The following is a 113,997-nucleotide window of genomic DNA, read 5'->3' on the forward strand; positions in this document are numbered from 1 at the left end:
CCGTGAACCAAACCCGTTAGTGACGGTTTTTGTTTTTTGTAAACCAAAACCATACCGTAGATCTTTTAAACCGAACCGAACCGTTTGAGATTTTATAAGTGATGTCCATAATACGGTATGATATGTTTATCGTAAAACTCAGCATAACTATATACATGTTTGAACACAACCTCCGCATTTTGCATTTGGGCTTTAGTAATATATAATTATATACTGTGTGCAACATAAGAAATTTAAAAATTTAACAGAATTAAATCATACGGTCCGGTCCGGTTTTATACGGTTGGTTTCCGTTACAAACCGTAACCCAAACCATTCGATACGGTTTGAAAATTTTAAAACAGACCGACCAAATGTTAAGAAAAAACCAACCGTGAAACCGAACCGATGACGGGTTTGGGCGGTTTCGCGGGTTCGAACCGAACCGTGAACACCCCTAGAACATACACATGTTTAGGTAAACAACTAAAATTTAAAAGAATACATATGAACAATTTAGTTTGATGGTTTTTTATGTACATACCACACGCGTTTGTATCTAAGAAGTACAGAATCATAAAAATATAACTCATTAAAAAAATTTAATAAACGATTTCGGTTTGTTATTTTTGTTCTCGTAATACGATAGTTATTTGTAATGAACCTCGCCCTATAAGCGGGTCAAAGTTTCAAACTAGCCCGTTTAAACTTTTAACTTGGTTGCTATTTTTCATGTTTGCATGTTTTGCAGTTGATCTTAACTCGGATGTAATACATTCAAGAAGTTGAAAAGGCAATCTTTTTGGCCATAGGACAGGATAGTATAACAGGTATGATGTAGATGAGATAAGTGTCTGAAAATTTTGAAATTGTATTCTTTCATTTTTTTACTAAATGAATGTTGATGTATGATTATTTTTATCATGTCAACCATAAATGCATGCCTTGTTTCTTTCCCCTTGGGGACACTCTACTTGTACAAGTTATTAATATAATTGCAATAATAAGTTTTTTTTGCTGCAAATGCAAAGTAAACCGTAACCGTCACGTGTTTTTATTTGTCTTTTAAGTCGCTTAATTCCTGCGAATATTAGGCGTTTTACATGAATTGTTTATGTTTAAAAACAAGAGTTCGAGTTTATCTTTTATGTATAATTTTTAATCTAACCCTGTTGAGAAAAACAGCTTAAATGTCATCTGCTGCCATTTGTTCATAACAAACAGGTATGAATCTCGGTTTCGCTCATGCTTCATCGTTTAACTTGTAAACAAGATGATTTAGTTTTAGATTTGTGGTGTTATAATCATAGTTATTAAAAGCCCTCGCTTCTTCCGCCTAGGCCCATTTTTTCAGGCGAGGCTCAATAAATGCGCTTTTAGTTTCTAGGCGAGGGCTTCGGCTTTGTCTAATACAGAAACATGAGAAGATAAAAGCCGAGCAAAAGAAACGCAAGGGGTGCTGTTGAAACTTAGATCTAGGAGAGGTCAAAAGTATTATATTGATACAGTTTGTTATTTAAGTTTTGGAATTGCATTTGAATCTTGACTATTTTAGAACTTTTGGGACTAATTAGATTATATAAAATGTTATATAATAGCTTTTGTTTATTTATTTTGAAGAATTGTATTATTTTTCATATACATAATATATTTTTAATTTTTTATTCAAGCGCGTTTTTTTTTCATCAGGCCCTCGTTTTTGTTTGCGTCTCGCGCCTAGCGCATATGATAACTATGGTTATAATCATACATATTAGACGGAATTACAAATTTTGTCCTTTAAAAAAAGCCAAATTACAGTTCGTGTCTTTTTTTTAGTTTCTTTACAGACGGTGTCCTTTAAACATTTTTTTTCTACACGTTATGTCCTTTACGCTAACTGGGTTAAAAAAACTCAGTTAAATACCCTCACGTGAGACGCATGTGAGGGCATATTGGTCTTTTCAAAAACAAATTTATATACTCGTATTAATAATAATAACAACAATAAATTCACACACACACACACACACCCCCCCCCCCCCCCACTCTCCCTGTCCTTCTCTTCTTCACCCTTCTCTTCTTCACATCCAATCTAACAATAATAATAATAATAATAATAATAATAATAATAATAATAATAATAAGAAGAAGATGAGCAGAAGAATAATAAAAATAATAATAATCGACCACCAATCGCCGGAGAAGAACCCACAAACCCAGATCCAAACGGCTACAAATCCACAAACCCAGATCCGACGAACGGCTACGAACCCACAAACCCAGATCCAAACTCCGACGGCGGAATCCAGTTTTCCGGTCAAACTCGCTGGAGAAGACCGGGCGAAATCTGACGAAATCCGACGGGTGACACGACCGGCTGAAGAGTGGTGGGTGTGTGTGTGTGTATGGATAGGGAGAGTGGTGTTTGTGTGTGATGGAATTAGGGTTTGGAAACCATAATTCGGAAACTGGTGGTAGAAATTTTGGGGTTTTTGGTTTGGTCTTGGAAGATGGAATTGGGTTTTGGAGGGGAGGTTGGTGGGTGGCGGTGGTGGTTGCTGGAGGTTGAATGATGGTGTGAAGGTGGGTTTGGTGGTGGTGGATGAGTTCTGGAAGAAAGAGATAGTTTTATATTAACTTTTTGCAGGTGTAGACGAAAAGACCAATATGCCCTCACATGCGCCTCACGTGAGGGTATTTAATAGAGTTTTTTTAACCCAGTTAGCGTAAAGGACATAACTCCTATGAAAAAAATGTTTAAAGGACATCGCCTGCAAAGAAACTAAAAAAATGACACGCACCGTAATTCGACTTTTTTTAAAGGACAAAATTTGTAATTCTGTCTACATATTAAAAACATGTATGAATTTTGAGGGCCACCTGTTGTTTTTCAGTAGAGGTGTAAACGAGCCGAGCTACTCGAGATCGACTCGTTAATCGAGCCCGAGCCTAAAAGTAAGCTCGTTTAATAAACGAGCCCGAGTTCGAGCTTTACTTATCGAGCTCGAGCCGACTTGCGAGCCTAAACGAGTCTGTCATTTATATAGGTTTTTAAAATATATATTTAATAATATTAATTAATATATATAATGATATAAAAAAAATAAATATAAATAACTAAATAATATATATTATCTTATGTAGAAATATATATATATATAAATAGTTATAATTATATAATAAATAATTGGTTAATAATTAATAAATAGTAAACGGGCTCGGCTTGGCTTGATTGCACCCCTATTTTTCTGTGATGGATTGCTTATCAATAATAATAATAAGAATGAATGAACAAGACAAGAAAACCATCATCTTAGAATTTGGATATGCAAACATGCTTTCGGGCTAAACGGTGTAATCGTTCGTGGGAAATGTATGTTTTTGCAAGCGTATTATGCGCATATTATGTTATACCATATTGTTTGTGGCCACGATTATCTTTTCCTGGCATGTCTTAAAACTAGGGTTGTTCACGAGTTGAGACCGAGTCGAGCTAGGGTGGTTTCGAGCTGGAGCTCGAATCTAAACGAGGTAGCTTGGCTAGGCTTGAGCTCGATTTTGAAGTTAAATGAGCCTAAGATCGAGCCAACGAGCTGAGCCATGATCGAGCCGAGCCACTGTCGATTTAGGCTCGGTTACAAAAATAAGCCAACTCAGCTCAGGTTGTTTCAAATCAAGTTTTTTTAGCCAGTTTTATTCGAGTTTTTATTGAGCGAGCCACGAGCCTGGGCTTCGAGCCGTGAGTTAAAGCATCAATGCATCATATGATGTTTGTACATACATTACACAATGTTCGTATGTAATTAGTACTCTTGTAAACTAACAACTTCAACTTTGTATTCGAAAGTTAGTAATTACTAATTACCAAGTAACCCTGTGTTAAAAAAATTCTTATCTTACAACCCAAATAAAAATGTCTACAATTTGGATAGTAGTTTTTTTAAACCTTATGAAAGAAAATCAAAGAGAATTGACTCTTTTTTTAGATATATTTATAAATCGGTGTTTTTGTCATAAGATTTTACTTATACACGTTTTCTATCAGAACAACAAACTCACATATCCATAAATCATGTGCCGTTTTTATACCACGAGGCTAAAAGCCTTTTGGGGCGTAATCACTACATTCGGACGGCTTAGCAAATCAAGTAAGAAGTTAGGTTTGTATATTTTAAGACATTTGCGTATGTAAAAACATACCATAAACTAAGGTTAGTAAATAAGTGAGGGGTGCTAATTCACACAGCCTCTAAACTTACTAAATCTACCCACCATAACTTACGAGACTAAAACTCTTTATCGTTTCAAGCGGAACCCCTTTTTACGCATGCCACAAGCCCTTTGGGATTAAGAAGTTTTTAGGCAAAATTGCAAATGTATGCCTAGAGGTGTAAAAAAAACCAGTTTGGACTCAATAAACCGATACCCAACCCGTTCCAAAATTGGTTTAAAACCAGTTTGGCCAAAACCGGTTTGTAACCAGACTCAACCGGAAGGTTTGACACCAATCTATATTCTTGTTCTTTGAAATCGGTTTATAGCCCGAACAGGTAGTAAAAAAACGGTTAAAACCATTTTCTTTATTGACACCAAACCGGTTCAATAAGTTTGAAGTTTTGTCTTTTAAAACCGTTTCGTAACCCGAACTAAACCGATTTGTAACATTGGGCTTTCAAACCAGATCGGTCCATAAGCCGGGCTGGTTTGGGATGAACCCAATTTGCAGTGTTATAGAAATCATCAGTCGCTAGTTGGCCGGTGAGTGTGGATAAACGATTAATCGGGATTAATCGGATCGGACGTTAATGTATAATCTTCATTTTATATATACACACATTTTTATATGTAATTTTCAGTTTTATATATACACATACACATTTTGGTCGGAATCTCGTTGGAAAACGCTAAAATTGGCAGAATCTCATTGAAAAATGCTAAAATTGGCCTGAATCTCATCATAAACTGCCAAAATAAACTGCCGATTTTGGCAGAAACATCACCAAAAATCGCAATTTTGGCCGGATTTGACCATTGACCTATTAATTGGCCGAATTACTCAAAATTAATCAGTGGGGTGAGGACTAACGATTAATCGGGAAACAATCCGCACCTAGTCGGGATTTTTGCAACACTACCGATTTGCACATATGTATAGCCAAACATTGAAGTCCAGGTAGAAAATGGAAATATGCAAAACTAATCTCATAGTTTGATGTCGTTTTTTACAGCCGGTTTTACAACCCGATCGATACGGGTTGCATAAAAAGAGAGATGGGATTCAGTCATATTTTAAGGGTAAACAAAACATAAACCAAACTCTATGCTCTCTAAGCCTTTTCAAAACATGTCTACAATGATACACTCATCCTCACCTTTGACCTGCCCATATATTCAAGGGTCAGATCTTAGTATTCACATGGTCTTCAGACCAATTTATTAGAGAAACAAATTACAAACTTATGTCGAAACAAATTATACGTAAACCTGATTAGTAGGTGTAGCCCTTGACGAACATTCCTTTCTTGGCATCATCGCTTTCACCTTCGGCTGAGTACTTTCCAAGCTGGGCCAGCGAGTTTGCTTTCGCACGCGTCAATAATGCCTTCTGGGCTGCTTCAACGTTCTCGGGCCGCCCTTGCCATGCCTGGAGTACAGAGTTTTGAAGGGCCCGAGCATATGAGAAAGACACGTGCCATGGGTTCGGGCTTTGGTTCATTGCGTGTAGGTTTAGTGTAGCTTCCATTTCAGACTGTCCTCCTGACAAGAACTATATAACCACCATTTCAGTTAGAAGTTAAGACGTGTTGAATTATATGAAGTTTAAAAATGTGGTTTTATTTTAAATGGTACCATGATGCCTGGAACTGCAGGTGGGACCCTCCTCTTGAGCATGGTGAGTGTATATTTAGCAACGGTTTCAGCGTCGGCTTTTTCCTTGTGGTCGGCGCCTGGTGTGACCATGCTGGGCTTAAGCAAAATTCCTTCAAACAAAACATTGTTTTCTGCTAAGTAGTAGAAAACCTCGGACCAAACTCTTTCAGCTACTTCAAGGGTCGTGTCGATTGAGTGGTCCCCGTCAAGAAGGATCTCGGGCTCCACTATTGGCACCAACCCGTTGTCCTACACAAAGAGATCATGATAAGAAAGAACTGAAAATCATAATTATAATATTATTATTAGCATAAGATGTTAAGTAACGAACCTGAGAAATAGCAGCATAACGTGCAAGTCCCCAGGCAGCTTCTTTCACAGCCAAAGCAGAAGGGCCACATGGGATGCTGACAACAGTTCGCCTAGAAAATAAAATACAATGATGATTAATTAATTGGTACGATGTCATATGTTATCTGCACACTTATTTATGTAGGATGTTCATGGTCCGAATTTTCATGATTAAAATACTCATTGCTCCATATTCCAAAAATGATTTATTATACATTGCTACATGTGTGTGTATACATATGTGTGCACGCGCGTGTGTGTGTATATAGGATTAAGATCATTTCAAAACTTTCAAATAATTTAGGAAATTCAGAAACTCTTAACAAACGATCATTTTGTTTATTTATTTTATATGTTTAATAATATTATTAAAAGGAAGTTTTGTCATTTGTTATATAATAAATGACAGAACTACCCTTATATAATATTCGAGATATAGAATAAATAATGATTGTTGTCAAGAGTTTTAAATTTCTTAGATTATTTGGAGTTCTGAAATGATGGGCAGTTTTAACAGAGTTTTAACAGCCGGTTCCAAATTTCAAAAACGCCAACCCGTGAAATCCAACTGTTTGAATATCAAGCGGGCCAAACCAGCTGACTTGCTTTGATTTGGGCAGTTTGGCCAGTTTCAAAGGTGTTTAACACCTCTACTTATTATGATAAATTTGTCTCACCACTTGGCAAAACGAGCTCCTTGTTTGTAGTACTCGGCTGATCTAGAAGCCAACCCGTCTAATCCTTGGCACCAAGATTCATTGTTAGATCCTGGAAGTGGAACCAAACCCTGTTTGATCATATTTAAATACATAACAACAAGAAAAGTAAACATTTAAAAGAAAAACTTGAAGCGTTGAGTCTACCTTATCAACTTTGATTCCCGGAACAATGTTCTGCTCACGCAAGCAGTCAACCATTTTCTTTCCATCTGTAGTTGACTGAAAAAGAGTTTCCTCAAATAGGATGGACCCTGAGATGTATTGACCCAAGCCCGGTGTGGTCAACAGAAGTTGTCTGTAAGCTTGTCGGTTGGCCTCAGTGTTGTCTAATCCGATTGATGCTAATCTCTTACCACAAGTTGCATTTGATTCATCAATTGCAAGGATACCACGACCCGGTGACGCAATTGTTTTCTAATCCAAAAAGAAACAACAATGATTAAGCTGTTAATTATAGATATTAACTGATTGAACTGAATCAATTAAACAAGTAGTCACTTTTACATAAGCAAACAACGCTTATCAATATAGACACGCAAACATAGAGAATGACACACAACTGGTTAACACTAGTTCATACAACTTAATCACTTAACGGCTTAATTTTGTAAAAGTGTCCATATTTTGAACCTAACGCATCAATAATTGAATCACAAAATTCACAAACAACAGCTCAAACAATGGTTGAAAGAGTCTATCTTTTAAATGATACATGCTTCGCTTCAAATGATCAGAAATATCATTACAAAATCAGACTCAGGTTTCCGAATCTCATCAAGTCCATTCCTAATGCAGGGGTGCAATCAAGCCAAACTACTGAAGATCGCCAGATCGGATCAATAAAAAGCTCAAAATGAAACTTCAATAAGGCTCGTTTAGTTATCGAGCCTGAGTTCCAGCCTTGTATGGGAAGATTGTTTAGGCTAGTCAACTCTTAACAAGCCTAGTGTAATTTTAAGTTTTAGCTCTTTTGGACTTCTATGTATTAAACTATTAATTTCACACCACACAGCCGAGCACACGAGCTTGAGCCGAGCTTAGGTTCGTTTTTAAGTTTATTTTTTTCCAAAATATATAAAAGAAATTAAAATCGTATATAAATAAATTAAATAATAAAATAACAAAACAATCCGATCTCGGCCCTTAGAAAAGACCTCGAAACGAGCCAAGCTCGAGCTAAATCCAATCGTAACTAAACTAAACTAAACCCTAACCCTAACGACAAGCACAACCGTTCTATTAATCAGATAATCCATACACAACATAATTCATTTCAATTCAATTCAAAGCAACAAGCCGAGCCAAGATCAGGCTCATTTATTGTTATTTTTTTCCAAAATATAAATAAAAATGAATTAAAATGTGTATAAATTATTTAATAAATCATAAGCATGCCAAGCCAAGCCTGAGCTTGAGCTTTAAAAAAAAAAGCTCGAATCGAGCCGAGGTTGAACTCAGATTCGGTTCGGCTCATTTGCACTTCTAGCAACCAGTGTCCACCTAACAACAAGCACAACCGTTCTATCAACCAGATCATACACACCACACCACACCACAACACAACACAACACAATTCAATTCAATTCAATAATAAACAACAGTAATATAAATATAATTAAAAAAGAAGAAGCTTACAGCGGTTTTAACAAGCTCTTCGGAGTACGATCCAGCACGAATAACTGACACACGAGTAACGGCAGGCGATCCGGACCGTTGACTGAAGGATCGTTGACCGATCCACGGTGAAGAAGATGCGTTAAGCTTCACGAAGCTTGCAGACGCCATTGAATTGTGGATCTGATTGATTGAATATAGAGTTAGGGTTTGTGTTGTTTATAGAGTGTGTGTGATCTCGGAGTGTCCGCCGGTGATGACGGAAGAGTTTATATAATAATAATAATAATAATAATAATAAGACGAAGGTGGCGTGCGGAACTAACTAGTGTATAGTAGTAGTAGGTGGTGTCACTTCAACATCTCCAAAAGACGATTTTACCCCTCTATAAGTTTTGGTTCATGGTAGTGTGAAAAAAAACCCGAATCCGGAACCGCTTTTTTAATACCCAGGATTTTAATACCTGACCCTATCCGTAGGGTACGGATAGGGTATGCATTTCAATACTAAAACCCGAAACCGAACCGAACCGGATTTTGTACCCGGTAATACCTGAAAACCTGAACCGGTTCCATACCCGGAACCGGGTCTTTCCAATACCCGAAAAATACCCCTAAAAAGTGCAAAATTTAAAAAAAAACCCAATATATACCCGGAAAAAAGCCCGAAAAAACCCAAAAATACGGTTTTTTCAATACTAGAAAATAGGGTATTCAAATACCGGTTTTTGAATACCCGGTTCTATACCCGACCCAAACCTGATGCATAGAGTATGGTTTTTAGAGACAATACCCGGACCCGAACCCGACCCGGTTATTACCAATACCCGATTTTCCAATACCCGGTCATACCCGAACTCGATTCCATACCCAAACCCGGGTATTTGAAAAACCCGATTTATGCACCTCTAGTTCAGGGTAATAAAATTAAGGGATCGGGCCCGTATAGACGGGGAGGCGGAGAGGTCGATCGAACTCGGCCCGATCATCCCGAAGGTCCATAAATTTGAAACTTCCTTTATATATGTATTAGGTTCAAATTATCAATTTTATAGCCTAATTATTATATACGAGTTATCAAATATCTATTCTATTTAAGGTCCGAATTTATGATTGTCTTCGGCCCAAAATAATTTTAGTGATTTCGAAGACCACCATAGAGGGGATAGAATGAGAGCATTACTAGCTTATTCCTTAGCATGTCCATATAATTACACTAAAAACTTTTATCTTATATTTTTTTCTTTGTTTTTAGTAGTAATATAATTTCTTATACCTTTATAATTTTCTCTCTACTACATTCACAACTGCTTTTAAAAAATATTAAAAGTTACATGGTAAGAATAGTGAAATCCATATTCAAATTTCTCGTATAACATTTTTTCTTTCCTGTACTCATAACCACCCGTAACTATACCATATATGTAAGGTCCCGAACCCGGTAGCCATACTTTAACGTCGGATTTACTCATGAACGCCATTCTTATAAATCAGAGTTATTTAAAACTTTCGCGGAACATAAAACATCAACCAATCGTTACAAAACATTTGATCTTTTTTTTAAAACCATAACATGAAACATTATAATTAAAACAATATTTCTCTTCCGTCTTCAGATGTCAGCCGTTCAATCCATGTCACGTGCCCTCCTCATGCTAGCTCATTAAGCACATTTACCTACGTGTATACTAAAAGTCAGCTACGCTGAGTGAGTTCTAGTTAATCATACATCATACCATACATACAATTACATTCATATACATACATATCCGAAGATACATATTAATATCTTAACCTTGTATAAATATCCATAAGAGGAACGTCACATAATATTTATTAAAAGAATCATGGCTATTGCCCATGCTATATATTCTCCATAGAAGGACGCTCTATAAAAATTCTCCATAGAAGGACGCTCTGCATACTTCCATAGAAGGAACATCATATATATTTCCATAGAAGGAACTCAATGTTTTCCATTTAAGGAACATTATGCTTTTCATTAAAGGAACACTGTGCTTTCCATTAAAGGAACACTACGCTTTCCATTAAAGGAACACTATATATATTATCCGTAGAGAGAACTCTATGCATAATTTATTATTTAAAAATTCTCCATAGAAGGACGCTCTGCATACTTCCATAGAAGGAACATCATATATATTTCCATAGAAGGAACTCAATGTTTTCCATTAAAGGAACACTGTGCTTTCCATTAAAGGAACACTACGCTTTCCATTAAAGGAACACTATATATATTATCCGTAGAGGGAACTCTATGCATAATTTATTATTTAAAAATTCTCCATAGAAGGACGCTCTGCATACTTCCATAGAAGGAACATCATATATATTTCCATAGAAGGAACTCAATGTTTTCCATTAAAGGAACACTGTGCTTTCCATTAAAGGAACACTATGCTTTCCATTAAAGGAACACTATATATATTATCCGTAGAGGGAACTCTATGCATAATTTATTATTTAATATCCATATAAGGAGACAATCACTATTCTTGGCAATACATGTAATATCCGAATATCGTTCACGTACTACCAACATAACGTACATACATCATTCATACATCATATATATCAGTCATATCTTTAACTACCACCTGGCGATACATGCAATATCCGAAGATCGTTCACGCACCATCAAGCAACCATCATACATGAATTATACAAGGCATACACTTACCACTTAAGGTAAGTGTATTAACTATCACATCGAGTATGTACACAACCCCGAAAACATAACAAGGAAGTGGGGCTAGAAACTCACCTGAACTCGGTTACTTCTTCCGTTAGTGGTTACTCCTTTCTTTGGTTGTGCATGGCTAACTGTATAACAATTACGCGCATTGATTACTATCACTTTCCATATCGCATTTCTAGTTTAATTGTTACCCTCAACGAATGGGGGTCCGGGGGCAACGCCCCTGGCAGCGGGGTTCTAGGGGCGGCAGGCCCTAGCAGGGTCCAAGGGGCAGAGCCCCTGGCTGGGGTCGAGCTGGCATGTCAGTTTGGAAAAATTTTATTTATATTAATTGTCTTATCACATTTTCCATTAGGATTTTAAATTATTATCTAATTCGCCATCTCATTTGCTATAACGAATTAAGTCTAGTTCGTTATCAGATCGCACTCTAATTCGTTATCAGATCGCACTCTAATTCGTTATCAGATCACACTCTAATTCGTTATCATATCACATTCTAATTTGTTATCCGCTTCGTTGTCCTGATTTGTTAGCTTAATTCGCTATCTTTCTGATTCGCTAGCTGATTCGTTATTCTGGTTCGTCATTTGATCCTGACTTGATTCGTTATCTAAACATAACGAATTGGGTGAGCTGATTCGTTATCTGGACATAACGAATGGGTGAACTAATTCGTTATCTTGCCATAACGAATTGGTGAACTGATTCGTTATCTTGCCAGAACGAATTAGCTAATTAATTCGTTACCTTAACGAATCACATCAGTCTTATCCAGATCTTTGACTCAAGGAGTCAAAGTCAAAATCGTGAAGAACACACGCAGTCAACATTTATTAGATCTGCGATTAAACCTTCGATCCTTAACGAAATATCATGATTTAGGTATCAATGAACTCAGAATCACCTCACCTACAAACCCCAACCCAATAATCATCCAAACATTTGCGTTTACATGGTGCGATTTATGTATATATATTACGGGTTTTCATACTAACAATTAACCTATCAAACTGTAATGGATTTCAGTAAGGTTTGCTTCGTTGGATTCATTTTTACCACATTCATACAGATCTAGGATTTCCTAAGCGAATCCGGACCTAAATGAACAATTTCTAATTATATATGTACCTTAAACGAGTCGGTTTACGAACACGGTTAAGCCTTGATGTTGTTTTGATTTGTCACGACGATCTAGCACCAATGGAGTCGGGTTTCCACCTTCGGATCTTGGCTCGGGATATTGGATAAGGTTTGTGTGTGTTTTTCAAGGTGTAGGCTATGATGTAGAGATGGATAAAAATAGAAATGATTAGGGTTTAAGGAGCATTTATACTCCCTTAAGCCCATGGACCTAAGGTCCATCTTTCCCTTTTGGTCCATAATTAATTCCATCTAAAAAGTCTACTCATCCTATCATATTTTACTATTATTATTAACCGAACGGAAAAATTGGGATGTTACAATATAATTTACAAACTCACTCACATAAATAAAGAGAACGGGCTAATAATGCTCTGAGAGAAGGAATATAATTTCTTTTTTTTTTATTTGGTTGACCTATGAAAATGGAATGAATTATTACTTATTTATTTTATGTTGTTTTGTATAGAGAATGTAGAAATGAAATAGAAATCATAAAAACTCTTATCTCAAAATATTTTTTTTACCAAAATAAAAGTTGCAATGGTGAAATTGGTCATCGTGCTTATGGTGGCAACAGTGGGACCACAATGGTAATGGTGGTGGTCCAGTAGTGGAGACGGTGGTGACGTGTTGGTGGTAATGTTGGGGTCAGATGGTGGTGGCGATGGTAGTGGGATCATATGGTGGTGGTGTTGAGAAAGTATGGTGAAAGAGAATGAAATGAGAAAAAAAATTAAGGGTGTGAAAATGAATTGTTTTGATGAAATGAGATTTCCTGTATAGTCCAACTTCATATGCAACCACCGTGGAACCACCAAGTATTCTTCTCCTCAACCTCCGCACCGCTATACCCACTATGAAGACAATCCCAAACCTCCAAATCTTTTTCACTAACCATTTCAATTTCATTGCTATTTTATACACTCCTCGGCACTTCCCTTTCTACAACACTTGCAATGTTAAACTAAAGTTGAAGCGTCGTATCACTTGCAAATTTGAGGTTGAATCGTCTCCTCATATGTAAATGAAGGGTTGAACAGTCGTATCACTCAAGCCCTGCATCAACACCTCCTACTCACAAAAATGTAATTAAAAATTTGTTTTCCAATATACCTTTTTCTTTTTCTTTTTGATCTTTCTCCCTCTATGTCACTATGTGTATACTATATATACAAAACACTTGTCCCCGTTATGCATCTCAGTTAGTTAAGAAAACAACCTAGAGGCCGTAGGTTCGAAACCAATTATAAGCGCCAATCATATTGCATCTAAGTGAACAATACCTCTCACCTAGAGGTTGTAGGTTCGAACCTAGTCTAGCGTGAGCCGGTTTGCATGTCCGGAACAACACTTTTTTTTTTGGAACAATATATACAAAATACTTAAAGGGTGTGTATATTTACATTTTCAAAAACATAAGGGGGTAACTTGTATCCACATTAATAAAATAAAATCAAGCGCATGATTAGACCACCACTGGTGTAGTTTTGCTAACATGCACCATATAACTAAATTTGTACCTACCAATATCATTCATCAACACCAACAAATCAAACCTCAAATTACATCAAAACACAAAAACAATAATGGGTTCAACTGCTTTGGTCAATCTTCACCTTAACACAAACAACTGCATCAAATGTTTAGTTTCAAGCACAAATCTTTTGGCTCAAAAGAAGAAGAAGACTCATTTAAGCATGAGGCAAAGAAACAAGGGTAATATAGTCATTTGTTATTCTCGGTTTCCTCCACCTGAGGATATAAGAGATATGCAAAGACAGCTTGGGATTGGTGGTGGTGGGCCAGTTGCTGTTGAAGAACAAATTAGTAAGTTTATTATTATTATTATTATTATTATTATTATTATTATTATTATTAGTAGTAGTAGCAGCAGCATCAGCAGCAGCAGTAGTAAGTTAAAACTGTAATTCTTGGTGTTTATTGAAGCAAGTTGAATACTTTTTGATGGATGAATCTTGAAAAAGTTGGATGCTTTATTAAGTTTAAATGAGTGAGTGATTGATGGTGTAAACTAGTGGTGTGCGTGGTGCGGTTTTGGGTTCAAACCAAAACCTTTTTTTTAGTTGCTGAAGAGCAAACTAGTAAGTAAAAACCCTTAAAATTTTTTTTTTTTTTGAATTATTGTTATTGTTAATGTGTTGGGATTAGGGTTTTTTTGGTTTAAGATTTATATAGTTGGAGAATGTGTGATGGTTTTTGGTGTATTATGATTCTTGTAGGCTAGTTTGTTGTTGGTTTGATTGATCTTGGTTTATTGAAGTAAATTGAATACTTTATTGGATGAATCTTGAAAAAGTTGGATGTTTTTTCTGGCAATTTTGAGCTCTTTTTTCTAAAAGCTCGAGCTCGGCTCGTGAACCATTTTTGAAGCTTGGGTTTGGCTCGTTTATTATTTCCTAGTTATTATCTCCTGTATTACAAGTTTGTTTTACATTATTTGTTTGTAATATTTATATATTTTTTAAGATTTTAATTTTATTTATTGTAAGGAAGTTAATAATATACTTAGGATTTGATGATGAAAGAGTTTCACAAATAAATGAGATGTTATAACCCGGTTTAAAAGCTATTTGGGTTTGTTGAGACCCATGACCCGCTTATTTATTTTACTATAAAATTGTTTCTTAATTATAAATATTTTTTTTAAAAAAATTGGATATTAATTTTTAGTATATCACTATTTTATAGGATTTTCATATCAAATATTTGGTGAGATTAAATTTTAATTTAGTGAGATGTTATAAGCCGTTTAAGGCTATCTGGATTTGGTGAGACCCATACTCGTGAATTCGGGTCAAATGCGTGAGAATCCTCCATTTACAAATAAAGCAATCTGGTAGTTTGAGAAAATGTAGGGAGGTTTCGTTTATATATATTTAAGATTAATTAGTTTATATACGTTTTTAATTATTTTTGCATAATTTGAGGAAAAACTTAAACAAGCCTAAGCTTGGCTCGAGCACGTGTAGTACCTTAAGCGAGCCAAAGCTTGGCTCGTGCTCGGCTGTGGAGTGTGAAATTAATACATAGAAGTCTAAAAGAGGTCAAACTTAAAAATACAAAAGGCTCATTAAGGCTGAACAAGCCTAAATGAGCTTCCCATATTAGGTTCAAGCTCAGGCTCGATAACTAAACGAGTAGCTCGCTCGGATCGTTTCGAGGTTTTTATCAATCCGATATCGAGTAACATGTTGGATGGTTTTCTGGAAATTTTGTGAATTTGATACTTGATTGAAAGAGTGATTAATGGTTTCAAGAAGTTAATCTTTCTTCATTAAAATGTTTGATCTGTGTTTGTTCATTTGTTCTTCCTCTATATTGATTTCGTGTTTTTAAAAATTTATTTTCCTTAAGAATCTTCATATGTTTAGATATTTATTTGAATAATAATCGAAACCGTTTGGAGTTGAGACTATATCTTTCTTAAAGTTTGAACTTCTATAAATCATATGTTAAACCATTCAATACATAACTAATTTTAAGCATAAAACCGCAAGAAATGCAACATTGAAAATAAAAATCTTCATTTCTCCACATTCTTTAATCTTTATGTTTTTTCTCACTTTCATGTATTAATCTTTTTTTTTTTTTTTTTTTTTTTTGTGATTATGATTGTAGAGGTAGTTGAGGAGGTAAAACAAGATACACAAGACAAGGGTGCAATTTACAACTTTTTTTGTCCGGATAAAGAGCTGTTACCGGAAGATAAAGAAATGAGTGTTTTTGATCATCTTGAAGAACTGCGAGAGCGGCTTTTCGTGTCGGTTTTGGCAGTTGGAGCCGCGATCGCAGGGTGTTTTGTATACTCGAAGGAGCTTATAGTGCTTTTAGAAGCTCCTGTTAGTAGTCAAGGTGTTAGATTCTTGCAGTTGGCTCCTGGAGAGTTTTTCTTCACAACTTTAAAGGTTAGTTTTGTCATGTTTACCCTTTGACTTTTTAGGTCAAACAAGAATATACCCTTTGACTCAGAACTGTGTGTTAGGTTGACCCGAAACATTTTTTTTTTCAATTTTTTTAGATTAATAAGTAGTGCAAAGTATGATTATGTAAATCATATTATTTCTTTTGTAAGTCTTTTTTTTAAAAAAAACATTTTGGGTGTCTTTCGACTCGTTTCCGTTTATGCTAATTTTGTAATTTGACCCGTTAGATAAGACATAACCCGAATCAAACTATTCATATGTGAATAAGTTGAAATTGCTACCTCTAGCTATAGAAGCGTATTTTTTATCAAGAAGTTGATAAATTCGTCTGAGAATTAGTTCGTTTGACTCTAAAAGTCAAAGCTCACATTTTTAATGGTTATAACTTATGACTATATATACTCATTTCATAATAATTGAAAATCAATTGTGTTATACGGCGATTCGTTGTCATATAGTTTTATTTTCAGTCAAAATATTATGCTAAACTTGATGAATTAGCTCTTTAACCATCAAGGTTGACATTCGGCTCGTTCCCTTTTGAGCTGACTTTTTAGCTTGACCCGTTGTTAAAACATAACCCAAGTCGACCCATTCATATACACACATAGAAATTGCCACCTCTAGCTATAGAACCATATTTTCTTATCAATATATATATATATATATATATGATATATATATATATCAATATATATCAAGAAGTTGTTAAAGCCATCTCAAAGTTAGTTTACCTGACCGTAGAAAGTCAAAGTTCGCATTTTTATCATTTTTGTTAGACGAGAGTATCCATTGTTATAAAAACAAATATCAATCTTGTTACACGGGTATTCGTTGTTATAAAGATTTCACTTTTAGTCAAAATTCTCTAATAAACTCGTTGAAATCATCACAAGATTCAATCTTTAACCATCGATATATATATATATATATATATATATATATATATATATATATATATATAAATATCAAGAATATCAAGAAGTTAATAAAGCCATCTCAAAACTTGTTTACTTGACCGTAGAAAGTCAAAGTTTGCATTTTTATCATTTTTGTTAGACGAGACGAGTATCCATTGTTATAAAACAAATATCAGTCCTGTTACACGGGTATTCGTTGTTATAAAGATTTGAACTTTAGTCAAAATTCTATAATGAACTCGTTGAAATCATTGCAAGTTTCGATCTTTAACCATCAAGAATGTGAATTTATGCTTGCAGGTATCCGGATACTGTGGCCTTCTATTAGGAAGCCCGATTATTCTGTATGAAATCATTGCATTTGTTCTTCCGGGATTAACAAAATCAGAAAGAAAGTTTTTGGCGCCAATTGTTCTTGGCTCATCTGTACTTTTTTATGCGGGAATCGCATTTTCATACTCGGTTCTCACTCCGGCTGCCTTGAATTTCTTTGTTACGTATGCCGAAGGTGTCGTTGAATCGTTGTGGTCGATTGATCAGTATTTTGAGTTTGTGCTCGTGCTTATGTTCAGTACAGGACTGTCTTTTCAGGTACTTGAATAATAAATACCGGGGTGTGAATTTCTGACACGACATGAAACTTACACGAGATTCGTGTGTTTGAGTTTGGTCTAAACGGGTTCGGGTTAGTTTGGGTCGTGTTAGTGTTGACCTGGGGATTCGTGGGTTGACCCGTTTGATTTTTTACTTTTTGTTGAAATGCTTTTTGTGTTGTAAAGTTTTTTTATGTCAGGATTTAAAAGATAAAAAGGAAATGAACCTCAATTATATAGAATAAATGTAAATATTTTAAATGTTAGTTTTTTTTATTTGTAAATTTGTACTTTTAAAGTATTAATATGCTAAAAAATTAAATAAAAAAATTGGGTTAAACGGGTCATGTCCACGTATTCGCGTCAACCTGCTGATTCGCGGGTTGACTCATTTAATTTTTTACATTTTCTAAAATGCGTTTTGTGTCGTAACTTAAACTGATTGAGTTTTTTTATGCCAACATTTATAAAATAAAAGAGAAATGAACATTATTAATTTAATTTTGATTTTGAAACCGACAGGTTCCTGTGATACAGTTACTGTTAGGGCAAGTCGGTTTGGTGTCTGGGGATCAAATGTTGTCGATATGGAGATACGTGGTGGTCGGTGCAGTCATTGCTGCTGCTATTGTAACTCCTTCGACCGACCCGCTTACTCAGTTGCTATTGGCGGGCCCGCTTTTGGGTCTTTACTTTGGTGGTGCATGGACCGTTAAGTTTATGGGCCGGTAACCTGTCCGGTCCTGATGATGCATTGACTCTGAACTCTGAAGTCACTTGTAGACAGTCGGCTGTCCGGTCAGGGTTCCAAAAGATGAATTAGCATGTTAGTTAAAAGACTTGTCATTTTGTTGTAATCTTTATGTTGTAATGTGGAATCGGTGTCTTATCGGTTTGATGGTTCAAACGGGTCCAAAAATCAGATGACTGTAGTTAGTCTTTGTTGTTTTGCAATAAATATAAGTTATAATTTCATCAATAGATGATATGTTAGGATAAGCTGGAATCAAGTCATTATCACTCGCGTTTTTGGCTATAGCGCGTCTATATACGTCTTAACAGAATACAAACTACTATACATATCTGTTTCTAAGCCGCTCATGAGGACTCGATGTATATAACGAACATATACAAACATACATCTAATGTGTTCAATTATTTTCATTCATTTAAGCTCGAGCCAGCGAATTAAGTAGAGGTACTTTAAAACAAGACATTGAAAATGCGAGAGGCGATGAACATAAATTATACAACTTTCAACAATTTCCCCCCCTGTTATTATCTGTCAATAAAAACCGAAGGGGGGATCGAACATTGTCTCATCTTCTCTATAACAAAATCAACAACAGTCGACTTGCAAAATAAAAAAATCGCGACACCAAAATCAACAAGTGATTCCAAACGGGTAAGAAATTGGGAAAAGAGTGTGTTTGCGGTCTAGGCGTTGTCCTTGGCAATCTTCTCGGCCTTGGCAATAACCTCGTCGATACCACCAACCATGTAGAATGATTGTTCGGGTAAATCATCATACTTTCCGTCCAACACTCCCTATACATAACCAATTCATGACATCAAATTAAACGAGTTTTAACTTTTAAATACGCAATTTAAATTTATATTTTTTAAAAATTAGACTAACCTGGAAACTACCAATGCTTTCTTTCAACTCAACGTATTTACCAGGGGCACCAGTGAAAACTTCAGCAACATGGAAGGGTTGACTCAAAAACCTTTGAATCTTACGGGCCCGAGCAACCGTCAACTTATCATCTTCACTAAGCTCGTCCATTCCGAGAATTGCAATAATATCTTGAAGATTCTTGTAGTTCTGAAGAACCTTTTGTACACCACGAGCCGTGTTGTAATGATCTTCTCCCAAAATATGGGGTGAAAGCATGCGCGATGTGGAATCAAGTGGATCCACAGCAGGATAAATACCAAGCTCAGAAATCTGTGAAAATGAAATAATATTATTTTTTAAAACAAAATACGCTTTTCACCCTTTAGGTTTATACCAAGTTTCAGATTTTGTCCTTAAAACTAACGAAATAACTGAAATTGTCCTTTATGTTTTGAAAAGTTTGCACCTTTCATCTTTCGGTCATTGTCAATTAACTCTTTTAAAAGTAATTAAAAGCCTAATTAAGCTCGGGTTGTAAGTAAAACCCGAGAAATGAAATAAAAAAAGCAATTCCTTATATACCAACCCGACTCGTTTTAAGAGACTATCCGACCTACGCATAGATGGAAAGAAGCAAACCTGTCGGGAAAGCACAGTAGTGGCATCCAAGTGAGCAAAAGTGGTTGCGGGAGCTGGATCTGTTAAATCATCAGCAGGCACATAAATAGCTTGCACGGATGTAATAGAACCCTTTTTGGTTGTTGTAATACGTTCTTGAAGGCCTCCAAGATCTGTAGCCAGAGTTGGTTGATAACCGACAGCAGATGGAATACGACCCAGTAAAGCAGACACCTCAGAGTTAGCCTACATAATAATAAATACAAGAATTAAATAATTACTCAATTGCATTTTAATAATGTAAGACAGTTGTTAACCACAACGTTACCTGAGTAAAACGGAAAATGTTGTCAATAAACAGAAGCACATCTTGTCCTTCAGCATCTCTGAAGTGTTCAGCAACGGTCAAACCGGTCAACCCAACACGAGCACGGGCACCTGGTGGTTCATTCATTTGACCGTACACAAGAGCACACTTGCTCTCACTCTAACATGAACAATAAAAAACAAGCATTCAGATCACATTGCCAAACTAAGGCAACATGTTACATATAAAATTAACTATCTAATACACATGCCTGCTTGTCGCCTAGTTTGATGACACCACTTTCCATCATTTCTCTGTACAAATCATTACCCTCACGGGTTCGTTCACCAACTCCAGCAAACACAGAAAAACCACCTGGTAAAAGAATATAAATAATGGTCAATAAGATGCTAAAATGTTAAATTAAAATACTAAAATCTACTGACCATGGGCCTTGGCAACATTGTTAATAAGCTCCATGATAAGAACAGTTTTCCCAACACCAGCACCACCAAAAAGACCAATCTTTCCTCCTCTCTGATATGGTGCAAGAAGATCCACAACCTAAAAGATCATAAAAAGATTATTATTATTACTATTATTATTATTTTACAACTAATAATGAAGTGACTATTTAAAAGGCAGTATGTACTTCATTCATGGATTACCTTGATACCAGTGACAAGGATCTGTTGTTCAGTTGCTTGTTCAACAAAAGCAGGTGCTTCTCTATGAATAGGCAAATAGTGGTCGGTTTCTGTTAAAAAATATAAAAAATTAAATAACAATACAACACTTTAACTAGAATAAGTGATGCTACTCAATGGAAAACAAAACATACTGATTTCGCCTCTGTGATCAATCGGCTCTCCAATAACGTTAATGATACGACCAAGAGTAGCTCTGCCAACAGGTACCTACCATCATGATAAAACAGATGCAAATTTAGTGCAATAACAATGTATATTAAGATGATGAAACCATTGAAGAAATGTATGCGTCATGTCTTATGTTTAAGTAATAAGATATAAATCAGCTCATTCTTAACCTACACTGGCATTCTTAATAATTTTGAGTAAATTTATATGATAAAATTGAAGTCATTAAAAAATATTAAAAACCTTTAATGAACAAGCATATACAAACGGACGTAAACGAACACATTATCGACCGTTCACGAACACAATTGAACGAACATGGTTTGTGTTCGTGCTTGTTCATTTAGTTAATACAACAAAACCTTGTTTGTGTTCGTTGACTTATTAAACGAACGAACATAAACAAACTTCCTACTGAACATTTCACGATCAGTTCGCCAAGCATTCAGTTTATTTACAAGCGGTGTGCATTAAACCGGAAAAAACAAACAAAAACAAAAACCAATGAATTATTTTTTCTTTTTGTAAAAACTAGATTTTCGGTTCTGTTTCGGTTTTGCTTGTAGATAAAACCAAAAAAACTGAACTTAAAAGACTTCTAATTTTTGAATTTCAGCTATTTTTAACAGTTGTTTTTTTTTTGGAATTTGGGCAGCTATTTAAAACAGTTTAATTACTTAATATATAGCTTAACCCAAATTATTTGCCTAAAAGTATAATAACCAATTAATTTTTAACAAACAAAAAAATTAAGGCCCAAATTCATTATTCGCGGCCAATTTCTTTTTCAGCCTAAATTTTTCAAGCCCGAATGAAAAAAACCTAAACCAAGAACCAAAAAAATTTAAAACAGTTTTCAAAACTCAAAATCCAAAATTTCAGTTTGTGGTTCGGTTTCAACCAAAACTGATCCAAACCGACCCATGCACACCGCTACTGTTTACAGCCCTACGTATAATACTATACCTACCCTAATTAAATTAATTAATACATATAATGTTCGAATAAAACTAGCTAAAAACTTGATTTGAAACAACCTGAGCTGAGCTGAGCTGAGCTGGCTCATTTTTGTAACCAAACCAAACTCGTCCCAAGCTCAACTCGGGCCATGCCTTGACTCGTTGGCTCGATTGTAGACTCGTTTTACTTCGAGCTAGAGCCGAGCCAAGCTGCATCGTTTAATTTTGAGCTCAAGCTCAAACACACCCTGGCTCAACTTACACCTCTATCTACTAATTCCAGACAAATCTCATCACGTCCACTAAACTCAAACCAACATATCTTAAATCTCACCAACCAAGATTGAACCATAACCACAACCATATAATCACATTAATGTACTAATTTCAGTTAATTGGCAAAAATGTTCACACACTATTATTTCCACTAGATTCAAACTAACAAACAAACACAACAGATATTAACTATTCTCAACACTCAAATAACAAAAACCGCTTACGGTAATCTCTTATTCGTTCGGTTCGTGTTTGTTCGGTTCGTGTTCGTTCGGTTCATTTACAACCCTAACTTTAATCTCTTAATTTTACTATTTAAAAGTTAACGAATCGAAATATCATCTATAAACAACTTCTTAGTATTTTCTAATAACTATCGTATCACATACATCACGCATCGGTTTATCGGATCAAAACACGCATTAAGCAATTATAAAACCAAGGTATTACGTTGTAAGTTGTAACAATAAGATAAATAACTAACTACTCATTCTTAACCTATACTAAACTCTTAACTAATTCTAAAACACTCAAATTAACAACGGAAACCGCTTACGGTAATCGGTGAACCGGTGTTCAACACGCGTTGCCCTCTCACAAGTCCTTCGGTCCCATCCATCGCAATCGTCCTCACCATATTCTCCCCCAAATGCTGCGCCACTTCCAACACCAATCTTATCGAGTTATCCAAAACCTCCAAAGCCGTCAATATCGGCGGCAATCCTTCACTAAACCTAACATCCACCACAGCACCAATCACCTGACACACTTGACCAATCGCACCTGCACCGGTGAACTCATCGGTAATCTTACCGTCATGCGATCTGGTAGCAGCTGGTGGTGGAGGTGGAGGTTGAGCTGGAGCTGAGGTTGTGGCGGTGGAGTAGGTGGCGGCGCGTGTGAGGAAGTAGCCGGTAGGGGATGGCGCGTGCGGGGGAGTGAGCGGGCGGCGAGTGGATATTTGGATAGAGGACGGTGGCGGGAGGAGCGGAGGAGGGTGGCGAGGAGCCGCCGTGAAGACATGGCGGATGACGGCGGAGATGTGACGGTTAGGGTTAGGGTTAGGGTTTGAGATGTGTGGTTGGATTGGATTTGAGTGAGTGAGTGAGTGAGTGAGAGTGTGATATCTGAAATGAAGAGATTTTTACGCTATGAGATTCGTAGGCACAAAATGCGAATATACCTGAAGAATTTAACGTTAACAACGTTCGGGTTCGGGTTTTACTGACTTTCAGGTTTCAGCGTTCCGATTTTACAGATAACAACGTTCGGATTTACAAGTGCCCGGGTTTTGTTGATGTAGTGAATGTAACCGACTAACTGATACTGACTGAATTCGTGTCGACTCGTCGTCGTAACACTCGGGGTTACTGACCGAATAAGTGTCGTTTTAAACATTTTAAGCACAAAATAATATATACCTGAATTTAACAAATAAGTTGGAAATTAACGTTAAGGTCGTCGGATTTTACTAACTTTTGGGCTTCAGTGCTTCGATCGGTGGTTTCAGTGCTTCGATTTACCAATAACGTTTGGATTTTACATACGTCTGGGTTTTACCGAAGTAGTGAATGTAACCGATACTAACCGAATTCGTCGTCGACTCGTCGTCGTAACGCTCAAGTTTCATCAGGTCCGGGTTTATCAACAATGCTCTGGTTTTACTGACCGAATAAGTGTCTTTTTTAAACATTTTTTTAATATGTTGATTTGACGAATTTATTTTGTGGGTTTAATTTTGGTATTGTAACGAACATAACCAATATCAACTGAAAATGCATCAGATATGATGTGTCTAATAGCAACCAATATTGTATGTTTCGCCAATTAGAAGTCACGATTTCTATTTTAGTAATTCATGTTAAGAATTCTTATGAGGTCACTCGTCATGTTACTATCATCACTCGAACACAATTAACTTTACATACTCCTCTTATCCACAACATAGAACATGACAATATGGGACTTGACTAACACTCAAAACGCCCATCTTCTGTTGAAAACTAGTTTTTAAACCCGGTGTGTTGCGCCGGGAAAACTAGTAAAACCCTAGCGTTGAAACACGGGCGTTGGTAAAACTCAAGTGTTACAACGATAAGTCGCCACAAATTCGATCTGTGTCAGTTACATATGCGGTGGAAGAACAATCGAATATGTAGATGGAGGTGTGTGCAATTATAATCAGAAAGAAAAATGGTAGCATAGACACGTATCAGAACACGTGGAAGTAAATCCATGCATACAATGACTTGTAAACCATGTTAGAACACAAGTCCATGTGTTGCTACATACAATGCAAAAACATAAAAATATCCACTATTGTGGACAGCCAGGTTACCGATGTAAAAACCAAATGACTTATGAAAACAAAGAGTTAGATCATATCTTCATTCCACAAATATATTTATATATAAAAAAAGTCTAAGAAAACTTCTTTAAGACACCAAACTTTTCAATTATACCAATTAGATGATGGTATAATTTGGTTTTGTTAATAAAGTTTATTGGAGATGTTGTAAGAATTTGGTTTTTGAAAAAAAAATAACACCCATTTGAAAATGATCAAATTAACCAGTTAGTTTTAGTTACTATGTGATTATGTTGTTTGAACTTTTAAAAACTAATTATTTGATACTTGAGTAAAAGTTATGGTTTCCACTTAGGGGCAACTGTGATTTAAAGTCTTTCGTATAAGTCAATTTGAATTATTTTTAAAACTATATGAACTGTATTGGTCAAGGTATATCAGCTTGAAGGGTTAGAGTAGGTCAAATAAATATCCACAATGTTATTTAGGGGTCAAAGCGGGTTGATAATGTCAATGAAATGGTCGATAGGGTTACTAAGAATAACAAACCACATGCCATGTCACACTCGTCTTTAGGATCATAGTTGTATGACTAATAGTTGGTACATGTTTTGTAAATGCATTAGAGTTGCGTGATTCTAACGGAAGTCTTTCAATTAAATATTATTTTATTAAAACATTGGGATTTAAATACCCGTCTTTTATTTGAAACATCTATTTGGTTAAAATTTATATTGTTTTATAATTTCAGTGTCTGAACCATCAGATAACATAAATGAATATTTCCAGTTTTCTATTCTGTCTTTCTTATCGGGGTATAACCTTACTGAGTTTATGTAAAACAGTTTTGAAAATACGTTAGTTATATGCTAGTGAATGATCAACTAACTCAATAACACATTTCTAGATACGCAGGGTGCCCCTTTCACGATCCCTGTGATTCAATAAATATAGTTTTTAATGAGTCAACAAGGCACCATTTCCACGATACCTGTGACACGTATCCACTTGCATACGCATATGAGTCAACATTTTCTCCATGATTGTCCCCATTAGGAGAAATTGTTCGAAACCGATGCGTAGCAGACAATATCCAGTAACCTACACACGCAAGTCACATTTCTCCAGGACTGTCCCCATCTAGGATGGTTTGAGACTGACGCGTAGCCAATATGCTAATTGTCAATGATATTTGGACCCAAGCACGTGTGCATTTTAGTTTGAGTTTTCGGACTCTTCAAGACAAACAAATCGACTGTCTTTTAGAGTAAAATCTTTTTAAACATAAATTTAGAAGTTCTCATCGTAATCATGTTAAATAAATATTGTACGCAACCACATACGTAAAAGGTTTAGACATATCCACGTTATAAACGTGTTCTAACTCTTTTGAGACAGGTAACGGTTTTGTCCCATAGGAGTAAATCATTTTAACAAAGGTAAGACGTATTCACATTATGTTTCAGTTTGATAGATATCGATATATAATCTTCTATCTCGGATGCTTAACCTCAAATAAGCTTTATAACCAAGTATAAGTCGATCACTATAACTTCTTAAGCTCAACTAGAATTGCCATGTTTTCCTAGATACGAGGGAAATACTGCTTTATAGCGAAACAACGCTCGGTATAAGGTTCGGGTTTATTTGAGAGTGGAAAGAGATTCAAATTTGAATGAATCAAAATTAACTTTCAAGTCCCCTATGTACAGTACTAAAAATACTTAATGATTAAGTTAAAATATCATGAGGTGTGTTAAACATCATGACGTGTTACTAAAAGTTGACAAGTGTAATTTTCTTACGCTAATCTAACTAACACACTTACATGTGTCATATGACTAATAACGTGTAACACATGAGGTGTTTGAATATTAAGGAACGTGATACTAGGATTTGACAACATTTGTTTTTATCTCCTACATTCCTACTTTTCTAAAAGTGAATTTGAAGTACTTTCTTTTTCAGTTTCCTTTCATTTTCTTATATTATCTTTGTTCTTCCTTGCAACTCTTGGAACTTCACCATCTATTTCTCTCTTCTTTTTAAGTTTTTATGTTTTGTTTATCTTCAACTTTCACCGGATAACTTTTCTTAGGGTTGATGCCTAAATTTCTTGAGGTCGGTATCCATAATTATTAAAGGTAGCTCTGGGTTATATATACTAGTTTCATGGGGTCCGGAGGACCCTCGTCTCTAACACCAAAATCTGCCCCTGCTTCGAACACTTACATGCTGAACCCGATGGGGCTAAGAAAGTAAGTTGTACTTCCCTGCAACTCTTGGAACTTCACCTCTATTTTTCTCTATTTTTTAAGTTTTTATATCTTGTTTATATCTTCAAACCTTCACCGGATAACTTTTCTTGGGGTCGATGTCTAAATTTCTTGAGGTCTGTATCAAAATTTCTTAAAGATCGCTCTCGGTTATATATACTAATTCCATGGGGTGTGGACGACCCACGTCCCTTTCACTATCCACCTCTGCTTCTAACACTTACATGTTGGACCCGATGGGGCTAAGAAAGTAAGTTGTACTGCGTATAGACAGAAGTATATGAATTCAAAATCAGGAATAATTAACCTTATACGGCATATCACTGGGTGTTTTGATCTTGATGAGACCGAATCACACAAAAAAGTGTCCCTTTGTATCAAGCAATGTACAAGGAGAAACTAACAATTTCTATCATCAAGCATAACTACAGGGGGGATAAGAAATTTTCATAAATGTTTACATCGTGCTGTGGATGACTTAACAAGAAACACTTCAAAGGCAGATGACTCGCTATATATGATCAAAAGAAGAAAAACCATAAAACAAGCTACAAAACGTAACTAGTAAGATATGTTTGACTTCTGATTTATGGAGTTCTCTCACGATGAACATATTTACGACATTAATAGCTCATTATGTTCATTGAATTTTGGTTATAAGAAAAAAAATGCTAAACTTTAGAGTTATACCACTCCACATGATGGTTCTAATTTAGCATAACACCTGGTCGATTTTTTTTAACATGGTGGCTTATTGAGAGAAGGATTTTTACTATCACACTAGATAATGTAAAATAACATAGATAATGTAAAATAACATATTAGTGTGATGAATATTTTACTCACGTGTGTTGTTTTGCACTTGTGTTAAATCTTATTGTCCAAGTTGGATTGAAATTAATTGAATGGACCATTGAAAAGGTTCGAAAGTCGGTGAAATATGTGAGAGCAAATGCTTCCAGTAAGTGTGAATTCACATAATGCATACAAATGCTTTCTTTATAGTGCGGAAAACATATTCGTCAATATATCTTAATGAGATGAAATTCTACATATCTTATCTCAGCTGTGCATTGTTTTATTGCGACTTATACTCGGTTAGTACTAGTTAGTTCAAATTTTAAAACTTTTTCATAAGAAAATGGATGAAAATAGTAACAATTTTTTGACCTTTCTATGACGTTACGACTTCTAGGATCTCATATCCTTCTTCCAACTTAATCGTTTGCAAAGATTGATCAGATATCTGTATATGATTTTTAATTCGAGCTAATAGTTTGTTGGCATCTATGTAATACAAACATTAACATAGGTACCTATAAAACATGCGCGATGTAGACTACGTGTTTCACTGAGTTCAGGTCACTCAAGGCACCTTTATAAACTATAGTTTAAAACTTACATGATCCTAACCTCGATTTTAATAACATAATTGATTGAAGTGGTAGGCGCAAAACATTAAGGCCACACATATGAAAATGCGTCATGATATTGTCTACAAAGCGATACTGAATGAGCTCATGTAGACCAAGCGTAACGTGATATTTTCGAAGAAACGAAAAATAACTAGAAAGTTGAAATTATAAGAAAAATAGTTGTAAAAATTTGTCAAGAAAATGAGCACAAGAGTTCAATGTGTAAACACTAGATGAAAAAAAAAACTCATATTGTGGTCATTATGAGAAATTTGGATTTTTTTCATAATGTATTACATATGCTGGTTTATATTTTGGAGTAATGGTGAAAATGTTGAGTTGATGATAAATATATTTGTTTTCTCCTTTTCTTTTTAATAATTCTTTTAGTCTTATGGATTAAACGTGAAACTTACATATACCACATGGACTAACCGTGTAAATAAAAATCTATGACTAGTCACATCATCAAGGTAATACGTTATTTTCGGTACTAATAGCGATAACATATAGAAATGAACATTTTGTAACTAGCAGCGGTACAATACCAGAACGGGTTGTACCTATGGATTCAGTACGATATTTGGTATCATTTTTATATAAAATTTGATATTGGTATTTTCGGTACCTGTACGGTATATGTATATGTATATGTATATTAAAAGACAACTTTGAAAGTTTTGAATTTTAACTTAGCAACCAATCACTTATACTTTTACATGTTGGCCAATGGCCACACAACTTTGATAAACATATTTTTTTCACTTTCAACTTTTGTCATAAATCTTTCAGACTTTAACTTTTGCAAAATACTTTTATTCTTTCAACATTTAACAAAATGTTTATACTTTGGCAACAGACGATTTAGACTTTTACAAATTGGTCACAAAATTTGTGTTTCATTTTTAAGCTCCACACTTTTCTACTTTCATCTTTACAACATCAATTCTTTTCCCCTTTCAACTTTGACGGCTAAGGGTGCAGTCAACCTGCTTATCCTGTATGGCAAGGCTCGTATTATAACGCACCCGGTTAGGGTTAGCAACCGGGTTCTTTCCCGAGGCCTCCATACTTATCCTCCTCCTAGCTAGAGTGGTTACTAAATGATTTTATTTTTTCATGAATGGTTTTTTTTTTTTGTATAAAACACCTAAAAGTATGTAAACCCCATTATGCATTCAAAACTTGATAAGGAAAGGCATGATATACCTAGCACTATGAATAATCCATTATGCATACAAAAGTTGATAAAAAAAAACATTATGTAAAACCATTATGCATACAAAATTTTGATAATTGTAGGTATATAAATTCAAGTCATTTAAGTTTAAAATTTGAGACATTGCATGCTAAAACTACATAAAATGATATAATATTTTGTCAAGAGATTAATACAACTTGCACCCATGTGGTTTGAGTGCGAGACCACATTGAATCTCTCAAACTTAAATGAACTGATTCAACCCCTGTGGTTTTCTGCATGACAAAATGCATCCCTCTGTCTATTTTCCGTCCATAAAAATGTGAAATGACTTTATGCCTTATATTACGTTCTAGTTGAGTCCCTATAGTTTTGAAGCATGCTATTTGCGTTCCATGTAGTTTTATAATTATTTACATTTTAACCATCCATTATCATCCTTAATAATAATGAATCAAACATAACATAAGCAAATCGTATTACAAACATCCAATTATATTACAAAACCATAATCATTAGATAACGTTACTCAAATATATTATAAACTATTATAAACAGTGAAATTGATCAAGAAAAACAATGATTAAGGAAAACCTTAATTAACAAAATCACACTTGATCCGAGAAAAAACCTTGATCAACTCCGTCACTGAACATACTTACGCATAATTACCGTACATAGTCATCACTTACCCAATCCTTGATTAGTGCCCATTCCCGCTAGATGTCAAACGCTAGGCTCGGCTAAAACTCAACGCCAACCTGCCATGTAAAACGTGGTTAGAGATGGCGGTAACCTGGAGTACAACTACACATGAATACACATGAAATTACACTAACCAAAGAGTTTTTAACAAAACCAATCAAATTGAACCTAATTAACAAAACCAATCAAATCAAACCTTATTAACAAAAATAATAAAACCTAACCATAATATATTTTTCTTGTAACAGACTGTTTGAACGTTAGTGATGGCGGTGAACGACATGTCGTGGTGGTGGTCGGGGTTGAAGAGATTGGAAGGAAGGGTGTAATGTAGCACGTGGTGGAGGTGGAAGGTGTACAATGATGGAGGCGGCGAGTGGGAGATGGAGGTGATGATGGAGACGATAACAGAGGTAGTGGAGATGGAGTACTGGAGCATTATAGTTGAGGAAGTAGAAGGACACAAAGTGACTGAACTAGGAAATGTGAAGGTGACAAAAGAGTTGGCATCATATATGTGAAAGGACTATACTACCTCTCAAACTAACCATGTTAATAATAGAAAACAATCACAAAGACACATTTTGTCCCGCCAAAAAACCACATAGACTTAACCAATTCATTTTAAGTTAAAGGAACTCAATACGGTCCCGTCCACGAACCACATGAACTCATATTGTATTAGGCCCGTAAACGAATGAACATGAACACATGTTTTTTTCGTTCGTTTATGTTCCTTTATTGTTTATGTCTGTTTATTTATGTTCATTTTTATTTAAGAAAATAATTAAATCTAAATAAGTCATCTACTTAAAGGTTTTATATTTGTTCAATTTGTGTTCATTTAATTGTGTTCATTTATGTTTGTTTGTGTTCATTTAATTTGTTCATATATGTCAGCTATCTTTGTTCATTTATATGTTCGTCAATGTTCGTTTAGATTTTAAATGTTCATTTTCAAATAAACGAACATGAACACATAATATTTATTCATCAAGTGTTCGTGTTTGTGTTCGTTTCGTTTAAAGTTTAATAAACAAACACGAACACGTCCTTATTCGTGTTTCCCGGTCCATTTACAACCTAAACTATATTAAATTTAGGGATGTTCAAAAAGCTCGAGGCTCGTGGATCGCTCGATAAAAACTCGAACAAAACTAGCTAAAAAAACTTGATTTGAAACATCCTGAGTTGAGTTGGGTCATTTTTGTAACCGAGTCAAAATCGACCTAGGCTCGGCTCGATCATGGCTCGACTCGTTGGCTCGATCTTAATCTCGTTTAACTTCAAAATCAAACTAGAGCCTTAGTTGAGTTATCACGTTTAATTTTAAACCCGAGCTCGAAACCATCTTGACTTGACTCGTGAACAGCCATAATATTAGGGGGTGTTTGGGATTCCTTATTTTGCCTCCTTATAACTTTTCATTAAGTTAATAAATTACAAAAGTGTAACTTATGGAAATTTTCATCTCACAATATAAGCAATCTCAAACACCTTATTACTTTTCAAAAAGTTTATAAGTTATAAGTTGATGAAAATAAGCAATCCCAAACACCCCCTTAATCTCTTTTATCAACATACGTGTTGAAAATTGTCATCAAATTCTAATGTATACCCAATAATAATAATTTGTATTTACTTTCTTGTCACCTAAGAAAACCCAAATCACACACACACATATACACACACCGTCACGATAATAATAATAATTTGTATTTACTTTCTTGTCACCTAAGAAAACCCAAATCACACACACACACACACACACACACACACACATACACACACCGTCACGATAATAATAATAATAATAATAATAATAATAATAATAATAATAATAATAATCTCCGTCACCGTTACCGTCACCGACGATGTCAACTCCGGCGACTTCTTCATCAACAACCACCAACATCATGCTGGCAATTTACGAGAAGAAGACCAATTCAATCGATCTCTACCGTCCATTACGCAACTACATCGTCTTCAATTACTCCGAACGCCAAGCTCAAACCCTAGATGACGATCTCGAATCTCTTAAGTCAATGCGCGCGTCCATCGAACGCTCCTCCGCCGCTGATTCACTCACCTCTCGCCGTGACCTGTATCAGTCGTACTTCAGAGCCCTAACTGCCGTCGAATCCAGGTGTCCGATCAGTTATTATTATTATGTTTTAGTAGCTTGTTTAAAAGGTCATGTCAGTACGGCTGCTGTAAACGGACCGAACCAGACGAGACCTTGAACTGTCGGTTAAACTATTATCAGACAAGTGGACGGTTCAAGAACACTCTACGGAAGAGTTTGTCTGTCATTTTCGTTTGTTAATATAATATTGTAAACAGATGTTAACGGAGAAATGAGAAATGGACACTAACAGACTCTAATGGACACTAATAAACGAAAACAATCACTAACAAACACTAATGAACATTAGACCGTATAGTGTCCGATAAATATAATGATAGCTTGTTAAAAGGTCATGTGCATTTGAATACAAGTTTCAGATAGGTTTTATTACATATGATACTTTAATAGCTTGTTTAAAAGGCCTTTGAATCCAGGTTTCGATAGGTTTTATTACTATCATGTACAATAGATAAAGAAAATATAATGATATTAATAGCTTTGTTAAAAGGGCATGTGCGTTTGAATCCAGGTTTCCGGTCTCGTCCGATCATCATCATCATCATGTACCCTTGGGCCTTGTCTTGTTACTATCAGACTAGATATTGAAAATATAATGATATTTTAGTAGCTTGTTTAAAAGGTCTTGTGCGTTTGAATCCAGGTTTCCGATAGGTTTTATTACTATCATAGTTATTAAAAGCCCTCGCTTCTTGTGCCTAGGCCCATTTTTATGATGAGGCTCAATAAATGTGCTTCTAGTTCCTAGGCGAGTGCTTCGGCATTGTTTATGCCAAGAGCATGAGAACATAAAAGCCAAGCAAAAGAAACGCAAGGGTTGCTATTGAAACTTAGATCTAGGAGAAGTCAAAGGCATTATATTGATACATTTTTGTTATTCAAGTTTTGGAATCACATTTGAATATTGACAATTTTAGAAATTTTGGTACTAATTAGATGATATTATATGTTATATAGTAGCTTTTGTTTATTTTATTTTAAGAATAGTATTATTTTTCATATACATAATATATTTTAAATGTTTTATTTAAGTGCGCTTATTTTTCCTCAGGCCCTCGCATTTTTGCGCCTTGCGCCTAGGCCCTAGGCGAGGCTTATAAGTGCGCCTAACGCATTTGATAACTATGACTACTATCACACTAGATAATGAAAAACATTTATAATGAAATTTTAGACTTTTAGTAGCTTATTTAAATGGCCATGTGCCTTTGAATCCAGGTTTCCGATATCGGTTTTATTACTATCATACTAGATAATGAAAAAAATATATTTAATCATATTTTAGTAGCTTGTTTAAAAGGCCTTTGAATCCAGGTTTTGATAGGTGTTATTACTATCAAGTACACTAGATAATGAAAAATGTATATAGTGATATTTTAGTAGCTTTGTTTAAAAGGCCATGTGTGTTTGAATCCAGGTTTCCGATCTCGTCTGATAAGGATCACGTGAACTCTGTGACGTTCACGTGGTACGATGCGTTTAAGAGTAAGCAGAAAGCGGTTCAACAGAATATACATCTCGAGAAGGCGGCAGTGTTGTTTAATTTGGGGGCGGTGTATAGCCAGATAGGGTTAGGGTTTGATAGGATGAGCGTGGAGGGGAGGCGGCAGGCGGTGCAGGCATTTATTGCGGCATCTGGTGCGTTTGCGTACTTGAGGGATAATGAGAGTGTGAAGGCGGGGGTTGGGAGCTCGACAACGGTGGATTTGTCGGTGGAGTGTGCGGGGATGTTGGAGAGGTTGATGTTGGCGCAGGCGCAGGAGTGTGTGTTTGAGAATAGTATTGCCAAAGGGAGTAGTTCCGGTGTTTGTTCCAAGATTTCCAGACAGGTAGGTTTTGGGGTTTTTTTATCGTTTGATTTTTGTGCATATGTGTTGTTAGTTAAGTATTGTGATCATTAGTTAGTTAAGTATTGTGATAATTAGTGATAAAGGTTAATAGACTTGATTATTTGATATGATTAATGATATAACTTCAAGCTGCTATAAGATACTGCAATATTAAGTTTTTGAGTTAGTAGTGTTTGATTTCTATACAGCTGTGTTTATCTCTAAGCATTATGATTATCAAAGATAAAGGTTGCTCATGTGTGGATAGACGTGTACATGATTTTTCGCTAATCAACTTAATATGCTATAAGCCTATAACTTTAAACTGACAGTATGATACTCTAATGCTAAGTTTTGAAGTTGTATACTTGTTTGAGCTGTGTTGATCTTTAAGCATAATGATCATAAGGCATAAAGGTTAATCATGTATAGCGACAGTTTACATGATTTTGAGCTAACCGACTTGATATGATATAGCTTCAAGCTGTTATATTATACCACAATGTTAAGTTTCACATTTAATTTTTTGGTTTGTTTCTATACATATGTGCTGATCTTTATGAATTATGATTATCAGAGATAAAGGTTAATCATGTATGGATAAATGTCTACAGAATTTCTAGCTAATCGACTTGATCTGCTATAACTTCATGCTGCTATACATTACTGCAATGCTAAGTTTTGCAGCTAATTGATTGTGTGATTTCTATGCATATGTGTTGATATAAGAATTATGATTATCAGAGATAAGCTGTGTTGATCTTTTAAGCATTATGATCATCAGAGATAAAGGTTAATCATGTATAGTGAAACATGAAATGATTTCTAGCTAATTGACTTGATATGATATAACTTTAGGCTGCTATATGATACTCCAATGCTAAGTTTTGTAGTTAATTTTTTTGATTGATTTCTATACATTTGTGTTGATCTTTAAGCTTCATGATCATCAGAGATAAAGGTTAATTATGTATGGTGAACGTTCACATGATTTCTTGCTAATTAACTGGATATGATTGTATTACTTAAAGCTTCTATATGATACTGCAATGCTAAGTTTTATAGTTAATTACTTGTTTGGTTTTTATACATACGTGTTGATCCTTAACATTATGATAGTCAGAGATAGTGGTTAATAATGTATAATTAAAGTTTGTATGGTTTCTAGCTAAGCGACTTGCTATGATATAACTTTATGCTGCTATATGATACTGCAATGCTAAGTTTTGCAGTTAATTGATTTTTGATTTCTATGCACATGTGTTGATCTGAGAATTATGATCATCATAAATAAACATTAATAATGTATAGTGAAAGTCTACATGATTTCCATCTAAACGACTTGATATGATATAAATCCAAACTGTTATATGATACTGCAATCTTGAATCCTGATAGTCTTACACACCACCTTTTGTTCACATATAGGTGGGACTCTATTATGAAGAATCACTAGCTGCACTACATGCTGCACCTCTCACTAATCACTTTGACAAGGCGTGGTTATCTCATGTTCAACTAAAGGCAGCATTATTCTATGCAGAAGCTTGTTACAGATACAGTTTAGAGCTTCACGAGAAAGAAGAAATTGCAGAAGAAATTGCACGGTTAAAAAGTGGTATCGGTGCTTTAACCGACGCCAAAAAATCATCCCCAAAAGGAGCTGCACAACAGATTCTTGATGCAATCAACAAACTAGAAACCAATCTCAAAACCAATTTGGACAGGGCTATGAAAGAGAATGATAGAGTGTACCTCATGAGGGTCCCACAAGCCAGCTCATTACAACCACTTCCTGCATTCGCAATGGTTAAACCTTTAAATATGAATGAGGTACTGGATGCAAGTAAAGACAGGATGTTTGCAAGTCTTGTCCCTGACAGCAGTGCAAAGGCTCTTTCAAAGTACACTGAAATGGTTGATGACATCATCAGAACTCAAGCTGAGAAACTGCAGCAAGGTAGTGAGCTTGCTCGAGTCAGTCTCAAGGAAATGGACCTGCCTGGTTCGATCCTTGCATTAGAAGGACACGCAGTTTTGCCAACCGCTTTATGGGAAGACGTGGAAGCGGTTCAGATTAGTGGCGGTCCAGCTGGCTTGGAAGGTGAGCTGCAACAGCTTCGTGATTTGAGGAGGGTTAACCATGAGTTGTTGGTTCAGACCGAGGAGCTTATTCAGAAAGAAGCTGCAGAAGATGCACAATTTAGAAGCCAGTTTGGGACCCGGTGGACTCGGCCTCAGTCTACTACTCTTACTAAAAACTTGCAGGATCGGTTAAATAGATTTGCTGCAAATTTAAAACAAGCTGCTGATAGTGATGCTAAAATTGAACGCTCGGTTAGAGAGAATATGCAACTCATGTCTATTCTTGATTGCAGACCTGTAAGTTATTTTATATTAGTTGTTGCTTATTATTTTTGTTTTTATAAATTTGAAAAATCTGGAGTTGCGTGTAAATTCATTTCTGCGATCTTTTATTTGCTAGATTGAATCTGCACTACCAACATTGTCTAAGCCAATGATGTCTTTGGATGCCAATGAAGATGCTATAGTGGGGGCCCTGAAACAGAGCTTGGTAATTTTACTTACATTATAAGGCTTTATAATTACTCTAGTGTCGAAAAAGCAAATTGACATGCATGATATGTTATAGGGACGTGTTCCATTGATAACCAATTTTAAGTAGAGAACTAAGAGAACCGCCTAAGTAGGCCTGTAAATGAACCAACCCAACATTTAGTGAACTGTGTGTAAAAAGTTTTGCGGGAAGCTCGTTTATGTTCGTCTATTTAGTTAAACGAACGGAAATGAACACTTGCCTCGTTGTATACATATGTTCGTGAACGTTTGTTCATTTATGCCTGTCTATCTTCGTTCGTTTAAGTTCATTTATTTTCATGGTCATCTAAAATTTCAGGCCCATATCAATTTAATATAGGTTTACTAAATATTTAGGCCCAGCATATTTATATTCATGTTAACTTGTAATTGGTGTCTTCTTAGTTATGTTTATTAATTTATATATAATTTTGTTTGTTCGCGAATCGTTCGTGTATACTATTAACAAAGAGCATAAACAAACACAAGCACACTCATTATCTTAACGGATAGACGTGGACAAGAATACCCCGTTTTGTTTAATTGTTTGTACGTTTAAGTTAAATGAACGAACACGCATTGAAGATAATAATATATAGTGGAAGAGAAAAACAAAATAGTCTTATGTATTAAGTTTAAAGAAGTATGTAAAAGTGCCTATACGTTATTGATCCTCCCTCTATATATCTATGTGTGTATTGCAAGTTATTATAATATCTACACTTACTAACCTTACGTTTGCCATGTTTTTTCAAAATTTTATTTTTGTTTATTTGCAGAGGCAATTGGAGACACTGGGCGCGCAAAGGGCAGGTCTGGAAGACATGTTGAAAGATATGAGTAGAAAGGTGTGCTTAATTCTTGTGGATATATCTTTATATAGTTCTTGAGTAATATAATTTGTATTAATGATATAATCCTTTTGGTATAGGATGACATACTCCCGAAGTTGATGACATCAGCAGGCTCACATGAAGATCTTTTTAGAAAAGAGATAGCTAAGTATAATCAAATATGTGAAGAAATATCTCAAAACCTTCAAGCTCAGGAACAGTTATTGCTACATATTCCGGTTAGTTTTTAGTGACATATTTGATTTTGATTTTACATTTATTCATGCGGTTGGTTTTCTCAAGTTATAATCGGTTTTTCTTGTTTGCAGACTCAAAATCATGAATTTGCTAGCACCTTTAATATTGAGGACTACAGAGGTGACTTTTTCGTTGATAATTTATAAATATTTATTTTTGATGAAGATATTATATTATTGTATATTCTTGTATCTGCAGTTGCTTGTGAAAAGTGTTATAAGCAGATTGAAGCGGCCATTGCCAAGTATCGAGAAATTAAAGAAAACATTAATGAAGGACTCAAGTTTTATGTTACCCTTCAGGTATATTATGAATCTTTTTGTTTTTAGATTATATTATTATATTAAATTATTTAATCATAATTATGAATTTGATTTAACGAATTTGTTTGCATTAATAAACAGGAAGCAATCACAAGTGTAAAGCAACAGTGTAGTGACTTCATCATGACACGAGGCATACAGTGTCGGGAAATGATTGAAGACGTACAAAGGCAAATGTCGGGGCTAAGCTTTCAAGATAATAAAAATTCAAACACGTATAACTACCCTTCAACCGGACCGCCTCAAAGACCACCTTCCCAGCCCGAACCACCCACCACCCAACCCCGCCCTCAACCACCTTACTACCATCACCAGCCACCACCGCCAGCGTATGCCCAGCAACACCAACAACCGCCACCACCTGCTGCCACGTCAGCATATTCACAGCACCCGTCCTATTCACATCCCCAACCACCACCTCCTTACCATAACGGGTCTCCGTCTCCATACCCGCCTCAACAGGGCCAGCAGCCACAACCACCAGCTAGCGGCTATGAGTACGGTCAGCCTGCTTATCCTGGATGGCAAGGATCGTATTATAACGCACCCAGTCAGGGCCAGGGTCAGCAACCGGGTTCTTTTCCAAGGCCCCCGTATACGGTTTCTTCTCCTTATCCTCCTAACCAGAGTGGTTACTATAATAAATAATAATTTTGCTTTTATCATGAATGGTTTTTGGTCTCGATTTAACAATATTGTTATATTTGTTATCGTTTTACCTGGTCGTATATTGTCGGTGTTATCTATATTTTTTTGTCGTTTTATCGTGTGTTTGTAAACAAGTTGCATACTATGTAGACAACAACCAAGGTCGCGTGTGTATATAGGTATTTTAATGAGAATAATGTGCTTGACATTTAGGATTCACTGATTACATGTGTGCTTTTATGTTTGCCTGTTAAAAATACGTTGATCGAAGGTTCTGTTATTTTTGTTTGCTCGGTTTCTCTTCACTTCATATTGTTCTGTTTTGACGGGTGCGGTTTCATGTGTATGATCATGTTAGAGGTGCTCAAACCGGGTTTTTTCGGTAACAAGAACCGGTTTTGGTTTTAGGCAACAAAAGTCAGCCGTGTTGAATAGGAACAGGTTTTGGTATGTATGGGGTTTGGCCGGGTCTGCCGATTTTTTTATCGGGTTTTGGCTGGGTCGGTCGGGTTTTGATCGGGTAAAGGTGGAACCGGTTTTGACAAGTTTCGGGAAGAAACCCAAAACCTAGTCCGTACCCGCGAATCAGGTAGAACCGTACCCGTTTTGGCTGGGTCGATTCGGGTGAGTTTTTGGTGACCGGCGTTTTCTACACAACGTGTGGGGAGCTTTGACCAATCAAGTTTATTTGTCTTCACATTTATATTTTTATTTATGTTAAAAAAATAAAAAAAAATAATAATAATTGTGTAATGATTAAAACGGGGTTATGAGACTTTTTACAACTACATCACCTTTTGCAAAATGATCTAGTGCTAACACGGATACCACGTGTTACAAAACGTTCCTAGGGGGAGAGTAATGACTACACATGGTCTAGCTAGCAGTCTTTTGGTCCAATGATATGGGTATGATGCCCAGAACTGTGGGCTTTCCCCTTAATGGTGCTTTTGGGTGAGTCAGGCGTGGAGCGTTACAATCAAAATGGATGGTTGACACCTGTCTAAGAAAGGCTCACTCGGATATTTCGAGTACTTTCAAACGCTAATAAAACAAGGTATAACTAATACATGGGGCTTGATGTTTGCTTCTTTTTGTTGAAAATCCATTTGGTTTTGAGCTTATCGGGCTTTATTTCTTTGATTTTCTTTATCTTTACGTTTATCAATTAAACATGTTCTTGTTCATCGGATTAAACGAACATACCCGTAATTTCTTTTTATTTTTGTAGAAAAAGTGCACTGTTGAGCGAAAAAGTTGGTGGGGTTATAGCCCGGTCTGACTCGTGAAAAGATCCGTCCTTGCCATCCGTTGTTGATGATTTTCTGCCCTGTATGCAGGGGCGGAGATAGTAACAAAGCAGGGGTGTCCCCCGTTCCCTGTGAAAATTTTTTTTTTAGTGTTAATATACCGAAAAATTCTCGACCGATCCCTGTAAAATTTTGACCCCGACCCCTGTGAAATTTTGAAGCCGAACCCTATATAATTTCAAGACGACCCTCATGAGATTTTGAGACTAACCATATTAAAAAATACAATGAAAAGTTTATAAATATAATTATTTAAACGTCAAACAATTTTTCCTATCAATATCAATAAGCCCATTAGTCTAATATCCAATCCAATTTTAAGCCCAAGACCCAACTCAAACCCTACTCAATTTTTAGTCCAATACTCGATCCTATTCTAAACTAATATATTCTTTTAGTTTACCCATCAGTTTACTGCCTCTGCTCTCACCATCTGATCGACCAAACAAGTGAACAACTGAACAAGAACAAACATAATCAGTCACACCCTCTGGCCTCTCTCTGCCTCCCTCCCTGGTCCGTTCCTCCCTCTGCCTCCTCTAACTCAATTTCCAACATCCATCCTTGTGATATGGTATAACATAAATACATAATACATTTAATTTATGTCTAATTTAGTTAGGCTTTAAGATTTTTAGGTTGATGTTTAGATTATGTTAAAATACATAATCCATCGTTTATTAAAGTTAGCTCCCGTATTACCCGTCGCAACCGCAACCGCAACCGTTGAAAGATCCTTTTCGGCGATGAAGTATGTGAAGTCTAATTTGCGTAATCGAATGGGTGATGAAAATTTAAGCGATAGTTGTATTTGTTACGTTGAAGAAAGACTTGCTTATCAATGTTAAAGTAGATGATGTAATGGTTAGATTTCAAAAAAATGAAAACTCGTAGAGAACATATTTGTTATCTTTAATATTTTGTTTGGCAATCCTTTTTTTATATATATATGACCCGACTCAACCCGATTCGACCCGATTCGACCCGACCCAATTCGACCCGATAGTTGTATTAGTACCGACCATAAAAATTCCCGACCCCTGTGAGAAAATTTTCTGGATCCGCCACAGCCTGTACGGTGGCAACAGCGGACATGCAATTCTTTCACTCAATGTTGGTTAGAATATCATTTGAGAGTGAGGATGAGGTCTTAACCAGAGTTATTCAAGAGTTTGTGAGTAGAGGTTCTTTTTACCACTATTACCACATTTTGTAAAAATGTCACATTATTGACAGAGACGTTATGCGTCGTAAAACGCTCTTAAGTGGAGAATTATTATTACACATGGTCTAAGAGGTCGTGTATACTAATTGGTTGGGCACGTATCACTCACCCGCTCGTTACATAAAAAATATCTTAAACAATTAACATATGCTATTGTCAGGTTTTAAAAGAGAAATATGTAATGTCATATGCAAATGGGTGTAAAAGCATGCCAAAATTATCATTATGATTGTGTCATGTCATAAATTTTATATAGATCAATAACTATTAATTTAATACAGATCAATAATTATTATGGTGTAATTGTGTAATAAACCCCACACTGTTTGATGTGGTTGTAATGATGGTTTAATTTTAAAATGGTGACAAGGGGTTTGATCCCTACTAGTGGTTTGTAAATATAAGTGTAAATATATTTGATTGTTTAAAAAAAATGTGTAACTATAAGTATAAACCCGTCATAACGCACAGGTTATAAAACATAGTTATAAATAGGAAATTAAAAAGAAAAAAATGGAAATTTATTATATCGTTAAGAAAATGTCCTGGAATTTATGACTCAGTGACAGAGATTGTTATACGCCTAAAGGTTCTGGTTCGAACGTGTCAGTAGTATAACAATTTTGTCTTTAGAAAAAAACTTTCAAAAGAAAAAATGGAAATTTATAGGAACTATTTAGTGTTCACGTGTTTAATCTAATTATATTATTAAGAAGACATATTATTCACATGACATTCATTAGGCCTTCTATATAGGATGTCAAGTGTATAAGTTTTCAATTTAATAAATTCAACTTCTTATCTATTTTGGTTTAATTAAAATTGTTTAAATGAAAAGTTTGTTATTGATGAGGATTGAATTCATTACCTTACTTTTAAAATGTTTGTGGTTTACTAACTCACCTAAGATAATTTGATACTAACTTTCTCTTTTCTTTAATATGTCTACAACCTTCCGATTTATTTATTTTATAGTAAACTGTGGATTTCATTCATTTGGTTTGTTCAAATCTACGGTTTTAGTCAAATAATTTTAAATTTGCGATTTTCATCCCTGAGGTTTCAATTCACTTGCAATTAAGTCTGACCTCACTAACCCCGTTACGTTTAGTCATAAAACTCGTTAGCATGTCCCTCATGTAAGTGGCAGTTTTGTCATTTTTCTCCTCAAATAAACCCAACCCTAATTCACAAGCCCTCTCACGTGAGGGGTTGGGGTGTATTTAGAAAAAATAGGACAAAACTGCCCCTCACATGAATGATACACTGATGGGTTTAAAAACCAAACATAACGGGATTAGTGGGGCCAGGTTTAATTGCTAAAATCGCAGAGATGAAAATCACAAATTTGAAACTATTGGGCTAAAACCACATATTTGAACAAACCACATGGACAAAACCACAGTTCACTCTTTATTTTAAATACAAATTAGTTTTACTAATCTATGTATTTTAGGACATATATATGCAATTACGCTTTCATTAATATTTATTATGTAATACCTTATAAATTAAAAATTAAATATTCGTTATGTAACTCATATATGTATATTTAACGTTTTCTATATTTTTCACACATGTGATACACATGACACTAACCTATACAAAAAAGTAGGTGTGAAAGCTTCAATACAACCTTCCATTTTAATTTCTTTTGGAATGCAAATACACATTATTTTTACTAATCTATGTATTTTAAGAAATTTGTAATTGCTCGTTCATAAATATTTATTATGTAATACCTTATAATTTATAAAACTATAATATTCATTATGTAATTTTACACACACACACACACACATATATATATAACGTTTTATATATTTTTCACTCGTGTTACACAAGACACTGATCTAGTTTAAATGAGAAAAATATGATTTGCCCCCGATTCTTAAGTTGCGTGTTTTGAGTCCTCACAGTTTTTCGGCGTGCACAGTATGGTTCTTCCGTCAGTTGACTTGCTTTGACCCGTTAAAAAATGATGAAATGACCTCTTTACCCTTCTATCATCATCTTCATCATCCTATCTTCAAAATGTTGAACCCTAAAATCTAAACTCGGAAAATCATCCATCTTCATCTTCACCAACAATCTTAAATCAAACTTACAACAACAAACAAATATTCATACTGAGTCCACAACAAAATATACCGAATCCACTCAGTATATTGTAAAGCTTGAAATTATAGAAGTTGGAAGTAGTTGTTCTCGCGAACGGTGGTTTAAGAGTGTTTGGATAGACAAATGATGATGACAATTAACTGTGGAAGTGAACGGAGGTTATGGTGACCGGTGGAATAAGGTGGTCGGTGGTGTGGTAAGTGATGATGGTTGACGGCGGGGGTAGCGGTGACGATGGTTTCAGAGAGAGACGAGAGATTAAGATTTAGATGATGATGAATGGGAGGTGACAATGGTTATTATTATTATTATTATTGTTTATTCAATTACTAAATTACCTTTGATATTAAACGGTCAACTAACGACAGTGGCTCATATCGTCAATCAAAAAACTGCAAGGACACAATACACATTATTTAAGAATCAGGGGGCAAGGATCTCCCGCCCATATTACACAGAGGGGCAAATCATAATTATCTCAGTTAAAAATAATTAAAAAAAAATAGGTGTGAAAGCTTCAATGGTTGAAACCAAAGAAAACATTTATAACTTTAAATTATTGATTGAAAACACTAACAAACAAAATTGTCAACACAAACGTGGAATTATTAAATTGAATAATAATAACAATAATAATAATAATAATAATAATAATAATAATAATAATAATAATAATAATATCATCTAGATAAACTATCAATGTCTACTTATTTTGTGACCTCAAATTTTAGCAACGTGAATGAGTAAAATTCTATCCTTTAACACAACCCACTTACTATATATATTTGAAGATATACAAGCGTCTACAACACCCCCAAAACTAGACGTCCATCAATGGATTTCCTGATTATCACGAGCGTATTTTTAACATCTTTCATATTTATCCTAGTCACTTTCTCGGTTTTTTTGGGCAAACCTAAGAACTTACCCCCAGGTCCAACATGGTTGCCGTTTATCGGAAACCTACATTTGCTTGGAGACAAACCAAACCAATCCCTAGCCAAACTAGCCAAAATATACGGACCAATAATGACTTTAAAACTTGGTCATATCACCACTATTGTAATCTCCTCTAGCATTGCCGCTAAAGAAGTACTCAAAAAGCAGACCTTGCTTTCTCCAACCGTCATGTCCCTGACTCTGTGAAAGCCCATAACCACGCCACGCACTCTGTCGTATGGCTCCATGTTGGCACCAAATGGCGTATGCTTAGAAGGATCCTGAATTCCAATATCTTTTCCGGTAACTCCTTAGAAGCCGAACAACATTTAAGGATTCAGAAAGTGGAAGAGTTGGTATCATATTGTCGAAAAGCTAGTCTATCGAATGATTATGTGGACATTGGTCATGTTGCATTCACAACCTCACTGAATCTCTTATCCAACACTATTTTCTCAAAGGATTTAGTAGACCCGCATGAGGATTTAAGTAAAATGTTTAAGGAAGTGATTGGAAACATTGTGGTCGATGCTGGAAAACCAAATATTGTGGACTATTTTCCGGTGTTGAAGAAGATTGACCCGCAAGGGGCCAAGGGAAGAATGGCTCGTTATTTTGATGAAGTTCTAGACATATTTGATGTGTTAATTGGTGAGAGGCTACGAATGGGAAAATTCGAGCAAAATGATGTATTGGATGTGTGTTTAAAATCCATTCAAGACAACCCAAACGAGATCAGTCACGCACATGAAGGCCTTGCTATTGGTGAGTAAATTATTAAATTCTCTTGTATTATTGGTAATATTTGTTAGCATGTACATTTAATAATAATATAATAATAATAATTATTTTAAAATTAATATTATTAATAACTAGTCTTTAGGAATGATGTGTTGCGACCATACCGTTAACCATTTAAGAAATAATACAATATGTTGAAACACACATACACATTATAAGGTGTCATCTCGCAAAATTTAAAGTAATAATAATAGTAATAATAATAATTAACAATAATAATATTGATAATAATAAGATTAATAAGTTGTATTATAATACAAATAATAATTCAATAATAGTAATAATATTGACAATATAATAATGACTATAATATAACAATAATAACAGTAATAATAATAACAGGAAATTGTTACTTTTTTACGTTCTATAAAGGGATGTTTGGTAGTCTCTTAGTGATCATTAATAGACTACTTTTAATAGTTCATAATCTATTAATGGTTAAGACGAGTTAACCTTAAATCTGAATGGTTAAAAGGTAACCATTAAGAGGTGGTTTATTTACCATTCAGACTTAAGGCTACATCTGAACCATTAAGAGATAGGCTCTTAATTACCATTAAAAGGTTACCAAACATCCTCTTACTCTTAATGGATCAAATATGTGATTTTAATAATCGTTTTCTTTACTTTTGTTTATTTTTTTTCTTTTGCATTTCTTTTCCTTTTTTTCCTTAATCTTTTCAGGTTAATCGGTTTTCTATATAGTTTTCAACATGGTTTTTTATTTTATTTTATTATATATTTATTTCATTTGTTTAAGTTAGTTATTTACTTTCCTTATTTTTTTATATTTAAAACAAATCAAATTAAAATAGGGTTGTAAACGGGCTAAGTCGTCTAATTATTACATAAAATGATGTTAAACGTGAATTTTGAAGTTCAAGGATAACACATGCAACTTTATATAAACATAAAGAATGTTTTCTATAATTTCGTTATTAAATTAAGACAACAGTTAAATTAAAACCCTTTTCGATTATTTTCTAAACTTATTTAATGCTATTCGTTTGTTCGGATACCTCTTGTTAATTTTATGCCATATAAGAGATTTAAACATCAAAGAAATTTGTAATTTTCTAAAGTTACATATATTTCTTGATACTTTTCTCCCTTGTTTTAATTTAACACTCATGATGATCTAGGATTTGTTTACCGCTGGCACTGATACGACCTCAATTACAGTAGAATGGGCAATGGCAGAATTACTACGTAACCCACATACCATGACTAAAGCCAAACACGAGCTTGAACAAGTTATTGGTAAAGGTAAAATCGTAAAAGAGGATGATGTCTTGAGGCTACCCTACTTATCATGCATTGTGAAAGAAACCTTAAGACTACACTCGCCACTCCCATTACTCCTTCCTCGAAGAGTTGATACACAAGTGCAACTCAATGGATACAATATCCCAAAGGGAGCCCAAGTGCTTGTGAACGCATGGGCCATTGGATGAGACCCAGCTGTATGGGAAGACCCGCTAGAGTTCAAGCCACAAAGATTTAAGGACTCCGGGCTTGATGTCAAAGGTCAAGATTTCGATCTAATCCCGTTTGGTGCTGGTAGAAGAATATGCCCTGGTTTGCCACTTGCAATCCGTATGGTTCCTATGATGGTGGGCTCGTTACTTAATAATTTCGATTGGAGCGTAGACACGAATATTCAACAAGAGGCATTGGACATGTCCGAGAAATTTGGACTCACCTTATCCAAAGCCAAACCTCTTTGTGTTGTTCCAATACCATTAAGTTAGGAACTTAGCACCCAAAGTATTAACATCATATTTTGATGTTCAATAAAAAACTTTTTAGCCTCAATCTTTGTCAATATTATATGTAATACGTGTGCTATTATATTGTTAAAGCGAAGTTGAAGCCTTCGCTAGTTTATGTTTTCTATTGGATTTTAATGCATTGTAATAAATCTGTATTGGTTTATTGGACTTTAATAATCTTTATTAACTGGTATTGACTGATAATAATCTCTATTTATATTATCGTCACCGGCGGTCCCAAATTTCAAAAAGTTGCCCCGGGGTGGTCCCTTGTTAAAAATGACTTAACGACGTTATACTTTTTTTCCGAATTTCAAACTATTTTTTGTGGGCTTTTGATATGAAGGACAATACGAATCGATTGAGACAAAACTTAACTCAAAACGGTGATCCAGACGACTTGATTTTTGTTAATTGAAAGTTCAAACACACGAATTGAAGCAAAAATCAAGTCGTCTGGATCACCGTTTCAAGTTAAGTTTTACATCAATTAATTCGTGTTCTCCTTCCGATCAAAAGCCTTAAAAATTAGTTTGAAGTTCGGAAAAAAGTATAACGCTGTTAAGTCCTTTTTAATGGGGGGCCATTGGTGGCCAACTTTTTGAAATTTGGGACCGCCAATGATGATAAAATGAATAAGGATTATTATCGGCCATACCGATCAATAGAAATTATTGAAATCCAATAAACCTAATGTATTTGGGTTATTCATATACTAGTTATGTGATGAAGCCATGGTTTACTTTTAAGAATGTTTATCTTTATGCTATAGTGTTTAAATCTCAAAAGTTTTTAGTTAGTGGAAATTGTTGGAAATTTAAATACTAAACAAATAATAAGTGAATATAATATCCTGAACATTAGATAAAAATGACAAGATACGGAAATTGTTTGCTCGAAAACTTTGATACATACGATAAATAAACCAAGTAGTGAGTGATTATTCGCAAAGTAGCAAGGAATACAAGATAAGTGTACTTTGCCCCATCATGTGCCCCACGCCGATAATATGCAATCATACAACCATAAGGATCGATGGTTAGCGTGACTGACCTTGAGATGGTTGTCAAATCTAATAGTACTATTCATATATTCAATGACTAAATCCTTAGCTAATGGTTATAACGGGGTTGTGTCTAGCTATAATTTAAACGATTTTCAAAACATAAATGAGGCATATATATATTCATTTGGTTACTGGTTAGTGCCCAGTAAAGCATCTTTCAATACAAAAAGATAGTTTGAAAATGAGGCATATATTACATGTAATCAAAATTAAACTTTGCTTATTTTAAAGGTTAATATTTATTGGCTCTAAAACAGAAAGACTAATGTTAGCATGCCGAAACTGAAACCAATCTTTATGATGTTTGCTGGTATTGGTTATGTTTTGTGTTTTCTTCAGCCGCATTACACTATTGGTTGTAAGAAATTAACGTATCCAACATAGTACTACTGTACACATAAGTGATTGCGTAACTTTTAATGTGTTTATGTCCACCGCTAAATGTGACTTTTTTGTATTTATGGTGCTTCTGTTTGTATAGGTTGGCACCCGAGGAAGCTAAACAGATTGCGCATTTCTACTGTGGAAATTGCTCAACTGAAGAATAAAAGTCGCTTAAAAATATCATGCTAATTCCAGACATACAAACATGACGGTAATCTTGGTGTCTAAAATGAAAATAAAGATGTTTTTTGTTTATTTTTCTTGTTAGAAGTTATAATGGGCGCATTTACTTAATGTTTAAGCAGATTTGTATGGATTTTTTCTGTATTGGTGTATGGTAATTTTAAAAAAATAACAACCGGGTCTTGTGATTTTGATGTCGGTGCATCTCATGAGGATATTTCGGTTTTGTAATATTTTCTTAAAAATAAAGGGCATATAATGGCATACGAACAATCGTTTATCATTCATATCAAGATTCTTAACCATGCATACAAAGTTGGCATCTTAAAATGGCCGGAAAACCCATTTATATAAACGAGTTGGCGTGTCGTAAACGGATTGAGAGACCGTAATAATAAATGATTATACGGGTTATACATGGGTTGGCGAGTTCACATAATAAAATATATTTTTTTAGTTTTCATTATAAAAGGGTTGACAAGTTTACCATTATTAGTAATAATTTTTTTTACTTGAGTTTAAATGTGTTAACAGGTCAACACAATTAACTAAATAGGTTACAAATTTTAAATTGTGACTGTTATTTTTGTGTAGTTCACACCAGTTTTTAATCAGTAGATCCATTACGGTATCTAATCAGAATTCGCATGTTAAAATTAAAAATTCTTGCTTCATGTGTAGGGCGAGCCAAAAGGAGAATGGCTTAAGAAGCTTTAATACTAGATGAAACGTTCAGCAACGAGTAATCTGGCATGTTTACCAAAATTGATGATGGAAAGGCTATTGTTGATCTATCTAATGGTATGAATATATCTTCTACTTGATGTGAGATGTATATTTGTCTTTTTGATTCAGTTTATATACTTTCGTATTATTAATTTTTCAAATTACAATTAAAGCATCAGTTTGTTTTCGGTTGCAGCAGGCACAAGGCTTACACAAATCGACTATGTGTCATCGTTTGACGAATATTTATCTTGGATACCCCAATATGATATTCCAGTTTTCCAACTTCCAACTGATGGTTTGAATTGTGAGGAGTTATATCTGGCATAAGGTTTGTAGTTTTGTATTTTTATAGATAGGGCAAAATGTATTTATGTATGAATTATCAATTACTCCGTTGTTCGTTTGTTTAAAACTTAAACGAACATTTCATGAGCGTAAACAACAAAGGTTAACATACAAAACATAAATGAACGTAAATAAATGAAATAAAATGGACGGGTAATCTGGATGAAACGTTCAGCAAACGAGTAATCTGGACGCCCGCGAACATTAATGAACGAACAAAACGTGTGTTTGTATTTGCTCATTTATTGAATAAATATAAACGAACTTATTGTCGAACTGTTCTTGTATTTCTATTGATTTTAAGGATTTGTTGAGCAGCTTGTTTTGGGACCTAATGGTGGTGACAAGCTGCTGTTTGGGATAGCTCACTGATGAAGTCACAAATGGGAGTCAAACTCAAAATAGTCAAAGTTGGGAGATGTAAGTGTATAACTATATGTATGTTTTACATATATATGCATCTGTATATATTGTATGTGGATGTGCGTATTTGCATAATATGTGTTTGTTTATAAAATAGTTGTAACATAATATTTGTATTTGTGTCATTGTGTATGTAGATGCAATTGCTGATGTAGATGCAATTCCACAGTCATATTTAGAAACTTTACATTTATCCAAGACATAACTTATGCTCTGGTCATTATTTTTTAGTAATTGACATTTGTATTTAATTTTATTTATGGAAACTCTTTCTATTATAAAATTTAATATGGTGTTATAAAAGGAAACTTTATTGAGAAAGATACGGAAAGATTATGATTTTATTCTTTATATTATAGTTTTCGTATGTATATGTACTTCCAATACATGTATGTATTTATATTTTGATTACCACAATTTATATGTGCATATACCTTTCATCTAATAACAAAATTAGTGCATGTTTTTTCCTACTACCACCACTAACTAACGTTTTTGATTTGTGGTAGTTTTATCAAGTGTTTTCCAAAGTGGTAACTTTGCATGTCGGTGGCAACATTACAATGACCGTATCCATGTTGTCAACAGCAATTGTGTTACTGCAATTAGTGGGATGTTTTGGTAGATTACATCTGCTCACATCATTGAAACTAATGTAATTTGTAACATGTTGGAACTTGGAAGTTATATAAATGCATTATGTTTTATGACAAATCACTAAAATACCATCAACTGCAAGCTAAACAATATCATGCCCCGCTGCATCGCGCGGGTCTCATACTAGTATATATATATATATATATATATACATGCAAACTATAACATTATCAAATCCAAAGTTTTTATAACCCGCACAATGTGCAGGCTTCGTGTCTATAATCTTAACGCTAGTCAGCCGACCCTGCCCGTTTAAGAAATGTCGCTATCGGGTCACTTTTGTCTTTGCAACAACAAACTGCAGAAGTCTAGTTGTCTATGATGCCACATATATTTGGTCAACCAAGGTAGCTCCTTGCTGCCATTAAACCATAAAATTTGAACTAAACTGTTGTGACAAATAAATGTAGCACTACAAATGACCCCAAATATTAATTAAGCCCACTTCACAGACCACCTAAGCCCAAGTGAATAAATATTAAGCCCATTATTATTATAAAGCCCTAATAACCCTCAGGATTAAATCGAGCCCGCACCCTCATATCACCTAACTTGTTTAATCTATAACGTTATTTCCTCGGCTGACAAGTTAGTCCAATTGTACTAAAATAACCAACATAAACTTCATATGTGGATACTGCACTGGCGTAATTTACATTAATGTAGCTTTACTTGATTCTTTCATGGCCCCGTTGGCCAATGCAGGAGTCAAAATACTAGCTCTATTAATAATAAAGTTGTAAGTTTACTCAATTAAAGATGATGGAAGAGAGTTCTTAACTACTTTTATTTAAAAAAATATCTTTTTAACTCAAAATAAATTGAATCACACGTGGACATCAACGTATGTATATATGTATTTGAGACAGAATTACAAATTTTGTCCTTTAAAAAAAGCCAAATTACGGTTCGTGTCATTTTTTAGTTTCCTTACATGCAGTGTACTTTAAGCATTTTTTTCCTACACGTTATGTCCTTTACGCTAACTGGGTTAAAAAAAAGCAGTTAAATACCCTCACGTGAGGCGCATGCGAGGGCATATTGGTTTTTTCGTCTACCATGCAACTTCTTCTTCTCCTTCCTTCCTCTTCTTCTTCTTCATTACGCAGATCTCATAAATCCTCAAACACCATCACCACCGTCACATCTCCGCCACCAACCACTCCGACCATGGATTCAAATCTCCGATTTCGATTTTTCAGATATGCGGTTTATATGAGAAATCTGAAGCCGTCACAGGAATCGACATTGAGAGTTGGGTCCAGTCCAGTTTAAGCGGCTCAACAAAATTCGAAAGTGGGTTCGGGTTTGGGTTCGATGCGCCACGGTCCAAAAACGAACCGTAATTAGTGGAATAGACTTGAGGTTCTTGTGTCCTGTTGACGGGAGTTGAAGCAATTGGTTGTGAAAGTGGAGCAGATGAGGTGGAAACAAGTGGGCCCACTTTGGAACTGCCAGATCTGAAAAATCGAAATCGGAGATCTGAATCCATGGCCAGAGTGGTTGGGGGCGGAGATGTGGTGGCGGTGGTGATGGTTTTTGAGAAAATCCATTGCTGGAGTGGTTGTGGTATGGTGATGGTGGTGGCGTAGGGAGAGAAATAAGAGAGAAAGGCGGGGAAGGTAAGTGGAGTTGATTGAGATCCGCAAAATGATGAAGAAGAAGAGGAAGGAAGGAGAAGAAGAAGTTGCAGGGTAGATGAAAAGACCAATATGTTCTCACATGCGCCTCACATGAGGGTATTTAACTGAGTTTTCCAACTCAGTTAGCGTAAAGGACATAACGTGTAGAAAAAAAAGTTTAAAGTACACCGTCTGCAAGGAAACTAAAAAAAAACACGATCCGTAATTTGGCTTTTTTTAAAGGAAAAATTTATAATTCTGTCTATATTTGAAGTACATAATCAAAACTATACACTAGCCAACTCATTGTGACCAAAGCTCCTCAACTAGTAAGTGTTTGGTGTTCTAGAAGTGGCCAAACAAGTGGTTAATACTGGGTTTTGACTAAGTTGACTAAGTTAGTCAAAGCCATCATCTATTTTTAGCTTACTTTTTTATATAAGACATTTAAAAACTTCAATTTAAAAAATATAATATTTGTAATAAGTTTGCAAGATGAATAGTTGTTTTTGCAAACTCACTTTTGAGAACTTGAATGTGCTGGGTCGTCGCCGCTGCAGACAATGGATTGTCAAGCCGATTCGGTAAATTAATCTTTCTTCTTCTTAGGTGCAAAGTTTGCAGAGTGAGCATTATGAGATAAGATGCAAAGTTTTATGAAGATAAAACAAGATATAAGTTGAACTATCATAACATTGTGAGCCACTGTATTCAAGGTCTTGCTATATGGTTGGCATTTATGCTTGATCCCATTAATATGTATACATTAGTTCTCTATGCATGGTGTGACTTTTGTGTTCATGCTCATTAAAGTCATCTCATTGTACTATATAACCATGTAAGAAAATTATCTGCAACTTAATTGGTGTTCTTTTGATCTTTGTTATAAAAGTCAACACACTTGATAGGTGGGAGATTTGGTCAACACGATTTTGACTTTTGATAATTTTTTTTAGTTACATGCCTCTTTCTGGATTCAGTGGAATACTCTAAGGCTCTTAGTTGGTGTCAAGAAAATCATTTCTGATCAAGAAATTTCTCCAAAAACAAAGGTACCAATGTATACAAATTTGGGTAAAATACTTAATACCTTACACAATTGTATTGTTTTAAGTTAGTCATCATGTGTTGTGACATCATGTTTCTTAACGTGTCGTGGAGAGTGAAGCGACTTTATGGAAGTTACAGTTTTCTATAAAAGACCTACTTCAGGGTCAAGGAAAGAGCCCAACAACTGTCGATCGCCTCCACCACTACCAACAACAATCATAATAAACGGAAATTAGATACGAGTGATATGCCTGCAAAGCCATCTCAGAAAAAGACTTCTTCGTGAAGCTTTTGTTCCTTGGTTGAATCTGTATACATATGAGTTGATGTCATAATCAAGGTTAGCTCAATTAAATCTATAACTTTATAGTTTATATTAATTGCTTTCTAAGTAAATTTCGAGAAAATAAGCATGATTTGTGTGTTATTGTAGGCAAAAACATGATAGCAGTTCTGGTTTGAGTTTTGATGATCGTTTTTTTTGTGTTTAAAAGCCGATTAGATGCAGTGTCGGAGGCCATATATTTTGTAAGTGGACTGCTATTGAGCCTTTTTTTCTTTCTACAAGACAAATATGAAAGTCGTCTCTGTATATGTATAATCTTTATGTAGAAAACAATATTGTATAAATTTAAGGTGCTCCTTTTTTTACTGGCTTAAGAGTAATTATGTTTACCAAAAAAATTCAAATACAAGTTTTGTTAATGGAGTCAAAACTCCTTGATCATATCAAGAAATGCAGGTCAACTACTCAAGCATTATCTTTAAAGATTTCTAGAGTTGATATACGATTTGAGTTTCGGTCACCAGATCTAAGTTAGTTCTGATTACGGTTTCAACCCCCTCCCCGCATCGCGGGGGTTAAAAAACTAGTTATAGTTAAATTAAGGGAAAGCTTCATAAACCAATAAAAAGCCAATGACTTTGAACTCCCAAGTCAAGAGTTTGTTTACAAAACTCGGTTTCATTTAACTTGAGGTGGGTAAATAAATCGGTTAACAGAACCAAAACCGAAACGGTTTAAAACCGATTATGTAGAAACCGGTTTGGAACCGATTATGTAGAAACCGGTTTGGAACCAGGGGCGTAGCCACTAACAAGTGAGGGGTGTCCCCCGTCCCCTTTTTTTAGTGTTAATATACCAAAAAATTTCTGACCGACCCCTGTAAAATCTTGGCACCGACCCCTGTGAAACTTTGAAGCCGTACCCTTTATAATTTCGAGACGACCCCCATGAGATTTTGAGACTAACCCTAACAAAAAATACAATGACAATTTTATAAATATAATTATATAAACGTTATATAAACAATTTTTCTTATTAAATTGACTTTAATATTAACAAGTTCATTAGTCCAACATCCAATCCAATTTTTAAGCCAAAAAATATTACGATTAGTCGAGTTGTACCCATATGATTTTGATGAAAGTGATAAAAGAAGACTCCCGGTTGAACTTGCGACATACATCGATAATTTGAAAGGAGATAAACGATTTAAAAACTTGAATGGTTTAGCAAGTCTTATTCAATTAATGGTTCAAACAAAGAAACACCATTCCTTTGCATTGGTGTATCGTTTATTAAAGTTAACTCTCGTATTACCCGCCGCAACCGCAATCGTTGAAAAATCCTTTTCGGCGATGAAGTATGTGAAGTCCGATTTGCGTAATCGAATGGGTGATGAAAATTTAAGCGACAGTTGTATTTGTTACATGGAGAAATACTTGCTTGTCAATGTTAAAGTAGATGATGTAATGGTTAGATTTCAAAAAATGAAAACTTGTAGAGAACAACTTTAATATATTTGTTATCTAATATGTTGTTTGGTAATCCTTATTTTTATAAATATGACCCGATTCGACCCGAACCAATTCGACCCGACAGTTGTATTAGTACCGACCATAAGAAATCCCGACCCCTGTGAAAAATTTTCTGGATCCGCCACTATTTGGAACCGATTGAAACCGTAGGTTTGGAACCGGTTTGTTATTTTCTCCACCAAAACCGGTTCCAAACCGGTTAACCGAAACGAAACCGGCTAAAACCGGTCAAAACCCGAACCGAAACCGATCGTAACTTGGTAAGAAACCGCCTTCAAACCAAACCGAAACCGAATATAAATCGGTTTTAACTTTTGTTGACTAAACCGAACCGGTTTTGAGTTTTAAACCAGATTGTGCATCTCTAGATTTAACTATTTTTGTATCACAACATTTAGAAAACAAAATTACATAAATTAAGTAACATTTAATTTTAAGCGTTTTTATTTTTTTACCAGACAAGTTATATGTCATGATGGAATTCTGTCATTATATACAATCTCGAGACACCTTTTTAATCTTAAAAGTTACATGACACTTCATATTTTAAGCTCTTTTACTTAAAAAGTAAAAAAACAAAAACAAAAAACAAATATGATCTAATAAAAGAAGTCCGTAAAGCTGAATTTCAAGATTCACTTGCTAATAATAATTCATATAAGTAATACGAAATATATCACTTTTAACTAAGGGGCTGTTTGTTTACATCTGAATGGAACAATTCAGATGTAAACATCTGATTCATTCAGACTTCAGACTGTTTGGTTCCAAATAGAAAAACATCTGAATGGTTAAAATTAGGTCTTAATCATTCAGACTTATTGGTGTTGCTAAATGAGACAGAGGTTCATTCAGATCTGACTCATTCAGATCTGAATGAACCAAACAGCCCCTAACTTTTACTGTCGTTATCAAAGACAAAAGATCCCTGCCGCATGTCATCAAGGAAAACATACTTACATCTATATTCATTCATAATAAACAAAAACCAAACTACATACATTAAAATAAGTAAATACACGCAGTTAAAACTGGGGCTGTAAATGAACCTTTACCTGACGTAATTTCATGTATGCGTTCGTTCATTAAGGAATTGAGCTCATTAGTGTTCATCTATGTCGCTTCATTAAATTTGTAAACGGACACAAATGAACACAGATAGACAAACAATTGTTACCAAACACTAAATGACACTAGTAGATACAAAACATAAACCCACACAAACTAACATATATTAACTTATGAATATATATTACCGAACACTATAGGACACTAACAGAAGTACACCACACTATATCTAAAAAAATCTTAAGATAGTAATCATAAATATAATATTATCAAAATAGTAATAGTAAAAAATAAATATATGAATAAAAATAGCAATAGTAAATTTCTAATAAACAAACACATCACCAAACGTTCATGAGCACAATTGAACCGACGTTGCCTCTGTCCGTGTTCATTCGTTATACTTACTAAAGATAAATCTTTATCATGTTTGTTCAATTATTAAACAGACAAACATAAATAAATTTCCTATTAAACTGTTCACAAATAATTCACCAAACTGTTTAGTTTATTTAAGGCACTAATCAAAACACACCAAACTATATTACAACTTTAACAAAACCAAAAGAAAAACACACACATTGACCATTTCATAACACACATGTCACCAACTTAACCTTGTGTCTTTGACTTTGACTACTATTTTCATTTTTAAATTATTATTATTTAAATTTTAAAACTCAATCCCATTCCCACCAGGCCACCACCACCTTCCTCCTCTCTTCCTCCACACCACCACCACATATTTATATCAATCAACTCATTAACATTAACATTAATATTATTATTATTTCTTCAAGACCCAAAAAAAATCTCATTTTTCGTGTCGATTTGTAATTATGTCTCGTCCTGTCTAGTTTCTTACTAGCCCGTTTTTATTAATAAATACTACAATAATGGGAAACTACACGTCAGCATGTAGTTTGATCATGATCACTCCATTGATGAAAACCAACAAGGCTGCAAGAGTCATATTCCCCTCCGGCGAAGTCCGGCAGCTCCGGGAACCCGTCAACGCGGCGGAGATCATGTTGGAGAGTCCCGGTTTTTTCTTGGTCAACGCCCGAGCGTTGACCATCAACCGGAGATTCTCCCCGCTCTCCGCCGACGTAGAGTTGGACCCCGGGAATGTTTTTATCATGTTTCCGATGAGGCGGGTGAATTCGGTGGTCACTCCGGCGGATATGGCGGTTTTTTGGATGGCCGGAAAACGGATTTCCGGGGCGGAGATGGGCGACGGAGTGGCGGTGGAGGAGCGGCCGAGGGAGGCGGTGGAGGTGCCGGAGTTTGGGTTTAGGGCGGCGGTTTGTCGGTCGAGGAAGCCGGCGTTGGACACGATTACCGAGGAGCCGATTTTTATTAAGTGAAGTTTGTTTAGAAGCATAGAATGCTGGCATCGAGCAGAAAGTAGATTATTCTTTTGATGTAGTTTAGGAGTCGAAAGAAAAAACTTTCGATTTTATATATACAAATAAACCCGTCAATGCCAATACAACAAATTATCATATGTAGAACCAAAAAAAACCGACACGTTAAAGCTGCGAGCCACACAAATTCGATTAGTATCAGCGGTACCAACACAAATTCATAAACATAAATTAGTAAGCCAAAAAAATATTTTAAAGGCGATGTATTAAACGTTGAAACTTGGATATAAAACCATGCGACGACGTGATATTTTTAAATCATGAAAAGAGTTTCGGTAATTGTAAAGACAAACTACACGAAACTATGAAAGCAAAGTTTAAGTAAATCGTTTAACCGACAAATAAAACATGTAAAGCCGACCATTGTCCAACTTTAGAGTTTAAAGATAATATGATTTGTTAAATATTTTAATTAGTTGAAAATAAAAGTAAAATAAAGAAAATGAAAATAAAATTATGAATAATTTGAATAGTAAATTGAATAGTATTTTTGTGTGGAGAATTCAGTTTCCTATTTAATATATATATTAATTAGAAAATATTTATGTTTACGAACGTTCGTTCATTTATACTCAATTATTTACTTGTCTTTACATATATTCACTTAAATTTGTCTATTAGTTATTAGTTATAGTTATACTAATATTCCCAAGCCAAACAAATTTTAGAACTAACCATTGGGTGATTGACTAACAAACGAAGATGTACACATTCATTTTCTTTGTGTATGTTCGATCATTTACATGTGTTTAGACTATTAATGAACTGATATAAATGAACACAAACATGAACAAGAAAATTCGTTCGATTAAGTCTTCATTTCCGTTTGTTAGTTCGGTTACATTTAAACGAATGAACATGCACTTCTTGTTCATTCGATTTATTTACAAGCCATGAATAGGCATTTCGTGTTACATTTAACTTTCCAATGTAACATTGTCTCTTTCCTCTACTCACAACCACTCATAACTATACATATAATTTACAAATCTCTCTCACATTATTCTAGAATTTACTGTCAAGAGCGTTAACTTATTAGTTTGATAATTTGTTTAAATAAAAAACACAACGAATCATGAAATTAAAAAGTTAAAATCCGACCTGCCGGATTCGAACCAGCGACCTAAGGATAACAATGAACACACTACAGTCCTCCGCTCTACCAACTGAGCTAAGGTCGGATAATGTTTTTTGATCACCTTACGTTTATAAATATTTTATTAATCACCGTTGCAGTCCATTGGAATAATTGTTTTACATTATTTATTGTTTGCGGTTTATATTATTTATTGAGAAAAATGGTTACACCATTGGAATATACGTGATAAGTTATTAAAATAAACGTGACCGGCTTGGCGGAAGAAATCCAAACGATAAGTTTCGAACATAATTAGAGGATTGATGCAGGTTTCGAATATAATTCATGTATTTTCTCATTTATTTCACAAGTGGTACGCCAATTTTGTAAGTGCTTGGGTCTTTAATAAAATACTTTTTTGTTGGTCGTTAAAAAAAATTAACCATCGGAATATAAATGTATACATAGGGGTGTGTATACATACCAAATAAATACTAAATAGTGTAGTGTCACTTTACATCTAAGTTATGTTTAGTAAGATTTGAAAATTACCACAGAATGGATTAAGTTGATAATCTTAATCTTGATGGAGAGACATTGGATGCTATGAAATTCCATGGGATAAATGAGAACTATTTATATAGAAAGTTTTGTGTGCTAAATCGGATTGAAACGTGTGACGCAAGTAGTTGTATGATCAACCGGGTGGAAAAAAGAGCACACGTGTAGTCGATCGTGTGAACAATCAAATTTTAGGGATTTGAGGGGTAAAGATGTGATAAGTGAAGTTATGATGATTTTATTACCGAGATCATATTAAACATGGTGATTTGATCGTTCAATGATTAAGTTGTTGCATTATGTGCTTGCCACGATCTGAATGATAGCTTAAAAACGGTGTTTAAAATCTTTGTCATTTGTGTTGTTAGGTTTGGGATCGATGTTAACAAGTTTTAAGCTAAAAAACATGTCAACGTGACATACATATTGCATATAATACACCCACCACTCCACCAACGTATTATATGTTGATGCATACTGTCATACACTGATAAATACGTTGGTAGTAAAATACCTTATGACACTTAGTTTACATATGATATGCATATTGCATTATTATTTTAAGTTATTATTTAGCATATCGGATATGACCGAAGTTTACAAAAAGAGTATCAAAATTTTAAATTTTCTAGAATTCTTGATTTTTGTTATTTTTTTTAGTTTTATTTGATGTTTGTTACCGTAAATACATAATGTCTATCTTTGATATAGTTATGAATAATATATTTAACGTTGTTACCCAAATATTCTTACGTGATTATCTTCTCAATCTTTTTTTCAAATTCGCGCTTTCATCACAGATTTTAGACCATTAACCTTTCACAATTGTTTGTTACGTCCACAATCTGCATCACTGTGTCGTGATTTTCTCATTCCTTCACTTATGTTAAAACTTGCTTCTCACAAACTAGAAACTGATAGCATGAATGCTCAACTTTAAGTGCTCATCACAATATAGAAAGCTTCCCCGCCGATACTTTCTTAATGTCAGAGTTGATACAATATGAAGGGAAAGACAATAAGAAATATTCAAGATAAAGACTAGAAGAAAAGCCTTTTTTAGAAGAATTCTTACTTAAACCGATAGTGAGAACCCAACCTCCAAAAGCTAACTGGCAAGGTTAGGAATAAGATCACAACTTACTCGCCACAAAACGATTCAAATCTCTTTCCACATACGCCAACTCTTACTTAAAGAACCTCGCTTCCTTCCATTACTCAATCAAACCTTTTCACAAGATCTCTAACGCCAATAAAGCAGACAGAGAAGGACAATGCCAAATTAAAACCAACCTGCAAATTTGGTTCCCGTGGACTGAGTCTAGTGCTTCATACATAACAAGACAATTATAATAAAACCGTCCACACTAATTAACACATCATTAATGCTTTCAACAACCAACATACTTCCTGATACGCCAACTAAAACTAACTTAACAAAAACGATTTCTTAAGAATAAGATCACAACTTACCCCACAATAAAACGATTCAAATTCTTTTCCACGTACGCTAAATCTTACTTAAACAACCTCGTTTCCTTCCATTACTCAATCAAACCTTTTCACAAAATCTCTAACGCCAATAAAGCAGACAAAGAAGAAAAATGCCAAATAAAAACCAACCTATAAATCTGGTTCCCATGAATCAAGTCTAGTTTTGCATATCTTACTAGACAATTATAACAAAACCGTTCATGCTAATTAACACATCATCAACGCTTTTAACAACTTGCAGACAACATACTTCTCGATACAATAACAACTAAAACTAACTTAACAAAAACTAATCCTTGATCATAATATCAAGTGTTACTAACTTACTATTATCAAAATTACCCCTTTTGGAATATTTCAACACAAGTTTTATACAATAGTAATAATAATAATAATAATAATAATAATAATAATAATAATAATAATAATACAATTGTCTTTCTTCTTCTACTTCATATTTTAAAATTTTATAAAATTTATTTTTTAATATTAAATTTCAATCTTATATTATTATTTTAATAATATTAAAAACCCCCAACACAATCAACAAACACAGATCAGATCCATATTACTTATTATCTCCCCCAAATCAAATCATTTCAATTCAAAACCCTAACCCTAATTCACACAAATCCACCAAATTCATCTTCTAAACTCAAATTCAATGCTCAAATCACTCAAACCCACCATTTGATTCTCAATGGCAGCTGATAAGAAGTGGCTATTCACACTATTCTTCGCCGCATTCATATCTTTAATAATCTTTATATCTTCAATTGGCGGATTCAGTTCTTCGTACAACTTCACTACGCCACCGTCTGCCGCCGTACGCCGAGGCCGTGGGTACCCGCCGGCGTTTGCGTATTACATCTCCGGCAGCCGTGGTGACGTGGATAGGGTTTTCCGGTTGTTGCTTACGGTTTATCATCCCAGAAACAGGTTTTTTTTTTGTTTTTTTTTCATTTTTTAATTTTAACTAGCAGAAAACCTAGTTTTAATAAAACCCATTAAAACCCACAAATTAGTTTTTAAGTTTTTCTTTTTATTTTATTTAATTTCACATATTACACCTTAGAATACTTAAATTTGCTAAGGATCCAAGAAACAGGATTATTATTATTATTATTATTATTATTATTATTATTATATAAGTAGCAAAATTAAGTTTTAATAAAAACCCATTAAAACCCACAAATTAGTTTTCTGTTATTGTATTTAATTATTTAATTCCACATATTGCACCTTAGAAATTAGAATACTTCAATTTTGCTAAGGATCCAAGAAATAGGTTTTTTATTTATTTATTTATTTATTTATTTTAAGTAGTAAAATTAAGTTTTAATAAAAACCCATTAAAACCCAGAAATTAGTTTTATTTTGTTTAATTATTTAATATCATATATTACACCTTGAATATTTCAATTTTGCTAAGGATCCAAGAAACAGGTTTATTATTATTATTATTTTTATTTTAAGTAGCAAAATTAACTTTTAATAAAAACCCATTAAAACCCACAAATTGTTTTTCTGTTATTTTGTTTAATTATTTAATATCACATTTTACACCTTGAATATTTCAATTTTGCTAAGGTTCGAAGAAACAGGTGTTTTATTATTTTTTTTTTATTTCAAGTAGCAAAATTAAGCTTTAATAAAAACCCATTAAAACCCACAAATAAGTTTTTTCAAATGTTACACCTTGAATACTTCAATTTACTAAGGACCCAAGAAACAGGTATTTGTTGCATATAGGGACTGAGGGAACGGATGACGAACGGAGGAGGTTGAGTGCGTTGGTGAAGTCGGTGCCGGCGGTTAGGGCGTTTGGGAATGTGGATGTGATTGGGAAGCCTGATGCGACGACGTATATGGGAGCGAGTAATATCGCTGCGATTTTGCGGGCGGCTGCGGTTTTGTTGAAGGTTGATGGTGATTGGGACTGGTTTATTACTCTTAGCGCAATGGATTATCCTCTGCTGACACAGGATGGTATAATTTACTCTCGTTTCTATTATTGTTGTGCAATTAAATGATTGTGATTAAGATGTTTATGATAGTTAGGGTTTAGTTAGCTTTGAAGATGTTATTATCCGGTTAGGATTATGATTGTTTAAGATGCCACGTGTGCTTTGAAGTTTGAGCGTGCACATCGAAACGACACGTTGATGATATGAACTGGTTGTTGAGATTCGTTGTAATTAATAGGCTAGATCTGTGTAGTTAATGTTTTCCAAGTGCACGTGCGCTTAGCTCTTAGGCAACGTGGGATTTTTTCACTAGGCGTGACGGAGGCACGCATGGACGGGGTGCCTTAAATAATTGTATTTATATTCTTTTTTGGGCTTTCTTCTTTCTTGATTGGGCTTTGTTTCTTTTTTATTTTTCGGTTGGCGTTTGAAGTGTATTATATTATTCATAGCTGTCAAAGGCACCAAGTTACTTAGCTGTATGTTAGAAGTTTAAGATACCTAAGTTCCAAATTTATTGGTATTGCTTGACCCATAGTTATTAAAAGCCCTCGCTTCTTGTGCCTAGGCCTATTTTCCAGGCCAGGCCCAATATCTGCGCTTCCAGTTCCTAGGCCCTCGCTTCTTGAAGGTGACAACACCTCTACTGGCATTGATGACGGATCAAGAACAATAGTCATTTGAACGTTTACTATTTATTACTTTTTGACCTTTTGGTTTTTATGTTTTGAACATTTTGGTACTTTGAACAATTTGTTATTCAACTTTGGAATTACATTTGAATCTCGACTCTTTTAGAGCTTTTGGTACGAATAGCCTTTGTTTATTATATATGAAGAATAGTATTATTTTAGTACTATGTCGTAATTACTCTACTTGTATATATAATTACTATACTTGATTCTCACGTTTAGCACGTTAATTTCATTTGTACGTTAACTTTCTTTCTAATACATAATATATTAATAATTATTTTTTTTATTTTAGTGCACTTTTTTGTCTTAGGCCCTCACTTATTTTGCGCCTCACGCCTAGGCCCCAGGTGAGCCCTATGCGCCTTAAGTGCGCCTAGCGCCTAGGCCCCAGGTGAGCCCTATGCGCCTTAAGTGCGCCTAGCGCCTTTGATAACTATGGTTTGACCTTGATCGTGTCACTACACTAGTCTCTTAGTCACCTAACCGCTACTATTAACGAAAATATTGGTCAAAGTAATATAATAGCTTACATTCTAGAGGAAGCTTCTCTCTGAATGATGCTCAAGTAAATGCACTATGAACACACGCAAATTAATCGTGCTATATAATGGCATAACGCCTAGTCATTTACTTTTGTTACCATCTATGAAAATATTATACGCGAATTGTGATGTTTCCATACATTTTGTGATTGTTGTTACCATCTACGAAAATATTTGTTTATATTAAGCTACATAATTTCCTTATACTGTACTTTCCCTGTTACACAATAAAGCGACCTATATGCATTAGCATCCGCACATATGTACATACGCATACGAGTTTAAGACATGTAACTTTAAAAACTAAAAGATGTATAAATATACTTTGATATCATTAGAATTTTTATTTTATTTATTTTTTATAATTTTACATTTAATCTCACATGTGGTTTATGTTTGTATATTCTAAATCAGACCTGTCGCATGCATTCTCCTCCATTAGCAGAGATTCGAATTTCATCGATCATACCAGTGATCTTGGATGGAAAGAGTAAGCATACTTTCGTTAGACTCCATACTTATCCTTCTTTTTATTTTTTTCTAAATTCAATCACTTGAACTGATATCAAGTTTATTTTTTGTTCAGGGGTCAAAGAATTCTGCCAATTGTAGTTGACCCGGGTCTCTACTTAGCAAGGCGAACCCAAATCTTCCGGGCCACCGAAAAACGGGCATTGCCTAATGCTTTCAAAGTTTTCACAGGCAAAGTTCTCTTGCTTCTTATAATTTACATATGAATCGGTTTATTCGGTTTTGTTTTATCTCTTAACGGGCCAAACTAGTCATATAAAGAACTTTGCCCAAAATGAAACAGTCAAACGGGTCAGATGATTCAAAAGTGGCTTAAAGTGTATTGTTAGCGCATCAAGCAACCTAAATACTCTTATTAAAAAGTAGATTATTTTATTTTAGTTAATATTATATTTGTAATCATATCTGGCATACTGGACTAAAAGTGTTACCGAAACTACCCATTTAACCCGAATCATATTTGACGCAAAAGACGTAAAGCGTCCTGGTCAACCCGAGCAGCCCTGCAGGACCAAAAATGACGTTTTTACCCCAACCCCGTTTGACCCTTTGACTGACCGACCCGTTTTTGTCACTTTCAGGATCTCCATGGGTTATTTTAAGCCGTTCGTTTCTCGAGTACTGCATTATCGCGTGGGATAATCTCCCTCGTACCCTTTTAATGTACGTAAACAACGTGGTTTTAGCTCAAGAAGTCTACTTCCATACCGTCATTTGCAACACACCCGAGTTCAAAAACACAACCGTTAACGCGGACCTACGGTACATGGTCTGGGACAACCCTCCCAAAATGGAGCCGGTTTTCCTCAACAAGTCAAACTACGACAAAATGGTCGAAAGCGGCGCTGCGTTCGCAAGACAGTTTGCGAAGAACGACCCCGTGTTGGACATGATCGATAGCAAGATCTTGAAGCGTAGCGGTAACCGGCCCGGTATGGGCGCGTGGTGCACCGCCAGACGGGGGTGGTTCGTGGACCCGTGCTCGCAGTGGGACGATGTTAACGTTTTGAGACCGGGGGATCAAGTGAAGAAGTTTGAAGAGGGATTAAAGAGTGTTGTAGATGATTCTGTGTTGGAATCAAATCAATGCATATGAGAAAATGAGTTGAATATGAAGATGCTTTTGTTTTGGTTATATTATAAAGATTATTTTGATTGGGGTAGTGTTTTTTTGTTTGTTTTCTCAAGTTTTGTTGTAAAGTGGTGAAGGTGAATCAAAGTAAAACATGTTTTGTGTATGTTGTAAAGGCCTTCCATCTTTTTTTTATATAAATTAATTAATGTTTGAACTTAGAAAAGGAAATATGAGTATGAAAAAAACAAATCTTTAACTATATTTATATAAAAAAAATATATTGAATGATAGAAGAAAGTTATGTTAGGAGCTCATATCGGATTTTTTCTAATACCTGTTTTTGGGTATTGATCATACCTTGGTTGGGTTTGGGTCCAGTTATTAGCTTGAAAATAAATAACCGGTGTTCTGGGTTACTGGTAGGGTATGGAACCATGTTTCCTATACCCGGGTATGTTGATACCTTATTCCGGGTATTGAAACAAAACTCTATTTCTGGGGTTCTTTGTGTACATGTCGGGTTTTTTAAGGGGTTGCTCGACATATCTTTTTTTTTTTCGCATAAAAACTTCAAAATCAATATGGTAAATATAGATAAATAACATAAAAGTGCATTGTTTTTCAGGGTATTTGAGAATCGAGTATTGGCCAGACTCGGGTTGGGTTCGAGTCCGGTTACTAGCTTGAAAAATCATACCTGGTGTCACCAGTTACGGGTAGTATACGGAATTGAGTACCCTATACCCAGGTATGTTGACACCTTATTTTCAAGTATAGAGGAAGCCCTATTTCCGAATATTATTCAGGTACATATCGGGATTTTTAAGAGGCCGAACATTTTGTTGTTTCGAGTCCATATTTTTGCTAATAACTTCAAAATCAATATGATAATATAAATAAAGAACATATAAAAATATTACAAATATATAAAAATTCAAAAAAAAATACATAGATTTATATATTGCGTATCGGAAAAGCCAGGTTTCGGATATGACCCATAATCGATTTTCAGGTATAGATCGAGTCCGGTTCCAGGTACTCTTGATCCCGAAAACAAATGACTTGCTATTTTGAAATCAATGAGAATAATAATTCTTTGGGTATATTTATCTTTCAAACAAAATGAACTAAAATGAATCAACCACTTAACCAACCACCAAAAGTGTTTTCAACTTCTCAACTCTATGAGTCAATACCATCACAACATCTTCTTTACCTTCACTAACAAGACATTGCTTCACCTTATTAAACATATGTATAGGAGGCCTTATACCCATATCCAACATCTCTCCAAAATATTCACAAGCAAGTTCCAATCTTTTTTCGCGACACAACGCGTTAATCAAAGTCGCAAACAAATGCATCCCGGGCAATACCCCTTTACCCTTCATCTCCCCCCAAACCCTCGTCGCATCATCCACTTTACCCTCGTTACAAAACATCCTCACCATGATTTCGTAAGTACTCACACTCGGTTCACATGTGAACTCGTCTCTCATTCGTCTGAAAACAATACACACGTCTTTCGTTCTCCCCGCTTTCACCAAGTGGTGAAGAATAATATCGAAAGTCCTCGAATTCGGACCCACCCCACGTCTTTTCATTTCGTAAACTACGTTAAACGCGTCATCCATCCGCATCACCCAACAATACGACCCCACAACCGCGTTATACGTTGGAGCCTCGATACCAGTCCCAGAAGACTTCGACAACTCGAAAAACTTTAAAGCCTCGGCTAACCTATTCTCCGAACCTAACCCGTTAATCAAAGTACAATAAATATGCGCAGTCGGCTCTATCTTCTTCCGTTTCATCTCGTCGAACTTTTTAACCGCGTCGTCGAACTTCTTCGCTTTACAATACGCGTTTATCAGTATAGCGTAAACCACCACGTCCGGCTCAAACCCATTCGCTTTCATCTCGCGATAAACCTCATCCAACTTCAAAAGATTCATTTCCTGGCCCCACCCTTCCAAAAGTATCGAAAACGTCTTCAAATCCGGTTTAAACCGTCTCTTGGACATTTTATCAAACACCTGGTGCGCAAAGTCCACCCGTCTCGCCTTACACAAGGTATCCAAAAACCGATTAAAATCACACACACCCACATCAAACCCAAACCTCTCCATCCTCTCGAACGCCTCCACGGCCTCCTTAACCCGCTTTGCCCTGGCATACCGCCTCGCGATCAACGCGAATGTCGGTTTACCCAATACGCCTTTTGCCTTCATTTCGTTGACAATTGACCACATAGTCTTGAACTGTTTGATCTTACCGAGGGATTCGATTAAGGCGTTGTAGGTATCGGGTGTGTGGGTGAAGCCGGGCTGTGTTTCGGCCCATCGGAAGAACGAAAGAGCGAAAACACCCGCATTGGATAGGTCTTTTAAGACCTGATGAACTAGGGTTTGGGTCAGTTGAATTTGGGTTTGATTGGAGTTTAATAAAGACTCTAGCTTTGAAGGATCTTGATGGTTTGTGATTAGTTTGCAGAGTATGTTTGATTGAGTAATGATTTGGGGGTTAATTGGGTTTAGGGTTTCTAGGGTTTTGGTGCAGAAGGTTGAATTGGAGGTAATTAATGATAATAATAATGGTTTTGTTGATGAATGTTTGAGGATCTGAGAGAATAACATGTCTGGAAGGAAGAAGAGTGTGTTAACTGAATAGTAGACTGTCAGTTTATTTAAGGCGCAAAATATTCTTCGTCTTTGGTTTAAAATATTAATTTTTTTTTTATCTATTTTCAAAGACGGTTATGGGATTATAACGGCATATGACCAGGGTTGTAAAAATCGCTAGTCGCTAGTCGGGCGGTGGGCTGGGGACTAGCGATTCATCGGGATTAGTCGAGATTAATCGGGATTAATTGGATCAGACTTTAATGTATAATTTTCAGTTTTATATATACATGCACACATTTTTGTATATAGTTTTCAGTTTTATACATACACAAACATTTTTTGGTTGGAATCTCGCTTGAAACCAGGGGTTTTTGCTGAAATCTTCCGCGGAAAACGGCAGATTTTGGTTGGAATCTCACCGAAAATCGTTGTTTTTGGTCGGAATCTTGCCGGAAGCCAACAATTTTGGCTTGATTTGACCGGAAACCGCCGATTTTGGCCGGATTTTACTATTGACGGATTAATTGGTCGACTAGCCCGAAATTAACCAATGAAGTGGAGACTAGCGATTAATCGAGGATTAATCGGTGACTAGTCGAGATTTTTGCAACACTGCATATGATAATAATTTAATTAAACTAGGAATATTATCCGCGCGCTGCGGATTTAAGTTTGGTTATAAACTTCAATTTTTATTTTTGTGATGTTTAGGTATTATATTCAATCAGGAGCAAGGCTTTAATATATTATGAGTTAAATACAATAGTTATAGTTGAACATATAATTATATAAGTTATAACATTTGAATAGTTATGTAAGTTATAATTTGATAAAAAGGATAATACATATGCGTCTGATGTATTAATACTAATAACACTTAAATGTATAAATATTAGATACTTATATATGTTGAATTTAGTATAACACAAATATAATAACACCGATGTGTATAAATGTATTAGTATTGATACTTTTTATTATTATAACAAAGGTTAAAAATGATGCATGAAAAAATGAGTGGTTGAAAATTGATAGTTTGATAAATAATAGATTTAATGAGAAAAATAAATGTTAGTTTTTAATAAATATATAATGCATTTTGGCCTGTAAAGTAAAGAGTTCATAACTACACATATATATGTGTAGAGTTCAGGCTTTACTTATATAGGTTGAGTCGTTCTGTAAGTCTACTGGGCTCCTATTATTCATATAGTAGCTAGGGGAGCAAACGAGCTCAGCTTGTTTCGATTTACGAAGCTCATTTCGAGCTCCTTTTATAAAACTCAAGCTCGTCTCGTAAGTTGTTTTTTCAAGCTCGGACTTGTCTCGTTTATTATTTTTTTAATTAGTTTATATACGTTTTTAATTACATTTATATATTTTGGATTAGAGCATAAGCTCGCATAGTACCTTAAACGAGTTAAAGCTTGGCTCGAGCTCGGTTGTACAAAGTAAAATTAATACATAAAAATCCAAAATAGGAAAAAACATAAAAACACGCAAGGCTCAAGCCTCAAATGCGATATCTAAACGAGCTTTATTTGAAGCTCGATCTCGAAAAAGCTTGGCTAGTTTCAAGTTTTTATCGATCCGAGCTTAAGTAGCTCATGGACAGCTCAAATCGTCTGCACCCTAGATATAACGTTTAAAATATATTGAATATGTTTACGAAACAATGAAATATTACTTGATAATCTAGCTCAAACAACTCTCATAAATTAAACAAGCCAAGCTCGAGCTTAAACAAGACAACTCCGCTCTGCTAATATACACACGTAACCAAATGTCCAAAAGCGAACCGAACCGAACCAAAAACCCGGTAAGAGCCAAATAGGCGGTTTATATAACGCCATATCTCTTATTATTATTATTATTATTATTATTATTGTTGTTGTTATTGAATTGAATCAAAACCCTAATTCACAAAACCCTAAATATAAAATCCAAACGCAGCTGCTCTCATATCATCGTCTTCGTTCCACATCAAGATCAAGGTATGCACACACCTGTTATCTACTGGTTCAATTCATTCTGTAGTCTATTGATTTGAATTAGCCGTTTGATTCATTATAGATTCTATTATTATTATTATTATTATTGATTTCAATTAGGCGTTTGATTGATTATAGATTCTATTATTATTATTATTATTATTTGAAATTTGATTTGATTGATTAGACCTCGGTTCGAACTCGGCTGTGTAGTGTGAAATAGTTAAAACATATACGGAGTAAATAAAAATACACTAGGCTCGATGAGCGTAGACCGTCTTTCCAAACAAAGCTCAAGCTTGATGACTAAACGAGCTTCATTTGAGGTTCAGGCTTGTTTCGAGCTTTTTATCCATCCGATCTTGACTCATTTTGATTTATAGGAGCTTTAGTTCAGCTCGTGAGCTGTTTTTTGCTTGAGCTTGGAGTCATCTTGTTTGTTATTAATATTTTTTTATACATTTTTAATCATTTTTATATATTTTGTAAAAATCCTTGAATGAGCCAAAGCTAAGCTGTGTGAAATTAGTACATAGAAGTCCGAAAGTGTTAAAACTTAACACTAGGCTCAACGAGCCTAAACGACCTTCTCATACAAAGCTCGAGCTCAGGCTTGATTACTAAATAAGCTTTATTTGAGGCTCGGGCTGGATAAGGATCGGCTCATTTCGAGCTTTTTATTGATCCGATTTTAAGTAGCTCGCCAGCAGCCTGCGCGGTACACCCCTATTTTTATAACCATTTTGGATCAATCATTATATTAGAAAGTTGTATTTGTATTGTGTTTTTGTTTTTGTTCTTTAAATACATTATTATTTGAATAATGCATATGTTTTGTGTGTTTAACAGGGTTCTAAACAAGACTTCATCTGCTGCTTTTGTAATGGCAACAAGTAAGTTAACTTTTACCTTCTTTGTGACTATTATCTTCTGTGTCAATCAGATTTCTTGTAACTGATTTACATGCTATAAGTTGCTGAATGAAATATTTATTTATTTTAATTGGTTTCCTGATGTTTACAGGACTTCAGTTTGAGAATTCATGTGAAATTGGAGTGTTCTCAAAGCTTACGAATGCTTACTGTTTGGTAGCAATCGGTGGTTCTGAAAATTTCTACAGGTTTACATTTATTCTTGTGATTCGTATTATATAATTGTATGATATGTATTTGAAAACATGTGTTATAAGCTGTTGAACATATTGTTTTTGGCAGTACATTTGAGGCCGATCTAGCTGATGTTATTCCTGTGGTTAAGACCTCCATTGGTGGCACACGTATAATTGGCCGGCTTTGCGTTGGTAAAATATTAAAACTTCTAGAAGATGTTACATTGTACATTTTTGGTTTTGAACACTAACTTTATATTATTTTTTTGTAGGTAACAAAAACGGGCTACTTTTGCCTCATACTACTACTGATCAAGGTAAACTTTTATTTTATGTTTCCCAAAATGCCCCTGTGATATATTATTTATTAATTGTTTGTGTGTATTTTGTAGAGCTTCAACACTTGAGGAACAGTCTGCCTGATGAGGTTGTGGTCCAAAGAATTGATGAGAGACTATCTGCCCTTGGAAATTGCATTGCGTGTAATGACCATGTTGCCCTTACCCATACTGATCTCGACAGGGTAAACATCAATTTTATGAATTTTGATGCAAAGTTTTATTTTTTCACTCGTTTAACATGTGTTTTAATAATCAGGAAACTGAGGAAATGATAGCTGATGTTCTTGGTGTAGAAGTTTTTAGACAGACAATTGCTGGTAATATTCTTGTTGGTAGCTACTGTGCGTTTTCAAACAGAGGTGGCATGGTAAGAATATTATGCTTTTGTATTTTAATTTAATCTATGCGGGTCTAATTGATTTGATGAACTTTGTATAATAAATGAACACGGTTTTCTTGTTTGTGTTCATTTGTTAGGACAATGAACACGTTCATTTATGTTTGTCTGTTAACAATATAAATGAATGGTTCACGAATTTAACGGATGAAGATTACTGTTCACAAACATAAACGGATGAAGATAACTAAACATAGTTAAAAGTAACATGAATAGATATGTTGGGCTTAGAAAGTTGATATTAGGTTAGGTTGTAATGGGCCAAAAAATGAAATTAATATAAAAAACGAACGTAAATCATCATCATCATCGTACTCAGTATATCCCATCAATAGCAAAGCTATGGTAGGGTCTGAGGAGGGTAAGATGTAGACAGCCTTACCTCTACCCTTTCGGAATCGAGAGACTGCTTCCGGTGAGACCCCCAGCTCGATAGTAGTTTTGCATCAAGCCTTGGACATAAGGCACATAACACTCAACCATCGGGACACCGCCGATTGATGCATGTACCCTTGTCTTTCGGCTATCAACGCCACCACATGATGTCTGATTAACCTTCCGCCACTTTTAACGTTATTTTCATGAGATTAGTAAAATAACGTCAAAATTAGTGCAATTTTACTTTTGCCCACCCGAGGGTTCACACATATATACGAACGTAAATGAGCCAACTAAACATAAATTAACGAATGGACATAAATGAACGAAAGAGACATGTGTTCATGCTCGTTTGCTTACCCAAATCAACAAATTTTTTGTTCATGCCTGTTCATTTATTGAATAAACGAACGCAAACAAACCTTTTGTCGAACAGTTCAAGAACTGTTTTCAGAACGTTCGGTTCGTTTACAGCCCTATTTTGAGTATTAGTTTTTAAAATGATTTGATAGTTATAATTCTTGACCATGTTGGACTTTTTAAATATTATTTTAAATTTGTTATGATCTGTAAAGATTTTGTATATAAGTTTTATAACCTTTATGTTCTTTCTAGCATATTATTTTTCGTGCTTCGATTTTGCTCTTCCAAAATCATTAGTTTGTATTGAAAATTCTAAAATGATAAACATGGTTCATGATTAGGATACATATACATTTTATAAAAACTAAACACTCAATTCAGTTCGAACAGCTAAACCGTTAAAACCAAAGCATGACCTGAACCGTTTGGATTGAATTCAACACGCCCAAATTTTATTACAACGATGACGTGATTGAATTGGGCTCGTTTGCATTGCAGGTGCACCCTCATATCTCTGTTCAAGATTTGGATGAACTGTCAACCCTGCTTCAGGTTCCTTTGGTGGCGGGAACAGTGAACCGTGGAAGTGACGTGATAGCTGCAGGCCTAACCGTTAACGACTGGACCGCGTTCTGTGGGTCAGACACAACCGCAACTGAGTTGTCCGTGATTGAGAATGTTTTCAAGCTGAGAGAAGCCCAGCCCAGTGCCATTGTGAATGAGATGAGGAAGTCTTTGATTGACTCTATAGTTTGATAAGTTAGTTGGTTGTTGATTTATAAGTCAGCAATAACTAACCATGGTTAGTTTTTTGTTTTGTTTTTGATACTGTGATAAAATGTTTGTTATGTTTGTTTGAAGATTTGAAGATTGTTAAAAATTTTGTTTCTAGATTGTTATGCTGCAAAAATTATTTATAAATGGTATTTTAACATTGGTACTTACTACTTCTATCTATATATGAATATATGATCTCTCTTTTAAAAAAAAATATATACTAAATGTAACTAGTCTATGAATATGTTAATAATTGTACAAACATTAGTACATGATAAACTATAATTAATGTGGAAAAAATTGACAAAAATACATGTTACAAATGTTACGTCAGAGAGTTCTGCTTTTGTTGTTGCACAACGATCGTCAAGGGGTAGTCGGTGGTATGGTTTCTTGGAGAAACACTCTAGTCAAGGTCTGAAGTCAGCGTACAACATAGTCTGACCGAAGTGGGGGTAACAGGCTATTCGAATTTGGAAGATACGGTAGCCTAACATACAAAAAAGCCGCTCTAATAAATAACAATAAAAAATTGAAAAATAGCAAAACCAATGAGTGAGGTGGCATTTAAGACATTATATTATTAGACAATATAAAACTAAAGTTTAAACCTAAAAATGCAGCGTAAGGCTCCTTGTGATGGGTTTTAAAAACGTCAAGTTAAAGCGTTAAGTGTCACCTTATCATTGTTGTTTTATTAACATAATCCTTTAGCCCGCGTTGTGGTTTTAAAGCCTCGTTACCACGTTAAAGCGCCTCATGTCTTTGTTAAAGTCCCGTTATGTTAAAGCCCCCGACACCATATGTTTAACGAGGTGCCCACGTTAAAGCCCCGACACGGTGTTAAGTCCCGTTACAACGTTATATCACTTTTGCCGCCTGTGTTAAAGCCATATATAAAAGTGTTATAAACAAATCATATGTTTAATCTAAGTTTAGACACTGTAGCTTTGGAAAATGTATTTATTATTAAAAAACAAACCACAAGTACCTTCCTTTTCATGCTTTTAAACTACTTCTCAGTAGTCCAGAGCCCAAGAAGCAGAGAAAGGAACTCTTTTGGCATATATAATAAATTCTCTTGAAATCTATTCAAAGATTTATTATTTTATTTTTTAATTACTATTTTTACCATGGTAAAATCACTGTTTATATATAAAAAACATCAACATCTATCTTTCATTAATAAAATTTCAACTTAAGCTTTCACTTTGTGTCACATCTTAATATTTTATAAACAACAAAAATGATTATTTTTCAAAACATTTTTGGTGAAAATATTTATTTATTATTTATACGGCATACAGTTGTTATTCCCATTTTACCCTTGATATCAAGTCAGAGACTCAGAGTCATACAGTACATTAGCTTTCTTTTATACTTCCTTTTGCTACCCAAGAAATCCGAAACATGACTCAAGAAATGGCTAAAGATGAAGACTTCAAGCTTCTCAAGATTAAGGTGACACCACCCCACATTTTATTTTTTATTAATTTTCTTTTAAATTTACATAATTTCATTTTTTATCTTTTTTATAACAATACACAGACATGCACTTTGAAGGTGAATCTGCATTGTGAAGGTTGCAAGCACAAAGTCAAGAAAACCTTGCAAAGAATTGAAGGTTATTGTTCTCTTTGTTCTTTCATATAAATGTGTGATGAATTTAGCAAAATTGTGATCTTGGATTTTTTAAAGTTTATAACTTTATGCAAAAGTGTGGTCTTCTTGTGAAATTATGCATGATTAAACTGTTTTTCAGAGCTCAAATAAATCAAGAATTGTACAGCTTTCATGTAATATATTTTGCCTTTGCTACTTTTTTATGTAAAAAATTAAAAAGAAATGAAATTTTTTATAAAGATTAAAGATTTATGCAAAAAAATGACTTTTATTGTTAAAAAAGAAATGGGATTTTGATAAAGATTAAAAATTTATGCAAAAAAAGTGATTTTTATGTAAAAAGAAGAAATGGGGTTTTGATAAAGATTTAAAATTTATGCAAAAAGTGATTTTTATGCAAAAAAGTGATTTTTATGTAAAAAAAGAAATGAAAATCTTTATAAAGATTAAAAATTTATGCAAAAAAGTGATGTTTTTGTGAGTGATGTAATGCTTTGTCAATCTCTTTTTCAGAAATGATAGTCCAAAACTAGAAAGTTAAATCCTCTGGATTGTACATCTCTCAATGCATGATGCACAACTTATTATATCACTAACTGTAAAATTAATATAGGTGTGTATCAAGTGAGCATAGATGGAGAGCAACAAAAGGTGACAGTTTCAGGAAGTGTAGAGGCTGCAATTTTGATAAAGAAGCTTTTGAAAGCTGGTAAGTATGCTGAAGTTTGGTCAAACAAGTCAAACAACAACAAAAGTCAAAGTCAAAATCACATGAAAGATGACAAGAAAAACAAAGGTCTTGAACCCTTGAAGAAACAACAAAAAAGTCAACCTTTGACCTCTAAAGATGATGAAGATTTGATGCAGAAACAACAAGAACCAGCAGCAGCTGCAGTTTCTGCAAATAATCCAAAAAAGAATAAAAATAAAAGTCAACCCAACAATGCAAATGTGAAGAAAGTCCAAGCCCAAGTCCAAAATGTTGGAGTTGGAGGGCAAAATGGTAATTTTGTGTGCTTGAATGAGGGCAAAAATGTCAAACTGAATAATAACCTTGGAGGGTATGAAGTGACTAGTTGTGGTCAAATGGTCAACATGAATGGTTTAAGGTACAACCAGCAGCAGCATCAAGGGTACAACAACCAATCAGCTGGTGCATCATTTATGGTGAACCTGCAGAACAGGCAAGCAATGTACCAGAGGTCACCTACTATGCCACCAACCTTTAGCTACTACTACAATTACAATATTGCCCCTTACACTCATGGCAACTACTACTATGGTGGCAATGGTGGTGTGGATGATAATATGTGGAGTGATGAAAACACAAGCTTTTGTTCAGTCATGTGAGGGGTAAAAGTGGAAAAAAAAGTTTGGATCTTTTGTGTTGTAAAACAAGTTTGAGTTGATGTAGTTGAGGATGTTATGTTGTTGTTGATGGATCTTTAGTGTTGTGTGTACTTTGTAATGGGAAAAATGTAGTTTAGATGCTACTTGTTTTGAACGAGTCCGGTTAAAAGGAAGTGAACTAGTAATTTTTAGTAAGTTTATAGATATGTTAACGTCGGAAAATGAAAAAAAAAAAGAAAAAAAGAAAGTGTTAGCATGTTGACAAACATTGACATCGTATTTGTACATCGGTTAATGAAAATAACCAAACATGTTATGGTTGTAAAACATTAAAATCATAGTGAAAGTCAGTATTTTTATTAATTAATTGCGACTATATGTTATTATCAAATTCAATGTGGTTAATGTTGATGATGATAATGGTGGTAGGTGGGTCCTTAGGTCATGTGATATAAACGTGAGGGGAGTTCTTCTTTCACTTTTGTTTGGTTTTAAATTTTCAAACGTAATGGATGGTCTGGTTTAGAGCGCACAAACCAGTTTAAAACTGAAAACCAGTTCAGTTGGTCAACAAAAGTTAAAACCTGTATATGATTGGTTTCGGTTCGAGTTTTGACCAATTTTGCTGCATTTTGGTTCGGTTAACTGATTTGGAACCGGCTTTGGTGGAGAAAATTACAAACCGATCCCGAACCTATGATTTCAATTGATTCCAAACCTGCTTATACATAATCGGTTTGGTTTCGACTCGATTTCAGATTGATTCGGTTAACCGTTTTATTCGCCCACCTCTAGTATATGGTTTACAACTTATACCGAAAACGACCGTATAAGATCAGACCAGACCATGAGATTCATAATATACATTTTACCTTTTTTTTAAAGTATATTGTCCAAAGCGCTTTAATTTTCAATGATTCAGTTTCGGTTTTCGATAATAAAAAACCGTCACTAGTGTAACTTATCCTAAAACCCCAAACCCTCCACAAACCAAACGACTTTTATTCTAACCATTCGGTTTTTTGTATTCTTTTTAATTTTGGTTCGGTTTCGGTTTTTTAGGTTTTTACCGTTTGAGCCTGAAAATTTAGGCCGAATTTTTTTTTTAAAAAAAATTAAATAAATTTAGGTAAAAATAGTTTTGTAAATTATAAAATTATAGATTATTATACATTTAACCAAAATATATTTGAGTTCATGTCAGAATGTTTTTTTTTTTGTTTTGAATGAAGAAGTGTGTGAACTTTTAGTGTAAGGCAGGTGTTTTTCTCGGTGGATGGATGAGATATATTTATTAAATTATTATAAATTACTTGATATAAAATATAAAAAAACAAAAGATTAAGAATTAAGTTCGGTTCGGGTTTCATTACATGAAAATACCAAAACCGAATCGCTAGTTCGGTTTTTAATACATATATGTAATTGGTGCAGTGGAAGAGACCGTACAGTAGTGTGTTGATTGTGCCGACAGGTGTCGGAGCTTCAATCGGTGATGCGTTACCGGTTGTCAGAACACTTCAATAGCTTCGGTTGCTGATTGTGTTATTTCACATCCCAATGTACGACGTCATGTTTGAATACTTTCAGTGTGCGCGGTGCGGTTTTGGGCTTCAACCGAACCGAAAACCGAAGCTTCGGTTTTTTTTGTATCTTCAAAACTGTCCGGTTTCGGTTTTTTCTGTCTTGGGGTTTTGGGTTTTCAGTTCAGTGTTGAATTCGGTTTTGAAAAAACCGAAAGGAAAGCGAAAACTGAAAAACCCGAAACCCAAGACCGAAAAAACCGGAACCGAACGGTTTTGAAAATACAAAAAAACCGAAGCTTTGGTTTTCGCCCAAGCCCGCACCGCGCAATTTATTCGGATTTTGATATTTTGAATGCTTTCGGTGTGTGGTTTTCAGCTAAAACCGCACCGAAAACCAAAGTTTCAGATTTTTGTATTTTCAAAACCGCTCGGTTTTGGATTTTTTGTTTTCGGGTTCAATTACCAAAAAAACCGAATTATACTTGAAAACCTGAAACAGAACGGTTTTGAAGATAAAAAAAACTGAAACTTTGGTTTTCGGTTCGGTTTTCACCCAAGACCGCACCGTGCACTTTATTCGGAATTTGAAATTTTGAATGCTTTCGGTGTGTGCGGTTTTCGGCTAAAACCGAACCGAAAACCAAAGCTTCGTTTTTTTTTTGTATTTTCAAAACCGCTCTGTTTCGGTTTTTTCAGTTTTCGGGGGTCAATTACCGAAAAAACCGAATTAAATTCAAAAACCAAAATAACCGAAACAGAACAGTTTTGAAGATAAAAAAAACTAACTTTGGTTTTTGGTTTGGTTTTAGCCCAAAACCGCACCACCACACACACCCTTCGTTATTTTATTTTGAAAATTTGAAGCTGAATTCTAATTCGGTTACTTAAATTGAATCAAATTTTGAGTTTTCTAGTCTGATTTGAATATTGAACACCCTTAGTTGACGAATTGACAAACCGTTAAACAAAGTAACAAATTAAATGAACTAGAGATCAAATACAGAAACTTAAAGCTAATTTCTTTGGTTGATATAATATTTGCGCGTGTATGTATATGTGTATATATAATTTTGTACATATAAAATAAAAAACAAAATGCATAAACTGGATTTGAATTTCCAATCGAGTCAAAAATCACAAATTTGTATATAATTCAAAATTCGATTACTAAATTTGAATCGAATTCGAATATTTAATGTAATTCGGATCAAAGTTGGAGTTTTTCGAGTCTGATTCGAATACCGAACACCCCTACAATGTATTGATCAAATATTTAACATTTTATAAAAACTGAAACAACATAAAGAAATTTGACAGGTTCTTAATGCAGCAATGCTTTACTGGCCAATGCCAAATGTATTGTATGTAGAAGGTTATGCTCTTGATAGATTTGCAGAAAACTTATGGGCACTGCAACCAGTTCACCAAAACAAGGTTTTTTTTTTATTATTTATGCAAATATTGATTATTTCTCAATATATTGTTACATATTCATTTTTTTTTATTTTTTTTTATTTTAGGGGCAATTTCATAGAATAGTAACCAAGTTTCAAAAGTGTTCCAATTAGGTCACTCAACTTTAAAAAGTGTTCTAATTAGGTCACTCTACTTTCATATTTTATTAAATTAAGGGTTTTAACATGTTTTTTTAACATTTTTATTTTTTGTGTCACATAAGAAATCTTTTTATCTTTTTTTTTTATGTTGACGTTGAGTGGCGACGTGGATTTTCTTTTTTATTTTTGAATTTTAATATAATTAACGTTTTTTAATTTTTTAAAAATATAACAACATATATTGCAAATTCCGACCCCCACATCTTATCCTCCATTTCTTTCTTAACAAACAAAAAAATCGGTGAGACTCGATTTGATGATTTAGTGACCCGATTTGAGAAAAATATGCATGAGTGACCTAATTGGAACACTTTTGAAAGTTAGTTACTATTCTATGAGATATTCCCTTTATTTTAAGCATGTTTTTTGTTCATTCAGTATTATGTCATGTAAAACAGGTGGGATTGGTTCTTGATGCAGGAATAGAAGAAGAGTTACGAATCCGTCATTTACAAGTAGCCGATGCAGCACGCGCATCACTCGGTTTGCCAGTTCTTGAATATATTGTCACCGACACACCACTAAAAGTATAAAAATTTGAACTTTTTATAATATCGAAACGTATTTGAAGTTTGAGAACTTGCAGGTGGAAAAATGGGTCGATCCAAAGAACGGGCAGTCAACAGGGAGGATAAAGCATCCTGATTCCCTACTAAGGGCAGTTCAGTCATTGTGTGACCGGTCAATGGTCAATGCAGTTGCGGTTGTGGCTCGTTTTCCAGATGATGATGTTGATGATGTAGATGAGTATAGACAAGGAAAGGTATATATAATCAGTATCTATATTATATTTTATGACTATATATAACTTATTATTATTGTTATTGTTATTACAGGGAATTGATCTATTAGCAGGAGTTGAAGCCATTATAAGTCATTTAGTGGTGAAGAATTTTAAAATCCCGTGTGCACACGCTCCCGCTTTGTTACCGCCTCCATTAACCCAATCTTTATGTCCAAAATCTGCTGCTGAAGAATTAAATTACCTTTTTATCCTTGCTCCACTTATATAGGCTTGTAAACGAACCGAACGAACACGAATGGAGCATGTTGGTGTTCGTTCGTATAGAAAATGAACATGTTCGTTCATGAATAGTATGAACGAACGGTTCACGAACATAACGAACGAGCATACTTGAGCTAAAACTAGTTATAAGTAATGTGAAGAAGAATGTGCTGGGCCTAAAAAGCTATTAAAACTAAACCAAGTTGTAATGGACCAAAAAAAAAATACTAAATGAAAATATTATCGTATGAACTTAACCAAATATAAACTAACGAGCATTAATGAACGGAATGAACATTAGCGAACATAAAATGGGATGTGTTCTGTTCGTTTGTTTAACTAAGTGAACAATTTTTTTTTCATGTTCATTCGTTTTTTAAATAAACAAACTTCCTGCCGAACGGTTCATGAACTATTCACTGAACGTCCAGTTCATTTACAGACCTACTTATATACGTATAAATTTATACATTCATATATACATCTAAAATGTGTCTTTTCTTTTATGAACAGCTGGGATATACATTCTTGCCATGTGTGCTCGCGGGATTAGCTAACGCACCACAATACTTGACCAATAAGTTTGACTTTCAAGAAAACGGCTGCATATCGGCTCGTGATGTTGATAGTATCATTCTACCAGCAGATGCATGTGGCGGAGATGCTGTTCTTGCATTTGCAAATAAAAAAACCAAGGTAGTTTCTTTTAGGGTCAAGTTATTCTACAAAGGAGGACAAAAATGAGGATGATTTGTGGCAGAAAAAAAAAACTCAAAAAAAAAATCATAACTCAAAACTAAAAGGTTAAAACAAAAATGTTTCTCACATCTTCCTCGTTCTAAAAATAATAGTAAAAATAAAAATAAAAAAAGACACAATGTTGAGGAAAAAAAATCATTCTCTTTTTATTTATCATTGTGTTTTGTGTTTATTTTAGTCATTGATTGTGTTTTTTTTTCTTGATATTGTGTTATATTACTCAACATTGTGTTATATTTTGCGATATATTGTGTCTTTTTTTATTTATCAGTGTGTTTTTTGTTTATTTTCGTCATTGTGTCTTTTTTCTCGGCATTGTATCCTTTCCGTACGCCCTGCTTGCGGTGCGCGCATATAATGTATATATGTGTGAACCCTCAGGTGGGCAAAAGTAAAATTGCACTAATTTTGACATTATTTTACTAATCTCATGAAAATAACGTTAAAAGTGGCGGAAGGTTAATCAAGCATCATGTGATGGCGTTGATAGCCGAAAGACAAGGGCACATGCACCAATCAGCCGGTGTCCCGATGATTGAGTGCTATGTGCCTTATGTCCAAGGCTTGATGCAAAACTACTATCGAGCCGGGGGTCTCACCGGAAGCAGTCTCTATATCCCTATGGGATAGAGGTAAGGCTGTCTACATCTTACCCTCCTCAGACCCTACCATAGCATTGCTATTGGTGGGATATACTGAGTACGATGATGATGATGATGATGATTGTATCCTTTCCGTCTTTTTTTTTTAACGAGAAAGACGTGGGAAACATTTTCGTTTTTTTTTTTACTTTTTTCATTTTTGGTTTATATTTTTGAGTTTTGTTTTTTTTTATTATTATTTTTCTTAAATTTTTTTTAGGGGTTTTATTTATGCCCCAAATTCTTCTCACACTTCTCATTTTTGTCTCCCTTTTTATTTTAACAGTTTCCTTTCTTTTAATATAATAAAACAATTAATTTTCAAAGCAAATAATACATAAAACAATATAATGTCAAGTAACACGCTTCCATTATGTTGCAGCCGGTTATTATTTGCGTGCAAGAGAATGAAACGGTGTTGAATGATACACCTGATAAGCTTGGAATCGATGCGGTATGTCAAAACATGATCATATTTCATAACAGGTTTTGAGTTTTTGTATATTGTGTGTGTGTATATATATATATATATATGTTGTGTATAATATAATATAAAATATATAATGTTTGCAGGTGAAGGTCTCAAATTATTGGGAGGCTATAGGAGTAGTTGCAGCCCATAAGGCTGGGGTAGACCCTAATTCACTTAGAAGAGATAAAATCAAGAACATTAGTACTAATACTAATTCTTTAGTTTCTGCTAATGGTTTTTTTAGCTTCAGTTTCTAGTACATTTTCTTGATTAAGTTTAGTTAAGATATATATAGCTTTTATTATACAAAAAACTTCATTTTCTTGAACATGTTCTTGATCAACTTTACCTTTGTTAAGACTCGATTATGGGATTTTTTTCTTTTCGAAAATAGGTTATTTTTAAACGCTCGATGCAATTTTGTTTTTTTTGTTTTTTGTTCTTGATTCGAGGATAGTGACTGTCTAAGCGAATTCTCTATCTTCACACGCGCACAAACGATAACCTCGCATAAACTAGAAAATATAAATGACACGAGAATTTAAACGTGGTCCGATGCTTTGCGGAGGACCTACATCTACAGGTTGCAACTAGGTTTACAATTACATAACATGGTAATAATGATAAGGTTATGCTAATACTCGAAAAATGCCTTAAAAATACCAAAAAATCACCCTAAAAAGGGCAACCCCTTAAAAAAATCCAACTTATACACGAAAATACAAAGAAAAAAGCCAAAAAAACCCGAAAATATGGTTTTTTTCAATACCCAAAAATAGGGTTTCAAATACCCGGTTTTAGAATACCCGATTCCGATGCATATGGTATGGTTTTTAGAGGCAATACCCGGACCCGAACCCGATGCATAGGGTATGGTTTTTAGAGGCAATACCCGGACCCGAACCCGACCCGGGTATTGCCAATACCTGATTTTCCAATACCCGGTTTCATACCCGAAACCGGGTATTTGGAAAACCCGATTTGTGCACCTCTATGCTAAATAGCTGAATGAACAATAAACCAATGTGGGCCCTGGCCCATGTTCTCCTTGGCGTCAATTTGAGCCCAAACTCAAAACCGGCCCAAAGCCTTCACAAATCCTAACATGTTCTTGATTTTGTCTTGTAGTAACAGTTGAAGTCGATATCTAAGATAGCTACATCAATTACTACACGACAAAATGTCATGTCCTCGTATAATATCTTTAAATCGTTGAACTCCAAAACGTAAAGTCTATTCTAAATAGCAAATAACCCTTTATATGAAAATAAATTAATATTCTCATTTGTCACAATGTCACCGAATCTATATAAAAATAACCCAATTTCTAAACTCATCTGATTTTTGTATACGACATAACAAAACTAACTTAAAACGGACATAACTTTTTAATTTGATGAAGTTATGAAAATCTTTAACGGGTCAGACCTTAGACCATCCACATATGACTTCTCCATTTTATCTGATTTCACTTTTTATCTTATCATTTTATAAGATTTAATGCTTCCAACTGCCAAAGTACCTATAAAATAGTGTTGAATGAATGTTACTTTTTCCTGTCTTGTGTTTTAATCAATGTGACCAAAAAGCTACTAAAAGTCTCTATTTATGAACCAATAATTCAGGATCCCTTTATAATTTTACTTGTACATCAAGCAAACAAGTACACAATAATAACTTGTAAATTACACAATAATAATAATAATAATAATAATAAAACTCACGTGAGGGTTATTAATGAGTTGTACCATAGTTGTCCAATTGAATACTCATGAACATTTACTATCATTAAAATGTTAAGAAAACGTTGACTGACCAAACTGTTCAAACCGAGCTAAATCGTTGATTCTAGGGCTGTTCATGAGCCGAGCTGAACCGATCGAAGGCTTGCTTGTTGCTTGGCTCGTTTACAACCGAACCAAACCGAGCAACTGAAATTCAAACCGAGCGAAAACCGAAACGAGCATTTTTCGATCGAACATCGAGCGATTTCGAGCATTATTTATTTCTTTTTCACTTTAAAATTTTCAATATGAAACAAATTTGAAGGTTGTAAATAATATATTTTATAAATAAATTAGTAGTTTTTAGACAAACGTGTAAGATTGTAAATTTTTATTAAAATTAGTTTGAAGTGAGATATAATGAGCATGTAAACAAACTTCTAGTATTCTAAACACTTGAAACGAAAAAAAAACTATAATATTGGAAATATGAAAAATGAAAGGGGCAAAAATAATTGTAAATTTATATTGTCTATATATTAATATATTTGTTTATATATAATTATATAAAAAAAATAAATTAAAAAAATTCGAGCCGAACCGAGCAGACCTTTGCTCGTTGCTTGGCTCGTTTACAAACTGAAACCGAGCAGAGCGGCTCGTTTTCAATCGAGCGAAAAAACGAGCGAGCGAATTCTAAGCGAGCAGCAAACGAGTTTGATCAACGAGCGGTTTGGACAGCCCTAGTTGATTCAACTAGGTTGTGAGTATTACGATTTGAAAAACCTGGTTTCGTGGTTCGGTTTGTGGTTTAAAACCAACGAGTAAACCGAAACAACCAGGATATTAATAAACAAATGAAAGAAAATACATATCTTGAATCCACCTAACTTAACAAATATAAATGTATTTTTTACGTGTACAATTATATAATGTACAATTATTGTATGCAAATGTTACAAATAGAATACCGACAAAATCTAGGACTTAGGGGCTGCTTAGTAGCCTCTAAATAGTCATTAAAAGGCTATATTTTAATGGTTAAGAGATTACCTTAAATCTGAAAATAAAGTCCTCGAGATGGGAAGATCTTCAATTATAAAGGTAAGAATAGTCGTGCACAAAAAAACCGGTTCCGGAACCAAACTGGTGGAACTGAACCGGAACCGGTTCCAGTTCCTACCCGGTTGGCCCAATACCCGGTTTGGGTATTTTTTTTACCCGAAATTCGTACCCGGTTCTCCTATTTGTATGTACCCATCGGTTCCAACCCGGTTCCTAATTGTAACCGGTTCGGTTCCTACCCGAAAAAACCGGTTCCGACGGTTTTTTTTTGAAAAGTCAAACACAGGTCAAACTAGCCGTTGGAACCGGTTCCAACGGTAATATAGCCGGTGGAACCGGTTTTTGAGACACAAAATAGCCGTTGTAACCGGTTCCAACGGTAATATAGCCGTTGGAACCGGTTCTTGTAGCCCAAAAACTATATATAAGTTGTTTTTCATTACTTGTTTCACCACCAAACACAAAAACAAACTAAAATACTACTCCTTTAGCAAACCCGTTCCGTTACCCGACCATCCAACTAAATATTATTATGGCACCCATCAAAAAAACTAACAAGAAGGCTAAGAAGAGTGTTTTTGTTGCCCCCGTTCCTGCTACGGAGGACCCAAGGGTTGTTACGGTAGTCAACCATAACCGCAACGAAGACATATGGAAGAATTGTGATTTGATTGTGGATGACGAAGGTTATCAAAAGGCTCGTTGCAAACTATGTGGTTCACTATTAAAGCACGATTCCAACTCTACTTTTAGAAAGCACATCGAGAAGCCATATTGCAAGGCGTTGAAAGGGATTGGCGCGACCGATCAAATTGACTTGGGTAAAGATGGTTCACTATTTCATTACAACACGACTCAAGTTCAAGATAGAATGGCAAAGTTCGTTATTCAACGAGGTTTACCGTTTAACCACTTTGATGACCCGGATTTGACGTCGTTGATTCGAGAAACTCTACAACCGCGATACACACATGTAAGTCGTACTACCTTAAGACGTCATTGTATCAGGTTGTGGGAGTGTGCTAAAAAAGAGTTAATCGAGTCTTTTGATTCTTTAGAAACCATGGTTATTTTAACTACCGTTGTTTAGTCGGCACCACACGGGTTGCCCGAATCATACATATGTGTCACCGCTCATTGGGTTAATCCGGTGACATGGCAATTGATGAAACGCACCATCGCTTTTGAAAACTTCCCGTTCCCACATACCGTCGAAAAATTGTTTGAATTACTTGATGAAGTTATAACGACTTACAACTTGAGAAATAAAATATTTTCGATTTCGTTTGACAACGCTTCAAACAATACTAAGGCAGCCGAAAAATTTATCATTAAATATTCACCACCTTGTTTCGGGGATTTTTTTCATGTTCGATGTGTTGCACATATCATCAACTTGGTTGTTCAAAAAGGTCTTGACAATGAAAACATTTGTGACGATTTAAAATTCTTTAGACTTATGTTACAATATGTCTTCAAAAGTGGTAAAAGAAGACATCTTGAATATAAGAACTATTGCAAGTCGGTTGAAAGAAAGTATTTGGGGCCGAATTGGGACGTTCCAACCCGTTGGAACTCAACTTGTCATATGCTAAAGTGTGCTTTTGCCCAACGCCAAACTTTACAAGCTTTTCATAACAATCTTGTTGAAGAACGCGAGGCCGATATGTTTCCAGAAAGTGTTTGGGTCCAAGTCGGTTATTTGTTGGAGTATCTTGACGTGTTCAAAAAGTCAACAACAAAATTATCGGGAGTCTATTACCCTACTAGTTGTTGGGTTTTGCAAGAATTGTACTATATGTCTTGTGTTTTTAAAAGCTTTGCGGAGAATAACAAACTCTTCGAAAATATTGTTGCGGTGATGAAAGAAAAGTTCATAAAATATTTTGAAAACATACCGCCGGTCTTTACTTGTGCCGCCGCATTAAACCCCTATTGGAATGTTAATGGGGTTGAAACAACGATTGAGGAAATATTCGACAACTTAGGTATGCACGAGATTGACCCGAAGTTGTCGACGGAAGCGAATGACAAGTTCAACAAAAACCTTCAAGACCTTTATGACCATTATTTTCAAATGTATGGTCCAAGCACGATATCGTCTTTTGTGAAAAAAACAACAACTAGTAGGCCGTGCAATGACCCACTTATAAACTTGATGAATGGGATTCGTGAATCGGCATCTAAGAGGCAAAGAGGAAACACACCAAGTAGCGAACTTGGTCGATATAGTGGAGCAAACTATGTTGAGGGCGCAACGGTCGACGAAATTCGCAATATTGATTTGTTGGCTTGGTGGAAAGGTAAACAAAACGAATTTCCCATTCTATCCGCCATGGCTCGTGATATGCTTGCCGTACAAGCCTCAACGGTTGCTTCCGAATCGGTTTTTTCTCTTAATGGGAGGGTGTTATCTATGCGAAGAACAAAATTAACTCCCGAGTCTCTAGAGGTTTGCATTTGCCTAAAGGACCATTTGGATGCGGTGGATCGTGTACAACACAAGGCGAACTTTGAAGACGAAATACCAATAGAGCGTCATATTCATGATGAGGAGGCGGAGGACGGGGTTTCTTCCGATAACGAAGACGAGGGTGAAGACGAGAATGAAGACGAAGAAGAGTTGTAATTTGTGTTTTTTATTTGTTTTAGTAAAATTATTTGTAATTTGTTCAACTAATATTTAGTTTTGATTTGTTTAATTATAATTACTTTTGTTACTCATGATTAATTTTTTGTTACTTTTTTAATAACGACGAACATTTTATTTATTTAAACAATAACTATTACAAACATTATTAAAACATAAACGATACTAAACATAACAACTGAAACTTAAAAAACAAAGTCCGTCGTTTTAATTCGGGAATACTTATTTTTAGGTTGTAGAGCCGGACGATTCTCCCACTTCCGCTTTTTTAGCATCCAAACTTCTTTTCTCTCGACAATACTTATTCGTATGTTTTCGTAATGTCGAGTTGGACCTTGCTTTAAGAAACTTCGAGCAATATTTGCAACGTGTCATCTCATGTGAGTCGGTCATCAGACACAAATCGTAATGAACCCAAACATCGGGGCATCTTGTTGTTTCGATCACCATAACAACGTCGTCATTAGTTGCCATTTGTTGTCGGTTTAAGCTTAATTGTGTTTTGGAGTGTGTTTTATAATTTTGGAAGTGGTTTAACAAGTACACACTCATACATTGATATTTATAGAATGAAAATTAGCTAAATATAATAATAAAACCGGTTCCAACGGTCAAAAACGGCTATATAGCCGTTGGAACCGGTTTCTAACGGCTATAATGTTTGAATTTAAAAAAAAAAACGGTGGAACCGGTTTTTACGTAATAACCGGTCCCGGTTCCAACCCTACCCGGTTCCTAAAAGTTTGCATTTCTGGGCATCGGTACGGGTCGGGAACCGAACCGGTTCCTGACTAGAACCGGTGTCATTTTCTACCCGGTGTGAAAAAAACCGGTTCCGAACCGGTTCGGGTTTTCAAGGGAACCCGATTTGTGCACGTCTAGGTAAGAATAGCTTAATTAAACAAACGCTATGACCATTACTAGCATAACTTCTCCACTACTCCTTATTGTGCGGTCAATAGCTTTAGGCGGGTTGGGGTTCATATCAAATACACACTTAACACTAAACCGTTAATCTAGCCGATTTCGTAAACTTTTTTTTCTCCGTAATTTTCTTCTAACACTTTTAAAGGTAAAAATCCCACTACTATTTTAGTTTTACTTTCAAAACACCAAAAGATGGTAAGAGTTCATGTTCGAAAACAATAAATAAAACTGGCCCAAACTGTCAAACACCGAACCGTTTTGACCAACCAAACCAATCAAACCGGTTTAACTTACTTTATTCAAATACTGTAAGTTCGGCTCAGAAATCCAGTCAAAACTAGCCAAACCAGACCGCGCACATCCCAAAATGCTACTAGAGGTGCACAAAATACCGGTTTTTACCTATACCCGACCCTATGGGTCAACCTGGTATTGGGTCTCACCCAGATCTGTTCCCGTAACCGGACCCACCAGAACCAGTTCCACATTTACCCGGTCAAAACCTGTCCCAACCCAAAAAATCCAGTCAAATACCCGACTATACCCGGAACTGTTTTCTACCTTGTCTGTGCACCTCTAGCTGCGATGCCATAATGACTTGTACTTTGTACACTAACACAAGTACATCAAAAAGAAACCCCAAAAGCGACGCGAATTTACGCGAACCGCATGCTAAAAAAAACAAGAATCTTGACAAGCAAGTTTTCATTTACTTCAACAGAGCATCTACAGGTCCAATACATGTCAAGATAAAAAATCAAGAATTGAGTACAAAATAACAGATCAAAGGGTAAAATTTTACCCCAATAACTTTTTTACCAAATCCATTCTAACCTTGAAATCTAATGGCCTTTATTCATCATCATCATCTGCTCTTCAAACTTCAAAACTAAACCCGCATTTCATTCCGGCCATTGATCCGGCACTGTAAGAAAGTAACTCGTCATGGCCTTACGGAACCTTCGTTTGTACTGCTTTGGGGAAACTATGGTTGGTGACGCGTTCTTGGGCCCGCCTAGAATCCCGGATGCTTTTACCCATGTTTCGAGTTGTTTGTCCCATGTGTACTGTCTCATGAAATCGATGATCCCGAGAACCAATTCTTTGCTCTCTTCGTCCACTCCAACTAGCAGAGAGTAGTCCATCACGTCGATTGACTGCATTAAATGTACAACTTTTAATGCGCATCGTACAATTACTAAAGCATGGGCCGTTTCGCATAAAGGGTTTTTTGAAAAGATCCAAACATTAAACGTTTTAAAGAGTAAAGTCATGATAATGTGAATCTTGTGAAAATGCTAGATTTGTATTTTATTTTTTCTCTAGTTATAACCGTGAGAACTCACGGACCCCACCAATGCCCTGCTAAAGTGACGGAAAGTCGGAAACTATGCATAAATTATATAAATTATCGTTTATTTCAAAATCTGGTCCTTGCAATTTTAACTGAATGGTTAAAAATTTTGTTAAATTTTTACATAATGACTATTTTGCCCTTGTAACTAAGAGACAAATTCTTTTATACTTTTTATCATGTTTATTTTATTAATTTATCTATTTATGTACTGTATACAACTAATAAACATCTACTTTACAAAATGACAATTTGCCATTGTAACTAAATGACAAAATTTGACAATCCTTGTCTTTTTCTATTTTTTCTTTTACTTTTATTCATTTTAACACTTATTTTATAATATTTTAATAATACCAATAAAAAGTTAACTGGAAAACTAAAAATATTAATTTACGTCTCGTTTTTTAATTAACTAGAGCAAAAAGATGATACCGCTAAGAAGGATGTGTCGTTCCAAACAGCTCTTTCAAGATTTCTCTTTGCTTTGCTTCCAAGAAACAGTGGATTGGTACGCAAGGCTTCCAATAAGTTCATATCTAGCATTGTTCCTGTAGTACTCGAGTTATAACGGGATCTTGAAGACCCTTTCAGATCATAAACCCGAGATATATTTTTCTTGAAAAACAGATTCTCCATCACCATCACAATAGATTTTGATTCTTTACCGCCTCTCAAATGCTTCACATTAACCTATCATAATTACAATAACATCATAAAGTTTAGCTTTCAAGTTTCAAACAAGTTAACAAGAATAGGCCAGTAAACGAACCAAACGAATACAAACAAGGCATGCTTGTGTTCGTTCATTAAGAAAGTGAATTGTGTTCATTTACGTTCGTTCATTAATAGTATAAATTAACGATTAACGAACGTAAATGAACAAACATAACTGAGCTAAAACGAATTAAAAGAAACCGTGAGCAACAATGTGCTGGCCCTAAAAAATCAATCAAACTAGACTAAATAGTAATAGGCCTAATAAATTTAAATATATAAATTAATGAATGTAAACCGGAGGGAAACTAGCGATCATTAACGAACGAACATAAATGAAAGAACGGGACGTTTTCATGTTCGTTCGTTTAACTAAATGAACCAAAGTTTTGTTCATGTTCGATCGTTTATTTGATAAACGAACTTCTTGCCAAAGGGTTCATGAACAGTTCACTATAGGGTTTGGTTTACAAGGACTAAACAAACAAACATATTAAAGTCAAAGCAAAGTCAAACTCAACCTGATAAATCCCGACGATTTTAGCAAGACAAGTTGGACTCCCGGTGTTTAGTGAATCGGTCAGGTACTTAAAATACTGTGGTGCAAATTCCTCAAATGAATCCAGCTCGGTTTTCGTGACACCTTTTATTAAAAACCGATCATCTAACGATTTTGCAAAGTCAGCACCACTTTTACCTCCTTGTGCAATCCATTTCTTGCATCGGCTCAATGAACGCATGTAATCGGTTTCACTCGGACAGCATTTCTTTCTAAGGCCATCAAATTGTTTAGCAAAATAGCACGTTACCGAGAATTTGACTTTTCCACCGGGTCCCGATTCGTCCTCAAACTGAACTGTTAAGTGATTAGAGCTTTTAGGCTCGGAAAACAACGACCCGATTGAAGCTGATGGTTCTTCTGACCCGTAACTTCCGTATTGCATGTAATCAAAGTCGTTATTAGAGCCAAAAGATTGCCAAGTTGAAAGCTTAGAAGCCACAGAATGTTGTTTGTTTAAATAAGGTTTATCGGTAAACCAATCTTCATATTCTTTAGAAGCAAGCGCATACGATATTATGCTTGTGGGCTCGTTCTCATAAACCGCAATCACCATGTTTTGACCACGAATTAAACGCGCCCCGTCTGGGAGAAAAGAAGTTCGGGAAATGAATGACGGTTTTGTCCTCCACAAGAGTTCAAACTTCTGGTCTTCATTGGGAAAGATTTGTGAGTAACTCCTTTGTATGTTATCTTTGACTTTGACCGTGTGGTCTAGATTCCTCGCTTTTTCTTGTAAGGTCATTGCAGAGTCAAATGAGTAAACCCGAGCAGGTGTGGAAATCAGCCTTCTAATTTGTGGGTTCTCGGGTCGGGTCAACGGGCCAGTCCATGCAGAATCAATCTTGTCAGATAGATACGATGCATTACCTTCAATGAACTGATCAGAAGAGATTTGATTGGATTCATCAGTCTCTTCCTTCAGGTCAACTTGATTGGATTCGGGATCAAAGGATGGATGACCATGGTCAACAATATCTTCAAGTGTTGAATAGCATCTTCTGTGTTTGACTTCCACGTTAGAGTTCCGTTTAACGATGGAATTAAGATACATGAGCCTTTGATCCCAAACATGCAAATCGATCATGAGAGAATGTCTCAAACGATTAAGTTCAAAAACATCGATTTCAGCCACACTTTCACCACATGGTTGAAGTAAACCCTAGAAATTTTACAATATATCATGTGACAAACACATAAGTGGGTAATAACGAAAACAAATTTAGAATTTTTTAAGATAGTTTCCTTACCATGTATGCATCTCTTTCTTTGATTAAATCCATATTCAACTCCTCAATTTGTTTATTTAACTCGTTTGCATCTGAAATATCATCTCCACCTCCAACATAAATACTCTTTTGTTCGGTCTTGTGTAACACATCAGATATCTCAGCATACATTGCTATTGTCTTGTTCAAAAGCTGATCTCCACAAAACAAACAAAAAATGGTCAAATAGGTGAAACGGGCCAACATGTGCAGGTGAAAAGTTTGATATTAATTATGATTAATGATTTAGCACAGGCTGAGCAGATAAACACAAAAACTGATTTTTAAACGAACCAGGTAAACCCTGCCAAAGTGTGAAATGGCCCAAATTTGTAATCATGTTTAACACAACTATTATAAAAGATTAAATTTTTGACACAGCGAGACCTAACCCGTTTCAACTCAAACCAAAAGCTACCCATTTTGACCCGATACTTGATCTACTAACCTCGGTTACTTCTTTCTTTAACCAACCCTGTTGAACATGGCCACTAAACTGTAGTACGGCTGGCGGCAAACGAACAGAAAGAATATCGATCGGAGAGTACCGGAAAAATGCTACCATATCCCTCAACCTATAAATCAAATACAGGCTATAAATTAATCACATATACATACATACACGCATAAAATATAGGAAAAAATGATTTTACCCATAGAAACGAAGGCAGTCTCGTTGCAGAGAATGACCGCATCCCGCAATGCGATTAGCAGTTGAGTGATTTGAAAAACTAAGTTCCAAAAATTTCCCAAAAGAGAGACCCCATGCAGCTTCAGACATAACAACTCTAGGGGTCGCAGGTGGGACCCCATTTACAGGGGAACATCTGAGGCACCTGTGCCACATCCATATTTTTCCATCTTTTTCCCCGGGTAGATTTAGCGATGGAATTCGTTTAACATTAATCGTCAAATTCCCCTGTGGGTGAGTGTAGCATATCACATGGGATTCTGCTGGGTTGTTGCAAGATGAGCATGTTGATGTCTGAATGAAAATCCCAAATCAGATCCAGTTGTTAAAGATTCAATCTTTTTTTATTAATATCAGAAGAACTATATTTTGTTGCATCTTAAAGGATAAAGCCTAAATCTTTTATAAAGAAGATTGAGATAAGTAATTTTACCTTAATGAGAAGGTCATCTTAAAGGATAAAGATTTAATTTTTTTAAGCGCACACACGCCGATTTTAGTGAATTGAATTAACTTACATGTTACCTTATGAAAAGATCCAATCTATTTACTAACTAATGCAGCATTAACAAAAGAATTTTTTTTTTTTTTTGAAATTTACCTGGTCAAAAAGATCATCTTGGAGGTACCTCCCGAGTGGTTTATCAAAGGAGCCATAGAATTTCATACGAAAGAGTCTTGATCGTTCACATACGTTACCATTCAACACACACCGGCTAGAAAACGATACTAAAATGCTTTGATTAGTATCGGATGCTGAATAATATTCATTTGAGTCTTCATTTACTTCAATTCTTTCGATTGATTCACAAAGAATTGCTTCTTCCGGAACAGGAAGGCTAGATATGGCATTTCTATCCATCATCATATGATTGTCGATAGCTGCGTCGTGTTCTTCAGATTTGGGGGAGTTGGTAACATCCGAGGGCTTTATGGTCATTTTAGGTAATGTAGCACCCTCATCAGCCAGAAACGAAGTTTCTAGTGATAGATGATATGCAGCAAATACAGCATACTGAACAACATGCTTGACTTTCTTTAGTTCTTCCCGACTTGAACCTTTTAGCAAGACCTACAAAACACATCGAAAGTATTTATAACAAAATAAGGAGACGTGGCAATTTCTAAACCACTTATTATGTCACGAGTCAGAGGTTGAACACGTCAGCAACCTAAAATGGAATGCATATGACTTCCGAAATTACTTAATTCACGAAAGTTAAGTTTTCATCATAACAATACAGCTATTATAAATGTATCTAACAAAATATTTATGTATTAAAAAACATAGCAAAAATTGTGTGTGACGGATTTATTTTTGAGCCCATTGTTTTAAGATTAAGCATCCGGTTTTCTGAATTACTTTATTAAAAAAATTAGATTATTATTATAACAATGTAGCCATTGTAATACTATTTAACAAACTTATTATATATTTAAAAAAACTGGGCAAATATCATGCCCGACAAACTTTTGAACCCATTGATTTTAGGTTAAGCATTCAATTTCCGGAACTACTTTATTCAAAAATATATATATAATTATAAAAATGTAGCTATTGAAAAAATATTTAATAAACTATATATTTAGAAACATGACAAACCATGTGCCAACCCATTTACTGTTGAATGTTTAATTATGGATTTAAGGGTTAACTTTGTTATCTGATTGGTGAAATGGGTTGAACAAGTCAAACGTGTCAAAAGCATCCCAACTCGCAATGCATACAACCTAATTAATTACGCAATAAGAAAATTTAGACTATCATAACAATATAGCTTTTGTAATCGTATATGACATTTTAACACACTAATTATACATCAAAAGGGGGGCAAAAAGTGTTTCAAACCAACCCAGCCCGTTTTGCATACACAAAAATATGATGGTTGGAATTGTTACCGTGCAACCCAACCGTCTTGGGCAACCATCAAAAAACATGAACGTCTTGGATGGCTTCTTGGTGGACGGACCCGTGGGTTCATGGTGTTCGGTGAACTTTTCTAATCGGAAAAGCTCGCATTGGCCCAATCGTGTGGTGGAGATCTTATCTACAGATGGAGTTATAGGTGTACCAGTACACCTAGAGATACGCTCTAGCAAAGGGCGTTTGATGTTTGAAACCAATGAGATCTCTTTGGCTAAAAGATACTCTTGTGCGTATGATGATACACTCTTTTCTACTAGTAGCACATTTGGTCGACGGGCTTCTATTCGTGAAACAATCATCTTCAAATGATCAATTTCCTGTTTTGATGTCAAGTTTCATAACTACAGTTAGTTTCTTCGGTCTCCAAGAAGAATTTAATAATCACAAAGAAGAAAATAAAGTAATTATCCTCAAAAGGATTTAACAATAATTAAATATTCTTATTTATCTCTAACAAGTCAAAATAAATAAGATAAAAAAAATGGTTGGAAGACGCCAACGAATATTTTTAAGCATAAAACCTCCTAAATCATTTTATTCAAAAAGTTAGGAATGTAAACAAACTGAATGTTCACTGAACCGTTCAGCGGGAAGTTCACTTATGTATGTTTATTTAATAAACCAACAAACATCAAAACATGAACAAAAATATTTGTTCATTTAGTTAAACAAACAAACATGAACACGTCTCATTCGTTCATTTATGTTTGCTAATTTACGTTTGTTTTAAGTTCATTTTCTTAGTATATTCATTTAAATTTTTTTGGCCCGTTACAATTTAGTCTAGCTCTAATAGCTTTTTAGGCCCAACACATTGTTGTTCACGTTTACTTTTACTTGGTTTTAGCCCAGTTCTGTCCATTCTTCTGTGTTCAGTTATGATTGTTCTTTTATGTCCATAATTAACGAGCACACATAAAACAATTAACTATTCATGTTCGATCGTTTGTTCATTAAGAGTTAATGAACAAACACAAACATGATCTGTTTGTGTTCGTTTACAGACCAACAAAACGTTAAATTATTATTAAAATTATGTAATTTTGTATTCATAAACAACTAATTATTTATAAGAGAGAAATTTAACGCAAAAAGTGTTCCAATCAATCCAACCGGCCCCACTCATTTTGACACGTACCAAAAGTTACCCTGCTACCCGCTTACCCTTTTGACCTAAACCCGTTCTGACTCTTTGCCCAATTCACCGACCCGCCCAATTTGCAACCTTTAATGATAACCAACCTGCTGCAATAGTGTCTCAATAGAAGCAAGCTGATTGTGAGCCCGCTGATACTCGAGTGCTCCACCTAAAATAAGCAACCTAGGATTCTTGTACTGTGAAGTCATGCGTTTATGCTTTATATTTTTTGTACAAACTATGCCTTTAACAAGCATACTGCATAATTATAAAAGAGGTTTAAATGCCACATAATCTTTCTATTGAAGGAATGAAACAAGAATCCTTTCAGTTACCTTTCTTCGGGACTTCCAGAAGCTATACATTTAATCTTTACATAATCCCCGGGATCCATACTGCCACCTCTGCTAGTATCCGGTTTCACAAAACTAGCAGCTTGCCATGCTAAAGATGTTATAATATCAAGCCAGTCATCTGCTTCCACATATTCAGATTGCATAAGTTGTGAAACAAGAGCCCTAAAATGACCCTGAACAACGTTTTCCAACGGTTTTTTATGTTCAAAACTTTTGCTGTTTTCAGAACAAACACTCATAAGCGTATCACTAGAGGAAAACACATCACACAGTGGGCCCATTTCATCGTCATCATCAGCATATGAGAAGAAACCGATTTCTTCATCATGTAACGGCAGCGGTAACCAAATAAGACCATTGTTTTCAAGATCTAATATGGGCAACTCATCATTAGTGGTAGTATTGTCAGATTCATCAGGGCCGTTTTGATGGCTTTTTAAAACAGCCACCAACGGTTCGTGGTCAAAGGAACCATTAGTTAGAGACCGAGGTGTTTCCTGGCCATCGGGCTGTACAGAATGGTTAAGTCTAGTCGAGGTAAAGTCGGTCCTACATGGGCTGTCTGATGGGCTTGAATCAACTGACAAGAAACTGTAAAATTCATGTCGGGTATTGACACTGCTCGAATCTACATCTGAGGTGTCCACACTATACGGGCTGATGATACTTTTTGAAGAATGGTATCCTTCGTCTTCATCACTCCTGCAGTTAACAATAATAAGATAATCGATTAATTATTTTTTGTTTAAAAATCAGATGATAGGTAGTTTATAATCAGATAATTAGCTGTTTAAAGAAACAAATTGTGAGCCAATATACATTTATCTTCATCAACTTCTTGCCTATTATCCATGTTTGATTATATCTTAGATCCTAAGTAATTGAAAAATCAAAGTCATATTTGCTTATCAAGGCTTCAAATTGCAAAATCGATATTTAAAACAAATCTGAACGGCCCCCATAACCTATCGTTCAAGAACTAAAAATACTTTTTGATGTGAATTATAATATACTTTAATATTATTTTTGACAAAAAAATTAAAAATACCATCAAACTATCTAGAATCAATATAAAATTTCTGAAATTACAAGATTCAGTTTACAAAACTTATTGTTCAAGGATTATAAATATTTTCAATGAATTTGATGTGTTTTGATATTATTCATGACAAAAGTTTCATAATAATATCAAAATGTCCAAATATAGAAACTATAAACTAATTACACAAATAATACCATATCAAAACTAATAACTTGGTTGAAAGAAACAAAACTCAATCAAATATACAAAGAACCGTACCTTCCCGTGGAGCAGAAAACGGATACTGATTTAAGAGATGGACCGTCAAATCTATCACCAGAACAATTGGGTGATGCCGGTTCAGGACTTTGTCGGGGTGAATCACAGGGATGAATTTTATGACTAAACTTGCCACCAAACTTTTGTTTAATCTCAAAACTGGCACAAAATTTGCAAAACTGGATACTTCTTGATTCAACATAAGAACCATAGTTTTGCACACAGCTCTTACAAAACAAACGGCTGCAGCGTTGACACCGATGACCAGAGCAAGAATCTGAAATTCTCAATTCGCATTCACAACACACGGTTTGACCACCGTCAGCCATGTTGACTTCACCAGATATAGTATTTGTATCACTTCTTCCCCAATTAATCCAATATCTAACCGTCTCAACAAAATCTAGTAATGAATTAGCAGGAACTCCCATCAAATATCAAATCCTCTTTCATCGAAAATCCTCAGCTCAAGTTATAATGTTATATTCTATGTCAAGAAATTATGAAACTCGAAAACTATAGAACCCAAAAACTGAGTAAAAACAACTTGGGCTTTTTTTGTAAAACTATTTTAAGTTATAAGGTTTTTTTTTTTGTATTTTGTTAATGAAAATATTCAAGAAAGAAACTAAAAGGTCTCCTTGAAATCAGAAAATGTATTTACACAGATCCTGTTACTATAAGAACACATCCACCAAAAAACAAGTGTTTTTTTTCTTTTATAATATTTGTATATAAAATAAAACTTCTCAAACCCTAGCTAACCAATTCCAGAATCATCAAGCTCAGATGTTCCTAAAACCAATTGGAACATCAAACACTCCAGACCAGACCTTAATCACCAAAACCAAATCAAAACCTTCATCAACTCAATCGAAGAACATTTCAAACCCGAAAACTAGCACGAAACTTCAATTTCATTCAAATTCAAGTACCGAATCAGTTAATTAACCAGATCCAGAACTTAATCACAAAAACACTTCACCAATGCAATCAACAAAGCTTCAATTTCATCAAATTAAAGCACCGAATAGAACGATTACCGAAATTAAGGTTCACAGAACCAAAACCTCAACAAAATGAAAGTTCTAGACACGAACAACTCACACGAAGCTTCAATTTCATCAAATTAAATCACCGAAATCGAATAGTTAGCAAAACTAATCCAATCAACAAAGATTTTAGACACGAACTGGTAAACTACTCTCAGTTTCCCCAAACTAAACCACTGAATCGAACGATTAACAAAACCTAGACCAAATTAACGCACCGAATCGAACAATCAGCAAAATCAACACGAATTCGCTTCAATTTCCCCAAATTAACAAACCTAGGGTTTACAAAACCAAATTAACGCACCGAATCGAATAATTATCACGAACTGGTTCACTTTGACCTAACTAAGACCAAATTAAAGCACCGAATCGAATAATTAGCACGAACTGATTCAATTTGACCTAACTAAGACCAAATTAAAGCTCCAAATCGAGTAATTAGCAAAGCTAGGGTTTACAGAACAGTTACAGAGCAAGGAGTAGTCAAAGTAAGAAGAGATGAGAGTACGAAGCTTGAATAATCGAAGAAGAAGATGAATATGAAGATGAAGCAGCTCGAATCTCCATGTTGTAATGTAGTTTCAACGCTTTTTCTTCCTAATTTTGCGGCAAAATGGCTTTACTCAACTTATTATACCAACGATTATTATAATAATATGTATATGTATCTGTATGTATATGTATATGTATAGACACACACGCATTCATACATAATAATAATAATAATAATAATGAAGTTGAAACCCTAATTTATTTCTGTGTCTGTCGTAATCGTGTTATCTAATCGGTGAGAGAGAGAATCTTTATGCCATGGGAAAGTGATTGCTTTACCTTTTTAGATATTATGGTTTGCTCCTTCAAGTTTTAAGAAATTTTTATATCTCGGCGTTGTATTTTCGATACTGGTAAAACTGGTCGGGATTTTAAGGGTGAGCAAACAGGTCTTATCTGCAGGATTAGACCAGGGCCCGGTTAAGAGTATTCCTAGGTAGAGGTGCATAAATCGGGTTTTTTAAATACCTGGGTTCGGGTATGACCATGTATTAAATCGGGTATTGGCATACCCGGTTCGGGTGAGGATATTGTCTTTAGAACTATATCCTATGTATCGGATTCGGGTCGGGTATAGAACCAGGTATTCTAAAATCGGGTATTTGAATACCCTATTTATGGGTATTGAAAAACCCCTATTTTTTGGGTTTTTCGGGTATTTTTCGGATATATATTAGATTTTTATGGGGTTGCACTTTTTAGGATTATTTTTCGGGTATTTGAAAAACTCTCTTCCGGATATTTGTAAAACCCAGTTCGGGTATGGAATCAGTTCGGGTTTTCGGGTATTACCGGTACAAATCGGGTCCGGTTCCGGGTACAGGTTTTGGTATTGAAATGCACACCCTATCCGTACCCTACAGGTAGAGTCAGGGTCGGGTCGGGTATAAAAAAATCGGTTCCGAGTATTCTTATCGAGTTCAGGTTTTTTGTGCACCTATATTCCTAGGACCTAAGTCATACTTGTATTTATGCTCACCATTATAGGAGCAAACAGGTCTTACTCAAAAACCGACCTTATTAAAATATCATCATGTCTTACGGGTCTTGCGGGCTTTACCCGGTTCATGCTCACACGTAGCCGGGATTGCATAAACGATACGGAATCTTTGATAAAAGGAATTGTTAAGTTGTATGTTTAACAAAGATGTTTTGAGCGGTTTTTATATGTTTAGTGTGTTTAGTTTACGCTAATTTGTTTTATGACGTGTTGATTTGATTATTCCGAATGTATGTGACGTAAGTTGTACCGACTCGTTCATTATGTGGTTTGGTTTGGTTGTGTGGGTATTTTTAGCTTCTTGATGACACTCGTTTTTATGTTTTATATAATCTTCTGTTGTTAAAAAAATCATTTTGTCTTGTTTAGAATATTGTATAGACGATAAAAGTTTTATTTTCTTGAATTTAGTTATGTTATATGTGAAAAAAAATAGTGTGTATATTTAGTCCAATATGTTATACATTCTTAGCTTTTTAGGCTAGACGTTAATGTGCACCTAATGTGTTTACTTTACTTGAAAATTTATCTTCTCATTCACCATTTTTTAATGAGACTATTTTTCAATAAAAGCATATAACTTTTTTAGATGAGAGTATAAAATTAGTGGAGTATAAAAATTGATAAGAAATTGGTACATGTAAAAATTTAAACCATAATAATGTTAATTATTTATGAAGACTTATACCTAATAAAAAAATAATTAGCCAATTGTCATTTAATAATTGCTAAAATTGCAAGGGTCTTAACTCAAATTAATAATTCTTGAGGCCCTTATATATAAAACAACAATTGGCCACTTGTTTGGTCTATGTAGAGAATTTAAAGGAATGTGTATGTCTAGTCAGCAAAACTTTGCCTCCTCTAAAGCTACTGTTAATTTTTATTAAATTATTAAAAATGAATAAATAAACAATAATTTGATTAGTTAAATAATATTAAATTCTCATAATTCATAATCAATGTATTCAATAAAAGTTTATAATTATGCTAAGACATGGTTTCCTTTTTTCAATCTTTACATTAAGTACGTGATAACTATATTTTAATAGTTATATAATTTGATTTGATTAATTTGGGATTTAAGAACATTTTAAAGAAGATTAACTAAAGGAGAAAACGCAAGTGCAATGCACATGGGAGACTTTTTTTTTTCATACCAAAATACAAGGTGCGTTTATAACACTTCTAGAAAAAGAAAAAGAAGAGGATAATTGCAAGTTTACAATAAAAAGGTTTACCATACTATGGTCAAGTTATTCTACAAAGGGTAATAAAAATGAGAAGTGTGATAAGTCATAAATAATTGACATGTGTCAAATGGGGGCCAAAAGAAAAAGGGTATAGAGGTAATTGTACACATTTTCTCTCTCCATATGCAAGACACATGTTAATACCCCCAACATTTTAGAACATTTATAACTTTTTCATATGACATTTTTAAAAAAAAAATATCATCATAATAACAAGCGTTTTTTTAATCTTTAATATGAGTATGATTTTTGTTATATAAAATTTAAAACAAAAATCACGTCATTGTGTTTTTTCGCACACCATTGTGTCTTTTCGCTTATCATTGCGTCTTTTTTCGTCATTGTGTCTTTTCGCACACCATTGTGTCTTTTCGCTTATCATTGTGTCTTTTTTCGTCATTGTGTCTTTTCGCACACCATTGTGTCTTTTCGCTTATCATTGTGTCTTTTTTCGTCATTGTGTCTTTTCTCACACCATTGTATTTTTTCGCTTATCATTGTGTCTTTTTTCGTCATTGTGTCTTTTCGCACACCATTGTGTCTTTTCGCTTATCATTGTGTCTTTTTCGTCATTGTGTCTTTTTTCGCACACCATTGTGTTTTTTTCGCCATTGTGTCTTTTCGCACACCATTGTGTCTTTTCGCTTATTATTGTGTCTTTTTTCGTCATTGTGTCTTTCGCACACCATTGTGTCTTTTCGCTTAATATTTTTTTTCGTAATTGTGTCTTTTCGCACACCATTGTGTCTTTTTATCTAATACATAAAACACAGTGCTTAATACATGTTACACAATAACTTGAAACGTAAAACACAATGGTGAATACGTATAACACAATGACCTAAAACGTAAGACACAATGGTGAATACGTATAACACAATGACCTAAAACGTAAGACACAATAGTGAATACGTATAACACAATGACTTGAAACGTAAAACACAATGGAAACAACATATTACACAATGACACAATGAACAACAAAAAAAACACAATTAAGAAACCCATTAATTTTTTTTTATTTTTATATAACAATATGATACTCATATTAAAGATAAAAAAACGCTTATTATTATGGTGATTTTTTTTAAAAAAAATAATGTCGTATGAAAAAATTATGGACATTTTAAAATGATGGGGGAATTGACATGTGTCTTGCATGTAGAGAGAGAAAGTCAACAAAGATGGGTAATTACCTTCATGCCCTTTTCATCAATTTTTATTTATTAAATTAATCTCAGTCATTCAAATATAAGATCAATGAACTGAATTCATTCTCACCATTCTCATTTTTGTTGTCCTTTGTATTTTAACTTTACCCTACCATACTAATACATAAATTAGTTGTCATCTACGAGAATATTTTCTTTTCTTAATTTTATATTTTTTGTTTTTTAATGAGAATCATATTTGTATTTAAACTCAAAAAGATTATAATAAGATGACAGTCAAACGATTACATATAAACTATAAATATATGTAAGTTGTCAACTTTGTTTGAGGACTAACCCCATTCCTCCATTAAAATCAACTTCTAAACTTCAGTTAGGGTTTATTTGTATGGGGTAGTAGAATGAACGAGATAATGAAATGGGATATTATCATTTTATTGGGATGTTTGGTTATCATAAAGAATGGAATGAATGATTATTTTGTGTTGTTTGGTAGGTAAAAAAAACGAAGAAATAGAAGAAAAATGGTAGTGAGTGTGGTGGCGTAGTGGGTGGTGGTGGGTGGCGTTGGTGGGCGGTGGTGGCTGGCAGGAAACGACAAACAGTAATGGTGGGCAGTCGTGGAGATGGGCGAGGGCGATAGTTGGCGACGAGTGGTGATGGTGGTTGGTGGTGGGGTGGGTGGTGGCGGGGATGGGTGGGGTAATAGTTGGTGACAATGAGTGGTGGTGGTGGCGGCCAGTGATTGGCGATAAGGGTAGCGAGTTATGGTGGTGGGTGTGGTGGGAGGGCGGAGGAGGTGACGTGGTGTGAAATAGGGAACACAATGAAAAAACAAAAAAAAACAAGGGTGGTAAATGAAATGAATATGAGGTGTTTTATGATGAATCGAATGAACTATTTAACGGATGATTTCATTCCATTAACCAGCCAAACACCATTTCTTTTCATTTCCTCACAATGATCCATTTTTTTCAGTTTCTAATTCCTGCATGTTAAAAACTACCTTATTGTTTACTTTGTGAAACTCAAACCTGCACCAATTTAATGAAAATAAACACCATATGTCACTAAGCCAATAAACCATCAACACGTAAGTTATATATATAACAAGTAAAACACTAATGTTACACATTGTCACTTCATAAACATACTACTTTTACCCTACCATCTATATTTAATAATAATGCAAATTGATAAACTCAACTATCACTTTATATTCATAATAACTCATACCAACAATTTGAATAACACTCGTAACTTTCATTTCATTTCATTTCATTTCATTATCATTATCATTATCAAAGACAATCTCAACCCAAATGAAAATTAACTTCATATGTCCTCATTTTCATGTAAGTTATTTGAAATTTATTTACTACATTATGACATGACAAAAATTAGTCAATTGTTTACATAGACAAACATGGTCAATATGCTCGTATCATGATATGTTTTCTATCCTCTATGAAATAAGACAACGCTTATATGTTTCTATTATATGTTTCTAGTTTGTACGATCATGGAAATGGCTTTTTAAAAGTGAACTTGCCAGCAAACGTCATTCCAGAATGAAGTCTTGTTACCTAATCATGCAACCCTCATGAACAGGCTTCTAATGCAAATACCGTCGACCATGAAGTCCTTCTCAGTTTATGTACCATTCGTCAATAAACCCGATACACTTCTTGGTCATACACCCGTAACTATGATTATTCACATTGTGTATAACTTTTATACACTTTTATAATTAGTATTTAGATATAAGTTAGTTTGCTATTAGAAATAATAAATTAAAATCACTATAGAATATATTCTTGATGTTTGAAAATGGGGAGAAAAATCCAAGAAACATGAATGAGTCAATATCAAGATTATGAATGTGTTTAACCTAATACCGAAAGCTATAAAATTATTTAATTAATCCATCTAAGTTTGACATCAACTTTTATTTTTATTCAAAGTTTTATTGTTTAATTAGTATAATTAATATAGTTTATAGTTGATTTAGAAAAATATTGTATGATCCATGCCAACAACTAACAAAGAAAAGGACAACCAGAAAACAGACAGGACTTATCCCAAATATCTAAATCGAAGTCACCAAATGATGTTTTATAATTGGTATATTTATATGATTATTTAAATATATGTATAATAAATAATAATATATCAATATTTTATGCTAGTAAATATTGAGCATATGGAAAGGTCACAAACTCATTTATATATTTTTTATATAACTATATAACTATAATCTACATAACGATATATATTAACATTTTATGTAAATTTCACTAAGACAAACTTGTTGATCTATATTAGTGAAAAGACATCAACTTTGATTAAAGTCTGCTTCCAATTTTGAAAATTCTAAGCCGCCTGTTTAGTAAACATGTATTTTGCTTGTATTAAATCTAAATATATATCTAGTCATTAAGAATGAGGTTACTATACAATAATCACTTATCATACATCAATTTACATGGTGACACAATTGTAAATATGAACTAATACACACAAAAAGTACATAATTACGTATGAATTAAACTAATTACGCATGAAGAAACATAATTACATATGAAAAAACATAAGAACACATGATGAAATTTTACAACTTATCAAGTAATAACGCAACCTACATTTTTCCATGTATTGACAATTATGTCACCGTGTTTTTTAAGTGAAATCAGGGGTTAGGGGTTACAGATCTTTTATACGTTTTTGCACGATAAACCGTTATTGTAGTCTATCTTTTATCTATATGAGAAAATCAAGTTTAAGTTTGTCTTGGAGTTGAATTTTGTTGTTGTTGGCATACGTGTATCCTTGTAATTGATAAGACATGAATATATGAATATTACGACTAAAACAATTTCGTGTGTATTGTATTTATATATATGCTACTTGCACATAAAACGTCCTTTAATAACCAAGAATTAATATTTTCTTTTATTTATTATGTTTAGAGATAATTATATTAAAATCTGAACTTTAGGTATTATTATGACATGTTTAATACATTTGAGTTTACAAAACATTTAACATTTGAGTTTTTAAAGGCATCAGGATGATAATGTGTCTTATGGTCTGGTTGATTATGAAAACATTGATACAACCGAGTTTTGAATTGTTGACGGAACCACTAGATAACAAGACACCATCCGGTTTCTTAAACATAAACATGTTTCTATATATGTTATTGATACGTTAAATAAGGATGAACTTTGTTCATATTATATATATTTAGTTACAAGCAACAAAGTTGAATAGGTTGATGGTGGTTGGTAGGGGTGTTTATAAACCGTCAAAAGAAACTCGACCCTTTGGTATAGATGATTGATTAAATTAACTCTTTAACATTTTTATTACTAATAGATGTTTTAGGTGTGTTGTTTGATTGATCAATGATCATAACTTTTTAACCAAGCATTAGGTAAAAATAAATATTGTTTCTGGAAAAGGATATTATTAATAATTATAATGTTATATATATATATATATATATATTATTAATTTTTATCAAAAAATAATTAATAAAAGTATATGAATTCAATGGCAACAACCTGCTAGAAGAATGATGCCTTTTGTGTCAAGTAAAGAAGCACGGTTTGGCGTGATTGTTCAAGAGCCAATTCTTTCATGTTGGAATGTTTCCTTTGGTTGCCTACTTGCTTTTTAAGATTCGGTTATTATTATTATTATTATTATTATTATTAGGGTTGTTCGGACATGCAATCGGGTTTGTTTGGGTAGCTTGGGTGCACCCTTTTAATGGCTTGGGTAGTGCAATTCAGGTTCTACTAATAAGCCTTCATGCGTGACTGTCCAACGATACGGTGGGTTTGTATTTGAATACAGCACCACCCTAATCAATTTAACAAACTCTGGTAAAAAACAGGGTATTCTTATTGATTGAATTATATGAATCAGATTTATCTGTCGTCACGTCCCTAAAAACGTCAAGATTATGTATAACTTGTAATGTTAGTTGTTTTACGTAAAGATAGTTGAAAAGTATTTCAACATGTTTAAATTGAATATTTTAAACTACACTTTCATGAGAAATTAACAAATTTGAAGTTTCATAAAATTTGCCCAATTTTTCATGCACTTTGCTAATAATGTTTTGACAATGCATCCAAATTAATAATTTTATAGGGCACTCACAATCCATTCCTAAACTTTGTAAATGAGTTATGCATAATATAGAAAAAATGGTTATAAGTGGGTGAAAGAGAAAATGTTATTCTTCATCAGTATATTTGAGAAGATATTACTTGCCTAATTAATTTTTCAATATTTTTTTTAAAGTGGTTGTGAGTGCAGGAAAGAAAAAAACGTAATGAAAAGGGTATAAACATATTATTTAATAAAATATGAGAAAGAACATGTAGTGATTTTAAATATAATTATAGGAAACAGGATGGAGAATGAATACGTTAATAAGAAAGAGTGCAACAAAAGTGCGGTTATTGTCATATGCGAATCGATTACCAAAGTTTAACACTTGAAGATTTCTTTCCACTCTTCTATATAATCCAAAACCTATGCACACTTAACACTAACCCGATCCCTTAATAGAAATCGATAATATACATTTTATGAGTTTGTTGTAACTATCTTTTGTATGTCAGCATACCAAAATTCAGATAAAAAAATACAAGAGAAACAAGATTGTGAACATTATTACAAACAGTCACGCGTATTAGAGATCACCGTACGTGATACCAAATCAATGATCACTACGGTATTACTAAGGCGAAAAGTATAGATTAATTTTAATTTAATGAAATGACATGACCGGGACATTTACCGACACATGTGGAAGTTGATAGTGAACACCCTAACACCTTTAGACATATTTGTTGATGCATCAAAAAATATGAGAATATTATGTGTACCCATATGTGATGAAGATGAGAAAACTGCCCTTCTAGTCTTCAAGACACTTTTGTGGAATTTAGGTGGTCGATAATGAAATAAAAAGGTGTGTATCAAATTCTATGTACCCTTTTGTGGAATTCGGCTGGTAGAAAATATTAGATATTGTTTATTACAAAAAACTTTCTAAGGAAGAAAGCTAAACAAGAGAATTTGTGGCACATGGTTAATCAGTTATCCTTTATATAAGGGATATTGGTTTTTAATACTCCTAACTTTTCTTCATTGGTAGATAACACTCTTAACTTTCGATTTGTCGTCTACCACTCCCAACTTTTATCATATTTTCTTATACCACTCTCCGTCTAAATGAACATGAACCTCGTCGATGTTTTGGACTAAAAATGTCATTCAAATTAGTTGATGGGGTAAAACAGAATTTTTATCCTTAACACACATAAGCTACTAGAGAGAGAAAGAGATTGTCAATTAAAGAAAGAGAAAGTCGATGAGAGGGAGAAATATGGTTTGCCATGTTTTCCGGTGACGATTTTGTCTGGCTTCCCTGTTCTTCGACGAACTCCCGATACAACGACAAGACAGGGACGGTGGTAATTGTACAACCTCAACAACCTTCTTTTTCGGCGACCTCGTTTTTCCGGCGACCTCGTTTTTTCCCGTGAATTTGAGTTTTCCAGCTATCTCGTCTTTCAAAAAACGGAGATGGTTCAGAGGTGTAAAAAGGTGATGGAGATCATGAAGATTGTGCACCGGTGGAGATATGATGAAGATGGTGCTCGCCGGAAACCTGCAACTCGTTTTCTGGCACGTAGGCGATCCCGGAAGGTGGCTGTGTGAGACCTTGTGGTGGCGGGGGTTTGCCGTTTTGGGGGCGGTGGGCGGTAAAATAATGGATATGGTGTTCGCCGGAAAACTGCAACTCGTTTTCCGGCCAGTAAAGGATTACTTCAAATAGATATGTTGTAGATGGGTTCGTGTTGAACCGGAGGTGTAGTGGTGGTGGTAATAGATGAGGAGTTGCAGTTTTCCGGCCAGTAAAGAATTACTTCAAATAGATATGTTGTAGATGGGTTCGTGTTGAACCGGAGGTGTAGTGGTGGTGGTAATAGATGAGGATGGAGTGGTGATGCTTGATCTAGGGTTGGTTGGAGGCAAATTTGGTATATGTTAAACAATTTAATTTTCTTTTTCACCCCCTCAACTAATTTGAATGACATTTTTAGTCCAAAACATTAACGAGGTTAGTGTTCATTTAGACGAGAAGTAGTACAGGAAAACAGAGTGAAAGTTGGGAGTGGTGGGTGACAAATCAAAAACTGAGAGTGTTAATCTACCAATGAGAGAAAATTAGAAGTATTAAAAACCAATCTCTCTTTATATAACAACATACTTATATTAAACATTAGTTTAGTATAGTATATATAATTTATGTAATACTGAAATGTTTTCCAAAATTATTAGTAACTTTGTTTGATTGTACTATTCCGATTCAACCCGTTCAACGAATGAACCTGTAAAATGGCTAGCAGTCCGATTATAAAAACATTACTTAGAAAAGTTATTAATGACTGTTTAAAACTTTAATCAAAACTAGAAATTATAACCTTACTAAACCATACCAAAATGTATACCTGTCAAACAAACAAGTTATTTGAATAGGTACTTATTTAGTTACATGTATAAACGGGTAATAATTAACAAAAAGTTAAAAATATCATGTTAATATTATAATAATTATCCTTACTGGGACATTCTAGTGATTAAGTGATTCATTTAGTAACCAAAATGTTATAAGGTCACACAGGTGGACTGTAAAGAAACCGGGTAAAAGGTGAGAAAAACGGCCCGGCCAGAATAACATCCTTCTGGTTTGTCCAGGCTTTTTTTCCCACTGAAATCAAGGTTACCCCCGTTTCATTTTTGAGTGATTATGGGCTTTCGGAAGAAATGGGGAATACGTGAGAAAGTAGGATGACACCGTGATGTTTGGGGGAAAACGAGAAGATTCCGATAAGACATAAAAAAAGATGATATGATGTTGATGTAACATGCGAAATAAAATAAAGAATGTGAGAAGACGCCCTCTAAGTTCAAATCCCGCATAGTGCATGTTTGAACTTATTTATCATACAAGTTTTAGTAATTGCTATTTAAACAAACTATCTATAATAAATAAGTTAGCCATGATAAAAAAAATGATTACTTAAGAAAAATATAATTATTATAATAAACCAACAATGGTGCTTATTTTATGCAACATATATAGGGTAGATAAATAAAAAAGTTTGGCATGGTTTCATGAGTTGGAAAACCAAAATCTCTCTAGGAAACCTAGAAGATCATACTGGTTTTTACAAAACCTTGAAAACAACACTAGTTTTGGGGGGACTTTTGTCACAAAATTGAAAACAACACTAGTTTTGGGGGGACTTTTGTCTCCTTTTGTGGCTTGTTGAATGTTGACCCCTAATCCAAATTATAATGTTATTTTATAGGTTATTTTAAAGGAATAACTTTATAATTTCGAAATAATAAAGGTATATTTTCATTTTTTTTTCTTAAACTAGGCCTTAGCTTCCTCTATATGTCAAAACCATTTTAAAAACATCTAAATACAAGTTTTAACTTTGACAACAAATGTGTTAAATAATCAAAAATTTGACCAATTAGCGTTTGTGCACTAGAATTAGTAAAGCCATAGTTACATTAGTTCTATTTTAAAACCGAACCAAATACTGAATTTGTTGTTTTATCAGTCCACTTGACTGGTAGTGTTGGATTTAAGAACCTAAGAACGTCATAAACAAACAAAAGCTAAAAACTATGTATATAATTCAAAACAAAATATAAAAATACTGTAGGTTTGATATGAGTTTTAATTTTAGTAAACACGAAGACTTGAGTAAAAATAATATGAAAACCGAAGTACCAACTTATTAATGAATAAAATTTTGAAGAAAAAAATTGGAATTCGGTATGACCCTTTTACTTTGATTCATCTGGTTTGTCGGTTTAACCGGTAACCAACCGGTTCATAAGAGAACAGTTTAAAAAGGCTTAACCAGACCGCTCTGGTCTGCCTGTGAGAACATTGGTTCTAACACATGAATTTCTTTACGGTCTGGATTGATTTGTTCGCCCTCTCGCTATTTGGCATATATTTAATCAAAACTAGCATAATTAAAATTAAGTTGAGTAATTTGCAAACTAGTTTAAATACCCTTTATTGTAAAAGTTAAAATACTTAAATGACTTTAACATAGGTTTTTATTTCTTGATTAATTAGCACTTAATACAATTTACCATTCAAATATTTTGTGTTAACAAATTTAGTCATTGGTAGAACTCCAATTAACTTTTTAACAATGATCTTTTTTGAAAGAAAAAAAAAATAAAGATAATGATAACCAAATAGACCTAAAGGCACCAACTTTAATGCAAGCATAGCATCACCCCATGAGATGATGGCCTTGAGTCAATTTTGAAGCACTATGCTTAGGCTTGAGGAATGGGGCATTGGATCATGAAAAGCTTTTGATTATAGTCAAATTTCACCCACTTTTTCACCTCTTTTCAATTATGACCATTTGGGAAGCTTCAACATTCCTTTATACAATGATAATTGCCCCATACCCACCTCACCAAATTAGGTTAATTGAATTATATATACATATCATACATGTATATACAAAAACTCTCATCATCTCCACTACTTTGTGTTTGTCATGAATAAGATGACTAATTATGTTGATTATGTCATGATGAGCTAAAGTTTATGAATAAACAGTGTTATTATTATTATTGACATACTGACGGATAACTAAAGATGCAGACTTTAAGAATAATATAAGTTTTGTATGTATGTATCGTATGTTTCTTAACTATTAGGTTTGCTATTTATAAAGTTAGTGAGTTAGCAGATATGGTTGAGATAAATCAAAGATCAATTAGGCCAAACGACCTAATCCAAGAATCAAACAAACGAGCTACCGAAAGGAGCATAATTTGAAAAGACATTAACATGAAAAAGGCAAACTCACACCGGTACGATTATTCCTAAAACATAAAAATAGATCCAAGGACACATCAATCCATTTCATCCGGGTGGTACTCATGTTGTTGTTTTTTAAAGTGAATATGCTTGATTTTCAAGTTCGAAACATGATTAAAGAATGTTTTCTCACAGTGACGGGTTTCCTCATTAATAGTTTCTGGTTTAAGAGACCTGAAGCGTTAACAACAGTATAGGCGGTTAATATCCCGTCTCAGTAAAGCTCATCCGAGTAATAGGGGTGGTTTCAGACGCAGTTAAAAAAAAAAGCGTTCCTTTAATTTTAAGTTAAATAATGTTCTATTGTGTATTTATTAATTATATTAATTTCACACATGCACGTTTATTAATACACGGATGAAGAGATTTGACCATGTAACCCCAAATCCCCCAAGTTGTATTATTAAATAATAAACCTTAAAAAATAAATTATAAAAATTCAAAAAGAATATATTGGCTTAGTCTAATATTTGATTTAGATCTGACTCAGTTGATTAGTCCCATTTCTAAAGTCATTAGTCACTTACTAGCCATAACTTAATCCAATTTCATAATAAAAAAAATATAAACACTGATTTCCAAATTTTATTTTGTTTTATATAAAGACCAAGAAGGAATAATATTCAATCTTATGAAAACTGTGAGCACCAAAACAATAAATGATTGAAGCAAAACTAATTACAGTGATATAAACACGTTAAGTTAATATATCGGTAAAATTTAACATCTTTATGTTGTCACGCGTAGTAAATTTATGAAGGGGTTCGGTAAGTTTATTAGTCTCGTGTTCAAGATAAATATACGTCAAAAGAGTAAATTTTTAAACTTAAGTTTATACAACATGCCATAGGTGTTGGACAAAGTAGACTATAACAAATTAACAATATGTATCAGATGATTACAATATCTTAAATCATTTTACTGAAAAACTAAGTTATTTTTTTTTGGCAACTTTTATAATTTAAATTATATAATAATTGATCATCTATAAAAATCCAAAAGAGAGAACCCATTTGCTTAATGAATTCATTATTCATGAGTTAATGCTATTGGGCCTTAAGAAGTAAGTTATAAGGCCTCAAATCCCAATCAACGAGGTCCTTACTTCTACATACACCATTTGTCATGGCCCATTTGCTAGACTTATCAATGGTTGGTTCTAGGTCTTGATAATGCATATTTGTTCAAACAGCCCAATAAGCATTTTCTAACAAATATGGACTAGCCCATTAGGTTACTTTGAGCAGGATCGAGACTTCACAAGGAAACAAACATACGGAAGTGAACTATAATTGAAATGCGTCTAGGTTCAATTCGTATAATAAAAATATTATATAATATCGTATGTTTTAGTTCTAACATTTTGCTCGTGTTGTTAACAAGGGTTGGTTAATTGACGAATGGACTTTAAGCTGGTTTAGTAGCAGATGGGCTTGGA

General features: G+C 34.5%; 10 protein-coding genes, 1 long non-coding RNA gene, 1 other non-coding gene and 2 pseudogenes across 16 annotated transcripts; 9 read left to right on the forward strand and 5 right to left on the reverse strand.

Moving 5' to 3' along the window:
• Positions 1 to 5,268: 5,268 nt before the first annotated feature.
• Positions 5,269 to 8,821, reverse strand: LOC143597652 (fructose-bisphosphate aldolase 3, chloroplastic). Its single transcript, XM_077076090.1, has 6 exons — positions 8,538 to 8,821; positions 7,047 to 7,316; positions 6,861 to 6,970; positions 6,164 to 6,254; positions 5,812 to 6,081; positions 5,269 to 5,728 (listed from the first exon to the last, which is right to left on the reverse strand). Exons 1-6 carry the CDS (start codon positions 8,685 to 8,687, stop codon positions 5,450 to 5,452), a joined length of 1,170 nt encoding a protein of 389 aa, XP_076932205.1. The 5' UTR covers positions 8,688 to 8,821; the 3' UTR covers positions 5,269 to 5,449.
• A 5,028-nt stretch (positions 8,822 to 13,849) lies between these two features.
• On the forward strand, positions 13,850 to 18,901 carry LOC143597653 (sec-independent protein translocase protein TATC, chloroplastic-like). Its single transcript, XM_077076091.1, has 4 exons — positions 13,850 to 14,208; positions 16,021 to 16,307; positions 17,546 to 17,836; positions 18,361 to 18,901. The coding sequence occupies exons 1-4, from the start codon at positions 13,968 to 13,970 to the stop codon at positions 18,568 to 18,570; spliced, it is 1,029 nt and encodes a 342-aa protein (XP_076932206.1). The 5' UTR covers positions 13,850 to 13,967; the 3' UTR covers positions 18,571 to 18,901.
• A 215-nt stretch (positions 18,902 to 19,116) lies between these two features.
• LOC143597650 (ATP synthase subunit beta, mitochondrial-like) lies at positions 19,117 to 23,562 on the reverse strand (annotated as a pseudogene). The gene is made up of 9 exons (XR_013146967.1): positions 23,054 to 23,562; positions 21,226 to 21,301; positions 21,053 to 21,141; positions 20,831 to 20,948; positions 20,656 to 20,759; positions 20,406 to 20,564; positions 20,099 to 20,323; positions 19,478 to 19,789; positions 19,117 to 19,386 (listed from the first exon to the last, which is right to left on the reverse strand). The product of XR_013146967.1 is annotated as an ATP synthase subunit beta, mitochondrial-like (transcript).
• Positions 23,563 to 32,236: 8,674 nt separating this feature from the next.
• On the forward strand, positions 32,237 to 39,249 carry LOC143597654 (vacuolar-sorting protein BRO1-like). Its single transcript, XM_077076092.1, has 9 exons — positions 32,237 to 32,548; positions 33,966 to 34,377; positions 35,806 to 36,759; positions 36,863 to 36,952; positions 37,755 to 37,823; positions 37,907 to 38,047; positions 38,138 to 38,186; positions 38,265 to 38,368; positions 38,471 to 39,249. Exons 1-9 carry the CDS (start codon positions 32,277 to 32,279, stop codon positions 39,035 to 39,037), a joined length of 2,658 nt encoding a protein of 885 aa, XP_076932207.1. The 5' UTR covers positions 32,237 to 32,276; the 3' UTR covers positions 39,038 to 39,249.
• Positions 39,250 to 44,360: 5,111 nt separating this feature from the next.
• LOC143597647 (7-ethoxycoumarin O-deethylase-like) lies at positions 44,361 to 47,286 on the forward strand (annotated as a pseudogene). The gene is made up of 2 exons (XR_013146964.1): positions 44,361 to 45,397; positions 46,576 to 47,286. The product of XR_013146964.1 is annotated as a 7-ethoxycoumarin O-deethylase-like (transcript).
• Positions 47,287 to 53,601: 6,315 nt separating this feature from the next.
• On the forward strand, positions 53,602 to 54,478 carry LOC143597648 (uncharacterized). 2 transcript variants are annotated; one of them, XR_013146966.1, is made up of 4 exons: positions 53,602 to 53,666; positions 53,776 to 54,004; positions 54,098 to 54,192; positions 54,399 to 54,478. It is a non-coding gene; the product is annotated as an uncharacterized LOC143597648 (long non-coding RNA). The 2 variants fall into 2 exon arrangements; XR_013146965.1 differs by lacking the exon at positions 54,399 to 54,478 and having other exon boundaries at positions 54,098 to 54,265.
• Positions 54,479 to 57,449: 2,971 nt separating this feature from the next.
• Positions 57,450 to 57,920, forward strand: LOC143597659 (uncharacterized). Its single transcript, XM_077076098.1, has one exon. It carries the CDS (start codon positions 57,450 to 57,452, stop codon positions 57,918 to 57,920), a length of 471 nt encoding a protein of 156 aa, XP_076932213.1.
• A 1,155-nt stretch (positions 57,921 to 59,075) lies between these two features.
• Positions 59,076 to 59,161, reverse strand: TRNAY-GUA (transfer RNA tyrosine (anticodon GUA)). The gene is given in 2 exon segments: positions 59,076 to 59,111; positions 59,125 to 59,161. It is a non-coding gene; the product is annotated as a tRNA-Tyr (tRNA).
• Positions 59,162 to 61,745: 2,584 nt separating this feature from the next.
• Positions 61,746 to 66,058, forward strand: LOC143597655 (beta-glucuronosyltransferase GlcAT14A-like). Its single transcript, XM_077076093.1, has 5 exons — positions 61,746 to 62,052; positions 62,849 to 63,102; positions 64,732 to 64,807; positions 64,904 to 65,019; positions 65,430 to 66,058. The coding sequence occupies exons 1-5, from the start codon at positions 61,814 to 61,816 to the stop codon at positions 65,942 to 65,944; spliced, it is 1,200 nt and encodes a 399-aa protein (XP_076932208.1). The 5' UTR covers positions 61,746 to 61,813; the 3' UTR covers positions 65,945 to 66,058.
• Positions 66,059 to 67,068: 1,010 nt separating this feature from the next.
• Positions 67,069 to 68,343, reverse strand: LOC143597660 (uncharacterized). The gene has a single exon (XM_077076099.1). The coding sequence runs from the start codon at positions 68,173 to 68,175 to the stop codon at positions 67,069 to 67,071; it is 1,107 nt and encodes a 368-aa protein (XP_076932214.1). The 5' UTR covers positions 68,176 to 68,343.
• A 3,050-nt stretch (positions 68,344 to 71,393) lies between these two features.
• LOC143597657 (eukaryotic translation initiation factor 6-2) lies at positions 71,394 to 74,046 on the forward strand. 2 transcript variants are annotated; one of them, XM_077076095.1, is made up of 7 exons: positions 71,394 to 71,431; positions 71,562 to 71,658; positions 71,753 to 71,838; positions 71,919 to 71,963; positions 72,039 to 72,169; positions 72,244 to 72,354; positions 73,624 to 74,045. In XM_077076095.1, the coding sequence occupies exons 1-7, from the start codon at positions 71,422 to 71,424 to the stop codon at positions 73,879 to 73,881; spliced, it is 738 nt and encodes a 245-aa protein (XP_076932210.1). In that variant the 5' UTR covers positions 71,394 to 71,421; the 3' UTR covers positions 73,882 to 74,045. The 2 variants fall into 2 exon arrangements, with proteins under 2 accessions (XP_076932210.1, XP_076932211.1); XM_077076096.1 differs by lacking the exon at positions 71,394 to 71,431 and having other exon boundaries at positions 71,552 to 71,658; positions 73,624 to 74,046.
• A 1,260-nt stretch (positions 74,047 to 75,306) lies between these two features.
• LOC143597656 (uncharacterized) lies at positions 75,307 to 77,039 on the forward strand. Its single transcript, XM_077076094.1, has 3 exons — positions 75,307 to 75,363; positions 75,451 to 75,526; positions 76,139 to 77,039. Exons 1-3 carry the CDS (start codon positions 75,313 to 75,315, stop codon positions 76,873 to 76,875), a joined length of 864 nt encoding a protein of 287 aa, XP_076932209.1. The 5' UTR covers positions 75,307 to 75,312; the 3' UTR covers positions 76,876 to 77,039.
• Positions 77,040 to 79,608: 2,569 nt separating this feature from the next.
• Positions 79,609 to 83,174, forward strand: LOC143597649 (uncharacterized). The gene is made up of 7 exons (XM_077076089.1): positions 79,609 to 79,835; positions 80,416 to 80,544; positions 80,604 to 80,780; positions 80,854 to 80,992; positions 81,535 to 81,719; positions 82,806 to 82,877; positions 82,997 to 83,174. Exons 1-7 carry the CDS (start codon positions 79,734 to 79,736, stop codon positions 83,150 to 83,152), a joined length of 960 nt encoding a protein of 319 aa, XP_076932204.1. The 5' UTR covers positions 79,609 to 79,733; the 3' UTR covers positions 83,153 to 83,174.
• Positions 83,175 to 89,856: 6,682 nt separating this feature from the next.
• LOC143597658 (putative 1-phosphatidylinositol-3-phosphate 5-kinase FAB1C) lies at positions 89,857 to 99,896 on the reverse strand. The gene is made up of 12 exons (XM_077076097.1): positions 99,776 to 99,896; positions 98,572 to 99,684; positions 97,251 to 97,973; positions 97,020 to 97,173; positions 95,750 to 96,094; positions 94,452 to 94,922; positions 93,813 to 94,144; positions 93,608 to 93,734; positions 93,142 to 93,312; positions 91,854 to 93,053; positions 91,051 to 91,308; positions 89,857 to 90,418 (listed from the first exon to the last, which is right to left on the reverse strand). The coding sequence occupies exons 2-12, from the start codon at positions 99,000 to 99,002 to the stop codon at positions 90,164 to 90,166; spliced, it is 4,467 nt and encodes a 1,488-aa protein (XP_076932212.1). The 5' UTR covers positions 99,003 to 99,684; positions 99,776 to 99,896; the 3' UTR covers positions 89,857 to 90,163.
• Between the last annotated feature and the right edge of the window lie 14,101 nt (positions 99,897 to 113,997).

Source organism: Bidens hawaiensis, unplaced genomic scaffold, assembly GCF_021521415.1.
Source record: "Bidens hawaiensis isolate Kalapana, Puna unplaced genomic scaffold, B.hawaiensis_p1.1 tig00048819_1, whole genome shotgun sequence".
Classification (NCBI taxonomy): domain Eukaryota; kingdom Viridiplantae; phylum Streptophyta; class Magnoliopsida; order Asterales; family Asteraceae; genus Bidens; species Bidens hawaiensis.

Coding starts and splice junctions, on each gene's coding strand:
- LOC143597659 (XM_077076098.1), top strand. CDS start 57,450: ATGGGAAACTACACGTCAGCATGTAGTTTGATCATGATCACTCCATTG.
- LOC143597652 (XM_077076090.1), bottom strand. CDS start 8,687: ATGGCGTCTGCAAGCTTCGTGAAGCTTAACGCATCTTCTTCACCGTGG. Junction 6,082..6,163: donor GTTATGCTGCTATTTCTCAG/GTTCGTTACTTA, acceptor CTCTTTGTGTAG/GACAACGGGTTGGTGCCAAT. Junction 5,729..5,811: donor CTGCAGTTCCAGGCATCATG/GTACCATTTAAA, acceptor GTGGTTATATAG/TTCTTGTCAGGAGGACAGTC.
- LOC143597655 (XM_077076093.1), top strand. CDS start 61,814: ATGGCAGCTGATAAGAAGTGGCTATTCACACTATTCTTCGCCGCATTC. Junction 64,808..64,903: donor AGTGATCTTGGATGGAAAGA/GTAAGCATACTT, acceptor TTTTTTGTTCAG/GGGTCAAAGAATTCTGCCAA. Junction 65,020..65,429: donor TGCTTTCAAAGTTTTCACAG/GCAAAGTTCTCT, acceptor TGTCACTTTCAG/GATCTCCATGGGTTATTTTA.
- LOC143597649 (XM_077076089.1), top strand. CDS start 79,734: ATGCTTTACTGGCCAATGCCAAATGTATTGTATGTAGAAGGTTATGCT. Junction 80,781..80,853: donor ATGAGTATAGACAAGGAAAG/GTATATATAATC, acceptor TTGTTATTACAG/GGAATTGATCTATTAGCAGG. Junction 80,993..81,534: donor TCCAAAATCTGCTGCTGAAG/AATTAAATTACC, acceptor TCTTTTATGAAC/AGCTGGGATATACATTCTTG.
- LOC143597653 (XM_077076091.1), top strand. CDS start 13,968: ATGGGTTCAACTGCTTTGGTCAATCTTCACCTTAACACAAACAACTGC. Junction 16,308..17,545: donor TTTTCTTCACAACTTTAAAG/GTTAGTTTTGTC, acceptor TTATGCTTGCAG/GTATCCGGATACTGTGGCCT. Junction 17,837..18,360: donor GTACAGGACTGTCTTTTCAG/GTACTTGAATAA, acceptor TGAAACCGACAG/GTTCCTGTGATACAGTTACT.
- LOC143597657 (XM_077076095.1), top strand. Junction 72,170..72,243: donor CCCATACTGATCTCGACAGG/GTAAACATCAAT, acceptor TTTAATAATCAG/GAAACTGAGGAAATGATAGC. Junction 72,355..73,623: donor TTTCAAACAGAGGTGGCATG/GTAAGAATATTA, acceptor TTTGCATTGCAG/GTGCACCCTCATATCTCTGT.
- LOC143597654 (XM_077076092.1), top strand. CDS start 32,277: ATGTCAACTCCGGCGACTTCTTCATCAACAACCACCAACATCATGCTG. Junction 36,953..37,754: donor GGGCCCTGAAACAGAGCTTG/GTAATTTTACTT, acceptor GTTTATTTGCAG/AGGCAATTGGAGACACTGGG. Junction 37,824..37,906: donor TGAAAGATATGAGTAGAAAG/GTGTGCTTAATT, acceptor CTTTTGGTATAG/GATGACATACTCCCGAAGTT.
- LOC143597658 (XM_077076097.1), bottom strand. CDS start 99,002: ATGGGAGTTCCTGCTAATTCATTACTAGATTTTGTTGAGACGGTTAGA. Junction 94,145..94,451: donor AAGATGATCTTTTTGACCAG/GTAAATTTCAAA, acceptor ATTTTCATTCAG/ACATCAACATGCTCATCTTG. Junction 93,054..93,141: donor AAGAAAGAGATGCATACATG/GTAAGGAAACTA, acceptor TAAAATTTCTAG/GGTTTACTTCAACCATGTGG.
- LOC143597656 (XM_077076094.1), top strand. CDS start 75,313: ATGACTCAAGAAATGGCTAAAGATGAAGACTTCAAGCTTCTCAAGATT. Junction 75,364..75,450: donor TCAAGCTTCTCAAGATTAAG/GTGACACCACCC, acceptor AACAATACACAG/ACATGCACTTTGAAGGTGAA. Junction 75,527..76,138: donor AACCTTGCAAAGAATTGAAG/GTTATTGTTCTC, acceptor AAATTAATATAG/GTGTGTATCAAGTGAGCATA.
- LOC143597660 (XM_077076099.1), bottom strand. CDS start 68,175: ATGTGGTCAATTGTCAACGAAATGAAGGCAAAAGGCGTATTGGGTAAA.